Consider the following 144,179-nt stretch of genomic DNA (forward strand, 5'->3'; position numbering starts at 1 on the left):
ATTTGCCATTCTGGGATGTTCTCACAGCATACATTAATCTGTGCGTTAGTATAGAATGTGTATATTTTTTCAGGACTTATCCCAGATAATTGTGTTACTCTCTTAATAGCCTTTAATAAAATCCTAGCCACAAGCACTGGGTAAGGTGTAAGGCTTTGTTCTGGTTGTGCTGGGAGGTTCACCCACTCAATCACTCTGTCTCCTTGATGAAGGACTGCTGTGGGTGCCTCTTTTGTAGCAAAAACTGATATTTCCAAGGGTTTTTGAGTGACTCTTTCAACCACATTGGATAAAGCCAGTTCAACTTCTCTCAAAGCCTTTTGTGCTTCTTTTGTAAGCTGGCGTGGTGAATTTAAAGCACTGTCTCCCCTTAAAATGTCATAGAGAGGTTGTAGTTGATTGGTAGTTAAGCCTAACACTGGACGCATCCATTGGATATCTCCTATTAATTTTTGAAAGTCATTTAAGGTGTTCAACTTCTCTGTTCTTAAAGAAAGCTTTTGTACTGTGAGTGTCTTAGGATATACTTCATATCCTAAATATTGAAAAGGAGCATGTCTTTGAATTTTTTCTGTAGCTATATGCAGTTTGTAGTACTTTAATGTTTCCATGGTCCTTTGTAGACATGCCTCTAACATTTGTTCCTCAGGTGCACATCCCAAAATATCATCCATATAATGTAACAATATTACTTTTGGAAAGGCTTTTCTTACTGGAGCAAGAGCAGCTGCAACATACATTTGGCACATAGTAGGGCTGTTTTTCATTCCCTGTGGCAAAACTGTCCATTCATATCTTTTATAAGGCTCAGCCAAATTAACACTAGGCACTGAAAAAGCAAATCTTTTCATATCCTCCTTATCTAGAGGAATAGAATAGAAACAATCCTTAATGTCTATAACCCATAGAGGCCATTCTCTTGGCAACTAAGTAGGAGATGGAAGTCCAGGCTGAAGAGTTCCCATAGTTTCCATCTGTTCATTTACTCTTCTTAGATCAGTTATCATCCTCCATTTTCCAGATTTCTTTTTCACCACAAATACTGGGGAATTCCAAGGACTTAGAGAAGGCCGCAAGTGTCCTTGGTCAAGTTGTTCTTGCACTATGTCTAATAAGGCCTGAATTTTATCACTTCTTAAGGGCCACTGTTCTACCCACACTGGTGAATCAGTCTTCCACTGAATAGGAACTGGTGAAAGTGCAGGTAGGCCTTCAACAGCAGCCCTGCCTAAAAAGCCGAAGTGCTTATTTGTAATCCTATCTGCTGTAAAATGTCTCTTCCCCACAGATTGATGGGGATTTTTTCAACCACAAAAGGAGTAAAAGCTCCTGTTTCTCCTTCAAATACCCATCTCAAAGGCCTAGCACTAACCTCTGCTGCTATTGATCCTCCCACCCCAGACATATAGGTGTCTGCTTTAATCTTTGGCCAGTGACCGGGCCAATTGGCACCTCTAATAACTGTACGATCTGCACCCGTGTCTACCAATCCTTCAAATGGTATTCCGTTTATATAAATAGTAAGCATAGGTCGGTCAGCTGTCACAGCTGCTGTCCAATATATTCCTGGATTTTGTTCATTGGAGTCAAAATCTAGGCGACTATCACTAGGTTGCTTATTAGGGGTCCGTAACAATAAGCCTGATGCTACTACTTCTCCTGGTTGATAAATCACACGTTGTCTGCCTGTGTTAGTGACTGGGATATTAGATACACGTTCTCCAGTCTCCCACATCAGTGTATGGATGGACACTGTTTTGTAGGCACTCTCAGAAGGTGAAATGGTCAAGCCTACTGTGCCTGGAGGCAAAGGATCCATAGGCTCAACAGGAACAGATTTCACTTCTCCAGGGAGTATCTCGGTAGTCTCTACTGCACACAACTCTATTTTTCCTAATTTCAATCCCTTTCTTCCATCTGATTGCCTTTTGGCTGATTGATCGTGTCTTAAAATTCTCTGGATGTAACCTCGGCTGCCATCATGTCCCACTTGGGGGCCTGAAGCTGGGCCCCACCTGTCATTTCCCTGTGTCAATCTACATTCAGAGGCCCAGTGGAGGCCCTTGTGACATTTTGGACATGGAGTTTTAGGTCTTCTCTCACCCTGTCTTCTCACTGTATCTCCATATCTACACTGAGCTCTTAGATGCCCAATTTTTCCACATTGAAAACATCGCCGAGTTTCTCTAGAAGGCCCTTGCCATGAGGGACCCTGTCTTTCCACATTCATCATTGTCCGGGTGTAAAAAGCATTTGTTCCCACTGTAGCACAGCGTCTTATGATCGTCTTATGATCCCTGTTCGGGCGCCAAATTGCAAAGGTCTGGTCTAGCTCCTCTTGTCAGGATAAGCAAAAGTCCTGGCCCCACGTTGGGCGCCAAATGTAGCGAGCTGTCGTCTCCAGAAGCTGCCAGATCGCTCTCTGGGAAGAGATCTGCTGTGTCTACTCAAATCTTTCAGACAGATTCTTCTTCCTGTAGTGAACCGTTGTCTCCAGGCAGTTGCTGTTAACTCTTGTCCTTAGAAGTGACTTCCCTTCCTGCAGAGAGCCCCGTCAAGCCTGATGCAATGCAGAGTCTTTCTCTTGAATCCTGGCTCTGAATCTCCTCCAACTCTTATCCTTCTTCAGGCCGATCTGCTCTCTGCGCCCAGTGCTGTCTCTTTTTATCCTCCCAGAGAATGGGCGTGGGATAATGCAAGGGCTTCTGGGAAGAACCACCCCAGCCAATGAGCTTGCCCCCTCTATCAAGTCAACCTGAGTTCTCACCTTGTAATTGTCCAGAAAACCTGAATTCTCACCTTGTCACCATCCAGACAACCTCAGTTCTCACCTAGTAATCCCAACAACTTGTGCCCTTGGTCCTGGCCCTACCGAATTTAGAAAAGCCTTTCACTGTATGTGGATGAAAGGGAGCAGGCCCCAGGAGTCTCGACTCAATCCCTGGGACCCCACCCCAGACCTGTTGCCTTCTTCTCAAAGAAACTTGACTCAGTGACCTAGGGTGGCCCTCTTCTTGCCTTAGAGCAGTGGCAAGGCTTTGCTACAGCCCTTCTAATGGAGAAAGCTACACACTCACCTTAGGCCAGCCATTAGAGGTTCTAACCCCCCATCAGGTTCAGAGCATTTTGGAAGCCAAAGGTCATCAGTGGCTGCTAGTGGGAGGCTTGCCAGGTATATCAGGCTCTCCTGCTAGATACACACGGAGAGTCAGGTCGGGGGTACATACCCCCGACCTGACTCTCCGGGTGTGTCACTCTCAACCTGGACACCCTGACAACACTCAGTCAGGTGACATTAGTCATACTTGTGAGGAAGCTTTAGATTCTGTCTACTCCAGTTGACCTGACTTGATGGATATTCCTCTTGACAACCCAGATGGGGAATAGTTTACAAATGGATCCTGCTTTCTTGAAAATAGGGGGAAAAGGCAGGTAATTCTGTGGCGACCCTCAATAGCACCTTGGAGGCTCAGCCACACCACTGGACTTCTGTCCAGAAAGCTGAACTCATTGCCCTTACTAGGGCTTTGGAACCGGGAATGAAAGTGAACATCTATACTGACTGCAAGTTTTGCAGGCCCGTGGGGCTATATGGAAAGTAAGGGGACTTTTGACAGTGAAAAATTCTCCTTTTAAGTGAGCAGGGGAAATTCTATAGCTAGTGCAAGCTGTCCACAAACCTAAGGAGGTTTCTGTTTTGTTTTGTAAAGGACTCTAGAAGGGAGATTTATTTCAGGCCAAGGGGTACAGGCTTCCAGATTCAGCTGCCTGTGCTGCTGCCCATTTGCCCCTGACCATGGCACCTTTAATTCCCCAGCTCCCTGACTCTATAGCTCAGAAAGGGGTACACCCTTTCTCCTGGGTATTTTCAAACACCTTCAGGCCAGCTTCTAATCCCAGAGGCCAGTCAGTAGAAACTTCTCTATGGCTTACACCAAGCTACTCACTTGGAAAAAATGCTCTCAATCCCTTGTGAAGCCTATTTTCACTGGGCACAAGCTGGGAAACACTTAGAAAGGTCTGCCAGGTGTGCCCAGTTGGTGTCCAAATAAATCCTGAAGGGCTGTTAATGCCCCCCTCTCCTGAAGCCCACCCAGAGGAGGGGTACACCCCCAGGGAAGACTGGCAGATGCACTTTAAATATTTGCCCCTCCTCAGGGCCTTCAAACTGCTTTGGGGTTTTGTTGCCACGTTTGCTATTTGAGGAGAAGCCTTCCCTGGCAAGACTGAGAAAGCTCAGGAGGAACCAAAGGGTTTGCTGAAAGAAATCCTACCTGGGTTTGACCTGTGCGGCTCTTTGCAGAGTGACAAGGGTCCAGCCTTCACTTCTCCAATAACTCCTAAGGTGGCTGAGGCACTTCAGATGACTTCCCACCTCCACCTTCCCTGGCAGCCTCAGGCTTCTGGGAAGGGGGAGAAAATGAATCACAGCCTCAGGAGAGTCCTGACTCAACTGTACCTGGAGGCTGGAGAGGATTGGGTGAAGAATCTCCCATTAGGACTTCTGGGAGTCTGCATTGCTCCTGCAGGAGAACCTTAACCTGAGCCCCTTTGAACTTCTGTGTGGGAGGCCCTTCCTCACCTCTGACGTTCTTGTAGACCCAGAACAGCATCGGGTCACTCAGTTGGCCACGCAGCTCAGGGCAATCCAGAAGGCCCTTTCTGAGGATGCAAATGTCCATCTCCCCAAACCCACAGATGCTCATCCTCAGACTGTCACTACCCTAGTAAATCATGTTACATTGTGTACTTAAAATCTTGGAAGACTCAAGATGCCGACCCCCTGGATATAAAGTGGAAAGGACCATATAGGGTCATTCTGAAAGGTTTCCCAGTTGGACTCATGTTTCTGGACTTAGAAGTGCTACTCCTACTACGTCTTCTCCCTCGGATATTCCTGAATATTCCTGCGAACCCACAGAGGACCTGAAACTACTCTTCTGCAGGACTCCTGGAAACACTGGAAACATCCTGGATAGAGAAGGGTGACATCGCCTGTGTCCTTCTCTCCCTCACTCTAGTTTTCTTTCCTTCTTGTTATTTTCCACTTTTCCCAGGTGTGCCTTTAACAACGCTCCGAGGATGAGAGCTTTGCTCCTAGTATTTTCTCTCCAGCTCTCTTGGGGTCATTCTGTGGAGCCCCGCCAGTGGGGAGATAACTCCTTAGTCAGGCTAGGGAACTCCATGAGCAGCGGGGGCATTCAGGATTGTTGGGTGGGCCCTTGGCAGCCTCAAGGCAGCCCACAGATGGGACCTGATGCATTTTCCCCAATGTCACCATCTCTACCCATTTGTACTAGCTACCCCCCAGAGGAATAACTTTAACCTGACTATGCCCCATTTTTTTTGCCAGAAAGGATCTCTTACCCATATAATAATTGAGGAATACCATTCCAAAATTATCCTGGCCAACTCACTCATAATGCTTCTATACCATCTTCTGAAAAGCTTCTTCATAACCTTTAGAGAGCTAACATTCCTATTGGTATAATGTCATGTAATTATAATTATCCCATCCTGGAAAACTGCTACAAAACTTGACCTCAAGTACCATCTGCACACATGCGGGATATGCTTCTCTTTGTAAAATGGGCTTCTCATTCCCGGCCATGTTTCTGAGGGACCTGTTAAAAGGAATGCCTCTCATTTGATAAAATCCAACATCCATTCCTACTAAAAACGCTTGAGAGTATAGGAATAAATGGACTATTCCTTAAAATAATAAGGAGCATATATTTAAAACCTTCAGTAAACATCATATGTAATGGTGATAAACTAGAACCTTTCCCTGTTAGATCAGGAGTGAAACAAGGTTGCCCACTATCACCATTACTATTCAATATAGTACTAGAAACTCTAGCCTTGGCAATAAGAGCCGAGAAAGAGATCCAAGGAATTAGAGTAGGAAATGAAGAAATCAAATTGTCACTTTTCGCAGATGACATGATGGTATACTTAGAGAACCCCAAAGACTCTGCTAAAAAGCTATTAGAAATAATTCAGAATTTTAGCAAAGTCGCAGGATACAAAATAAATCCACATAAATCCTCAGGATTTTTATACATTACCAACACAATCCAACAGCAAGAGATACAAAGAGAAATTCCATTCAAAATAACAGTCGATAGTATCAAATATTTGGGAATATATCTACCAAAGGAGAGTCAGGAATTATATGAGCAAAATTACAAAACACTTGCCACAAAAATAAAGTCAGATTTAAATAATTGGAAAGACATTCAATGTTCTTGGATAGGCCGAGCAAATATAATAAAGATGACAATACTCCCCAAACTAATCTATTTATTTAGTGCTATACCAATCAGACTCCCAAGAAACTATTTTAATGACCTAGAAAAAATAACAACAAAATTCATATGGAAGAATAAAAGGTCGAGAATTGCAAGGGAACTAATGAAAAAAAAGTCAGAGGAAGGTGGTCTAAGTGTACCTGATTTAAAGCTATATTATAAAGCAACAGTCACCAAAACCATTTGGTATTGGCTAAGAAATAGACTAGTTGATCAGTGGCATAGGTTAGGTTCACAGGACAATATAGTGAATAAAAATAGCAATCTAATCTTTGACAAACCCAAAGATCCCAAATTTTGGGATAAGAATTCATTATTTGACAAAAACTGCTGGGAAAACTGGAAATTAGTATGGCAGAAACTAGGCATGGACCCACATTTAACACCAAATACTAAGATTAGATCAAAATGGGTCCAAGATTTAGGCATAAAGAACGAAATCATAAATAAATTGGAGGAACATGGGATGGTTTACCTCTCAGACTTGTGGAGGAGGAAGGAATTTGTGTCCAAGGGAGAACTAGAGACCATTATTGATCACAAAATAGAACATTTTGATTACACCAAATTAAAAAGTTTCTGCACAAACAAAACTAATGCAAACAAGATTAGAAGGGAAGTAACAAATTGGGAAAAAATTTTTACAGTTAAAGGTTCTGATAAAGGCCTCATCTCCAAAATATACAGAGAATTGACTTTAATCTATAAGAAATCAAGCCATTCTCCAATTGATAAATGGTCAAAGGATATGAACAGACAATTTTCAGATGATGAAATTAAAACTATTTCCACTCATATGAAAGAGTGTTCCAAATCACTATTGATCAGAGAAATGCAAATTAAGACAACTCTGAGGTATCATTACACACCTGTCAGATTGGCTAAGATGACAGGAACAAATAACGATGAATGTTGGAGGGGCTGTGGGAAAACTGGGACACTGATGCATTGTTGGTGGAGTTGTGAAAGAATCCAACCATTCTGGAGAGCAATCTGGAATTATGCCCAAAAAGTTATCAAAATGTGCATACCCTTTGACCCAGCCATACTACTACTGGGCTTATACCCCAAGGAACTACTAGAGAAGGGAAAGGGTCCTGTATGTGCCAAAATGTTGGTGGCAGCCCTTTTCATAGTGGCTAGAAGCTGGAAGATGAATGGATGTCCATCAATTGGAGAATGGTTGGGTAAACTATGGTATATGAATGTTATGGAATATTACTGTTCTATAAGAAATGACCAACAGGAGAAATACAGAGAGGCTTGGAGAGACTTACATCAACTGATGCTGAGTGAAACGAGCAGAACCAGAAGATCATTATACACTTCAACAATGATACTGTACGAGGATGTATGCTGATGGAAGTGGATTTCTTCAACATAGAGAAGAGCTAATCCAATTCCAATTGATTAATGATGGAAAGAACCAGCTACATCCAGAAAAGGAACAATGGGAAATGAATGTAAACTGTTATTTTTACCTTCTGAATCCAATTCTTCCTGTGCAACAAAAAATTCGGTTCTACACACATATATTGTATCTAAATTATACTGTAATATATTTAACATATATAAGACTGCTTGCCATCTGGGGGAGGGGTTTGGGGGAGGAAGGGAAAAAATCTGAATAGAAGTAAGTGCAAGGGATAATGTTGTAAAAAATTACCCATGCATATGTACTGTCAAAAAATGTTATAATTATAAAATAAAATAAAAAAAAATAAATAAAAAAAAAAAAAAAAAAAAAAAGGAATGCCTCTGACTGGAACCCTCCTCAATCTGGACTCCTCTCCACCCAACGCCTTAACACCTTTTTAAACATTCTGGCGCTTGCACCCTAGGCCACCCTGGGTGCTCTTTTCACTGTGTATAATGCCACTGCTCCCATCTCTTCAAGGACACAAAGACGGGGATTTGGGGAAAATGTTCTTTGATATTTAAGAAGAGCTACAGCAATGCTAGTTTCCTGGGTAGGATACTTAGAACATGAGACTATCCTCTCCAACCTGATTGCCACAATCCACCAGCTGGCCAATGAAACTTCACCCTCTCTCCCAGAGATCCAGGAATCCCTGGACTCTCTTGCCAACATGGTTTTAGATCACGGGTTGGCCTTGGATCATCTCCTTGCCTCCAGTGATGGTGTCTGTGCCCTTGCCAATTCCTCCTGCTATATGTACATCAACAACTCAAGGAAGGTTGAACTTCCTAGCGAGGGGATCTTAGAGAAAGCTGGTTGGGGACAAGACATTCGTGAAAGTCTCCTCTCAGCCCCTCCCCAGCTTTCCTCTGGGTGGCATTCCTGACTATTGTCCCTACTAACCCTGATACTAACTCCACTTTTAATTATCCTTTTTCCCTGGTATTTGGCCCTTGCATTGTTAACCTACTCGTGAGATTTGTTTCTTCCAGACTCCAAGCTATGAACTTTCAGCTGCTCGTTCAGTCGGAGTACCATCGGCTAACTGATTCTGACACTTGGCACCTTTTTGAATGCTGCTGCTGCTGCCATCATCAAGTCACCTGCCTCCCCTCCTCTGTCTGAACCCCACTAGGCAGAGCTAGCTCTACACCCCTTATCAGTCTGAAACAGCTCCAGAAAATGAGACCTCCATCCCTTTGTCCCAAATGAACTTGGGGTTCAAACTGCTTGAGAGAAGGGGAGGCGGTAGAAAGGAGCCCCCCTGACCTTGGGGTGCTTCTGTTCTAACAATCTGTCAGTGATTCTAAAGTCTTCTGGCTTTAGAATCAGGGGTTCTGAGGTCCCCCCCAACCTTGGTGTAGTATTGTTCTGGCAATCTGCCAATGATTGTAAAAGTCCTCCGGCCTAGGAACACGATAATATTTCTTCCCTTAGACATTAGGGAAAATATATTAGCAATCCTGAGAATGCTCTTGTTCTAACAATCTGTCAAAGATTCTAAAGTCTTCTGGCCTTAGAATAATCCTATAAATTAGTGTCAGATAATCTATTGGTCAGTGATAACCAGTTCCCGAGATAATAGTGAATAGATCACCCCTCACACCTACTTGTAAGCCATAAAATTAGCAAATAACTAAGATGACACTCAGATCAGCTTTGTCCTATAAAACTATTTTCTTTTGTGTCCTTTGCTAATCCCTTTTGGAACTTAGCCCATTGTTCTCAGCATAATAAATCTTTTGCCCCTTAATTTGGAGACTGAATATGCAAATTCTTTCGCCATACCTGTGACTGACCTGGGGACCCCCAAACATTGTTGGGGTGCTTTATCCCTTAACAATGTTTTTATCTTGATCTCAAGGTCATTTCCAAATCTGCTAGTCTTTATATAGTCCTTTAAAATTTGCAAAGTGCTTTACAAATATTCTCATTTGATCCTTGTAACAACCCTGTGAGGTGGGTGCCATTATTTCCATTTTACAGTTAAGTAAACTGAGGCAGACAGAAGTTAAATGATTTGTCCAGGATCACACAACTAGTAAGTGTTTGAAATTAAATTTGAATTCAGGTCTTCCTGACTGTAGGCCCGGTACTCTGTGTCCTGTGGTGTCCCCTAGCTGCTTCTAGGATTCTACGAATCTTAGAGCATTGGAGCTTTTAAATGTTGAACTTAGGCAATGAGGTGGCATAGTGGATAGAGTGCTGGGCCTGCAGTCAGGAAGAGCTGACTTCAAATGTAGCCTTACCTGTGTGACTCTCACTCTGCCTCAGTTTTCCTATCTGTAAAATGGGCTGGGAAAGGAAATAGAAAACCACTCTAGTATCTGCCAGAAAGAAGCCAGAAAACTCCAGATGGGATCATGAAGTGTCAGAGATGATTGAGCAAATCATAACTAAATTAAAAGTTTAAAATATCATTACAATTGTTTTGAGCCTCTAATTAGGAAAATCTAACAGGTAGAGGTTTGACTCTTTGCTTTAATTTAATATCTTAACACCTCTTTTTTGGGGTGAAGGGAGCTGAGACAGAATCGAGGTTACCAAAAATATTCGGCTCTCTTCAATCTCTGCTCCCCCCCCTTTTTTTTTTCCATAACTCAGTTCTATTTTCTCTTTCTCTTTTCATTAGTCGTCTGGTGCCGCTGCTTTGTCTCCACCTCAGGTATTGATGCTTCTGTTCCTTCTCTACTGCTAGATTCTAGAAAGAATCTCCTCATTTCTAAATTAGTGCCTCCTTTCAGAGAAGCTCTTCTAGAAGAAGCGGAGGTCAGGAAGTGACAGGGAGCAATAAACTCTGGCCTTCCCCATGTCAGAGACCACCTCGGTATAGTGCCATCTGAGCCGTTGGTGGAATGGCATGGGACAGTTGCTGGCTGGAGGTCTCCCTTGCTTTTCCATGGACTTGTTTGCATCCTTTCTATGTCCCTTATTTTGTAGATGCAAGCATTTTCTATTTTAAGTGTTCATTACGGGAATTCATTGATATTCTTTGATATTCCAGGGGGAATCTGAGGCAGTCAAAGGCTTGGAGCCCTTAGAAGTCAGAAGTCCTGAATGTCCATATAAGCCCTTTGATTTAGGAGGCAGCTTTTACTACAAGGCATACATTAGGACCCCTTTGTGACTGTGGGGTCACAACTGAATGACTAAACATTAGGAGAACAATCCTGTATTGTTCTTTTTTTTTTTTTTTAACATAGAAACAAAATGGTCTCTATGTAGTAATCCCAGGAAACAGGCTGACCTCACATTCTGTCAAGCATCTAAAAGCAGGAATTTTAGGTACAAGTTGGGTCCAGGATGGAGTTACGGTATTTGTGGTTGTCCACAAAAACGTGGTGGGTTATCAACAATCAACAACCTCTTAAGGTATGAGAAGGCTTTCCACACAGTAGTTCTCAAATTGGCACAAAACTTCTCTGGACTGGCCCTTTTATGAAGCCACTATAGATTTGCATCTACGAGAAGTCCAGAGGAACCAAATACTAACAGGAACTCATAGGGAATAAAAATAGGAAAATAGGAAATTATATGTAAATATGTGATATTAACAGTATTGAGCCTAATGTACTAATCTAGTCTTCCATATCTGGCTTGCATAAGACATGAATGTAACCCAGAATGTAGTTTTTGGGTACAGCTTATCTTCCTGGCTTCCCCAAAGCAGCAAAAACAATAGCTGTGGTTTCCTCCTAATAAATATTGTTAGTCCGTGAGATGAGAGGCACACCCACCCTGCTTTCACATTGGTAGTGAAGGTGGCAATATATCTAAGCGACTCCATCTAAGGGATGGAGGTCTCATTTTCTGGAGCTGGTTAGAGATTCAGAAGTAGCTGTAGACCTGTTCCAAGAGTTCAGCTGAGGAAGATCCTTTTTCTTATTAGCATCAAGTGAGGCTTTTTAGCAAGCTAGCATCCAGGGAGCCAGGTGGCACATTAGGCCTGGAGGCAGAACAGACTTCAAATCTGACCTCAGACACTTATTAACTGTGGGACTCTGGGCAAGACATTTAACCCTTGCTTGCATAAGACCAGAGAAGGAAATGGCAAATCTCTTCAGTGTCTTTTCTATGAAAACCTCATGGACAGTTGGTCCATGGGGTCACAAAGAGTGGGACACAGCTGAATGACTGAACAAACTGCTACTTGCGAGTCTTTGGAAACCATCCAAAGCCCAATGAATTGCCATGATTTCTGGATCCTTCTTTGGCTAATGGATGAACAGTCTTGGTCTGATCTTCTCTTGGCATTTCTCCTTTGTCCTTTCCAGTGAGGTTATATTATATTGATGAGATTTGGAAAGGAGATAGCGTAAGATCAAAAATATCAACAGGAAATTCCTTTTTTGGGAGAGACCGAAGGAGATAACAATAGAGAATTTTTGTTTTATTTACAATAATAAGAAAATTCCTGTCTTATTTACAACAACAGAGAATTCTTGTATTATTGACAAATATCTCCGGAACCTCTTGATAACATCTCTGTGCAAACATTGTTTTGATGACTCTAGTCATCATGTATGTATATAAGGAAGGCTGAAAAATGAAATCTTTGCATTTGGTGTATACCAGCCAAATGCCCGTCAACTGACGTCCCCCTTTTCAGGCATTTTGGGTCTTCCTGAAGGCCAAAAGCCTGTCTATCCCTTTACTATCAATAAAGACTTTGTTTCCATACAGCATTGAGTAGGAAATTCATTGGCTGCCGACCCCGCCCTTGGTTACTTTGGGGAAGGAAGGAGAGAGAGAGAAGGAACTGACCCATCTCGGTTTAGAACCTCAGTTTACTCCTCATCATTATTACTGCTGATTCTATGGCAAAAGACTACAACTTGCAGCCATGTTGGACTCCTGCTCCTTAAGAGTCCTCCTTCCCTAATGTTATTGCAAACTGATTTCCTGGTAAAACACCATGACTTGGAAATCTCTGCCTCATCCACCAATCAGTAGTTGCTTATAGTGGTTCATGATGCAATGGGCTGAGCCACAACCCCTGTTGCCTGGGGTGGTAGGGGTAGATGATAGTAATGCTGATGGGTGTCCAGCCTTTGTCCCCAGAATTTCTTCTCCCCAAAAGACAGAAAGGGGGGAGATGACAGGTCTACCTGAGGGTCTACTCAAAACTGCATACTTAGCTAAGAAAGGTGGAGCAATCAAACCTCTTATTTGTTGCTCCTTATTTGTCTTCTGCAAAAAACCCATCCTGACTGACAGTACCTTGCTAAAACACATCCTTTCCCTTACCTGGCTCCTTCTTATCTCTCTTTCCTAATTTACAACCTTGCAGGCAATTAGCCTTTTAGCTAAACCCCAAATTATCTGCATATAAAGCCCTCCCAAATTATGTCTAATTTCCTAGACTCCCTTTAGAGATTAGTCCATCAGCTCTGGCATAAATAAACTCTTTTGTGACTTTAAGAGAATCTCTTTAAGCTCTTTCAGATTATGAACCATGAATATCAGCTAGAAAATGAAGTTTCTTTCCTTTCGAGACCACAAGATTTACATGATTCTTTTTCTTTATAGTTTTTAAAAATTTCTTTTATTTAGTCTACCTGCTGGGTAAATTATTCACTTTGGGAAAACCATGACTAAAATGTTATTAAATTATTAATTGAATATATTACAGTTGTAGAACATAGAAGTTCTTTTAAAAATTTAAGGAGGTTCTCAGCTGTGTGACCCTGGGCAAGTCACTTAACCCCAATTGCCTCATCAAAAAAAATTAAGGAGGATTTTGGGAAGATGGCAAAGTACAGCAGAAAATTCCAAGCTCTCCAGATTTCCTTCACAAACAAAGCAAAACTGCATCACAGAGTGAATGTATATTGGTGAAAAACAAAGTAGAGTTGGTTTAGAAGAGAGGTTCTCCTGGGACAATGGGAGAAGATGAAAATAAAGACCCCAGGATAGAGGTTTGCCAGATGTGAAGTATAAACACCTCCAGACTAGCTCCCTCGAAACCGCAAATGAGAAGCTTGGGAGCAAGCTGAGTTTGGAGGTAGCCTTGGCACCAACCAGAGGTACTTTCATCTCCCTGAAAGTGTTGGGGCTGAGGGGTTTGAGTCCCTAAAGATTGAAGAAATTTTCGCTGATAAGAAATGCTGGGCCAAGCTATGGTGTTGAAATGTAGTCCTGGGCAAGAAGGAACCAGCACACACCAGGAGAATGCAGAAGCAGTAGGACAAGGATGGTGCTTGCAGAAGGGTGAAATTCTTGATTTTGTGTTCCAGGTCAGAGGTGAGAACTGAAGTGAAGCCAGAAGGACCATTCCCCCTACCCCAGAACTACCTCAGATCACACTAACAAATTCTTTTTTTTTTTTTAATGAGCAAGCAAAGGAGAAAAAAAACTATAAAAAGATACTATGGGAATAGAGATGACTGGGGTTCATCTTCAGAGGAGAATACTGAAGTAGAAAAAAAGCCTCTCCAACCCCAAAGAGTAACTAACATTAGTTAAATGGTTGCCTGACCCAAAGGATTTACAGAAGAAGTCAAAAAAGATTTTAAAAATAAAATGAGATTGATGAAAAATTTAAAAAATAAGAGCAATCCAAGAAAAACAAGATCATGAAAAGAAAGTCAACTAACTATAAAAGGAGATCCAGAGTCTTTTTAAAAAATTTTTTTGATTAATTTTTTATTTTGGCTTTTTATTTACAAGTTATATGCATATGTAATTTTTCATCATTGACCCTTGCAAAATCTTCTGTTCCAACTTTTCCCCTTCTTCTCCCCACCCCTCCTCTAGATTGCAAGTAGACAAATACATGTTAAATATGTTAAAGTATAAGTTAAACACAATATATGTATACATATCCATGCAGTTATTTTGCTGCACAAGAAAAATCACACTTAGAACTAAGGTAAAAATAACCTGAGAAAGAAAACAAAAATGCAAGTAGATAGAAACGGAGTAAAAATGCTATGTTGTGCTTCACACTCATTTCCCATAGTTCTTTCGCTGGGTGTAGCTGGTTCTTTTCATTATGAACAAATGGAACTGATTTGGTTCATCTCATTATTGAAGATGGCCACTTCCATTAGAATTGATCCTCATACAGTATTGGGTTTTTTTTTTAATTTTATTCATTTTTCCAAATTATCCCCTCCCTCCCTCTACTCCCTCCCCCCCGATGGCAGGCAATCCCATATATTTTACATGTGTTACAATATAACCTAGATACAATATATGTGTGTAAATACCATTTTCTTGTTGCACATTAAGTATTAGATTCCGAAGGTATAATTAACCTGGGTAGATAGACAGTAGTGCTAACAACTTACATTCACTTCCCAGTGTTCCTTCTCTGGGTATAGTTATTTTTGTCCATCATTGATCAGCTGGAAGTGAGTTGGCTCTTCTTTATGTTGAAGATTTCCACTTCCACCAGAATACATCCTCATACAGTATTGTTGTTGAAGTGTATAGTGATCTTCTGGTTCTGCTCATTTCACTCAGCAACAGTTCATGTAAGTCTCTCCAGGCCTCTTGTATTCCTCCTGCTGGTCATTTCTTACAGAACAGTGGTGTTCCATACTTATTCAGCCATTCTCCAATTGATGGGCATCCATTCAATTTCTAGTTTCTGGCCACTAACAAAAGGGCTGCCACAAACATTCTTGCACATACAGGTCCCTTTCCCTTCTTTAAGATATCTTTGGGATATAAGCCCAGTAGTAACTGGATCAAAGGGTATGCACAATTTGATAACTTTTTGGGCATAGTTCCAAATCTTCTCCAGAATGGTTGGATTCTTTCACAACTCCACCAACAATGCATCAGTGTCCCAGTTTTCCCACATCCCCTCCAACATTCATCATTATTTGTTCCTGTCATCCTAGCCAATCTGAGAGGTGTGTAGTGGTATCTCAGAGTCGTCTTAATTTGCATTTCCCTGATCAATAATGATTTGGAGCATCTTTTCATATGGCTAGAAATAATTTCCATTTCTTCATCTGCTGATGAAGTCTTTGGTCACAAATTCTTTCCTCCTCCACAGGTCTGAGAGGTAAACTATCCTATGTTCTTCTAATTTATTTATAATCTCATTGCTTAGATCATTAAGCCATTTTGACCTTATCTTGGTGTACGGTGTTGTGTGGGTCAATGCCTAGTTAAATTTCTACTAATTTCCAATTTTCCCAGCAGTTTTTGTCAGTGAATTCTTATCCCCAAAGTTGGGATCTTTGGGTTTGTTAAACACTAAATTGATATAGTCATTGACTGTTTTGTCCTGTGAACCTAATCTATTCTACTTATCAACTAGTCTATTTCTTAGCCAATACTAAGTAGTTTTGGTGACCATTGCCTCATAATATAGTTTTAGATCAGGTACAGCTAGGCCACCTTCATTTGATTTTTAAAAAATTAATTTCCTTGAAATTCTTGACCTTTTATTTTTCCATATGAACTTTGTTGTTATTTTTTCTAGGTCATTAAAATAGTTTTTTGGGAGTCTGACTGGTATAGCGCTAAATAAATAGATTAGTTTAGGTAGAATTGTCATCTATTATATTTGCTCGGCCTATCGAAGAGCACTTAATATTGTTCCAATTGGTTAAATCTGACTTTATTTGTGTGGAAAGCGTTTCGTAGTTTTGCTCATATAGTTCCTGACTTTCCCTTGGCATATAGATTCCCAAATATTTTATACTATCGGCAGTTATTTTAAATGGAATTTCTCTTTATGTCTCTGTTTGGATTTTGTTAGTGATATATAAGAGAATGCTCATGATTTGTGTGGGTTTATTTTGTATCCTACAACTTCACTAAAGTTGTGGATTATTTCTAATAGCTTTCTAGTAGAATCTGTGGGTCTCTCTATGTATACCATCCTATCATCTGCAAAGAATGATAATTTTGGTTTTCCTCATTACCTACTCTAATTCCTTGAATCTCTTTCTCGGCTCTTATTGCTGAGGCTAGCGTTTTCTAGCACTATATTGAATAGTAATGGCTGATAGTGGGGCAACCTTGTTTCACTCCTGATCTTATTGGGAAGTTTATCTCCCATTACATATGATGCTTATTGACTGTTTTAAATAGATGCTATTGACTATTTTAAAGAAATATTTTTATTTCCTATATTTTATTCCTATACTCTCAAGTGTTTTTAATAGGAATGAATGTTGGATTTTACCAAATGTTTTTTTTTTTCCGGCATCTATTGAGATGGAGATCCAGAGTCTTCTTTTTATCTATCTATCTATCTATCTATCTATCTATCTATCTATCTATCTATTTAATTATAACTTTTTATTGACAGTACACATGCATGGGTAATTTTTTTTACAACATTATCCCTTGTACTCACTTCTGTTCCAACTTTTCCCTTCCCTCCCTCCATCCCCTCCCCTAGATGGCAGGCAGTCTTATACATGTTAAATATGTTATAGTGTATCCTAGGTAAAATATATGTGTGCAGAACCATACAGTTCTCTTGTTACACAAGAAGAATTGGATTTAGAAGGTAAAAATAACCTGAAGAAAAACAAAAATGCAAGTAGTCCACATTCATTTCCCAGTATTCCTTCTCTGGGTGTAGCTGATTCTGTACATTAATTGGAACTGAATTAGATCTTCTCTTTGTCGAAGATATCCACTTCCATCAGAATATATCCTCATACAGTGAGATCCAGAGTCTTACAAAAGAAAATGACTCTTTGAAAATTAGAATTGGGCAAGGAAAAGCCAGTGAAGTTATAATAGATCAAGAAATAATAAAATATAAAGAATGAAAAAATAGAAGAGATTGTGAGACATTTCATAAGAAAAACAACAGATCTAGAGACCAAATTAAGAAGAGAAAACATAAGAATAATTGATCTACCTGAAAGTTATGACCAAAAAGGGAACCTTGACACAATATAAGAAATAATTACAGAAAATTTTTCTGAAATGATAGAACAAGAGGGAAAAAAGTAGAAACAGAAAAAAATCCACTGATTACCACCCCAAAGAGATCTTACAAGGAAAACGTGTAGGAACATTATTGGTAAAATTTGAAACCTCCAGATCAAAGTGAAAATTTTACAAACAACAACAAACCCAAACAAATTCAAATATTCTGGAGCTATAGATAGAATTGCATAGGATCTACCAGTGGCTACAATAAAAGACCACAGGTACTGGAATAGTATATATCAAATATCAAAAAAATTAGGGTTGCAGCCAAAAATATCATACCCAGCAAAATTGAGTATAATAGTGAATGAAAAAAAAGAACACTCAGTGAACTGTCAGATTTTCAGGATTTTGTCTCAAACAGATTTGAACTCCAGAAAATTTAACATGTAAGAGTCAACATTAAAGATTAATGGGAGTGAGATAAAAAAGGAGGGAAAAGGTCGGGGAAATAGATGAGTCCTTAATAGGCTGATCCTTCACTTCAAAGATTCTCATCTACCTGAGAGCCAGTATGGCTTAGAAATGGCCAAGGAATGGTTGGTGTGGTGTTTGCTGCCAAACAACTCCAGAAAGCATGCCCATAGCAAAACTGGTCTGTATACAATACTCATAATCTGACCAAGGCCTTTGATACTGTCAGTTCTAAGGGCTTGTGGAAGATCATGGCAAAAGCCTGAGAAGTTTATCTATTGTATACCACTTCTATGACAGCACGCTTGCCCAGGTTCTGGATAGTCGTCAATGTTCTCCCACATTCCCAGTCACCAATGGAGTGAAGCAGAGCTGTATACTTGCTCCCAAGCTTTTTAGCACGATGCGTTTTTTGCTTGTTTTGACCAATATTGTTGGATGCCTTCAATAAGGACAAAAATAGCATCAAAGTCAGCTACCACACTGACAAGATATTATTTAATTTGAAAAGGCTACAAACTAAGACTAAAGAGGAGGAAGAATTTTTTGTTCTCAGATGATTTTGCATTCAATGCAGTTTCTAAGGCTAAGATGCAACAAAGTATGGATCTGTGCTCTGATGCTTGTGCTAATTTTGGCTTCTCAATTAATACCAAGAAAACATAGTTTTTTCCACCAGCTAGCACTGCACGTTCCAGCCATGGAACCATCGCTTAGAGCAAATAGGAAAATTTTGAATATTGTGGATAAGTTCACTTACCTTGGCAGTATTCTTCCCAGGGATGTATACATAGATGATGAGGTTGACACACACATTGCCAGAAGCAGCTCAGTGTGTGGGAGGCTCTGATGGAAAGTGGGAGAGAGAAGGGGTATGAGGTTGCTTATCAAGGTGAAGGTCTATAGAGTTGTTGTGCTGACCTCATTGTTTCATAGCTGTGAAACCTGGACTGTCTACCAGCATCATTACAGGAAACTTAATTGTTTCCATTGTTTTAGGGAGATTCTGAAGATTACCTGGCAAGATAAAGTATTGGTCCTTTCTTTTCTTTTTTTTAATATATTTTTTGGTTTTTATTATAGCTTTTTATATACAAAACAGATGCATGGGTAATTTTCCAACACTGACCCTTGCAGAAATTTCTGTTCCAACTTTTCCCCTCCTTCCCCCCCACCCCCTCCCCTAGATGGCAGGTAGTCCCATGCATGTTAAATATGTTAAAGTATATGTTAAATCCAATATATGTATCCATATTTACACAGTTATCTTGTTGCACAGGAAAAAATCAGATTTAGAAAGAAGGTTAAAATAATTTCAGAAGAAAAAACAATAATGCAAGCAAACTAACAGAAAGAGTGGAAATGTTATGTTGTGATCCGTGCTCATTTCCCAGTGTTCTTTCTCTGGGTAAAGCTGGTTCTCTTCATTACTGAACAATTGGAACTGATTTGGAATCTCTCATTGTTGAAGAGAGCCACTTCCATCAGAATTGATCCTCATATAAGCTACTTATTATTTCTTACAATACAGTAGTATTCCATCATGACCATACACCACAACTTGTTCAGCCATTCCCCAATTGATGGGTTTCCCCTCAGTTTCTAGTTCTTTACCATCACAAAGAAAGCTGCAAAAATATTTTAGAACATATAAATTCTTTTCCTTTTCCTCGATCACCTCAGGAAATGGACCTAGTAATGATATTAATGGGTCAAAGAGTATGTACAGTTGAATATGCACATAATTCTAGAATGCTCTCCAAAATGATTGAATTAGTTCATAGTTCTACCCACAGTGTATCATTTTTTAATTTTCAACAATAGCTTTTTATTTTCAAAATACCTGCAAAGATAGTTTTCAACATTCACCCTTGCAAAACTTTGTGTTCTAAAATTTTCTCCCTTCCTCTCCCACTTCCTTCCCCAGACAGTAAATAATCCAATATATGTTAATGTGCAATTCTTCTAAGTATATCAATTTTTATCAACAGTATCCCAATTTTTCCACATTCCCCTTCAACATTTGTTGTTTTCTCCTTCTATCATTTCATAGGTATGAGATGATACTTCTAGGTTATTTTAATTTTCATTTCTCTAATTAATGATTTAGAGCATTCTTCGTAAGACTCTAAATTGCTTTGATTTCTTTTTTGGAGTTCAGAGAATCTTTATCCTAACTCCCACTCTCACAGACAAATCTTGGGTCCTAAAAACTTGGCTGCATCTATCTCCCCTATATGATTTTTAGGGGTTATCCCAAGTGGTCAGGAGTGATTCTGTAATGGGATTAGTCTGAGCCCAGCCTATACTTTTACTCCCACCTTCACCTCCACAAGTGTGCTTCCTCCTGAGATTATCAGTTGAGAATAATTTTATTCATCATAATTTTATTTATACTTAAGTAATTTTAAAAAGGGAATATTTATAGGGGCAGCTAGATGGCACAGTGGATAGAGCACTGGCTCTGAAGTCAGGAGGACCTGAGTTCAAATGTGGCTTTAGATCCTATCTGTGTGACCCTGGGCAAGTCACTGAACCTCAATTGCCTCAGAAAAAAAAGGAGATATTTAATGCAGTGGCAGAAGAGTTGGTACAAAATATTCCTCCATCAAAAATCTATAACATTATTTCCCACAAGTACATACAGAATCTAGAGGAAAGTGAACATAAGCTTTAGAGGCTCATGTGACACAGAGGCAACTAATCCTTTTCTCCCATTCTTGGGGTACTCATGAAATTCCTATAGGCATAATAAAGTTTTTTTGCTGGGCTCCTTTTGACACTGAGAATCCATGTTGAGTCTGTCTTTGACTATCTCAAACTATGCTATCAGCTAATCTGGTGATGCAATTAAGACACCTTTACAAAAGGTGGACATTGGAGGAATCCTTTAACTCCTGGGCCATAACCACCTCTTGCCATATAATTTGGAAAATTTCAGTCAACTTTTGTATGAGCAATCAACCACCCACCTTGTAAATCTCAGCTGGACTAGAAGCAGCACCAGGTGTTTTGTCACACAAAATAGCCTAATGATCTTCAAAATCTCTTCTTCAATTGAAACTTCAGTTGGTTTCAACGGTCAATAGCTTCAACATGGTGGTCTGTTGAGAACAGTATGGAAGTGTTCAGTCCATCTCTCTAGGATCATGTTCTTATCACTAATCAGCGTGGTATCATCAGCACTGAGTAATTGAGATGTACCATAGATCTTTGGCCCATAAAGGGCCAATGGAAATATAAGGAATTGAACACCCTTTGTACCTTTCAAAGCTTGCAAGATCTTCCTGTGGTCAGCCAAAGTGAGTGGGTGAGACTCAAGGCCTAAGATGAGGCCTCTCCTTCCCTGCAGCCTGATTCCTTCTCAGAGTTCTATTGCAATGCCATATGGATCCAATTTCTGGAAAGCCTTTAGTTCAAACTAGCTGGAGAACCACTGAGCTATAGCCAAGTTTTATTGGCCTTTTCTGAGCATGATTCTTATGTAATGTCATTCCAGTTCAAATGACTTTTAGCACTTAGTCTAGAGTCTATGTGTTCTCACCTAATTAAGATTAAAATTAAGCTACAAATAGACATTTCACTATATAAGAATTATATGATCTAAGACTATAAAAAGAAAGTTATTTAATTTGTATCATCTAAGATAATACAAAAATAGAAAAACATGGAAAGGATAGACAAAATTTTAGAAATGTAATGGGTTTTAATAAGGTTGAGGAAACATATATGGAGAGCTTCCATGACTGGTTCAAGATCATACAAGGGAAGAGAAATCAAGTCTGTAGTTATCTTCCCATTCTATTATGTTGTTTGGATACAGTAAGGTATGGGGATTCCAAATGAGGACAGACTCTTGAGTATCTTAGACATTTCCCAACCAATATCATAAAGTGACCACCCTAGTTGAGATAGGGAGGGAGGGAGAAAACGATGGAAACACAAGGTTTTTGCATGGATGAATGCTGAAAGCTATCTTTGCATGTATTTTGAAAAATAAAAATATCATTTTAAAAAAGAAAAGAGAGGAAGAGAGAAAGAAATAGCCAATCCACAGTGACTTGGAGCATTTTTTTCATATGGCTACAAATAGGTTTGATTATTTTATCCTAAAATTGTTCGTATTTTTGACCATTTATCATTTGGGGAATGACAACTGAATTCCCCATATGTTTGAGAAATGAGGCCTTTATCAGAGAAACTTGCTTCAAAATGCTTTTCACAATTACTACTGCTATCTGTATTTCCCCCCACTTATTGTATTCTCTTTTCCCCCCTGTCCCACCTCAAAAGTGTTTTGCTTCTGACTACCCCTTCTCCCAATATCCCTTCTCATTTATCACCCTTTTCTTTTCTCCTATCCCCTTCCCCTCCTACTTTCCTGTAGGGTAAGATAGATTTCTATAATCAATTGAGTGTGTTTCTTATTCACCGTTTGAACCAATTCTGATGAGAGTAAGGTTCCCTTCATTCCCCCTCATTTCCCCTCTCTTCCCCTTTACTGTAAAAATTGTTTGTAACCTCTCCACAGCACTTGAATTGTTTCTTTTCTAAATGCTTGCAATATTTTCTCCTTGACCTGGGAGTTCTGGAATTTGGCTATAATATTCCTGGGAGTTTTAATTTAATTTAATTAAGTTCTCTTTTAGGAGGTGAGTGGTGAATTCTTTAAATTTCTATTTTACTCTGTGGTTCTAGAATATTAGGACAGTTTTCCTTATCAATTTTCTTGAAAAATAATGTCCAGGCTCTTTTTTTTTATCTCATTCAATTGAGGAATCCTGGTCTGATCAGCTCGGGCTGTCCCAGCCCCCCACCTAGATACCCAATATAACAACTTCCCTCAACTCAGGTCTTTGCAGATGGCCCTGGTAGCTTCCGTCCATTGAGAAAGCATTTTCAGTGCCCAAACTTCATTTCCCAATAGGTCTTTGCCACTATAGAAGTCAGTCCCTTGGTAAACTGGTTTCTATCCAACGATAAACTTTTATTTTGCAACTAATAATTTGGTAATGAATGAATTTTTTCACTCCTAAAACCTGCAGCTGATTTAAAGGGGATGCTTAACAACTCTCTTATAGCCACCTCTTAACCTCTTGACCACCAGGCATTGAGACCACTCAAACAGCATCAAACATATCCCATCAGTTGACCAATCTTGTTATTTCTACTTTTCACATCTCTTCTATAATTCCTATCTCTTTAATCTCTACTTGGCTATATAACCCTAGTCTAGGCCCACATCATCTCTCACCTGGACTACTGCAATAGCTTTCTCATTCATCTCCTGATTCAAGCTTTTGTCAGCTCAAATTCCACCCAGCCCAAGTCACCTCCACCCCAATTAAATAAACTCTAGTAGCTCCCCATTATCTTCAGGATTAAATATCAAGTACGCTATCTGGCATTTCAAGCTCTTCACAAGCTGACTCTTTTCTACCTTTTCAGTCTTCTTATACTTGACTTACCTTCTGCATCTATGATCCAGCCACAGTGACTTACTTCCTGTTTTTCTCATGTATCATTGTAACGTGCTCTCCTGGCAGTTACAATTACTAGTCTGTCCTAGACCCACCAGAGTACCTTTGACCACTGTCCTTTGCAGTGGGAACTCTACCCGGCTCACCTCCTCTGAGGCCTTCAAAGGTCTCTGGCCACAATCTCTTGAATCTATAGCTTAATAACCGGTAGCACGCTCAAGAACAGCCACGTGTAATCTTAAAAGCCTTTATTATACCTACTCACATAATGCCCTGACTGATGCCCTGACTTGTTGGTTCCCGAGTGAACACCTGGTCAGAAGACCCACGTGTTCACTACCAAAATCCTTACCTCTTTTGGCTACCCATCTTGGCTTGGCCACCCAGGCTAGGGAGCCAGGGTGAAGAGCGCCAGGTTAAAGAGAGCGACTGCTGCCTGCAATGGGCTTATAAAGGACTTGTGAGGTCACACACACAGCCAATCAGCGAGAGAGTCACCCATTATGAAGCTATCTCAACATGGACAGGATCCCACCTACAAGGCAGTCCTAATATCCACAGAAATTACTTCCGGGCCTCAATCTCCTGATGCGCTGTGTCCGTCCATTTAAAGAGCTCTTACATACCATTTCATTCCTTTTTGCATTGGCTTAACCCATGAACTATAATATGTTGTTTTTCCTCCTCATTTATTTCTTAGAACCCTTGGCTTCTTTAATAACTGTTCCAATCCCATTTTATACAGCAGGCTTTTCCCCAACACTACCAGTTTCTGGAGTGTTCTCTCTCTTGAGATTATCATCAATTTACTATATATGTAGCTTGTATATACTTATTAGAATTTAAGCTCCTTGAGGATAGGCACTAATTATGTCTTTCTTTGTATGGCTTAGCACAATGTTTGACACATAGTAAATGCTTAATAAATGCTTACTTATTAATTCTATGAGTTTTCTGCATGTCTGCATATGATCTTTAATGAACTTTTTCACTACCACCCCAATCGAGAGAATTGTTACCCCATTACCCACACCTGGAGGAAGTTTTGAAGGCCAGCAGCCAACCATCTCTATCTCTAGCTCTATGGAAAGAATATCCTTAGTACCTTTTAGATGCAGCTTGGGCTCCAAAGCCTTCATAAAGCTACCTTTCCTTTAGAGCATGTCTAATTCGTCCTTAGCTCCTGATGCTCCAAGGACACTCCGACAGAAGCTGTTGGGAAGTCCAGATTTTCTTGATTTTTAAAGTTCACAATCTCATCACCTAGTCTTTGGGGGGGGAGGTGGAGATAGAGAGAGATCAGGTCCTTCCTCCACTCCTTCAAGGGTAATTCCCTCTCAAAAAATCACTGGATTCTACCATTAAGCACTCAGCTCTCTATTTCTGAAATGTTTAAACTCCCAGGCTGATTGAGTATTTTATTCATGGGCCCACTTCATTTTCTTCAAGCAATCCTATTTCTTATGTGACATCTGCTGTGGATTAGTAGTACCATCCTATCTTGGATTAGGAGTAAAAAATCATAACACTTAATGAAACAGAATAACAGTAACGGACTAACTTATAATTTGCTTACCTCTATATCATTAGCAACTCCTCTTCTCTCCAACATAGGCTCTCCTATTGCAGTGTGACTTTTTATATCTTGACATGCCCTTGAGAGAGCAGAGTGACTAGTGCGCAACTTGGCTCAGGAGGCTTTTAATCCAACTAGTTTTGTGATCCTGGGAAAGTCACTTCATTTTCATTTTAGTTCCTTCACCTATAGAATGGGGAGAATAATGCCTACCTCATGGGATTGTTATGAGGATCAAATGGAATGCCGTTTATAAAGTGTTCTGTAAAAAGTTAAACCACAATGGAAAGTAATTACTTGAGTCATTTTAGAGGAGGACTTAAGGTAAAAAGCTATAAATCCAAGGGCATGATTTAAAGAAAAGAATCCCTGGGTGTTGGTAACAGAAAAATTACCACTAGCTGAACACCACAGAACTTTCTTTTTGGGGATACTCTGGGCTTTTTTTTTAATGACATGCACTTGAAGGGTATCACTTCCCAGAATATTATTCAGAGGTCTAGTATACATGGTCTAGTATAGTTGGTTGTCTTCAAACTGGGGGCCCTCGTATGACCCCAAACGGTGTGTGCTCAACCAATTGGTGGGTAGGAAGATGGGACCCATCCTACCTGCCCGTGATAACCAATCTTGGGGCTAGTCTCCAAAACAACCACACATAGCTTTCACATTTTATTCTTCCAACACTCCCCAGTCTGTTCCTTTCTAGAGCTTTATAGGCTTCCAACCTCCCTTCTTCAGCAGCTGGCCATCAGCCTCTCAAACCAAGAATAAACTAATTGAGATCTAGGCACCCACAACAGTACTATTATTTTCCATTTGGAAACTTCCCTAGTCCCTATTCATAGCATGCCCGTTTCCTGCCCCCTGAACTGTGGTCATGCACAAAGAGTCCCAAAGATCAAAGGAGTGGAATTTACAAACTGTGTCATATATTAATCAAAAACCATATCCCGGTGATATGCTCTAGAGAATCCATTTAGGTTTTGCTGTCAGGGCCTTTTGGTCCTGATATAGAAATCGCAGACAAGTTCCAAACATCTGCAGTAATATCAGCAGAACACCCAGGGGTGCTGATATTTTTGAGATGATATGGACATATTAACATTAAAGCATTATTGATTACTTTGAGACTATAAAAACAAAAAACAAAAAACTAATCCCCATGTGGCATGGAGAAGAATTAGACTGCCCTCCATCAAAGGGCTAAAAATGCGACTCCTTACGCCTCCCCCCTTAGCTCTTTTCCAGCTCTCTTTTTGGGTCCATGCTGCCAAGTATTCCCAACTCTAGTTCATGGTTACGGAAATGACTCATTTCCTCTCCATCTACTTCCCCATGCCGCCTACCTTCCTTCACCACTCCATCCCAGCTCTGTGCCATCTGCCTCTGTACCCCTTTTGCCACTCGTGTTTGTACTCACTTCACTCTCAAGCCCCAGGTTCCTCACTTGTAAAATGGGAACAACAATAACAAGATTGTCATGAGAAAAGCAGTTGGCAAACACTAAAATGCGGGAGACTTGAGAGTTCATTGTTAGGATCCTCATCTAGGTTTGCTCTGCCCCCCCACGTCCTAAAGGAGGTCCTGATCTCTCCTCCTTGAGGTTTTCCACCATAATCAGGAGAGTGCCTGGGTTTTTTTCCTTCTCTTTTTGTAAACAGTTACACACTTGTAGGATGGCAGCCTGGTTTCAGTACCTTTACATTCTAGTTCTAATCTAGATGTTCCAGACTTATTTCACATGGAATTCCTTTCACATAGTCTGAAGCACAGCTATCTAGTCCCCAATAATGAAAATAATTCACATTTGTACAGGGCTTTAAGGTTTCTAAAGCAACTGGCCTGTGTTCACACAGCTGAGGTGGCATGAGGTGCCCAGGGGTCCAAGTGCTGTTTCTGATGCCCACAAAACTCTGTGAGTGTGTAAACTCACTGCCGCTCTGTGGGCCTTGGCTCCCTCATATGCACAAATGGGGACAACAGGATTGGTAATGATGTGATTTAGGAGAGCAATTAGATTGAGGTTCAGCACCAAATGATGAGGTTTAGGTATCAAATGTTGGGATTTGGTCATGTGAAGAATTCACCATGTCCATTATCTTTGGCAAAAAGTAGATTTCTTTAAGAGAAGAGGTTTCAGACAAGATGAAGAGATACAAAAGACAGGAGTGCTAAACATGAAATAGATTTGGGAGAGCCTATAGTTAGCAAGGAAAGGGGTTTCAATAATTAACGATGGAAAGGACAAGTTCCCCAGTGGAACTCACAATTAACCCGGAGAAAGGGAACACTCCATGAGGTTGGAGGATGCTATAAGCTGGCAGGCTAACTAGCAAAAGAGATTTAGTACCTAAAAGAGTCAGCCATAAGGAGAAAGGATGGAAGCATTGTGTGGGGATGACAAGAGAGGCACTACATGGCACGGGGAGCGGAGGGGGAGGATGAGAAACACATCACGAGGCTGACTATTGTGGTAGAGGCTCAACAAAGATAGCGTGAGCCATGGACAGATTTATAGGGGAAATTTAACCTCGGATTTCTGTCTGGACATAGCAAGGTGGGGCTACCCACAATCTCCACAGAGGATAGGACCACGAGGCCAAAGTGATCCCCATCAGTACCCTTTCCTGTCTGGCCTAGGGAACGATTCCATCAATAATCCAGTCTGTGTCTGCCAACTGCACCCAGTTACTCAGGGCCTCATCAGTACTACTGTTTCCCAAAGTTGTTGTGAGGCAAGTGCTGGGTGAATATTACTGTAATTACTTTTCTAATTATGATGCTGGAATGACATTCCTAATGTGCTTTTGGTGATCTGTGTAGATGTTTATATTGCTGTCACTCTGACCAAACCGGCAATCTAGAAAAAGATCTGTGGGCTAAATGATGGTGATAACATAAGACTAGGATACAAAGGAAGCTTTCAGTAGGTCTTTGTTCAATCTGCTTGGCTGAAATTCCCACTCCTCAATCATACCAGAGCATGTAGAGCCAGGGCTGGTTGCCAGGAGCTGACATTCTAACGATGCCACAGGCAAAGGACACAATTGGATTCTTTATGCCTAGTGTCAGCCAAGAAAATCTGAAGGAATTACCATCTCAGAGAGGGGCAGATCCTGACGACAAGTTATAGGAAGGGAGGGGAGGAAGAGAGTTGAGGCAAAGGAACATTCCCAACATTCCATGCCAGCCTTCTCATTTTAATTTATGTCTGGAAGCATAGAGGAATGTAAATTTGATCAGTGGTTAGAAAATTAGCAATTTGTTGGACTTTTGATGGAGGTAGGGTGAGATTATTCTTGACTGACCCCCCTTCATAAAGTGCTGTGGATGACTGGAGGAGAGAGTGAGGCTGATGTCTTTGTGCAACTCGTACGAGGCTATTGGTCATCCTTGAGAATGGAGGACCACCACCGATCCCATCACTCCTCCCCCCACTACCACCAACAAAAAGCATAACAAGGGCTCTGCAATAAAATTTCTGGACAGAGAGAAAGATTTCCAGAGAAAGTGTTGTGAGTTAAACCTTGTCACACTTTTCTTGAACATGTGCCTCTATAATTTATATTATATAAAGTATAATTAATACTTTATCTGAAAGTAGTAGTCACTACCTCCTGAACACCGAACTTTCCAATGTGGGCAGAACTTGGGGATTGATGCTATTTCTTATTCTTGTTGTTCTTGTCGTTTTTTTTTTTTTCAAAAAGCAGGGACAATTTATTATTTATTCTGTGTGGTTTCCATTTTTGTCGTTCTTTTTTTTCAAAAAGCAGGGACAATTTATTATTTATTCTGTGTGGTTTCCATTTTTGATTTCTTGAAATCTAGCTCTGAAGAACCAATTATATTGAAATACAACTTCAAAAATGTTAAAACAAACAAATTTATGGACCTCAGGTTAAGCACCTCTCCATCTTAAAACTTTCTGGAACTGAATTTTTGTTTCTTTTTTTAAAATAATATTTAATTTCCCAAGTTCATGTAAAGATAGTTTTGAACATTCATCCCTATAAGGCCTTCCAAATTTTTTTCCTCCCTCCCCTCCCTTCCTCCCTTCCCCAAGACAGGAAACAACCTGATATAGGTTAAATATGTGCAATTCTTTTAAAACATATTTCCATATTTGTCATGTTGTGCAAAAAAAAATCCAACCAAAAGGGAAAAAAAACATGAGAAAGTAAAAGGAAATGCCCATCATTTGGAGAATGGCTGAATAAGTTATGGTATATGAATACTTTGGAATATAATTGTTCTATAAGAAACAATCAGCAGGATGATTTGAGAGAGGCCTGGAAAGACTTCCCTGAGCAGAAACAGGAGATCATCATATAAGCAACAACAAGGATGATCAGTTCTGATATGGCTCTTCTCAACAATGAGATAATCCAATGATCTTGTGATGATGAGAGCCATCTATACCCAGAGAGAGAACTGTGGGAACTGAGTGTGGATCACAACATAGCATTTTCACTTCTTTTGTTATTGTTTGCTTGAATTTTCTTTTCTTTTCCACTTTTTCCTTTTTGATCTGATTTTTCTTTTCAGCAAGATAATTGTATAAATAAGTATGCCTATATTGATTTACATATATTTTACCATGTTTAACAAATATTGGATGTTGCTATCTAGCTGTTGTTATATATTGGACTTGCTATCTAGTGGTGGGGGGGTGGAGGGAAGGGGGGGGAAATTGGAACACAAGGTTTTGCAAGGGCCAATGTTGAAAAATTATCCTTGAAAATTTTGCAAGAATATTTTGAAAATGAAAAGCTTCAATAAAAAGAATGATACTACAGACAAATTAGGAAAACAAGGAATAAATTACCTATCAGGTCTTTGAAGAAGAGAGGAACTTATGACCAAAGAAGAACCAGAGAACATTATGAAAAGTGAAATGGACAACTTTGATTACATTAAATTAAAAAGGTTTTGCACAAACAAAACCAACAGAAACAAATTCAAAAGGGAAGTATGAAGCTGGGAAAACATCTTTACAGCCAGTATTTCTGATAAAGGTCTCATTTCTCAAGTATATAAAGAACTGTGTCAAATTTGTAAGAATACAAGTTATTCGCCAGTTGATAAATGGTCAAAGCATATGAACAATTTTCAGATGACAATATTCAAGTCATCTATAATTATGTGAAAAAATATTCTAAATTACTATTGATTAGAGAAATGCAAAGTAAAACAACTCTGAGGTATCACCTCATTTCTCTGAGATTGGCTAAGATGGCAGGAAAAAGTAATGATAAATCTTGAAAAGGATGTGGGGAAACTGGGACACTAAGGCATTGGAGTTGTCAAATGATCCAACCACTCTAGAGAGCAATCTGGAACTATGTATGCCCAAAGAGCTATAAAACTGTGCCTACCCTTTGACCCAGCAGTGCCATTGAATCCCAAGGAAATCATAAAAGAGGGGAAAGGACGCACATGTGCAAAAATGTTTGTATTTATGGTAGCAAAGAAATGGAAAATGAAAAGATACCCACCAACTGGGGAATGGCTGAACAAGTTGTGGTATATGAAGGTAATGGAATATGATTGTTCTATAAAAAGTGATAAGCTGATTTTAGAAAAGCCTGGGAAGATTTACATGAACAGGACAGGACAATGCAAGATATTGTTTACAAATTGGTACCAGGCCTCCAAGAAGCGGAAATGAGGAAACAGAGCATTCTATCACAAATTGGGCATGGAGGTGCCTGGAGACATCAAAGGGGAGACTTGCTCTGCAAAGCAGCACTTAGACTCACATCGGGAATGGTGAAACAAAAGCCGATGACAATTCCAACAGAGAAACATCAGAAGAAAAACAAGAAGAGGATAATGACTATCACAGAAGTGATGAACAGGTAAGCATCTGCCTGGAATGCAATAGCAGCAAAGTACGTGGATGGAAACGAAGATGGATCCGCTGCTCAGCACAGGCAACAGTCTTGCATCTAAAGAAGTTCATTGCCAAAAAACTTAATCTTTCATCTTTCAATGAGCTGGATATATTATGCAATGAAGAACTTCTTGACAAGGACCACACACTCAAGTTTGTAGTTGTTACTAGATGGAGATTTAAGAAAGCACCTCTCCTGCTACATTACAGACCCCAAATGGACTTGCTGTAAGAGACCTTTAGTGTCCTTTGGGACAGAGTTTTTTGCAGAGACTATCACCAAGCACCTTCTCAGTGCATCACTTAACTCACATCACATGATGGACAACTATGAAAGACTTGGTTCTTCTCAGTGAGCCAAAGCAATGTCAATAGACTTTGGACAGGAAATGCCATCTGCATGCAGAAAAAGAACTATGGAGACTGAAATGAAATGAAATGAAACTATGGAGACTAAATCAGCACATGCTATGTTCGCTTCTTTTTTCTTTTTCTTTTTCTCCTGTGATTTTCCCTTTTGCTCAGATTTTTCTCTCCCCACATGATTCATGTATTAAAAACAAACAAACAAACAAATAAAGACAAGAGGTATCATTGTCCACTTTGATGACTCGCCCTAAGGGACCTTTTCATTTATCCTGAAGCTGACACCTTCAGGATGTTTTGTTTCCGCCAATAGACTGTAAACTTCTTAGCATAGGATCTGACTTTTCTGTTTGTATCCCCAGAACTTAGTACAATTCTTTGTACATAGTAATTAGTGTTCATTAATTCAACAAATATTTATCTAATATCTATTACATGCCAGAAGGATTGGCTAAATTGTCACTGAAGGGAATAGAATCCCAGGCCTGAAGTCAGGAAGACTCAAATCCAGCCTCAGACACTTACTTCTTAGCTAAGTGTCCTTGGCAAGTAACTTCACTATTATTTCCTTCAGTTTCCTCATCTGAAAAGTGAGCTGGAGAAGAAAGATATTACGAGTTAGGAAGACCAAAGAATGAAGCAATCCTTACTCTCAAGGAGTTCCTATTCGAACAGGGGAAACAATGAGTACTTATAGAAGTATAGACTTGTACCTCTACTTTCCCTTTCTCTTTCCGGGCCTGGGGCAGTTTAGGGGAATGACGACAGCCCCTTACTGGGAGTTACATAAACAAAAGGCTGTCTTGATTGCTTGAGAGGATGGGGAACATTATATTGAATCCTGGTATTGGTGTTATTAGGGTAGTCAGTTTATTATAGAGACTTCAGACTTGGGAGACACAAGATGGAGAGAGTAGCTCCAGGGAATTGAGTGTGTGTGTGTGTGTGTGTGTGTGTGTGTGTGTGAAAGAGAGAGACAGAGACAGAGAAACAGAGAGAGGCAGAGACAGAGAGAGAAACAGACACACAGAGAAAGAGAGACAGAGACAGAAATAGAGAAGGAGAGAGGGAAGGAGGAAGGGAGAAAAGAATTGAGGATGACACCTAGGTTTCAAGCCTTGGTACTTGAGAGAATGATGGCACCCTGAAGAATAATAGAAAAATAAGGAATAAGGAAGGATTTTGGGAGGAAGCTAATGCTTCATGTTGAATTTAAGATGGCTATGGAACATCCAGTTTGAAATTTGTCTGAGAAGTAGCTGCAGTTCCAAGTCTGGAGGTTAGAAGAGAGGTTAGGGCTAGATCGGAGATCTGAGAATGATCAACATAGAGACAATTGAATCTATGAGAACTGATGACATCACTGAGTAAAAAGAGAGAAGAGGGGCTAAGATCACTTTTAGTTTAACATCCACTTTTAGTTTAACCCCCTTTCCACCAAACATTAGTTACACAAAACACCATCATGAATAGCCATAGTGATGAGGGGTGGGGTCCCTGTAAGATTCCTAATTGCCCAACCCATGGCTGACCTTGATTCACAAATCCTGGTCAAAGGCACCCTTTGAATATCGGGGCCCAGTCCCCACCCTCAGCTCAGCTTCCCCCAGCCCTCACCTGATCTGGGCTAACTGAAAAGTCCGCTGAGAACTTAGGGGTACCGCCCATCATCTTCTAGGTATGAAAGAAACAAGCTGGACCACCCTCTTGGCAGGAGCCCTCCCAGCCAACACATGGTATCCTTCCAGCCATGTAAGGGTTCCTGCCCAACAGTGGCCACCTTTGGCCCTGGCGTCTTTCTAACTGAGCTTTACTTCCAAATTCCTACAATAAACCTTTTATTTATCAATCTAGGTTTTACAGGGGACATTGCGCCTCATGGGATTATCTATGCACCGAGAAATGGGGTTCCCCCTTTCCTTTCCCTCATTAATAGCAAGTAAACCTATTTATCTAAGGGACTCAATGGAAGTGGAGTGATCTATATAAAGATCCCGCAAGGCAGACTGAGAAGGAGTAGTCAAGTAGTAGGAGAACTAGGAGAGCTCACTGCTACAAAAACTTAGAAAGAAGAAAGTATTATGGAGGAAAGGATGAGTGATAGCATTAAAGGCTGTAGAGAGAACAAAAAGAATAAGGCCTGAGAAAAGGCCACTGGATTTGGCAATTAGGAAATCACTAGTAACATTGGAGAGAGCAGTTTCAGTTGAAGCAAGAGATTTCTTTCTTTCTTTCTTTCTTTCTTTCTTTCTTTCTTTCTTTCTTTCTTTCTTTCTTTCTTTCTTTCTTTCTTTCTTTCTTTCTTTCTTTCTTTCTTTCTTTCTTTCTTTTTAAATTTCAATAGTATTTTATTTTCCAAATACATATAAAGATAGTTTTCAACATTCATATTTGGAGACTTTGTGTTCCAAATTTTTCTCCCTCCCTTTCTTACTTTCCCCTTTCTCAAGATACAAACTAATGTGTTCGATTCTTTTAAATATGTTTCCATATTTGTCAAGTTGTGTAAGAAAAATCAGAGCAAAGGGGAAAAAACAGGAGAAAGAAAAAAACAAAGAAAAAGTGAAAATACTATGCCTCAGTCCACATTCAGTCTCCATAGTGCTCTCACTGGATGAGGGTGGCATCTTCCATCCCAGGTCTAGTGGAATCTCCCTGAATCACCTCTGCTGAGAAAAGCCAAGTCTGGCCCAGGTGATCAGCACACAGTCTTGCTGTTACTATGTACAATGATCCCCTAGTTCTGCTCATTTCACTCAGCATCACTTGTCCAGGCCTCTGTATTCCTCCTGTTGGTCATTTCTTACAGAACAACCATATTCCATAACGTCCATATACCACCATTTACTCATTCTCCCACTGACGGGCATCCGTTCAGTTTCCGGTTTTCTCGCCACTACAAAGAGGGCGGCCACAAACATTTTGGCTCATGTGGCTCTGTTTCCTTTTTTATGATCTCTTTGGGATACAGACCCAGTAGGGACACTGGCCTTTGGGTATACACAGACAGCCCTTTCAAAGAGTTCAGCCATAAAAGGGATGGCTGGATGACTTGAAGAGTTTTTTGAGGCTAGGGAAGACATGGACATATTCGTAGCTAAGTGGGAAGCAGCCAGCACACAAAGGAGAGACTGAAGATAAATGAGAGTGCGTGTGGCTGCTGGAGGGGGCAATCTGCGGGGATTTTACCCGGCGGGGATGACATGGGTTTACTTGGGCACACAGAGGAGTATACCTTGGTAAGGACAAGGGTCACATCGTGTGCAATAGGGATGAAAGCGGAGAGAAGGCATATAGTGACGTGAGAGGAGGAGGAACAAAGAAGGTGTCTTTCTTCAGTAAATAGGAGGCCAGCTTCTCAGCGGAGAGGGTGTTGGGAGGGAGAGCCATGGGAGCTTTGAGGAAGGACGGAAAGGTTTGGAAAATTTGCTGTGTCGAGCGAGTTAACTGGGGATTGCTTGGCCACAGTGGGAGCTAATTGCCTGACTGGCGGCTGCCCCCTTCCCAGTCTTCACCCGCGGAATTTCTTTGTCCTTTTAAAAAGCCCAAATCAAATTTTGCCTCCTCCAGGAAGCCTTTCCTGCTGGTTTCCCCGCTCCGAGTCCGTAACATCCTTTTTCTTAGCGATCTTGTAGCCCTCGGCTTTTAGCAACGCGTTATTGTGGATTAGTTACACGTCTGGGGCCACTTCGCAAAGGGCCGCTTTTGTGTGTTCCCTAAGCCTCGGTCTAGCCCTCGGCATACGGCGTTGTGACATTGCCCCGCGCTGCCTTTATTTCTTTATCCTGTTACTCCCCATCGCTCTCCGCGCTTCACCTAACATGCAAGCGGGAGGGCGGAGGGGCGCCCACATGACCCCAACCTAGTGCCTCGCTCCTCATGCCCCCGCTGGCTAGAAACCCGCCCATGGAGCATCCCCCTTCGGAACAAAGCCAAGCATTTACACATTTCCAGGCCGTGCGGAGCGCGCTTTGCCACCCAATTGGGAGGAAGACAATTGCACTTGCTTTTGCACAGCGACCCGCGCGGTTTGGGGGCGGTTTCGGGCTTTCCCGTTCCGCAGCCGGCTGAGCGCCAGGGGGGCAGGGCCGAGCGCTAGGGGGGCAGGGCCGAGCGCCAGGGGGGCAGGTCCAGCGCTAGTTCGGCTGCGAAACGAGGTCCCGACGCCGGCTCCGACAGCGGAGGGGGACTCGGGCTGGCCCAGATGCTCGCCCTTCCCCTCGCCGCCGCCGCCCAGCTGTGCTGAGGTCATTTCCTCGAGGGGCGGGGCCTGGGGGGCGTGAAGAAAGCGCCGGGAGAAGAAGAGCGAAATTGGCTCGTTCGGTGCTACGGGAAGGCGGCATCATGGCTAGCTATCCGCGACCCCCGGAGGAGATCCTCCAGGCCCTCCGCGACATGGCTAACCGCCTGAGGATCCACTCCATCCAGGCCACGTGCGCCTCCAATTCAGGGTAAGACTCGTGCTTCCGTGGGAAGGCTTGGCGAAGGAAAGTGCGGTGTACCGCCGTCCTCCCCTTTCCCTGTGACCCCCCCTGTCTCCCCCCGTTTTAGGTGAACCGGTGGATCGGGATGAGCGCAGGGACGGGGAGGTTAGGCGCTCTCGAGCGCGTTTGGAGCCGGGGGCTCGCCGATTCCTTTGTCTCCTTCGGCTTTCTCGGATGCTTTATTGTTCTGCTGGGCGCGATGGATGGGCGGGTGATGGGAGTGGGGGTGGGGTGTGTCCATTCAGCCACCGCCCCTTTAAGCCAGCGCCATGTGGAAGCGGGGATGGGAGAGGGTTTTTGTCTCGCTACGAGATCCTCTGCGGGCGCGCCTGGGTCCCCAAAAAGCCCGGCTGAGGGAGGCGATGGCGGTTGATGCCTTAGCATCTTCCCAGCTGCAGCCTCCTGACGGGAGGAGAAAGGAAAATGGCAGCTTTCCAAGAAGGAAGGAATATAAAGGAGCAGCTAACCACAGCTCATTTCATTCACTTTTTTGGGGGGGGGTTGCATTTAATTTTTCCTCGTTTTTCATTCATTTATGAGGCAGGGATGCAGATTTCAGTTAAATGCTTTGGAGAGAGGCGGGGAAAACCTGTTTTCTCAGATAATGGAGAGAACTTAAATTTATTTGGGATTTCTGTCCAGACTTCGATTACATGCCTAAGACAAAGGCAACTGCTGGGGTCGCATTGGATACATCTTTTGATTTCTCTGATAAAGACTGTCCCTGGGGACTTCTGTCTAAGATGGCTGCCGAAACAAAAAACAAAAAGGAGGCAGGATGCTCACCTCCCTCACACTTGCTGTAGCGAAAATCTGAAAAAAGGCAAGAAGCATTTATTAAACATTTATTATATTTCAGGCACTGTGCTGAGTACTGGGAATTTGCACCAGATTGAGTAATCAAAAAATGCAGTGAAAAGCTAGAGCAAGGGGTGGCTAACCCAGAACTGCATTGTCAGCCATTAGCCCACAGGAAACAAGAAAGGACCCCCTAACAAAAACCTATTTTAGTGCAGGGGGAGATTCCCAGTGTGACCAGAAAAAGACCAGAGACATAGTGACATACATAAACACACACACACACACACACAGTCTGCAAGGTCTTTTCAGGAGGCAGCAAGAACACAGGACTCCGCTGTAAGCCATGTAAGATATTTGATATTCAAAAAAAGAACTGATTTAAAAAATGGATAAATGAGAATTGAAGAATCACTGAATTCTCTGCAAAACATGACTTAAAAACCAAGTAATGATAGTTGATATTTCTATAGCACTTACCATGTGCCAGGCACTGTGCTGAGTGTTTTGCCTTTATTGTCTCATTGATCTTCATACCAACCCTGGGAGATAGGCACTATTATTATTCCTATTTTAGAAGAAGAAGAAGAAACTGAGACAGACTTGCCCAGGATCACAGAGCTAGTAAATAGGAGCTTAGCTCAGCTGTCTTAACTGCCTAAAAAAAAAAAAAGCCTAAAATACTATAGCCTAAATACTAAAAGCCTAAATACTATAATTTTATACTAAAATCATTAATGAAATCATTCCTGATCTCTCAGAACCAGAGGGCAAAGGAAAGATAGATTTCACATTCACTTCCTAAAAAGAATCCCCAAAGGAAACATTCCATATAAAGGGCATAGCTCAAATTCGGAGCTTCCACATCCCAGAAGAAATACTGCAGGTCATCTAGAAATTAGCTATTTAAGTATCAAGAAGTAATACTCAGATCGCAGAAAACCCGACAGCTCCTATAGAGAGAACTTAAGAGTACAATATTTGAAAAGTCAAAAGTTATAGGCTTACACTCAAGGATAATTTACTCTGCAAAACGAAGTATAGTCCTAGGGGGAAAATGGGATGTAGGATTTTAAAGCATTTCTGGTGAAAAGACTGCAGCGGAGGAAGCGCTTTAAAATGCGAACACAGAGTCCAGAGAAACAAAGGAAATTTGTTGGAGCATTTAGAAGAGGTTGTATGATGATGCACTGCTACCATTCTAAAGGGGAAAAAAAAAGAGTCCCTTCAGAACCTTAATATCTTCAAAGGATGTTGAAGGAGTTGAATAAAAAAGCCAGAGGACCTTGAAGGCTGGGTGCGGGTGTGGGTAGATTGGATCTGTTCCGAGGGTTCAAAGAGGGTAAAAGGAGGAAGGCTGTGATATGGAAAGGTGGAAGCGAATGCTGTTTCAGTACCACAGAGTATTTTTAAAGAGAGGAGAGGGTAGGGACATGGGCATCAAATGAACTTTATCTGAAACGGACAAAGAAGCATTGTACGCGCACATGCACAAACACACGCAAACATATCAGAGTTTGCCATAGAAATACAGCAGACTCAACAGGGAAGCAAGCAGCGATAGGGGAGTACGCTTGTGAAGGAGAAAACTGTTAGGGTGGGAAGAGTTACAAGCCAAACAAACTTCCTGATCCCAAAGGAGATTATAAAGAAAGGGGTAAAAAAAAAAAAAAAAACCAAGAAAGAACTAGAATCTGAAGAATAACAACGAAATTTTGGTAAAGAAATAGAATTTAATATTAACTAAACAATGACAAAAGAGAATTGTACATGTTTAACCTCTAGGGGAGGAGAGGGGCGATGGAGGGAGAAAAATTTGGAGTACAGAGTTTTGCAAGGGTGAATGTTGAAAATATCTTTACGTGTGTTTTGAAAAAAAAGAAATTATATAAAAAGAAATTATATAAAATTATAATATAAATGATAGAAAAAGAAATTATATAAAAAAGAAATGACAAAAGACAATTGTACATGTTTAACCTCTAGGGGAGGAGAGGGGCGATGGAGGGAGAAAAATTTGGAGTACAGAGTTTTGCAAGGGTGAATGTTGAAAATATCTTTACGTGTGTTTTGAAAAACAAAAAGCTATTATTATATAAAAAAGAAATGACAAAAGACGGTGTTAGAGAATCCTGGATGGTGTGAACTGATGTGATGAGGTCATTAGGACCAGAACCGTTATACAAGGATAGTGAACATTGTAAAGAAAAATGACTGAAAGACTTAAGAACTCTGATGAATGCAATGGACAATCACCGAGAACCTGTTATTGAATGAATTACTCACTTTGTGACGGAGAGGGGATGGAAAGGCACAGAAGGACATGCATTGTTGTACATGGATACCATGTGACTATGTTTTGCTTAGTTATTACAAAGGTTTTTTAAATGGGAGGATGGCTTGGGGAAGAAGAGGGATTAATAAAAGGAATGTCAAAAATGGGGTCAATGAAACATTTAAAATGTACAGAAGAAATTACCGACCAACAGGATCAATCAATCAACAGTTATTAAATGCCTATTATGTGCCAGCAGGCACTGTGCTAAGCACTGGGGATACGAAAAAGGAGAAAGACTGTTTCTGCCTTCAGAGTGGAAGAAGGAGAGTGTACCAGGCAGAGAGAGGACAGCCAGAGAGAAGTTCTGGAGCTGAGAGGTTTTTTGGGGGAATTTATTTTATTCATTTAATTAAATTTATTTATTAATTTTTTAAAAATTAAATATTTATTTAATTTATCTCTCATTTAATTATTAATTAATTAATTACTATTTGATGAATTATTTAATTAATGGTAAAATTAAAATCTCTGCCTTAGTTCCCTCATCTCTGAAAAATGAGTTGGAGAAGGAAATGGCCAACCATTTCAATTTCTTTATCAAGAAACCCCCAAATAGTGTAACAGAAATTCATGCATGACTGAAATGACTAAAGAACAACAATAAAAATAGATAAATAGATAAGCATATGCATATAGATGTTCATATGGATATATCTCCATATATACAGAAATACAGATGTAGGTTTATGCAGGCGCACACACATATATTTATATATAAACATACATACATAAAAAGACACAGTGACATTGGAACAAAGAGTAGGTTTCAGGAGTAAGGTGTAAGAAGACTTGTAAGGTAAAAGGGGATTGATTAATGGGCCAAATGGAGTATTTTCTATTTGTTACCAGAGGTGGGGGGGCCACTAGAGTTTTATTATGTTGGGGAGGCATGATTGAATCTCCGCTTCAGGAAAATCACCTTATAGGCTGAATGGAGGCTAGATTGAAGTGGAAAGAGTATTGAGGCAGACCTCCCTCTTCCCCCAGTGGATATTGCCATAGTTCAGTTGTGAAGTGTTGAGGGCTTACACTGGGGCGGGACAGCGGCAGAGGAGATGACAGGGAGCAGCGGTGCTAGAATATTAGGGAGATGCTGCAAAGAGAATTTCTATCAGACAATAATAGGAATTGATTTGCAAATGAGGAGCAGTTTTGGCCACTTTTTAGATAATAATGGGATTGTTCTATTTATTATTATTGTTTTTATTTAATATATGATATGAAGAAAAGGTGCTTATTTATAAGATGGAGACAGATGCTTTAAAGGGATAGCAAACAAATTAGTACTGTGTATCTCTTATCCAAAAATTGATGAAAGTTTGGTCGGGCCTTTCATCCCATCTGCATTAATCTGCCCTGTTAAAAAACTGAAGGTTCATAGCCAAGATGACCAAATGTGTTTTATTTCATGGTGTCCTTTAGACCATTCTTGTCTACCCACCCCAACCCTCCAATTCCCACTCTTCTTTGAATTTTCTAATGCTTTCTCAGATCCTTTTACATCAAGGTTCTCAACCTTTCTTGGGCCATGGAGCCCTTTGGCAGTCTGATCAAGCCGATGGACCCATTCTCAGAATGCTTTAAACGCATAAAATACATAGGATTACAAAGGAAATCAATTATACTGAAAAAAATATTAATATTAAATATTAAGAAACAAAGTTCACAGGTTCCAGATTAAGAACCCCTGGTCTAATAAAAAAATAAAAAAAGAACCCCCTTTTCTTCATAGAGATAGTCTTATTATTTGAAAGGAAATGAGAAAAGTAAGTATACAACTATTCTTTTCATATCACAGGGGTGGTAGGGTGGTGATTAGAGGTGTGGCATCTCTGCTGTCTGGAAAATTTGCGCAATTTTTTGGCCCTTCCTTTGTACCAGAAAGGAAAATCTGAATTTTTATGTTATTCAAAGATAAAATATGTTGCTATTATACAAAACTGGAAATATATTTTATACATTTCTGATTTTCTGAACTTTTTCTGTGTGGTCTGCTGGTCTTTGCATATTGTCTTATGGCTTCTGCAAACCTCCCAAATTCCCATTTAATTTCTCATGCTGACACTCAGTATATCAGAACAGTAATGGGGTAACACAATGTGGAAGGGATAATGGTAGTTTGTAAGCTTAGAGGCATCAAGGAGTCAGAAGACCTGGGTTCTAGTATGTATTAACTTTGCCACCAACAGTCAGGGAGAGCTTGTGCAAGTCACTTGGTATCTCTTAACCATAGTTTTTATTAAATCAAAAAAGATTTATTTTAAATGCCTTCGAAGTTCTAGGCACTATAAATGATGGAATTAGGTGATCTCTAAGTTTATAGGGCCACAAATTTGGGAGAAATCTTAGGGGTCGTCAAGTTCAATTCAGACCTAAAAAGGAAACCCCTCTATACTATCTTATAGCTACTTTTTGGTCTTATCCTGGAGACCTCCTTAGGTAACACAATGTAGGGGATTAAATGTTTGATTGATTGAAATGATTTCCAACTGAAATTTGTCTCTTTGCAACTTCCACCCACTGCTCCTATTAGAAGCATTTTAATCTAAGCTAAATATCCTCAATTCCTTCCATTTATTTTCTTTTGACATGTTCTTGAGAGCAAATCCCTCATCTTGTACATGTGCAATTGATGTCTTAACCTAAATGAAAGAGTTTATATTTATTTCTACTGGGATCATAGATTTAGCCTTCTGGTTGGTCTTCCTGCCTCGGCTCTCCCCCCATCCCACTTCATCCTTCTCAGCTATCAAATTGATCTTTCTAAAGTACATGTCTGACACTGTCCATCCCTTCCCCATATCCTCACCTCATTTAATAAACTTTCATAGTTCCCGATTGCCTTTGAAATATCTGGTGCTCTGCTTTTTAAAACCCTTCCTAATCTGCCCCCTTCAATATTTATTCTTCTTATACTTTACCACCTTCTATATATGCTATAACCCAATGACCCTAGTCTTGCTATCCCTTAACCAGAACACTTCCATTTTCAGATTTCAGGTATTTTCACTGGCTGTGGAATGCCATTCTCTTCACCTCCATCTCATGACTTTTTAAAGTCCTGGTTAAAATCCTACCTTCTACAAGAACCTTTTCTGATTTCCCCTTAATGTTAGTGCCTTTCCTGTTGATTATTTCCAATTAATCCTGCATAGATCTTGTTGGTAATACATGCTTGTTTGCACATTGCTTCCTTTGTTAGATTGTGAATTTCTTGAGAGCAGGGATTGTTTTCACCTTTTTTTGTAAATCTAGCTAGGCATAGCATGGGGCCTGGTGCTTCTTGGACTGCCTTAAGGAGTGATCTTCAAAATTATTTAGTCCAAGAGAAAAAAAGCCTAGAGAAATGAAGTAATTTGCTCAAGGACACATAGGAAGCCATGTTGGTAACTAATAGGTGTCACAGTGCACAGAATATTAGACCTGCAGGCAGAAGATCTGAATTCATATTCTGCCGCAGGAGCTTACTTAGCTATGTCACCTGGTGCAAGTTACTTAACTTTGATTCGCCTCAGTTTGCTCAACTTTGAAACAAAAATATTAATAGCACCCGCTACCCAGTGTTATGAGGACAAAATGATGTGATTATGTGAAATACTTGGTAAACTATAAAGTGCTTATATATAAATAGCATTTATATAATGCTATTATTTTTTATTAGTAGTAGTAATGTAATATGATTTCATTATGTGGTAATATAACTAATGTTATTAATTAATGTAAAGATTACATTAGTAGTAATGTAAAAATTAAGATTTGAACCTAGGGCTTTTGACTAGCACTCTTTCTGACCCAGCAGCCTTTCTCCAGTATCACATATTTTGTCAACATGCTGAAGCACCATTCTGGTTTGACATTTTGGCATCTCTATCATCCAATATGTTAGCTATTCTTCTATCTCTGTCTCATATAAAAATTTGATAAGCATCCTTCATATTCTTGATTCCCTAATTTAGGAGAACCTTTTCTCTGATTAAGCAATACCTGAAGACAGGCTGAAATTCCTTACCAGATTGGTAATTTAGTTTTACAGATCCTTGGGATACTTAGTACTTGGTATGATTATTTGCTTTATATTTATCTTGATATTAGACAGTATTCCATTGAGCCAATCAAGTGACTTTTAAAATTTAAAACACTACAAACAGCAACTCTCATGATACCAGTCTATGAACTCTTTCTTCCTTTCCTTTCTTAACTTGAAGAAAAGAGTTATTTTTAATAAGAATGAGGTTTTTTATATAGTCAGTGAATGGACATAAAATTTAGTTCTCAGGATTAGATTTTTCTTTCTGTAGATTTCTAAAGAGATGGTGCTTAAAGCCTTAAAGCACAAGGCTGATCAGTCAGTTGTATAACTTGTCTTGAGTAGTTTAATGTATAAAAAGAAGTATTGTTTTTCTTTCAGCCACCCCACATCTTGCTGCAGTGCAGCTGAAATCATGTCTGTTCTGTTCTTCTACACAATGAAATACAAACCAACAGAACCAGGAAATCCAAGCAATGACCGATTTATTCTGTCAAAGGTAAGAGTACCTACACACAGCTGCTAATGAGGGCTCTTTGAAGATACATGGAAGTTCTGGGGGAAAAAAAAGATGTCTTAATATCTGGAATGAATTACCTTGACCTTTTATGTTAATTTTAATAATAAGCATCTTTAACCTGAAGCTTTTAACTATGAGGTACTATTTTACAGCAGTTTGTTCAATTTGACTATTCCTACTTTGATTCTCTGTAGTTGGACGAGGCAGAATCAGAAAGGTCACCTTTATTCACACATGGGACTCTAGTTGTATGTGACTCAAGGTTCCAAGTTGCTCTTGCTTCCTTAACATGGTGGGGGGGATTGGGGGAAAGGGAATATTGGTAACCGATAAGACCAATTCTCAAGATTCTTTTTTTAAAATCTGAGAGTATGTATTTTACAGATTATATAAAACCAAGCCCTATTGAGGTGATATACCTAATGAAATTGTAATTTAAAATCTGCTACTAGTGCTTTACTTCCTTCATCTCCACTCTTTACACTTTAAATTTATTTGTAAATGAATATACTTATAGATGCTATTTCTCCCTATTCTAATTATTTCAAAATCTCACTAGGAAATTAGTTCTAGAATTATTTAACTGGGAATACAGTGTGATCAAGATTGGAGGGAAGAAGAGAAATATTAATTTTTGCCTCATAGATTTAGAACTAAAAGGAATGTCCAAGTTCATGTAGCCCCTCATTTACAACTGAAGAAACTGAAATTAAATGACTTGTTCAAGATCACGTAAGTGTTCTACAGAATTCAGACCCAGAGTTTTTGACTTGAAATGTAGTACTCTTTTCAAGACCCCACAATTTTAGTTTTCAGCTGGGAATGAGAAATTTATGCACTGAAATCTTCTACTCCTTATATTTCCTACAGATATTGTGAGTATAATCCCTGTGATGTTGTTGTTGTTGTTTTTTTTTTGTTTTGTTTTTTTTTGTTTGTTTCTTTTTTTTGTTTGTTTGTTTTTTTTGTTTCTTTTTTTAATTAAAATATTTGTTGACTGCAGAACATTTGTAAAGTCTGCAGTTTGGACCTGAGTGAACTTTGTTACTTCTGAGATTCCTTAACAAATGCCACTGGAAGCTTTTCTAACAAACGAGAATTCTCCTGCAGGGTCATGCAGCTCCTATCCTGTATGCTGCTTGGGCTGAGGCTGGGGATGTTAACCATGCTGATCTTTTGAACCTGAGGAAAATTGACTGTGATCTAGAGGGCCATCCTACTCCTGTAAGTTTATTTTTTAAAAATAGTTTTTATGTACCAGATATATCCATGGGTAATTTTACAACATTGACAATTGCCAAACCTTTTGTTCCAATGTTTCCCCTCCTTCCCCCCGCCCCCAGATGGCAGGTTGACCAATACATGTTCAATATGTTAAAGTATAAATTAAATACAATATATGTATACATGAACAGACATTTGTTTTGGTGTACAAAAAGAATCGGACTTTGAAATAGTATACAATTAGCCTATGAAGGAAATCCAAAATGCAGGTGGACAAAAATAGAGGGATTGGGAATTCTATGGAGTAGTTCATAGTCGTCTCCCAGAATTCTTTTGCTGGGTGTAGCTGGTTCAGTTCTGTAAGTTCATTTTTATAAAGTCTCTGCTAGTTTAACTGACACTCATAGTGAGGGAAGAAGGGTATGGAGTTTTGCTAATGATTTAAATGTAAGTAAGTTCTTATAATTGGGGATTGGAATGAAGAAAAGAAGAAGCAAATGCATGTAGTAGTAGAGGTAGCTGGGAGATAGGAGAAGCCCTAGATATCAGGGTTGCCATAGAGGAGCAGAAGAAAATGAATCCATCCCTGCCATTTGCTCACAAAATATACAAACAAACAAGAGAACAAACCAGGGTGTGGCTTGCTTTTGTACCCATGTTTTTGTTTTCATTCTATTTTTTGTTCCAAAAAAAAAGGGAATTTCCCCTTTTAACTAAAGACTGGCCTGGAACAATGAGATGTTGTGACTTGCTTATGGTCATGAAGCTATTCTGTGCGAAACACAGGGCTTGAACCCAGGACTTCTTGCTTCTGAAGCCTAAAATAATGTTTTTGAAATCATCAGCCTTTGAAATGCCATCTTACTATTCTATTTTTCCTAATATTTTACATATCAGGGATTAGTAATAAAACTATTTGTTGGATATCATCTTTCCTTCTAAGAGATGCTGTGGATACAAGTTTAAACATTTAGTCTCAAATTACAAGCAGAAAAAAGGGGGGCAATTATAACTCACATTTTTATAAAATATTTCAAGGTATACAAAATACTTTCTTTACAACCACTGGTAAAGTAAGTAGTAGGATGAGGGGCTGGCAAAGAGAAGAAATGTTATAGTAAAGATTCATACAAAGAGTAAAGGTGGCAAAATTAAGGGAGTTAGGATTCACATGAATAAAATATACATATATATATATGCATGTGTGTATATATGTATGTATACACATATATATGTGTATGTATACATAGATGTGTATATATATGTATGTGTGTGTATGTACATATATCTATACATGTCCCTTTACCAAATTCAGGTTCCTCCTATTTATAATTAATCCTCTGTAGCTAAAGCTTGTTTTGCTTGCAACTATTCCTTCATTGACCTTTTTCCTTAACAGCCCACATCTGCTCTTTCCTTCTCTCTCTTCCATTTTCCCCTGTTGATTTTAACTCTCCATGTGTGTCCAGCTTTCTTTTGCCTGGTTCGGATCAGCTTGAGAGGGTCACATGATGCTTGTACTCCTCATTTCCATGTTTATATGTTCTTCTGATATACTCCAGTTATGAGAAATAATTCCTCCCTCTTCATCATTTCTTTTCTTGTGTAGTCTCTTATTCTTCTTTTTAAATTTTCTCAAATCAGACCAAAAACGCCCAAAATAAAAAATAAAACACCCTGAGTTTATCTTTTTTTTGCTTTCTCATTGTTCCAGTGAAGTAGCATTTTGAAGTGACAATGAATATAAATATTTTATTATCATATAGCCAGCCCCTTCCAATTACTCCAATGTATTTACTTTTCTGGGTTTCTCTTATCTTCTATGTTTACATTTCAAATATTCTATCCAACTTTAGCTTTCTCAACAGTAATGCTTTAAAGTCCTCTGTTCTACTAAGGGGCCTCTTTCTTCCCACTGCAGCATCATATTCAGTTTTGCTAGGTAAGTTATTCTTATAACTTATTCAGCTCCACTTTTTCCAGTGTTAAAAGAAAGTGGATAGACTCTTTTATGCCTCAGGTGAATCCATAGAAAGAGGATTGGCAGTCATGATCTCAGACAAGGCAGTAATAAAAATAAACATTATTTAAAAAGATAAGTTGGAGATATATTATACTTAATGACACCTCATAGGTAGAGGATTCTGAAAAGATGACAGAGAAAACTTTTGATTCTCCAAATTTCCTCCACAAAAAGACACTTCAAAGCAGCAGAAACAAACTTGGGGTAAAATAGTTATCCTCCTAAAATAACTTGAGAAGACCCCAGGAAAGACCAGATCTCCAGGGATGGAGGTTTGGCTTGAGTAAAGTTTGTACATCCACAGGTCACCTCTGCAGAATCAACGAACAAGCCTCGGGGGTAGCTAGGTTGAGAGGTAGCCTCAGCTTTAGAAACTTTCATTTTTCAGACAGTGTGGGGGTATGATGGCTGAGTAGGAGAAGATTGAAGGACCTTTCACTGTTGAGAGATGCCAAGCAAAGCTGTGCTGAGCAGACCCTTCTGGCCTTATGGCTGCAGGGAGAAGGAACTAGTACATACCTAGTTTTAATTCTGAAGAAGAGAGGACAGCTGTAGTTTGCGGCCACTGGAGGGCCCATAGGGAGTGAGATCATTTGTGGGACACTGGAATTGGGAGTCCTAGTTATAGCTTAGGAATGGGGAAGACAGCCTAAGATTGCACTCTGAGATAGACTTCAGAAAATAAGTTATAAGGACCTGAGGCTTGGAGCATCATTCCCCATTTCTCTGAACTAGAACTTCATTACACTAATAGCTGATACAACCAAAATAAAACAAATAAAATGAGTCAGCAAAGGAGAAAGAACTCAATAACAGTTACTATAGAGATGGAAAAAATCGGGGTTCATAGTCAGAGGAAGATAATGGAGCCTTTTCTTTTTCAATGAGAAATGTCAAACGGTCTCAATCACCAAAAGAGTTCTTGGAAGGATTGTAAAAGGACTAAAAATTAAGAAAAAAAATAAGAACAATCCAAGAAAATCAAAGAAATTATGAAAAGAGGGGCAGCTCGGTGGCGCAGTGGATAGAGCACCAGCCTTGAATTCAGGAGGACCCGAGTTCAAATTTGATCTCAGACACTTCCTAGCTGTGTGACCCTGGGCAACTCACTTAACCCCAGCCTCAGGAGGAAAAAAAAAGAAATTATGAAAAGAAAGTCAATAGACTGGAAATAGAGAATCAAAAATTTAAGGAATAAAATAAAGGTAACTAGAATTGGGCAAGGAGAAGATAATGACATTCTAAGACATCAAGAAATCATAAAACAAAATCAAAAGAGTGGAAAAAAGTTTTAGAGCTCCCAGGTTAAAGAGAAAATATTGAAAACAATAAGAAAAAATGTAAATATCATGGAGCTACAATAAGCATTACACAAGACCTAGCAACTACCATGTTGAAGCACCTTAGGTCTTAGAAGACTATGATTTGTAGAGCAAAAGAGCTGGGATTATGACCAATGATAATTTGCCTAGCAAAATTAAATATAATCCTGAATGAAAAAAAATGGGATTTAACAAATAGAAAGATTTTCAGGTTTTTGTGACAAAAGCAACAGAACTTAAGGGAAAAATTCAACTTCCAGGAGAAATATAAGGTAACATTAAAGACCAATTATAAGGAGCTCAATAAGATCAAATTGTTTACTTCTACATATGTGAAAATATGATCAGTACTCTTATGATTGTCCTCATTATGTGGGTAGTTTGAAAGAAAGCCTTAGGCTATGCTGAGTAGGATGGGGCAATTCTAAAAAAATTACAACTGGGTAGGAAAAGATAAAAAGGAATAATTATCTCATACAAATGAGGCATAAAAGGAAAAATTGCTATAGAAGAAGTTAGTGAGAGAAAGGGAGGGAGTGCTGGAAGCATATTCTCAATGAAAATGGATTAAAGAGGGAAGAATATCTATTTATCTATGTAGAAGGGTATAAAAGTCTAAGTTCAGAAAAAATAGGAGGGCAAGGGGATAGGGTCAGGATAGAGGATAAGGGAGGAACTCTTAGGAGGGTAGGTAATAGAAGGACAAGGTAGCAGGTAGAAATAAAGCAGAGCATAAGCAATGTTGTAAAAAAATTACCTATGCATATGTACTGTCAAAATGTTATAATTATAAAATTAATTTAAAAAACAATATATATGCTAAAAAAAGAAAGAAATAAAGCAGAGGAGTAAGGAGGGATAGGAATAGGGTGAGAAGGAGAGAGAGGAAAATAGGAGGAAGGAAAAAGCACAACAAGTAATTGTAGCTTAGAATGTGAATGGATTTACCCACAAAACAAACAGATGGCAGATTAAAAAAAATTTGAATCTAATGAGATGTTGCTTTCAGGAAACATTACAAAAAAGAGATAAACACAAAGATAAAATAAAGAGCAGGAATAGAATTTAGTATGTAAAAAAGCAGGAATAGTAATCATGATCTCACACAAAGTTAAAGTTAAAATAGATATGATCAAAAGTGAAAAATAGAGAAACTTTGTCTTAGCAATATTATTTAAGACAGTATATAAATACCTGAGTATTTTGCCAAAACTTGTCAAAACACATAGGAACTATATGAACATAAACCCAAAACGCTTTTTATACAAATAAACTCAGATCTAAATAATTAAAATAGTATTTCTTGTGCATGTGTAGGTAAAGTCAATATCATTTTCAAAATAAATAAACAGATTAGGTAAAACTAAGTCATCCCAATTAAATTACTAAAAATTATTTTACTGAGTTAGAATAAATATTAAGAAAATTCATTTGAAAGAACAAAAGGTCAAGAACTTCAAAGAAACCAAGGGGGAAAATGATGTAAAGGAAATAGATTCAGCGTTTAAAAAAAAAAAGGGGGGGGAAACTGCTAGACCAATGTATTTAATTGATGAATAATTAGCAAAGAGGGTACAGCAACACAGTCAATTATTCAATATGATCAGGATGCGTTGATATCAGGAATACAAGATAGGTTAAACAAGATAGAAAACAATAAGCATAATAAAAATGTTTTATCATTTGAGGCAGAAAAAATTGATGAAATGTATCCTTTTATGTTTAAAATTTCTTTTAATTAAAATTTCTAATTCTTTCCCTGTCCTACCCCAACCCCAGTCATTGTGGGAGGGGGAAAGAGGAGAAGGAAAAAACCCCAAAACATAACATATCTAGGTATTTAAAGATTCTAGTGTGTTTTTCCTGTTGACTTTTCAACATCCACCAATAATTGGCAAACTAAAATGAATGGCTATCTTCTCTCTGTTAGGTGGACGAACATGGTTCAGAGTGATAAAATTATAGGCTCCCTCCTGGACTGTTTTCCTGCCCTGGTTGCTTTCTTAGCTTCCGACAGCAGACTAAGTTGGATGCTCAATCTAGGACAATACTTTTAAGAGCCAGCCACACAGCTACTACTTGCTTCTCTTCCACCTCCTTCCCAGAAGCTATGTGGCCACATATTTGGCCTCAAGTCCACAACTATTCTGAGTCCACAATTTGCCTTGTCTTAGTTAGGTACAGGTCATTTGGGTCCCTTCCTCATCCTACCCTGGGTCTGCAACATTATTTTGGGATTAGACGGAAACGGCTCGATGTTGACTCTTGCTCCTGATTTCTAGGTAGTAGATCCATACCAAAAATACTTTATTTTTTCCCTAATTTTAATCACTGAATAGGTGTTGCCTCAGTCAAACTCAGGCCTAGGAAAGACCTCAGCTTTTAAAAAGGCCAAGGCCTCCCACTGCATCCAGGGCCATCTCTAGTCATCCTGAACTATAGTTGGCCACTGGACCCAGATGGCTCTGGAGGGGAAAGTGAGCCAAGTGACTTTGCATAGTTCTTCTTTCCTCAAATCCAATTCACTTGCATGTCCTCTTCCAAAATGAAGGACAAACAACAACAATAACACTTTCTCATCTACTGTCTCAATTAGAAATTCACTTGGGTGGATCCTAATTAAAAAATGCTAATACCTCTAAGAAAGGTTAAGGAGCTTGCTAATTCATATATGAGTGTAAATTAGTGAGATCTCTTTTCCTTTTAGGACCAAAATGAGATTAACAACACTAGTATAGCAAAAATTAGGCAATTTTGGAATTTGGGACATTTCACTGGATAAGGAAGACATAGGAATTTAGCTCAGAATTAAGTCACTGACAAGAGGTTGGAATTTGTGGGCCTGGAATAAGGGACTAAAATGTTTGGGAAGGAGGAAAACAGCATGGGGTTGTTTAAGGTCAAATATAACGATATATATGATACTCTATAAATGTCATATAAAGTATTAAACTTCTATACAAATATCATTCATATTAATTGTAATAATAATAATAATAATCAGGAGAGCTAGATTTTAATCTAAGAGGTAGGCAGATATCAAACAAAAATAGTTTACTTCAAAATATTGTTTAATGTCAATGTCCTATGCAGGAAAGGGGAGAAAACACTCATCAAGTGCTTGTATTTATTTCCACAACAGTTACTCTTGTGTAATCTAAGCTTCAAATATACCATTAAATCTTGGAATTCAAAAGCAGGCAAACCTGAACATGAACTCGAAAACCTATTTTCTTTAGCTTTTCTGGTTTCCATCCAAGAAAGCAAATTCTCTTTTGAAAACAAAAAAACCTTCAACATACATACTAGATACCTGCTTTGTACGTGGTTGACTTGGGAAATCGGCAAGTACTTACCATGCTCTGCATTTTCTTCTTGACTTTTAAGTTCCATTTCAACTGCCATCTGGAAGGGAAGCCTTGGGTTTGTGTAGGTGTGATCTAGAAAATAAGCATCAGTAACAGTTTGGTGAGAGAGTGCATTTGTTTTTGTTTTTTAATTTGTATATACAGAATAGTGATCTATTGTGAGGAGCTACTAGTTCACAAACTCTCTCTGCAAATGACAAGCAGCAAGTATTCTACAAGTCTGAGAGTCTTAGGAGTTTCCTGGGATATCAAGAGGTTAAATGCCTTGCCCAGAGTAACATAGCTAGTGTGTTCCAGTGCTGAGTTTTGGACCCAAAATTTCGTGACTCCAAAGCTTCTTTAAGTGCTAAGACAAAAACCGAATAAGCCAATCTGTCTTGTGTAGTGTAGCTTGATAGTATGACAGTTGTGTTTCATAGTTTCAAATTAATTCAATTTGTTTTTCCTTCTTTCTATGATAGAGACTTTCATTCGTTGATGTGGCAACTGGTTCTCTTGGTCAGGGACTCGGTGCTGCCTGTGGAATGGCTTATACCGGCAAATATTTTGATAAAGCCAGGTAAGAGATTGAGCTGTAAGATTACTTATTCATTTGCTTTCTGGAAGAATTTTCCTTTTAATGTTTTTTTTTTTCCACTTTGGAAATCCAATGGAAATGTTAAGGTAAAGATTATACTAAGTAGAAAGGTAATAAAGGGCACCAACTTCTTAAACTATTTCTAGACTCTCAGATTAGATTGTAAGGAATTTGCTTGTAATGCAAAAGCTGGCTTTTGGGGACACTTAACTCTTGCTTTGTATACTTTTATCCTTGAAAACATTGGCAAAGATCTAGTCCAGTGCAGGGCTTCTTAAACTTTTTTCCACTCTCGACCCCTTTTTGCTGAGAAATTTTTACTCAATCCTGAGTATATATGAATATAAAATAGATACACAAATCAAACATTTGGTGATAATAAATAATAATTGCACAACACCCACATTCAGTTATAAGATCCCATAGGGTCATGAGTTACAGTTTAAGGAGCTGGGGTCTAGACTAAGCCTAAAAATAGCACATTACAGTTTTACAAAGCCTTTTGGGTTGATATTTATTAATATATACAGAAACGGCGCAGTATGATGGAGACAAGGCTGACTTAGAGGCCAGGAAAATCTGGGCGCAAGTACTGCCTCTGACACTCATTGGCTTTGTACCCTAGGCAAGTTATTTAAAACCTCTCATTGCTCAAGGCACATTCTGACACAGCAAATTGCAAAGAAGGTGCCACCCTGCATTGGTACAGGGAGATTTCTTCATCTGGAAGCTTTTCATCCCATCTTTATTCTTTGTTGATGTAGCCTCTTCTTGATTTCTGTCGTTGCACTAAGGAGGAGAATGGGCCGTACTGTAGAAGCGAATAAGGGCATAAAAGAGTAACGTATGATGTATTGCTTGTCACGGCACCTATGTAGCTGAGTTGCTGTGGTCACTTGGCAACCATTCTTTTGAATGCTTCACTACGCTGGCATTCAGACAGCAGACATAGTAGGCATGGCACTATACTCAAAGCCTTTCTAGCTTGGTATAACCTACTAGAGCTTACCCTCCACTAGACTGAAGTGTAGGCCCCTTAACATTTAAAGATGAGAAATACAACATGGTGATTTTCTTATAAAAATGAAACTGCATTAACTTAAGGAAAAATGTATAAACTCAGCTGCCTCTCCTTTGTTCCTTATTATCATTTATAGGAATTGTCTTTCTGGAAAGTTGGGTTTTTTTGCCCTTTCCTTTGTGGTCCTGAAGTAATAAAAGCCCTAAGGATGAACTTTAGAATTCTTTTAGTAACTCTTGGCAAAAATCTACTTTGAGTGCCTAATATTTTATTTTATTAAATATTAATTTAAAATATTATTTTTGTTAATATAGGTATTAAGTTTAAGAAGAATGGTAGTGCTGGGTAATTGTCCTCAGGAAAGCATCATTTTGTCTCTGTCTCTCCATTTCTCTCTTGGATTGATGGACTCATCTTAACATGCAGGGATGATGAGACTTGTCTTTTTTTGGGTCCTAGTTACCGGGTGTACTGCCTCATGGGAGATGGGGAATCCTCAGAAGGTTCTGTCTGGGAAGCTTTGGCTTTTGCCTCTCACTACAAGCTGGACAACCTCGTGGCAATCTTTGATGTAAACCGTTTAGGACAGAGCGAAGCGGCTCCTTTGCAGCACTGCACAGACATCTATCAGAAGCGCTGTGAAGCTTTTGGGTAAGGAATGACATTCCTTTTCCTAATTTCCTTTTCTTCTAGGTGCCATAAATTAATAGTCAGCAAACATGTTTCACTATGTGCCTACTATGTGCCAAGAGCTGGGGATACAAAGAAAGCCATAAGAGTTTAATGAGGATAAGGAGGAATAACACCTAAAAAGAAGCTGAAAATTTCAGGCAGGGTAGGGCATGAAGGAATCCTGCAGCTGGGGTGGGAAATTATCTGAGGAGGTGAGAGTTTCAAGATTGAATTCATCTTGCAGAATGATGAATTTTTCGGAGCTGATAAAGTCCAGGAAAGTAGTTGGGTAGAAAATGAGGAGGAGAATTCCCCGAGTCCATCCCTTAATAAAGGTGGAGGATCTGAGAGAAAGTCTTCAGTGTCTACTCTCTCCCTTTTCTAATAAGGGTAGAAGTCTCAGGAGCAGGGAGTGCTGAGAAGGAATACATTTCAGAGTTGATTTCATGCAGAATAACCAGTTTTTAAATGGGATGAAGTCCAGAAAAATAGCTGAGTGGGAAATGCTAAAGAGAATCCCATTTGCTCTCCTTAAATGGTAGAAGTCTTCTATAACCAACTGCCTTTTGCTAGGTGGAACACCTATGTTGTGGATGGCCACGATGTGGAGCAGCTCTGTGAAATCTTTTGGCAGGCAACTCAAGTGAAGAACCAACCTACTGCTATAGTTGCTAAGACCTTCAAAGGCCGTGGCATTCCAAGTAAGCAAATATTCCTTCTATCCCCGCCACAGGAGAGAGCTGACACAAGTTTGGCACTCACATTGACATGGGCTGAATGAATAAGCAGTGTTGTTCATGGCTGAGCGACCAATTTTACTTTGTGTACTGGAGTTCATAGACTTGCAATAAGCTGGTGATCTCTTCCCATTTCTAAGGTGTTGAGGGCATGTTCCTATGCAAAGTCAGTTCCTTAAAATCAGAGGCTACTCTATATATTTAAGTAGAGAGAATGATTTTTTTTTCATACAAACTTGTATTTTACCTGAGTAGGATTTTCCTAGTGTGGAAATTCCCTTCACTAATATAGATCAATTACTCATCTTAGAGAGGTACCTGGAGAACAGATAATCAAACATATCTCTTCTGGGAAGAAGAGTGGGGGACTGTTGGGTCAGAATGGTGAAGCATTGGCAACCTTGGCCAATGTTTTTACTTCAGTGTAGGGACATATTTCCAGAAATGACTGACATTCAAAAAAGCAGCATCAATAAAATTTACTTTAGAGAGTAAAAGGTGTCTGGAACACTGAGTCACACAACTGGGATGTGGACTTGAATGCAGGTCTCTCTGACTTCAAGGGAAAGTCACTCTCCTCCCCACCTCCCTCCACCTCTCACTTGGTCCTTCACCTGGGAATCCAGAAACACTACAAAATGGCGTGGGTATCGTACTCTCACTGTGTATATTCTGGCTCAGGCTCTTTGCACCCCTTGCCTACACCCTTGTGGTGGCCTCCTTGCTCCTTCAGGTCTCCCAACTCCAAAAGTGATCCAAAAGTATGGGTTTGGCCACGTCACCATTATTTAATAAGCTCCAGTGGCTTCCCTATATTCAAAAATAAAGCTTTCTGGCAACCTAGACCCATTTCCCCAACTCTGCCTCTTCACTACTTGTTTTTCATGCCTGGAATGCTCCAGTTTTTTTCCTTGGTTTCTCTTTTTCCTGCAAGACTCGGCTCAAATCCTATCTTCTTTTCAAGTCTACCCTTCACCCCGATCTATCACTATCCTCCCTCTGAGATTGCCTTTCTTCTATTCTGGAAATAGGTTTGCATGTTGTCTTGCGCATTAGAACAGGGCAGGAACTTTCTTTGAGCATAGCACATGGTGAACCTATTAACCTATTATAGTAAGCAAGCATAGTCAGTCGTTGATCGTGCTGTAACTGAAATGTGTTGTTGGGAGCTTTGCCCTCTGGTGGGTAAGAAATGCAGATATTGTTATATAATGATTTATTATTTACCAAGTACTTTATTTGCATACATTCACATTTGAATTTCACTGCAGCCCAGCATTTGCCCAAGGTCTTAAGTGGCAAAGTGGGGTTTAGAATTCACACTCCAAACCTACAACTCTTGCCACTGCTAGGAGTGGCGAGATTTTGTCGCCGTGCAATGCCCAGCGCTTTCTGCTACTTTGGCAAGCACTCTTTTCTCAATTACCAGTGCTGCTAGAAACGATTGCTCATATTGCACCAAGCTTTTAAACCTCAGTGATAAGAGAAATGTGTAGTGAACTAAACTTGAAAACAGACCAGCTGACTGTTGAGGGCCCGTCATTTTCTAACACTGATGCTTTCTCTTTGTTCAGTTTGCTGATCTGTGTTTATTGTTTGATTCTAGCCATTGAAGATGAAGAAAACTGGCATGGCAAACCTATGCCAAAGGACAAAGTGGATTTCATTCTTAAAGCCATTGAAAGCCAGATACAGAGTAATAAGAACCTGATTCCTCAGCCACCTGTGGAAGATGTCCCCGAGATCAGTATCACAAATGTGAAGATGCCTTCTCTACCTGCCTACCAAATTGGGGACAAGGTAAGGATTCGTGGTAATAAACGAAGTCACAAAGTTAAAATTAAAATTCTTTATTTGTCTTGTAAGTAGTCTCATGAAGTATTCACTAGGATCTTTCAATACTGGTTAATGAGCAATAAAAATAGCCTCTCCCTCTCTCTTACAGTCTAGTATTTGTTCTGTGTGGTCCTAGTTAACTTGACTTTGAAATGTCTTTATATGGAGGAATTTCTGCATTCTTGCTGCTGGGTAGTGTCCTATTTTCACTTTGGACCCAAAACCTGTTCACATGCATTTGTGAACTGCTTAGATACTTGGGGCCCTGTTTTGACCTTTCTGATTCATAGCTCTTCAGAAAACCTTTCTGGATTTCTCTTCTGCTTGCCAGTGTTCTCTCCCTTCTTGGATGATCTGGAGGAATATTATCTTTTTGACATGCTATAGCCCCAAGTTTACTGTACGTTCCTCTGGAGTAGGGCATCTTAAACTTTTTCTCCTCGTAACTCCTTTTTACCCAAGAAGTTTTAACATGACTGGGTACATAGGTATGCAAATAAAACATTTACTGATAATAAATCATAATTTTGTGACCCCCACATTCAGTTACAGGACCCCATAGAGACTAGTGGTCCACAGTTTAAGAAGCTGGGTTCTAGAGCATGGGGCCTGTATTGCCCCTTATTTGCCTCTGAATCCTCGATACCTACTACAGTGTCTTGTACATAGTAGGCACTTAGAGCTAGAAGGAACCCTCCAGAGAAGGGAAGCAACTGACCTAAGTTCACAATTAGTAATAACAAGGCTTTGAACATGGGTTTAAACCCATGTCCTCACACCCCAGATCCTGTAGTCTCTCTACTACATTTAATACTTGATGAATTGAATTGTGTTGAATCAGGGGATCAAAACCAATATTAATAGCGATCCCGCAGTGTTTGCAGCATGGGAGTTTTGAGGTTCATATGTCAGAATCCTACTTGTAGTAAAAAGTGAAATAAGCAATTGTGCTTATTTTGTATGCCAAGGAGTCTACCACATATTAACATAAGACGACACTACTTTTTTATTTGCTTGGGGAACTGAGTATATTTGATGTAGGCAGATGCTTATATTTTCTTATTCTTAGTGATCTCCTTTTAGAGTCTTAAGAATGAATGAATTTTAGTCACTTTTTTCCTAGATGGGGATTTACTAACAGATTTAGTCTCTTGGCCAAGTCCCCTTGCTGTCTATCTAATTTATCACCCTTTTTCTTCTAGGTGGCCACCAGAAAGGCCTATGGTGCTGCCCTGGCTAAGCTAGGCCATGCAAATGACCGTGTGATTGCTTTAGACGGCGACACGAAAAATTCCACCTTTTCGGAGCTGTTTAAGAAGGAGCATCCAGAACGCTTCATCGAGTGCTTTATTGCTGAGCAGAACATGGTGAGTGTGTCAGCTGCTGCAGGTAGCTCTCAGAGCACTTGAGTTACTCTTGTCTCCTAACTCATTGCTTTCTATGTTATAGGTAAGCGTGGCACTGGGCTGTGCCACCCGAAACCGGACCATTGCGTTTGCCAGCACATTTGCTGCCTTCTTTACCAGAGCTTTTGATCATATCAGGATGGGGGCCATCTCTCAAACTAATATCAACCTTAGTGGTTCCCACTGTGGCGTCTCCATTGGTATGAACTGTCTCATTCCTAATCAGAATTCTATCTTTTCATTGTTTTTTTACTCTTAGTTACAGAGAACTAATTATTGTAAAGTATATCCATAGAACTGTGGGTCTGAATAGGTTTTGTATTTGTTTTCGTGTGGGGGTGGAGATGGTGCAGGGTCCAGACCTCCATCCCATTGATTTTGGGAACTTCTGGTGTGAAAGCTCTCTCCACAGATACAGATCAGCAGCTGATCTATAACTGATAACCTCTCAGTATCCTAGCTGAGTCTCTAGGCCTGCCATTTGTTCAGTATTATGCAGCTAGTACGTAGAAGAGGCTAGACTTGAGCTGACGACAAGGCCAATCTTCTATCTACTTTACCATGTAACCTCTTATATTTTAAATAAGTCTCTGGGAAAAAAAAAGTTATATGCTCTTAGCTCATCAAACTACAGGCAGCCCATTAGACAACCTATTTCACTGTTTTCAGTTTCAGTAATTATAAATTAGCCTGTATTTATTAGGTGCTATATATATGACTATTGTGCTAGATCCTGTGAATGGATAGAAAAAATAGGATGTCTCCTGCTTAAGAATCTACCTGGGAAAGCAAAGCTAAGTTAAACAGAATCTTTAGCAAAGAATTAAATAGTTAAATGATTAAGGGATGGATTGTAAGTACATGAAAGAGATCAATATAGGACAGAGGAGATGGGGTCTGAGCTAGGCTTACAAGGCTTTAGCTAAAGGGAGAAGGGAAGCCACCCAGGTAGGGAAAATAATATTAGCAATGGCACAGAGGTGAATCTGGTGTTTTGGGAGGACACTGAGGAGACCGGCTTTATTGGAATGATAAATATATGTCAGGGAGGATAGAGTCCAATAAGGGTGGCTCTAGAAAACCAAGCAGATGAGTTTGCACTTAAATGTGTGACAGACAATAAATAGACATTGTAGGCTTAAGCAAGGGAATGACCTAAGGGAAAACAGGTGCTTTAGGGAAGTTAGTTTGATAGTAAAAGATAGGATAGTAAAAGAAGGAAGAAGTGGAGAATAGGGAAGCCAAGTAGACAGGTATTACAATTATGTAGGTATGAGGTAATGACATTTTCTGGACTAGGCTGATGGTGATAGGAATAGAGAAGAAAAAGTGAATTTGAAGCATATTGGATAGCCAAGATTTCTAGCCTAGATGGGTAGAAAAAATGGTGACTGAAATTATATGGTTTGAAAGTTGAAGCAATTTTGATTGGGACATTATGAGTTTAGTTTTAAAAGTGTTTCGATTAAGATAATGGTGCGATATCCAAGAAGCAATGTCTTGTTAGATAGTTTATAATCTAGAACTTGAGGGTAGGTAAGAGAGAAGCTTTGGGAGATCTCTCCATAGAAATTAAGAGAGAAGATGCTTTGTCTGAGTGAGAACATGTGGAGAGAGAAGAACAGAAAACCAAAGACAAAACATTTGAAAGCACTTAGATAGAAGGAGAAGGAAGAGAGGAGACAGGAAAATCAGAATTGTGCTAAGATGCCAAAAGAGGAGGATGGTGGATATAATTCTTTATTTGGAGGCAGGAAATCCTGGTTTTGAAACCTACCTCAGGCACTTAGCTGAGTGATTCTGACCCTCAGTTTATTCATCTATAAAATGGCAATGATAATAATGATACCTCCTTTACAGGATCATACATAGGACTTAGAGCTGGAAGGGATCTGAGAGCGCAACTAATCTAGTCCAGCCCAGCCCAGAGAGATGAAGGTGACATACTCAGTCTTATAGAGCTGAGGTTCAAAAGAGACCCTTTGACTTAAACAGATATTATGTATGAAAGGGAGAAATTGAGCCCAAATGTTTTTGGCTTCAAGGCCTACTGTTTACTCACTATGCCAGAGTTGCCAAACTGGCAGCCTGAAGACTCTGTAATGCTACCTGAAACAGATTAAAATGTAATTTGGAAATGTTTAATAAAATCAATATAGTAAACTACAGCATATAGATAACATTAGTTTGTGGTTTTCTAAGTCAATATGCATCCCATAGGAATCATTTCTGTTTTGAGTTTGATACAACTGCACTAATACCATGCTGCCTCTCTGTAATAGCTAACTATTATTGGTAAGTAATTTGCTAAATTTAAACTTTTTTATTGAGTATAATAATCTATACCTCTTTTTTTAAAGATATGTACTCGAAGTCTCAGTGCCTTTTGCACATGGTGATCAAAGGTTGAGGTAAAATTTTAGAATTACATTAAAATCACCATTTAATTGTTTGGCAAACACTTCATTTTTTTAGTTTTCATATGTGCTTAATTTTTCTTTTAAATTGATTTGCTCAGCATTTTTGATATTAAATACAGCCAACTTTTGAGGTGCTTACTCTTTTTGTGTTTATAGTAATTGCAAGAATATCCATAAAATATCCAAATCATTTCCTTAAAAAATTAAATAATTGTATATAGACCTTGCTGTGTGCTCATGACTGGATTATAAGTGTGATTGATTGTTTGATTTTTGTGCAGTCTTATTATAAGTCTTGTTTGTATTGTAAATTATTGCATAATTTACACTGTCAATGTATAAGTGCTTTTATTTGTACAGTAAACAATGGTCCAAGTCATCTTAAGAATTTTTTTTTTTAAGAAATAAACATCCAAATAGCTTTTTTTTTTTTTTTTTTACAGTTTTGCATTATACAAAATCTGATAACATACATATTATGAGATGCTACAGTACATAAAAACAGTGCAATAGTTCATCTCATACTAAAAAACTGCCGGATTATAAATGTCAGAGATAGCAATTCTATGTTAAGGTAACAACATAGATATTTTCAGTTCCAATTGTAAGGAAGTGTGGAACCATCTTAATGAGCAGCCTTAATTGTGGCCATCTCAAACTTAATGCCAAGAAATTGGACTGTGCTTTTTCAAACTTCATAAGCATGCATTCAGTAAGCAAAGTAGCACAAAATCAAAAGTGAATTTATGAACTATGGATATTTGCCCACATGTATTTGTATTTGTAGAAGGCATTTTCCCCATGTATTAAATGGGTGGGATTCATTGTGATTTATATTTTGTGCATCATTTAAAAATACAAAAATTAATTTTTGTGGTTACTCTTTAAGTGAAATAGAGAAACCAAATGAAATGTAAATGTTGTCACTCAGATTAATTAAACTTTAATAAATTACTTGTAAGAAACTAAAAAAAAGAGAGAGAGAGACCCTTTGATCTCAGACATGATTATTTTTTTCTATTATACCTAGTTTACCAATTTGTGAAAATTCATGTGTAGAAATAATACTTCCAAGAAATGCTAAAGAAGTGTGAGCAGTGAGGGATCACACTTCAAGGAGAAGTGAATGTTCAGTGTCAAGTGCCTCAGAGTGAGCAAAAATAATGACACTGAATTTGGTAATTTAAGTGATCACTCCTTGGTGAGCAATAACCAGTAATGACCAGTGTAGACCATATAATCAAATCATGGACTTGGTCATTAATAACAACAATGATGATGATGTTAGTTAACATTTATCTAGAACTTAAAGATTTGTGTATATATCTCCAAAAAAATCATTTCAGAAGCAAACTGGGTTCCTGAGTAGTTTTAAAACTTGCATTTGCCTAGATACTCTTCCTGAGCCTGATTATATTAGAGACAGAGGTGGCCAGTAATCATTTGGGCTATGTGTCTACTTAGATCAGATTATGATCTTGCACAGGGGTTGTGCATTATTTAAAAAAAAAAGGTATCTTATGAAGTTCAGATGGTACAGTAGTATAGTTTTTTATCCCCTTCCATTATTTCCATGAAGGGCTAGAGAAAAGTTAACCTATTGAAGAGAAAGAAGGTAACCCTACTTGTGAGGCAGGAAGACTATAACTAATGAAAGTTTAAGACGAACAGATCTGACCTCTATATATCCTTGGCACTGTGCATTCCACATATAATAGACATTATTTGGAGAATTGGATTAAAAATGGTTGGTGCTGGCCTGAGCTAACTTCTCTTTTTCTTATGATTTCTCTCAGGTGAAGATGGGCCCTCCCAGATGGCTCTGGAGGATCTAGCCATGTTCAGAACTGTTCCCAATTGCACTGTTTTCTATCCAAGTGATGCCGTTTCTACCGAATATGCTGTTCATTTGGCTGCCAATACCAAGGTATACTTATAGCAGAGGTTCTTAACCTGAAGTTTGTGGACTTGTTTTAAAAATATTTCAATAATCTATTTCATTATAATTGATTTTTTTAATCATCTATAATTTATTTTATGCATTTAAAAACATCCTGAGAAGGGGACTACAGGCTTCACTAACTCTCACCAAAGAGGCCCTTGATTTAGAACAATACTTGCTTAGACAGAAGATGCTTCTTAGCCTCACAGGTTAAGTAAGAAGGGACTTGGAGAGTTCATTTAGGCTGGCCCTTTCATTTTACACAGATAAAACTGAGGACCAGTGAGGTAAAACAGCTTGTCACTTGGAAATAGTAAGTGACTGATCTGGGATTTGAATCCAGGCCCTCTTATCTTCCATTTAATGCTGTTCCCACTGTACCATATTGCCCTTCTGGTCTCTGTTACTAATTTGGGATTAGATTTTGTCTCCACAAGGCAGTCAAATCGTCACATTTGAGGGCCTTGTCGATGAGACATGCTTTGTATTTGGCATTGATTTATTTCTTTTTCCTGTAATTTGCAATCTAATGGATTACTGACACTGAGTATTGGATATCTTATATATATATATACATATATATATATACATATATACATATATATATACATATATATATATATATATATATATATATATATATATATATATATATATATATGTATGTATGTATGTTGTTTCCCAGCTAATTAGGAAGCTTCCTGAAGGCAGCAACTGCTTTTGAGGTTTTGCCCTTCTAGTGTGTCTCTAACATTTGGTACAGAACTTGGCCCATAATAGTTAATAAATAGTTAATATATAATAGTTATATATAATAGTTAATAAATGCTTATTGATTTGGTTGATTCTATGACTAGAAGCTTAAGCAATTAAATGAAGAACACAGATATACAAACATTTCATACTCTCATTGCTAAAAACAAATTCTTAAGATTGAGCACTTCTTCCATTGAAGTCTTTATTATGGACTCGGTGGTTTTTGATTTAATTCTCAAAGGCTCTGCCAGTGGAACACAAATTGTTGATGCTATCGAACTGGGCCCAACCACGGATGGTAGGTTTCTTGTTTGAGGACTAGCCAAGCTAAGTGTGGAGAGTTGGAGAGGGGAATTAACCATTGAGCCACAGCAGCTTTTAAACAATAGTGTTTGAGGAATGAGAATATATTAGAGACTTTTGAAGTGCTAGACTGAATATTGAGCTCTTTCCATTGCGCCACCTAGTTGCCCCGAATATTGAGCTCTTAAATGTCCTGGGCTTCTTCATTATAATGTGTGTGGATATTAATGGGTATATTAATATTAATTAAAATATTAATTTAAAAATATTAATATTAATTAAAAATAATGCTTCATTTTGGTGAGAGCAGTCAAGTCATGCTAACTTGTCCCAGAATTACCTTAGTGATGGTAAAAGTGGTTTTCATATCCATCTTTTCTGAATTGTTATTTGCTGAGTTTCCATCCAGCTCCCCATCCCTAAAGGAGGAAGGCTACCTCATGAAAGATTTGCAGATATAACACAGAGTATCTCAGGTATATCTGTCACCTCCAATAGATATTTTAGCATGTAAAGCTTATTTCTGATGGAATTAAATGGGTGCCTTCTTTGTTTTGTGTCTGAATAGAAAGGCCACTGTAGACATGAGTTTAATTAGATGTTTCCTTGTCAGGTTTTTGCCCAGAATACAAACTTCCTTCACTAGAAGAGACTGGTATTAACTCTTACTAGCTTGTTCTTCCCCCCCCCCCCATACACACACACCTTTTTCTTTCTAATTAATAATTTTTTAAAAAGAATTTATAACTTTGATTTCTGAAATGTAAACTCTTGTTTTTATATTTACTTTAGGGAATGTGCTTCATCCGAACCAGCAGACCAGATACTTCAGTGATTTATTCTCCCTTTGAAAACTTTAAGATTGGACAGGCCAAGGTAAAAAAAAAAAAGGCTTAAGTTGTCACTATTTTCTCTTCTTTTCATGTGGATGGTTTTCTGGACTTTGTTCTCTCCTGTGCCTTATCCTTTCTGTTCTGAAAACTGACTACTTTTCCTCATCGCAGCAAGCCATTGATTGCTTCTCCTCATGGAGAGACATCATTCAAGTGAATAATTTAACTCTAGCTTGAATTGAACAGTTATTTTCCAAGTAGCCCACAAGCCTAATCTACTAGTTGAATTCTAACTAAGCAGCACCTCTGAGAACTGCTTCTTTGGGGAGGGATGGGAAAGATTCATTTTCCTTGTCTGTAGCAGCTTCCAAAGGGTTAACACATTCAGATGTTTGCTTCAGTTGTTTCAGAGCTGACAATTATTTATGCCAGTACTCCAGTCTATTGTTAAAAAGTCAGTTGACTGTTTTTAGAATTGCTATAAAAAAGCATTTTTATAGAGTCCATTGCTTACCAATAGGCAGCTTAAAAACAATACCCTAAATCAGTGGTGTCCAACTTAAATCTGTCCACAAAGATCCCTGTAATTGATCTTTTTTTAAAGTGTAATGTTATCTATATGTTTTTATGCTTTAAAAAGCATTTCACATTTATATTTATTCTGGTTCAGTGGCACTTGGGAGTGTTATAGACTAATGGGCCACACTGGGGCTTGACTTCTGTAGCCTAAATATTTGCTTTAACACTTAAGATTCATGCTAATTCTAATTTTTGTGATATGTTACCTTTAGCTCAACCTGTATATGGTGCACATGTTTTTAACTTTTGTTTATGTGGAGATGGTGCCTGTCATTCAGAGGATCTACATTTCTTTCTGCTACCACATCTTTTATATTTTTTAACCCATCTAAGAGATAAATTGATAATGATTTAGGATGTGAGATCGTGTAATAGGTTATGAGTTTCAGGTAAGTGTATATATATATATGTGTGTGTGTGTGTGTGTGTGTGTGTGTGTGTGTGTGTGTGTACACAAATGAGAGAGAATCAAAACAAACACCAACATGAATAGAGATGTATGGTCATGGATGGCTTAAGTGCTATAGAAAAAAAGGCAGAATTTTTAGAAAGACAAAAAGGACTGATTTTCAAAAAAGGCAAGGATTTCCCCAAACTATGGAATGAATGGCCCAATATGAATCAAATACCCATGTTACTACTAGATATTGCAAGATCCAGGTTCTTGATTCCAATAGATCACAGGTCTCTGCAATTAAATGAGCAGATAGCAAGGATAAACTGAGCAATCGCCCCACAAAATTGAAGGAAAAAAAAAAACCTCAGTGAAAATTTCTTTTTAGTGCTGTGTCATTTTGAAGGGAAATGTGTGGCACAGCAAATAAAGAGGTTTCTTTCTAGAAGTTTGGAAGTTAGAAAGGGAGAGAGGTAGACTACGTTGTCCTTATGTTTCCTCAGGTTTTTGGTGTATGTGGGTAGGGGTTTGTATTTCAGCATAAGGAAGACCTGAGCATGTTTGTAGACAAAGGGAACAAATGGAGAGGGGAAATTGAAGGCTTGAATGGCAAGAGTTTCAGGGAAAAGCCAAGTTTCAGTCAAATTGAAGGAAGAGGTGGAGGAAGAAAAAGAATTTGGAACCAAAAATAAAGTTAAGAGAAACAAAAACAAAAGCCTTCTAGAATGTAAGATGCCATCTATATCCTAACCTGTGCCCCTTCTATTTTTTCACATTTTTGCCAGGTGATCTATCAGAGTGCAGATGACAAAGCCACAGTTATTGGAGCTGGTGTTACACTCCATGAAGCTTTAGCAGCTGCTGCGGAACTTTCTAAAGAAGGTAATATATTAAGACTGGAGAATTATATTACACACAGAATTTTTTTAAAAAAAGAATTGTTACCCGAGTAAAGATAATAAGACTTTGTGCCTGAATTGGTACATGCCTTGGCTGATCTTTTCATTTCACTTCTCTCATTCCCTAAATATACTGACTGTATCTCTTAGCCTTCCTTTTGGTCTTTCAGGCATTTCTATTCGAGTGATTGATCTATTCACCATCAAGCCCTTGGATCGTGCCACAATCCTTTCTAGTGCCAGAGTAACAGAGGGGCGTATTATTACTGTCGAGGATCATTATAAAGAAGGTGAGTGATGGATTGAAGCATTTTTACTCATGTGCCTGTCTGAAGAACTTTTTAGTAAAGTGATACTGTGTATGGGAATGGCACTGCAACTTTAAGGTCAATAAAGCAAATAATGGAATTTCAACGAAACATATAGGAGATCAACTTCTAGCCTGTAAATGGTCAGACCAAAAATATAGAACTAATGCTGATTTTGGAGACTGATAAAAACACTAATTCCTCAAATTAAAAAAAAATTAAACTGGGTCCACTCCTCACTGATCACTATTCTGGAAACTTGATTATCAGTCCCCTCTCTGCCGCCGCCCCCCCATCTACTAGGCAATATAGAGTTAAGATTTCAACAAAGTGAACTTGCTCCTAGAATTTGAAATGCTACCTACATAGTACCTTTGCCCCTTCTATTTCTAACATTCTCCCAGGTGATGTCAGAGTAGCAATGAATAGAATAGTCTCTAGAGAAGCTGAGACATTTTGTGGTGCTCTCAAGCTGACTTTTTCTCTCTTTTCTAGGTGGTATCGGGGAAGCTGTGTGTGCAGCTGTTTCTGGTATGCCTGACATCAGTGTTCATCAGCTGGCAGTGTCTGGGGTGCCTCGAAGTGGAAAACCTGCAGAATTGCTTGATATGTTTGGCATCAGTGCCAGATATATCGTAAATGCTGTGAAATCAATTGTGGCCAGCTAAAAAAGAAATCAGCATTGTCAGCTTTAGTTTAAGGAGTTGACATCTTTGTGAAAGTTTTTGAAGTCACAGTTTCAAAGATGTGAATTTTTTTTTAATAACAAGGGTAGCTGATGGCTTTTCTGTTTGTTCTTGAAGCAGCACTAGGTTCGTTAAGTTCTTGTTAAAGTGTTTACTGTGCATAGAAATGCTGCTATAACTAATATAGTGTCTAAGTGTTCTGATAAGAAGTCTAGAAGTAATGGGAGTTGGGGGGGGGAGAGAGTAGAGAGAACCAGTGTTTGAAGCAGATGGGTGTACTTATTTGTAATTTCTAAAGTGTGATTTTGGGTATGAAGACTGAACAGTGTGGATGGCAAAGAAATTCTACTATTCTTTTTCCCCAGTTCAAACTTTCATGAAACAATAGCATACCTGTAACTTCCTGATTAATGAAGTTACCTCTCACTTTCATAAACTGCCTGCATTTCAGGTCTCATTTTCTGGGACCATAAAACAGGATTGAGAATTTTTATAATGTACAACTTCCCTTGGTATATTCCTTCTACGAGGAGATTATACAAAACAAACAAACCAAACCAACCCACTAGTTCTGATCAGTCTATGCCATCTTGTAGTTCTTATGTGTTGTGAGCTCTCTTAACTGTTTCGCTTTCTAGATGTCCAAACTAAGACTACTTACTTAATTATAGCAACACACTTGAGGATGTGAGTCAACAATAAAAAGGTGTTAAACAATTGATGTTATTTATTGCTTTTGAATCTGCATTCTTGACCTAGGCCAACTTTCATTGTCATCCCAAGTGAATGTTTCTACCAAAATGTAGAAAACTGAGTTTTAACAATTTCCAATTTTACCAAGAATTTTTTCTTTAAAGCCTGAAAAAAATGGGGTTTTTCTTTTTTTCCAAAAAGTTATACCAAATAAGTGCTGTATACCTAATTATGACCTTGAATGTCCATCCATATGTCTCTTTGAACATGGCATATATGTGGAGAGGATCGATACTATTAAGCAACCTTTCGATTTTGAGTACATAATAAAGGTGGGACCTTGTCTCCAGAATTTTCTGGCTCCAAATCTGGACACTTTATCCACTCAGCTCTCCTTTTTCCCCTCATGACCCCTTTTCACCCAAGACATTTTTACATGACCCCAGGTATATAGGTATATTCAAATATATATATATATATATATATATATATATATATATATATATATATACACACACACACACGTAAATATAGGTATATACAAATCAAACATTTACTGAAAATAAATATAATTTCACAACAGCTACATTCAATTACAAGACCCCATGCCATGCTACCCCTCAAGTTTGAATGATACTCTCCTGGATTTTTTCCCCATGTCCTTTTGTTTTTGTTAGTTTTTCACGATTGGCCCTTGCTCCAAATCTGCAGTTGGTTGACTTTTTTTCTTATTAAACAATAGCTTTTCATTTTCAAAATATATGCAAAGATAGTTTTCAATATTCACCCTTACAAAACCTTGTGTTCCAAAATTTCCTTCCCTTCTCCTCACCCCTCCCCTAAACTTCTAGGGGAGGTCTAGATATCTAAAATATGCAATTCTTCTATATATATATTTCCACATTTATCGTACTGCACAAGAAAAATCAGATCAGAAAGGAAAAAAATGAGAAAGAAAACAATGCAAGCAAACAACAAAAAAGTGAAAATATTATATTGTGATCCATATGTAGTCAGTCCCCACAGTCCTCTTTCTGGATGCAAATGGCTCTATCCATCATAAATCTATTGGAATTGGCCTGAATCAAGTTGGTTAGATTTACCAAGGATGTGTGAGAGTTGGCTACTACCCTAAGTAGAACAAAATATGTACATAGGCAGCAAAATGATCCTGAAGCAGATGGAGTGCCAGGCCTGGAATTCAAATCTAACCTCAGATGCATCTGAACTGTGTGATCCTGAGCAAGTCACTTCACCCTGTTTGCTTCAGTTTCCTTAATTGTAAAATGAGTTGGAAAAGGAAATGGTGAACCATTCCAGTATCTTTGCCAAGAAAACCCCCAAAGGGATCACAAAGAATTGGAAGAACAAAAAGCCATGTATTTTAAAGTTTATAAAGTTCATCTGATATATTTTTATTTTATTTGACATTCACAACAATCCTAGTAAAATAGGTGCTTTTTATTTTATAAAAGAAACCTGGGCTGAGCTTCTTGAACTCACTTGTCCAGTCACTCAGCCCACTATCTGAGGCTGGATTCGAACGCTGGTTTTATTAACTTCAGGGCCAGCATAGGATCTTCTACATTAGGATTCCTTTTTTTTTTTTTTTTTTTTTTTTTTTTTCTAGTTCACATACTAAAGCCATTCTTTCTCGAGTCCAAAGCTGTTAACTGTTGTCTTTGAAGAAATGGGCCACAGAATGGGTAACTCAACAACACACCTTTGGCAGTAAGAGTGTCCATCTTATCCATCTATAACTCTGTTTTAGGCATTATCAGATCAGGGGAAGAGAGACTACATGAGAAGGGCTTGACTCAAAGAAGCTCACATGTTAACTTTGCAAGCAATGCTGATGGAAGATTGGGTGAAAGGCCATATTTTCTTTTCCATCTTATACCTCCAGAGACATTTTAGTTGGCATGCAGGTTGCTTTTGGGAAATAAAAATGACTAAGGCTTTTGGGGGAAGAATGGGCGCGCCCTATCTAATCTATTCATTCCTTTCGAATGGGGAGCAGCTTTGTCTACTTTGGGTAAAATGTCCCCCCAGGCCTTGCTCATTCCACTCTAAATCGACTATTCCTTGAGTAGCCAGGGTTTAAACACTTCTTTCCTAGCTAATTAGATGTGAACAAGGGTGGGCCCATATTGGTCTCTCTGGAACCTTTATCTAGCTGTGGGCTTGGTGGAGGCAAAATGCAATGATCACGGTGGGCTTTTTTTGGTCCCCAATCCATTTGGGGTATTTCTGGTGTGGAAATTCCACAAATAACAAGGGAAAGAAGAGAATAAGCAGTTATTTTAAGTCCTATGTGCCAGATACCCCATGTGTACCAAATATCCCATTTGATCCTCACAATAATCCTATGAGGTAGTTGCTATTATAGTCTCCTTTTTACTGCTGAAGGAAGGAAGAGGTTAAAAGATCTTTTGAATTTGGGTCTTCCCAATCCCCACTGTGCTTATGCAGCTCCCTTCAGCAGAAACTTATTTGTATTTCAGTAGTTTTAGAAGCAACCTGGCAAAGTGAGTAGAACATTGGAGCTGGAGTGTGGAATTCCCGAGTTCAAATCCTGCCTCAAATACTTAAGTTTCCTGAGCTGAAAAGAGAAGAATAGTCATTTAACTTATTTTAAGGGATCGATGTAAGGATTTGATGAGGTAATATGTTCTACAAATCTCAGGCAGAAGTCTGAGCTCCTTTTGTATGCTATCCCCAAAGTCTAGCTCACAGTAGATACACAATAAGCACTTGTGGGTGGAATTGATGGCTACAAGAACCTCTTGAACTCAGGTCTTGGGGAGTCAGCCCTTCCTCACTGCACCAAATGCTTATCCTACGAGATGTTTACTGGAACAAGTTGGTCCCATTCTCCCTTCCTCCCAACGGCTGTCCCCTCCTGCGATCCTTCTCTGGGGAGCTCGGCAGGGGGCCTCACCCCTGAGCCCCAGGGGGTAGGGGATTTCTCCAGCACTTGCAGCCGGCATGCCTCATCCAGGCTTTGGCACACAATACTGCCAGAATCTTTTTCCTCTACATGTTATGGTTTCCAGAATGTTACGGCGGGAGGCGGTGCGGGGGGAGGGAGCGGTTTCTCCCACTTTCGTGGGGTCCTCTAACTCATCGGTCCTCCTATCCGGTCCTGTACCATTGGGCCAATTATATCAGCCCATAATGAAGCTCGTGCCAAGCGGTCAGAGCCAAGGCTGCGGCTACCCTCCAAATGCCCCTTCAGCCCCAAGTCGGGGGCTTCGAACCCTACGTCCTAATGGGCTCGGGCTCATCCCAAACAGCAGCCACTCAGGGGGCTGCCTTCCGCCGGGCTCCCCGTCCCTTTCGCACCCTCGACTCTCACCCCGCCCCTTTCCCAGGAGCGCCTGACCGCCGGAGGCGGGACAAGGCGTCGGAGGCGGGTCCAGACCTCAGGAAAATAGGACCGACACTGCGGATAGACCGTCGCACCGAGCGAAGCACTGCGGCATCGAGGGGAGGGAATTGGGTAGGTCAGAGGGAATACGTTTCTAATTGGTTCTTTCGACGGCGGCCCTTGCCAATCAGTTTCCCTGCTCTCTGAGAGGCGCGCTGGGGGGTGGGGGCGAGAGAAGGGGGCGGGACAAGCGAGCCGGCAAATCGGTAGCCTCGATGTAGCCCGAGGGGACCGTTAAGACGCTAGAGGAGTTTCAAACCACCGCGCCGGGCTATACGGACTGAGAGAGGGGTTGCCCCGGCCTCAGGAGGTATGCTAGTATATGCGAGTGGGGAGGGGGCAGCAGACTAGCCATCTCTCCAGGTCCACTCCTCTCTCGAAGGAGCCTGGCACTGTGACGAAGGTGAAGCCGGTCCCCGAAGCCCTGGGTGGAGCTCTGAAGGGGGCGGGGGAAGGGGCGTGGCTCACACCCTAACGCCGCGCACGCGCACCGGCGAAGACAAACGCTGCGAGTCCACGCGGCTGCGCCGGCTACCTGTGGCCGTCAAGCCCGTCCGCCCACGTTTGTCTGGGCTGCGGGTTGGAAGGCTCGCCCCACCCAGGTAAGAGGAAAAGCAGCTGCGCGGCTTCTTTTGGTCTGGCGTCCCGAAGCTCTCATGAAAAGGTAAGGTGGAAGATTGGAAAATGAGGGGGGACCTAGATGTTTGGTAATTTATTCCTAACCACCACGTCTACCCGCCACCCCACCCAAGATGGGGCGGGTTCGGAGCACAAGAGACTCATTTTTCTCACAAAACCTCCCTAAACGTGGAAATAACTGAATTGGACACTGGCCTGGACTGGCACAGTACCTAGCACGTAGTAAGTCTTAACGCTTGTTGACTGTTTTCTTTGCCGACAGTCTCTCCTTTTTCGAAATTCCCCCTTCCCCCCTCCCCAGCTAATATTCCTTCTCTGATGTGGAGGAAAACGGTTCAAAAGTTGTGATCCTTTGCCATCAGAATAGATAGCAAAATCCTATCACCTTTAACTTGTAGCTTCCCGTCAGTCAATAAGCATTAAATCCCTACTATGCGCCGAGCGCTGCGCTGGGGAAACAAAAACTGACTCGAAGAGAACACAGTCTGGGGGTGGGCGGGGGGGGGGGGGGCGTGGGGGGAAGACAAGCAAACAAATATATTCAAATAAGCTCTATTTGGAATAAATGGGAGATTATGGGAGAGGAAAGGCACGAGAATTAAGAGGGGTTGGGGAAGGCTTCCACTAAAAGATAGAAGCCAGTAGCCAGAAACAGGAAGAGAGACCTTTCCAGGCATGGAGGAAGCCATAGAGTGCATGGAACCAAGAAATGGAAGGGATAGTGTCAGGCAATTAGATGTAGGAAGTCTGGAAAGGGGGTTAGGTTATGATGGGCTTTGAATGTCAAACAGAGCATTTTGTATTTGATCCTGAAGCAGTTGGAAGCTTCTAGAATTTATGGAGTGGAAGTGGGTGATATGGTCAGACCTGCGCCATAAGCAAATCTTTAGTGGCCGAATGGGGGAGGGATTGAAGTGGGGGCAGCACCCCCCCCAGCAGGCTATTGCAATACAGGATGAGGCCCTGCACCAGGGTGGTGGCAGTATCAGAGCACAGAAGAGAACATGTCAGAGCTGTTGCTAAGGTAAAATCGACAGTCCTTGGCAACAGACTAGATATGGGGGGTGGGGGGGTGAGAGTTAGGAGAGGAGGATGACTCCTAGGTTTCAGCTTGAGAGACTGGGAGGGTGCTGCTTGCCCTCTACAATAATGTGGAAGGAAATAATGGGGGGAGGGGTTGGAGGGAAAGGCAATGATTCGATTTTGAATATGTAAAATTCATTATATTTAAGAATTTAAGATATTTAAGAACTTCAGATCCACCAGGCATTTGGAAACTAGAGATTCAGAAAATAGTGAAAGGATGAGGTAGAGTTAAAAATCATCATTTATATATACATATATATATATATATATATATATATATATATATACACACACACACACACACACACACATATATATATATATATATATATGTTGAGTTTAAGATTTTCTAGTTGAGTCTAGGATATGTACCTGGCATTTGGAATTTCAAGATTGGAGGCCAGCATAGGGATTAAAACAGGATATATAGATATAGCAATCATCTGTGTAGAAATGGTAATTAAGGGTTTAAGGGAAAAGATAATGACTCACTTTTTAATATGTTGAGTTTAAGATGTCTACCTGGCATTTGGAAGTTTGAAATTGCAGGTCTTCAGAGGGCTTAGGGCTATATAGTTAGTTTTGTGATTCATCGGCATGGAAATGATGACAAATGAGATATTGATGAACAGTATTTATCACCATGCCAGAATAGGCATTTAATTAATTGGTGAAGTAGTATAGAAGGAGAAGAGAAGTGAGTGCAGCACAAAACCCTTCGAGACACCTGTGCTTAGAAGGTATGACCTGGAGAGGATCCAGTAAAGGAGAGGTAGGATCGATCTGATAAGGAGAAGCAAGAGGGAGTGGTGCCCCAAATATCTAGAGAGAAAAGAGTGATTGATGGTGTCAAAGGATGTAGAGAGTCAAGAAGAATGAAGTTTGAGTAACGGGCAGTTGAATTCGATTCGGCAATGAGATTATTTAGTGAGGAGTATCAGTGGAATGATAAAAGTTAGAAGGAATTATGAAGAGATTGGGAGGAGAGAAAGCTAAGGCATCAGGAGGTTATCCACAAAGGACAGAAGAGAGAGAGGTCATTGAAGGATCAAGTGAGTTTTTTTTTTCCCCAGGATGGGGGAGACACGGGTATGTTTGTAGGCAGTAGGAAAGAAGCCAGTAGAGAGGGAAAGAGTGAAAAAAAGTGAGAAAGTAGAGATGCCAGAGGGTAATCTGTTGGAGGAGGCCAGATGAACTGGGGTCACTGGAATGAGTAGCCTTGGTAAGAAGCAAGGTCACATCTCTTTTCACGGGAGACTCTGGTGGAAGAGGAGTGAATGGCAGAAAGAATTTGAACTGTAGGAGATGAAGAAGAGTGAGAAAACAAAGTTCGGAGCCAATGGCCTCCATTTTATCTGTAAAATATGAAGCCAAGAGCTCAGCTGGGAGCTGGGGGTGGGGGAGGTGGAAGGGAAGCTGGGGGAGGTTTGTGGAGGGATGAAAAGGTTTGGAAGAGCTGCTGTGGATTATGGGAGAGTTGATGACCCTATTCTCCTTTGCAGGCTCCTTCTTAGCATGTCCTTGTATGTACTCTACTACTCTATAGTGGGCTTCTTTCTTTTCTATTCCCCAGTAACTTCATCAGCTCCTCTGGGTTTTATTTTCTCAAGACAAATGGTTCTCAGGCCTCTTGTCTTCAATCGCACATCTCTAGCTGCCTCTTAGACATTTCCAACTGGATATCTAATAGACATCGTAAACATAAATATATGTAACAAATATGAAAAATATACACTATATAAATACATAATAGGTATATAAAATGTGTAATACATATAAAATAAAAGAGTATACTGTTTTTCTCCCTAACCCTCTTCTTTACTGGACTTATTTATGTCAAGGACATAACCATTTTTCTTATTTCCCAGATTCAGAACCTCAGTTCCTCATTCGCTCACCTCATATCCTTTCAGTTGCTAAATCCTACCCTTTCTACTTTAACAACCTGTTACATCTACCTTCTCACTTCTGACATCCTTTCTTACTTACCTCTTATCTGAACAAACTCAGTAACCTCCCAATTAGTGTCCCTAACTACAGCCTTTCTCCTCTCCAATCCATCCACCACCCAGCTGCCACACTGATTTTTCCAAAGGGCAACCCTGACTGCACCATTCCCTGAATTCTTCTTTTGGATTTTTTTGAATTGAGGTTTTATTGATAGGTTTGTTACATCACCACAATTATGCCTTCTCCTTCCCCTCCCCGGGAGCCATCTTGTATGGCAAATGATATTTTTTAAGAGAGGGGAAAAAAATCATCACAATTAACTGATTGATACATTGAGAAAGTCTGAAAATATGTGCAATGCGTGTTACCTGTAGAACTCTCACCTCTACAAAGGGGAAGGTTGTGGGTGTCTTTTCCTATGAATCCTCTTTCTTTTTGATTGTTATATTTACCTTTGGTTTTTTGCTGTGTTTACATTTATATTTTTATAGTTCCTGTAGATATTTTTTTCTTGGTTCTGCTTACTGTACAGAAGTTCACAAAACATTTTTCCATGTTTCTCTGCACTTATTACACTTATCATCTCTCTCTTTTTTTTTTTTACAGCACAGTAATATTCCTTGACATTCACATACCACACTTTGTTTAGCCATTCTCCAGTTGATGTGCCTGTACTTTTGTTTCCAATTCTTAGCTGTTATAAATATTTTGAAGTAAATGGGGATTTTTTTTTCATTTTTGATAACTTTGTTGTTATTGTTCAGTTGTTTTTCAGTCATGGCTGACACTTTGGGACCCCAGTTAGGGTTTTCTTGGCAGAAATACTAGAATAGTTTCCCATTTCCTTCTCCAGCTCATTTTATGCATGAGGAAACTGAGGCAAACAGAGTTAAGCGATTTGCCCCAGGTTACATATCTGCTGAGTGTCTGAGGCTGGATTTGAACACAAGCAGATAAGTTCCCAACTTCAGGCTTGACTCTTTAACCAATGCAGCTCTACCTAGATGCCTATGAATTATGCTATTCACCTCCAGATAGAGAGTTAATAGAGTAAAGATGCAAAATGAAATACACGTTTTTGGACATCACCACAATTCTACCTATAATGTATTAGTGTATATTGCCTTTTTTTCTTTTTCTTCTTCTTTTTTTTTTTTGCCAATTTTTGCAGTGTATGAGATCAAATCTCAGGGTTGTGTTGCTTTGCATTTCTTTTATTATTAGTAATTTGGTACATTTTTTCATGTGGTTATAAATACTTTGCGGTTCTTCTTTTGATAACTGAATATCCTTTGACAATATGTCTATTGGTAAATGGTGAATGCACAAAACTTATGAAAACCTCTATTTTATTTTATTTATTTTATTACAAAAGAAACGAACATGGATATAGAACCCAAAGAATTCATAATCTATCCAAAAGTTTGCATTTTTATAACAGCAGGCGGAAAAAACACAAATCTCTTCTAAAAGAGGGATGGCATGGAGGGAGGGAAAGAACAGTAGGAGTGGGAAAAGGACAAAACTTCTCCTGAAGGGAAGGCAAGACAAAAGCCACATCTTTCCCCTTGGAAATTGTTAGATTATAAAAATAGAATGATCTGCTTATCTACAAGGGTCCCAGCTGCACAATTAATTTCCCAGTCTGCTTCAGACTTACTGGCACCTGTCTTGACTCCCAAGGACACACAAGGAATCCAGTTTGAAATGCAAACAAAAAATTATGTCAGCTGGAGGGGAGGGGTATGGGGCTTCATTCAGGGCCTCTTGGATATTCTGGGTCCAGTGTTTCTAGAAAATATGGCAACTCAAAAACAAATTCAGGGGACCCTTTACATTATTCAACCACACATACACACACGTTTATATATCTTAAGTAGCAAACTCTTATCAGAGAAATTTGATACAAAGATTTTTTTCTCAATCACTTCTTATCCTAAAAAGTAGGATTATCTATGCAGAAAGAATATATTTCTTAACCATACCTGTGAAATTATATGATCTGTTTCTTAACTAATTTTCTTATAGTATCATCTTTCATATTAAGGTCATACCCATTTAGAAGGTAATTGTGGAGCAGAGTATATGATACTAATCTAAGTCTCATTTTTGCCAGACAGCTTTCCAGTTTTTCCAGCAGTTTTAATCAAATAAAGAATCTTTTTCCTAGGTAATTAATATTTTCTATTCTATCAAGCCCTGGCTCTTATTGAGTTTTATTATTTCTGATGCTCTCTTGTTTAGTCTGTTTCATTGATTTATAGCTTTTTTTTAAAAAATTAATACCAGATGACTTTGATGAATACTTTTATAATCTCTGATGAGATCTGGAAGTGCTATTTCCCTTTGTCCTTTTCATCATTTGCCTTGATATTTGTTTTTCCAAATACATTTTGTTATCATTTTATTAAGCATTGTAAAGTATACGCAGGGTAATTTGGTATCACGTTAAAACATTATTTTCATTTTTGTCATTCAACTTTGTCATTTTTATTATATTGGCATGGTCTAGCCATGGACAATGAATATTCTTCTACACTGAATATTTTTCCACCTATTTAGGTTCTTTATTTCTTTTAGAACTTGCAACTGAATCTTTATTGTTTTTTTTATATGTTTTGAGATGTTGATTCCTAGATATGTTATGCATTTTGTAGTTATTTGGAATAAAAAGGTGGAAGAGCTCTTGAGGGAAGACCAATACTAAAGATGGTCCTAAGGTAGACACCCCCACTGGGATATGTATGTGTGTGTGTGTGTGTGTGTGTGTGTGTGTGTGTGTGTGTGTGTGTGTGTGTGTGTGTTTGGAGATGGCAAGAGAAAGTAGCAGAGGTTCCCCTCACCACCCTCTTAAAAGTGGACCTGTGTTATGCAGTCTCCTTGGGAGATGAGGATTGCAGAAGGGAATAATGATAAAAGTGGGCTGAATTGGTGTTGGTGGGGATGGTAATGCTTATGATTCAGAAAGTATCCTTTTGTGGTCCTTCTGGAGGATGCCTTTGTTTTGCCCTTAGAATGACCACTTTATGTAAGAAATGCTTATTGTATAACTTACTATTATGTAGTGGTAAGGGAGATTCCAAAAATGCTTAAAAGGAGTTAACAGCATTTTGATGCTTATTTTTGGGAAGAAAACAGGCAATTCATCTACCAAAACTTAGCTTTCTTGCATTGGAAGAAATAGGGTTATTTTCTTTTTTTTAAAAAAGCCAATAACCAAAAAATGAAGAAAGCAGAACCAAGATGCCTTATGCTGAAAGTCTTAGTGAAGTCTTAAGCTTTAATAACTTTGGAAATAGAAATTCTACAAAATTACCAAAAAAAAATCATTTGAAAGTTTAATATTTTAAATTAATAAAAGGATCCCCTCTCCTCAAAATTTAACATTTGGATATAAAAAATTAAAAGGACTGATTCAGCTCATGACAAGCCTAGATCCAGGAGATATCGAGTCATGCTTTTTATAATTTCAGAATTATAAATGCCACAGACTCAGATAAAAAAAAAAACATTTGAAAGGTTAATTGTTTAAATGTTGATGTTTCTCAGTAAAATTCAACAATCACCATCTTGTGTAATGCTTTATTCTAGATGATTTTTGTACTTTAACTGCCATTCACTGGCAAAAAGGATTGTATTTGTAATTCTAGACTTAAAGTTATCCAAAGAACAAGTTTTGATGCATACCATCAATTTTGACATGATCCTGGTCACATAGGAAAAAAAAATTAATAGGGATAAATAATATGGCCAAACAAAATTGCTTCCTCTACACCTCCACTGGACTGAGATGCTATCATTCAAAAGGTGTCACTCACACAATGCATAATGACAAGGTGCTCTGTCTTGTTGGAAAATATTGTTAAATAGATATAGCTTTTACAATTTGAGAAAGAAAAAAATTTGGAAATATTGCTAAGTAAGATCCACTTTTAACTATAGGCCTTTCCAAAAAAGGGAGGGGGGCAAGGATTATAAATAGTGCACCAAACATGAACTCAGGGGCTTTCTTTTTTGCTGTCAGATTCCTTGGGACTTTGCCGGGCCCCAAATATGGCAGTCGTGATGATTAACTTTGCCACTTATGTGGAAAACTGCTTCATCAGACAAAATCACTGTCACATCTGCCATTGGAATTTTTCCATTTTTGATGTCATCAGTTGACCGAAGTCTAAACTTGCCTAGAAATCTTCTCCCAAGAGATTTGAACAGCTGGGACATAGGCTATTTGAATTATGTGCATCGTGGTCTTGGGAATGTTCATTTCAGCAAACATATAATGAACTGATTTTGTAGAGACTCTACCCAAATACCCTTTCAGTTTCAGCCACAGTCTTTTCCTTCTCCTGAATTCAGCCAATTTTCATTCAAGTATTAAATTTCTGTGGGAAGCCTCTTTTTTTTTTTTTATAATGCAAAGTGAATTTTCTCCTTTTTTTTCAACTCATCAGAGCACACAGTTGACTTTTTCTTCATTGTCCTCTTCAGAAGAACTGAAGTAAAAATTTAATTTAATTTTAATAATAAATTCATTATTCAAAATTGTCAAAGTTAAATTTTAAATAAAATTAAATAACTAAAATTTCAAATGATTAAAAATACTTTTTTATATCATTTCTATTTCTGAAGTTAATTAAAACGTAAAACTGCACTAAGTGGCAAAGTGTAGGGCCCGGAATCAGGAAGACTCTTTTTTCAGAGTTCAAAGTTGGCCTCAGCCCATTAGCTGTGTGACCTTGCCACTTAAGTCACTTAATCTTGTTGGCCTCAGTTTCCTTAATTGTAGAATGAGTTAAAGAAGGAAATAGAAAACTATTCCAGTATTTTTGCCAAGAAAACCCCACATGGGTTTATGAAAAGTCAAATATGATTGAAAAATGACTGAACAACAAAATTGCACTAAGACACTTGGGATACCTAGTACTTCACTTGTATTCAGCTTATGCCCACATATTATTTTATCAGTTTAAAACATGGATGATTGAAAAGTTTTTAATCTTAAATTTAAAAAAATTTAATTTAAAATCATAAATTGCTGTCTCATTTTTATCCATCAACATGAGGAGCCCCCTGTCCCATCGTAATTCAGTGACCCATTATGGAATGAGTGGGAAACATTATGTTTTCTTGTGATTTGGCTTATGAATCAAGATGCTCCATTTTGTCATTTTCCTATCCCTCTCCCCTTGTTTATTCATTTTTTAAATAAAGGAATAGTGGAGATATTCTAAGTGACTAGTTTTCTTCTTGTGTCTTAAAAGTACATTGTCATATCTTCTCACTGAACTGCTTTATCCCTTGAACCCTACATATTTTCTGGGTTCTTTTTATGAATCCTTACCCCCAGCCTCTTTTTTTAAGTTTTTAAGTAACTACTGCCATTAGAATTTACCTTGTCATCTTCACTCTCCCCGCCCCATGCCAAACTGTATGTTTAGGTTTTTTACCATATGAATCCTGCATTTGTTTAACTGTGTGCTCAGTAAATCTTCCCTTTCCTTAAGGGCTTCTCCTGTGACAAGGTACTGATTTCTTGGCTTCTACTTGGCAGGCACGGGCCCAGCTTCTCCCCTATGGAACAGGAAAGGGTCTTGGCACTTCTGAGAGCAGAAGTGGAACGGTTATCCAGCGAGCTGCAGGAGACAACCCAGGAGAAAGTCCAGGCTGCAACATATGGCCTGGCAGTGCTCGAGGAAAATGCTGACTTGAAACAGAAATATGGGGACTTGGAAACAGAACTAGAGTCCCATAGGCTGGAACTGCATCAATTGAAACAGGTAAACAGGAAACATCTACTCTGAGCCATTAGTCGCCTAGGAGAGGGTAGGAAGTACCTTACCTCTGCCTGTGCTTCTTTTCTGTGTCTGGCTTCCTTTGTGTAAAAAATTAAAAACAGATTTAAAATAAAAACAGACCCCAAATCAAACTTTCTTTAGTTAATCACTTTGCTTAATTCCCTTTGTTGGATTCTTTTAATATATTTAACTTATATATGGAGGTGTTTTTTGAGGGAGAGAATGGTTAAATTTTTCATTTTATCAACTAATTTGTAAGCACTTTAAATAATGCTCGGTTTTTAGCTCTTACTATTCTTGTCTCTTAATGTAAGACATGTCATAGGTATGCAATAACTACTTGCTGATCTGTCCAACAAAAGTATTTTATTTGGAAAAAGTTATTAGAGAAAAAACATCCCTTTGCGTTATGACTTAATATTCTTATACTACACAGTGCAGTACTTTAGTTTTAAATCTCATTTTTAATCTGCCTTCAAAATGGCTGGTTTTTTTTTGTCTTGTAGGCATTAGCAGAATGTCACAGCAACCATAAGCGGGTCACATATGATGGAGAGAACAGAGAAGAATGTTTACTGCTAGAAACCGCTTCCAAGGAGGCAAAGCTGATGGAGAGAATTGAAGAGCTGCAGAATGACATTAAACAAATGAGATTTCTTGTGACTAATACATCCGCTGAAAATGATCGCCTTTCTTCCATAATCCAGGAGCTGAGAAAGGTGTGTGTCTGTATGTCTCTTGCTTCCCTGGGTGTATGGGCACCACTTCAACTTATGTGGGGGATAACTTAAACAATTCCAACACGTTGCCATTGAAAATTCCTGTTATGAAATGCTTTGCTTGCTTAGTCAGTAACCTTAAGTTACCCAGATCTTAACCCCCCCCCCAAAAAAAAGGAAAGAAAGTACAGAAGGGTCTGAGAGCAGCCAAAATAGATGTCATTTAGGTCATGTACTGAAACATGTATACTTTATATACATGAAGAGACACTCATGAAAAACCTAGTGATGGTAATTTGAAACAAAATATTAGCAGCTTTATAAGAGCAGAGAGGAAACAGAAAAATAAACATACCAAAAGACACAAGAACAAAAAAAAAGTCCCTCCAAAAGCCCCATTTAACCAAGAAGCAAATAAATCTGTATATTACAATGGCCTTTGAGTGTATCCAACATCACAGTCTGAATCAGTAATTGGTGCTTAAGGAAAGACCCAAGACCTTGGGAGTCTGGAGAGACCTGGCCTTTAATTCTGGCTCTACCCCTGTGTGATTTTGTCCAAGCCACTTAAGTCCTATATATCTCAGTTAACTTGTTAGATAGGGGTAACTGTGCCTCCTTAAAGGATGTCATAAAGCTCCATAGAGCTTTTTCAAATACCATATAAAAGAGTTGTTCTTAAGAAAAAGTTGTATTTGAAATCCTCTATTTGCACACAAATCCTCTGCTGATTTAATTTTAGAATTAAGTTTTAGATTTGCATCAAAATGATAGAAATAGGAGATTATGGCAGCATAAGAAGAAACACATAGCTCATTCTCTCCCACAATTATTCCAACAAGGTTAAGGAAGTAGTTTTAGCACCACACTACAGAAAGGCTTCCCCCCCACCCCCCTGCACAGAGAGATAGCCAGAGGCCTTTGGGCACTGGAGAGATAGTCCAGTTGGCAAGGTCCTCACAGAACCTTCTTTCAGATGAAATGAGGTTGGGACCTGAAGCAGTGTTGAGGAAAGGTGGAGACTAGGTCCTGAATCTGTGTACCAAGATAAGGAATGTGGATTGGGGGGAGCTTCTAGCTCTGTTTCTCTGACCCTAGAACAAGATTGTGATTTAATTCATAGGCCTGCAGCTGAGTATTCAAAATGGTGAACAGAGAGAGCAGGGACAAGCCTGCAATTGTATTGCTCACAATTTGCACATTCTTCCATCTACTTGATGAACTGTGGTTCTGTCTACTGGAACTTCAACCAGAGGCAAGCCTGCAGTTGTGATGTTCAGAGGAGAGAACTGGGGAGAACTGAAAGTTCGCAATTCCCTGGTATGAGCTGATTTTAGCATCCTTGATAAATACAGCATTCAATACCTGGAGAAGCAGTGTCAGGACCTCACAGAGTACATGTAATTTGGGTTCAATGTAAGACTTGTTATAGGTGTGCAATAACTAATCTTCCTTCCAGAACTATGTAGAGCATGGCCTTTGCACAAAGTCCCAATTCAGGAAGTAAGTTTGCAATGAGTAAACAAACAAAAACTCACTCTAAAGAGCCGTTATGGAGCCAGAGCCATCCAAGACACCAACTCACAACAAGAGAAGAACACCACAACATATGTAAGCCAAAGCCTCAAAGAAAAATTCAGCTTTGCCCCCAACTAAGCAATAAAGTAATAATTTTGAAAATTAAAAAATAGATTAATAAAATTGAAAGCAAAGTCATCATTGAGTTAATAAATAAACTTGAAGCTGTTTTTTAAAGATAATAAAATAAAGAACTAATCTGATTTTTTTCAAAAAGGGAAAAATCAAATAATTGGTATAAAAATGAAAAATATAGGTAAATGGTTAAATAATAGGATCAAGCAGTTTTCAAAGGAGGAAATCCAAGATAATATCAACCATATGAAAAAAAATTGGTTCAAATCACTAATAAAACTAGAGAAATGCAGATTAAAGCACATCTGAGGTTCCACTTCACACTTAAAAGATGGGCAAAGATGATAAAGTGGTAAAGGACAAATATTGAAAGGGCTGAGGGAAAACAGGTATGCTTGTGCATTGTTGGTAAGATTTCCAACTGTTCCAGTCATTCTGGAAAGCAATTTGTGCCATGTCCCAAAAGTCACTTTAAAGGGTAAGCCCTTTGACCAAGTTATATAGTTTATATCCCAAAGATATCAAAGAAGGAAGAAAAAGAGCCATATGTAAAAAGAGAAACAACCCCCCCCCCCCAAAAAAAAACAACCAAAAAAACAACTTAGGAAAGCTTATTTTTTCAAAGTAGTCAAAAATTGGAATCAAAAGGGGTATCTATCGGGATATGGATAAACAAATTATAGTATATGAATGTAATGAAATGTGCCATATGAAATGATAAAGTGGACATTTCAGAGGAAACTAAGAAGAACCTCTGAACTGGTACAGGGTGAAGCATGTCTAGAACAATTTGTGCATTGACAACATTATAAAAAATAAAACAACTTCAAAGGACTTTAAGTCTCTGATCAATACAAAGATAAGGCATGGGTCCAGAAGCCTGAAGGTAAATCATGCTACCAAGGACGTGATGGAGTTAAAGAGACGAATGAGATGTTTTTAGATATGGCCAGTGTGGGAACTTGTTTTGCTGGACTATGCATATTTGGTTTAATTTTCTTTTTTCTTCTTTATTGATGATCTTGAAGAAAGAAAATGGAGGGGAAAAGGAGTATACTAGGAAGGCAGGGTAGGAGAATTTACTATCTCACATGATCAGGGCACATACAATTATAAAAATAAGGAAGGTGGGGAGGGAGGGGGTGAATATTAAATTTCATTTTCAATTTGAAGATGGTAGAATGTGTGTGTTCTAATGTGTTATGTGAACACACACACACACACACACACACACACACACACACAATTTGGTATAGAAGTACATTTAAGACTAAGTACAGTGGACCACTCCTGTAATCTCTGCTAACTAGGGAGGCTGAAGCTAATGGATCACTTGAGCTCAAGAATTTTGAGCTGCGGTGGAGCTAAAGCCAATCTGATGTCTGCAATAATTTCAAAACCAACATGGTGAGTCCCAGAGAGTGGAGGGCTACTGGGCTGCCTAAGGAGAGGCGAACCAGCAGAAAACTTCTATGCCAACCAGTAGTGGTATTGGGTCTGTGAGTGGCCTCTGTACTTTCTGCCTGGTGAGAGAGAAACCTAATCTTAAAACAAACACACAAACATTTATGTAAGTAAATAGGGAACAAATGAGAGTAGGGGTGGGAATAAGGTTGTAGATGGACTGCAATATGAATTAGTCAATAGAAAACAAACTTCAGATCCAGTATCATTGAGGGGGAAGGCGTTTCAAAAGGCAAAAGGAAAGAAAATATAAAAACTTGTGATGGTGTTTAGACAAAGGGCAGAAGATTACATCAAGCCAAGGTCATTAGTCTTGAGTATGCCTTCTCTCATCACCTTCTTTGTAAAAATAATTCAGTGTGGGTGGACTGAGCTAATATGATAAAAATGATTATTCTGCCTAAATTAATCTTTTTCAATGCCATTCCAATTAAACTACCAAGAATTAAGCTAGAAAAAGTGATAAATTTCATTTGAAAACAGATGGTCAAGAATATCAAAGGAATTAAAGGAAAGAAATATAAATAAATGAAGTCTAGCAGTACCAGATCTTAACTATTGTAAAGTGGTAATAATCAAAACTATCTGGTACTGGTTAAAAAGTAGAATGGTAGCTCAGTAGAATAGAGCAAATACACATTACACAGTAATAAGTGATTATAGTAATCTTGTGTTTGATAAACACGATTGTATAAGCTTTTGGGAAAAGAATTCAGTATTTGTTAAAAATTTCTGGGAAAATTGGAAAGCAATCTGGCAGAACCAGGTATAGATGAATATCTTACACTGTTTACCAAAATAAGGTAAAAATGAATACATGCTCTAGATATAAAGGGAGATAATCATAAGTAAATTAGAGGAGCAAGAAACATTTTACCTATCAGATTTATGAGTAAGAAGAATTTATGAATAAACAAGAGACAGGGAACATTGAGATATAAAATGGATAATTTGATTAAATTCAAAAGAGTTTGTGCAAATAAAACCAATGTAGATTAGAAAGAAAACAAAATTGGGAAAATATTTTTGTAACTTTTTTGGGGGGGATAAAGGCCTCATCTCAAATATATAGAGAACTGAGTCAAGTTTCTAAGAATGAGTCATTCTCCATTTGCTGAATGGTCAAAAGAATATAAAAAAAGCAGTTTTTGGAAAATGAAATCAAAGCCATATATAATCATGTAAAAATGATCTAAATCATTTGATTAGAGAGATGTAAGCCAAAATAACTCTGAGGTATCATTATACTCCTATCGAGTTGGTTAAACTGACAGAAGGGGGAAATAACAAATGTTGGAGGAGATGTGGAAAAGTTGGAACATATACACTGTTGGTGGAATTGTGAACTGATCAAATCATTTTGGAGAACATTTGGGAATTATGCCTAGAGTTATAAAACTGTATACTCTGACTCAAAAGTACTACTATTATAACTGTTTCCCAAGATGATCAATTATATTCAATAATACTTATGTTCAATAATATTTATAGCAACATGTTATGTTCAATAATATTTATAGCAGCTTTCTTTTTGGTGGCAAAGAGTTGAAAATTGAGAGGATGTCCTTAAATTGGGGAATGGCTAATAACTTGTGGCATATGATGGTGATGGGATATGACTATGCTGTAAGAAATAACAAGCAGGTTGGTGTTAGAAAAATGGGAAAAATCTTGCATGAAATAATGAAAAGTGAAATGAGCAGAACCAAGAGAATGTTATATACAGTAACAGCAATATTGTTCGAAGAGTAACTGAATGATTAAGCTGTTCTGAGTAATGATCGATCATTCGAATCAACTACGAAGGACTTATGGAAAATGCTATCCACCTCCAGAGAAAGAACTGATATATGTATGTATTTTATGGTTCCACACCTTTCCCCCTTTCTCTCTCTCTTTTCTCTCTCCCTGTCTCTCTCTCTCTCTCTCTCTCTCTCTCTCTCTCTCTCTCTCTCTCTCTCTCTCTCTCTCTCTCTCTCTCTTTGTCTCTCTATCTGAAATGTTGGTCTTTTCTATTGGGTTGGGAGGGAGAGAGGGAAACAATTCAGAATTCTAAATGTAATAAAAATTTTAAAAGAAAAAAAAACTTCAAGAGAATAGGATGAAGGAAAATATGCTATTAATGATCATAACTGTGAACAGAGTAAACTCATCTCTAAAACAGAAAAGTAGAAGAATGGATTAGAAAGCAAAATCTGCACTTGAAACATTTATTCACACTGACTTAAAATAAGAGGCTGGAATAAACTACGCTTCACCTAAACAAACAAGCAAAAATTGGGTATAACAATCATGATGTTAGGACAACAGCGAAAATAGATAAGATTGAAAGAGAACTGAAAACAATATTATGCTCAAGGTACGTTGGTGATGAGCAAGTCACAGCATTTAACATGTATATGTACCAAATGGTACAGCATCTAAACACTTCAAAGAAGAAATAAACAAGTTACAGGGAGAAATAGTAAAAGCACAATAATTGAAGATAATTTCTTTAGAGAAAATGACAACAATAAAGCAACCATTAATTTTGTGATGTAATTAAAATGGTCTTTAGTGGAAATTTTCTCTCTCTAAACTTTCACTGACAAAAAAAAATAGATCAAGATTAGGCGGGAAAAAAAACCAAATAAGTGTGAAAATTGGAATTTCAAAAATCAGAAATTAACAAAGCTGAGAGCCAAACAAAAACACCAAAAATCCCATCCAAGAAGCTGAGATTTTTTTTGGGGGGGTGGGTGGGTAGGGATTATTGGGAGGGAGCAGGATACCACTAGGTAATCTGGGGGAAAAAAAGTAAAATTAGATTGCCAACATCAAATTGAACAAGAAATAATTGAATCTCTGAAGAAAAATGCCAGCACTGCATAGATGTACAAGTGAATTCTATCAGACATTAAAAGAATAAGTAGTTCCAACATTATGTAAATTGTTTGCAAAAAAAGTTAACAATCCTGAATTTCTTCTAGAATACAAATATCTTAATACCTAAATTAGGAGAACAAAAAGAGAAAAGGGAAAACCTATAAACCAATATCCCTGATGATTATTGACACAAAATTTTAAATTAAAATATTAGCAAAGAGACTACAGGAGCTATCAAAAAGATTGTACAGTATGACCAAGTCAGATTTATGCCAAGAATGTAAGAATTGGTTCAAAATTAGAAAATACTAAAAATTACAAGATGCAAAAAAAGCTTTTGACAAAATATACTTTTTTTTTTTTAACAAAAAACTAACCAACAAAAATTAACAAAACTAACACATCACTAACAAGCACAGAAATGAATGAATCTTTCCTTAATGTGTTATATACTATATATCTAAAGCCAAGAGCCAGCAAACTTAAGAGACCTTTTCTTTAAGGTCAGGGATAAAGCTAGAATGGCCATTACCATAGTACTAGATATAGTACTAGAAATATTAGCAATAACAAGACATGAAAATAAGTTGAAGGAATAAGCATAGACAGGGAAGAGACAAAATGATTTGCTCTTTGCAGATGATATGGTATACTTAGGATCAACTTGAGTCAATTGTAGATGGAATCAATTAAATTAATTGAAACAATTCAACAAATTTGCATTATGCAAAATCTATAAAAATTATCAGCATTTTTTTTTTCATTTTACCAACAAAACTCAGAAATTCTGTTCTGAATAATTATAGATTATATAAAATATTTGGGTGTCTTAACAATATGTACTTAGGAACTATATGAAAATAACTATAAACGATAGAAATAGATCTAAGTAACTGGAGAAATACTCATGCTTATGCCATGCCAATATAATAACAGTGACAATACTACTTAATTTACTTCTTCAGTGTCATAACTAAGAGATGGCCTATACAACCAAAAAGATCAAAGAAAGTCCAAAAACCAAAAAAAAAAAAAAAAAAACCCCTCCAAAATACAAAAACAAAGCACCTCCTTTTATTTACAAAAACAAAGGGAATGCTCATTACTTGAGAAATGCATGAATACATTTATATTTGTTAAATGAATAAATGAAATGCTGAATGGAATGGTTTTGGAGAAACCTAAGCTAAAATGGCATGCAAAATGAAGTAAGCAGATCTAGGAGAACAATTTCTGTATTTAAAGAACATTATAAAGACAATTTTGAAAGACTTGAAAACTTGGATCAATTAAATGATCAACTATGATTTTGGATATGAAGCAAACTAATCACCCTATGAAAGAGAGATGATAGACCCAAGATGCAAAATGAAACAGGTTTTTGGATATGGCCACTGTAGGAATTGGTTTTGCCTGATTCTTAATATTTGCTGCAATTTTTTTTTTTGGTAGGGTAAGGATAGCAATCTCCCTTCCCTCTCCCCCAACAAAATTGAACAAAAGGAAGTTTTGAAGGAATCCTAGAGAAGTAACTGCTTTGAAGTTTATATGTTGAATTCGTTATATTTTTAGAAAAATGAGTTTTATATAAAAGATATTCTTTGGTTGAAAGAATATTCTATAATATATTTCTATATAATATTCTATAATATATTTGAAAATGCTCGTTTTATTTGATGATTGTATAGTTCAGAATAAAAGCAAAATAGAATAAAATGATATCTGATTAGATTTTAAAGGCCTTTTTAGCTCTAAAAAGAAATAAAAATGAAGAAAATAATAGGCTTGGTTAAGCAAATTCTCTTAGGGACTATATTTCAGGTATATGGAATTTCCAACATTAGTGGATAAATTATGGTATTTTATAAAATGTTTTTGATTAGGACATTGGGAGTGGGAGTGTTATAACTGAACTCCTCTCTAGCCTTTTCTACCAACAAGTCTGTCATGACTGTCATCTGGGAATAATACAAACCTTCTGAGGGTTTATATCCTTTTAGAAAGGTTTCTTTTACTTTATCCAGGTGATTAGATCATGGATGAGCTTTGTTCCCTACCATAATGCTTATCACCACTAACTTTTAGGTTCATGATCTTTTTAAAAAAATTTAAACTTGATCACCAAAAAAAGAGAAGATTTCCATATATACAGAGGAGCACAAAAAGGATTGCGTATGAAATTGTGGATGTCAGTTTTGTATTGTTTAAAACAACCCACAACTATAAAATGAATTCAGTAAGCTAGGTGGTGCTGCAGTTAATAGAGTGTCAGTCCTAAAGTCAGAAAGACTTATCTTTGTGAGTTTAAATCTGGCCTCAGAAACATAGTCTATGTGACCCTGGGCAAGTCACTTTACCCTGTTTTCCTCATTTCTTCATCTGTAACATGAGCTAGAGAAGGAAACAGCACATCAGTCTAGTATTTTTGCCAAGAAAACCCCAAATGGGGGTCACAAGGAGATAGATGTGACTGAAAAATGACCAAAAAAATATTACTTTCAAAACTGTCCTTATGCTTCCTCCTGCTATTCCTTCTGTTCTCTGCACTTTTAAAATGTCTCAGTGGCACTCTCTATGTTATGTTTTTGGTGTTTCTATTCCTAATTCCATTCCTCCTTTCCCAACAATACTCCCCCAATTAAGAATAGGAAAAAAAACACCTTATAATAAATGATAATCAAGTAAAACATCTATACAGTGATCATGTCCAAAAAATGTCTGTCTCTTTCTGCACCTTGGGTTCATTACTTCTGTTTGTATGTGGGATATATATATATATATATATATATATATATATATATATATTTTTTTTTTTTTTTTTTTTTAGCTGAGACAGTTGGGGTTGAGTGACTTGCCCAGGGTCACACAGCCAGGAAGCGTTAGGTGTCTGAGATCACATTTGAACTCAGGTCCTCCTGACTTCAGGGCTGGTGCTTTATCTACCGCACCACCTAGCTACCCTGGTAATATGCATTGTAGGTCCTTTGGAGAAATCGTTGATCATTGGACTTCTCAACTCTTTCATAGTTGTTTTTCTTTACAATATTGTTGTCTTTATATAAATTATTTTTCTAGCTTCCCACACTTCACTTTACATTAGTTCTTACTTCCTAGGATTCTCTGAAATTACCTCATAATTTCTTGTGGTACGATATCAAGTAATTAATAAGCATTTATTAAATACCTACTATTGCCAGGTATTGTGCTAAGCACTGAGGATATTAAAAAAAAGCAAAGACAATCTTTGCCCTCAAGGAGCTTACAATCTTATTAGATTGTAGGGAGGACAACTTGCAAACAGAACAAAGCAAGCTATATACATGATAAATAGGAAGTAATTGACAGAGAGAAGGAACTAGAATTAAAGGGTTGAAGATGGCTTCTGGTAGAAGGTAGGATTTTAGTTGGGACCTTAAAAGGACACCAGGGAAGTCAATAGGCAGAGTTGTAGAGGGGAGCATCCCAGGCTTGAGAATTAGATGGATAAAATGCCTAGAGCATGATGGAATGTATTGTTTTAGAAATAGCCAGAATTACTGAATTGAAGAGTATGTGTTGGGAAATAATGTGTAAAAAGATTAGAGAAATAGGAAAGGGCTAGGTTATGAAAGGCTTTGAATGGCAAACAATTGTATTTGTATTTGATCCTGAAGGTGATAGGGAGCCCCTTAAGTTGAGTGGAGGAAGGGTGACATAGTTGGACCTACACTTTAAGAAAATCCCTTTAGTAACCTAATGAAAGATGGACTGATGTGGGGAGAGGTTTGAGACAGGCAAGCAGAACCCCTCACTGGCTATTGTAATCCAGGGAAGAGAAGATGAAGGTCTGCATCAGGATGGGGGCAGTTTAAGAGGAAAGAAGGGGGCATGTTTAAAAGATATTGCAAAGGTAAAATGGACAGACCTTGGGAATAGCTTAGATCTGGTAGGGAGAGATAGTAAAGAATCCAGGAGGATCCCAAGGCTGTGAGCCTCAGAGGGTGGGAGGATGATGGTGTTCTGTACAGTAATAGGGAAAGTATGAAGGGGGAGTGTTTATGGGGAAAGAAAATGAGTTCCACTTTGGACACATTGAGTTTAAGATGTTTATTGAGCACCCAGTTTGAGATATTTGAAAGGCAGTTGGAAGTTAGCAGAGTTTAGGGCAGGAAAGATAGATGTGAGAATCATTAGCATAGAGCAATTGAAGTAGTGTAAAGAGAGAAGAGAAGTGAAGAGGGCAGGGCACAAAACCGAATCCCAAGGGATATCTATGATTAGAGGGAGTGATCTGGGGGAAAAAATCCAGCAAAGGAGACAGAAAAGTAATGATCAGTTAGGTATGAGGAGAATCAGGAGAAAGAGAAGGAAAGAGTGATCACCAATATCAAAGGCTGCAGACAGGTGAAGAAGAATTAGGATTGAGAAAAGACCATTGAATTTCTCAACTAAAAGATCATTAGTAATTTTGGAGAGACCAGAAGCCAGATTTTAAGGGATTAAGAAGAAAGTGAGAAGCGAAAAAATGGAGGCACCTAGTGTAGACATCTTTGACTTTAGCTACAAAGGGAAAAAGAAATACAGAATGATAGTAGGGATGGAAGTAGGAATTGAAATTTTTTTCAGGATGGGGTATGTTTGTAGGCAGTAAGGAGCCATTAGAGAGGGAGCAATTGAAAATAAAGGGAGAGTGGGGATGAAAGAGGGGGCAGTGTGTTGGAGGTAGAGCAGGTAAAGGATTAAGACTTGGTAAAGAGTAATGCCATACCTTCTCATGTGTCACTGGGAAAAGAGGGAGCTCATTGGTGATTGTTTTCAAATTTATTTATTTTTTTTTTGATAAAAGATGAGGCAAGGCTCTCAGTTGAGAGTGTAGGGAAGGAGGACCCATGGAATGTTTGTAGGGGGATGAAAAGTTTTGGAAGAGTTTCTGTGGAGAGTGGAAGAATGAATTGTTAAGGGAAGTATAGTAGGATTACTTAGCAGCAATGAGAGCCTCGTTAAAGTTGTGTGACATAAATCGATAGTGGACCCAATCAGAACACTTTCATGATTTTCTCTATCTTCATTTTTAGCAGTACATGTGTAGGCGTAAAGGTAGTTAATAGTTGGGAGTGATCCAAGGCTGAAGATAGTTAGGTGTGATTGGGTATAAGATAAGAGGGCTAAGGATTCAAGAAAGGAGGACAGTGTAGCGTTGAATCATTTCACCAAAGGGTCGAGATGAGAACAGGAGAAAGTGGCTAGTGCAGGGGAGATGGCCTGGGAAAGGATGGAAGGGTTAGGTGACTAGAGGTCACGGTGCCGAAGAAGGCAAAGGGAGGTGCAAAGCCAAAAGATTATGGAACATGGAAGTGGTACATTTGATAACACGAATGAGAGTATGACTGTCTTTGTGTGTATTTGAGGTGGGATAGAGCAGTAGTTCATGGGAGGTGAGCAGATTTAAGAAATGGGTGGGTTGGGGTGTTTTAGAGAGAATCAGTATGTATATTCAAGTCCCCTAGTATGAGGGCATATGTTGTAGAAGAAAAAGAAATTGGGATCCAGCCAGCAAAATTGAGAAAGGAAGGGAATGACCTGGGGATATGGAGGCAACAGCTACCAGGATTTTGATTGAGTGGTAGATAGTTTTATGGATGAGGAAACTGAAGCAATGGCTTGTCCAGAGTCACACAATTAGTAAGTGTTTGAGGCCTGACTTGAACTTAGATGAGCCTTTCTGATTCCAGGCTAGCACTCTATCCATTGTACCACCTACTCACCACTAAATGAGCTGGAGAAAGAAATGTATACTCTAGTATCTTTGGGACAGCTACATGGCACGATGGAAAAAGAAGTGGAGGAGGAAGAGAAAGGAAAAATAAATAATAATATCCAGGGGGTAACTACTATTACTTAGATTGTTGTTCATCCTTCATTCTCGAAGAGGACCAATGACATCAGGAGTCATCTCTTGACTTGAAAGTGTATTGGATATAAGTGCGTCATAGCTGTGCAAAATCATCGGCCTTCTTCTTTCTTCCAGAGTCATGGAGAGCCCAGTGGCAAGACATAAATCAAGATGCCTGGCGATGGCCCTGGCTTTGTTTCTCACTATGCTTTCGGGTGGAGGTGGTCAACCCTACTGTATTTTGATCTGAATTATTTGGGTTCTTCTGCTAAAACCCAGGGTTAGGTCCTTGGATCTCTGAGATTCAGAGTGAATCCCTGGGGCTCTGAGGAGTATTTCAGGGCAGATGGCCAGAGACTTCAGCACTCCTTAGTTATGGGTATACTTGTCTGAATACTGGCTGCTGTGATTACTGTTTCTTGCCTCTCTTGCTTGTCTCTAAAGAGCCTTTCACTTTTGCTGCTTGCCTTTGCAGATTACAATATCTGGTTAAGCCTCATTTGATTTCCTAGGCTGGCTCCAGCTTTGCTCATGGGGTCCTATTTCTTATTGCTGTGGGCTACTAATGTAATTCTGGGGTGGATGAAGTTGCTTGCTGCAGTTCTCTCATTGGATCTCTGGATCATTATTTTAAACTTTTAAGTGTTTGCTGGGCTTTCTGCTCTTACTCAGGCAGTTGTCTTCACCAAGAAACCACCACTTATTTTTCAGAGACTTTCTTGCTTGGGCTGCCAAACTTAACTAACCACTTTTTAAAATCAGCTGTTAACTATTCTAACGATCAACTGTGAAAGCCTTAGCCATTCTGATTAATACAGTGAACTAAAACAACTCCAAAGGAGCTATGTTGACAAATGCTATCCACCTTCAGAGAGAGAACTGATGAACTCTGCATGCAAATTGAAGCTTACTTTTTAACTTTCTGTTTATAACATGGATCATTGGAGATATGTTTGAACAATTTAATCTGCACAATTGACATCCTATTGATGATATTGCAATGTGTGGGGAAAGGGCAGGAGGAATCAAGAATTTGGAGCTCAAAAATTTTAAAAAGGAATGCTTTTTATAAACAAAAGTTGAAATTCCGTGACACAAGGATTTGCTTTTGCCTATTACTAATGGATTCTGTGTCTGAAGCAGGAGAAATAGCTAAGCCCAAGTTATTCTAATTAAATCTAAATGTATATACAGAAGCATTGTGAATTCTAATGACCTCAAAAGTCAGAAGGCAAAATGGAAATTGACATTCCTTTAAACTCAAGTGGTTCTGGTAATTGGTTAACGAGCGCTATTGCTTGATTATGATGTGCCAAGACCTGTGCTAAGCACTGGGGATGTGAAGAAAGGCAAAACCAGTTCTTGCCCTCAAGGAACTTACATTCTAATCAGAAAGGAGCCATGTAAATAAATAGGTAGATACAAGATACATGTGGAGTAGATAGACAGTAACCCTAGAAAGGAAGTACCTTAGGGAGGACTGAGAAAGTCCTTCTTTAAAAGACTCAAGGGCCTAGTACCATACCTTATGGTATAACAGAGCCTCAAGAAATGTTTGGTGAACCAATAATGTTTGTCACTTTCTGCCATGTTCACCTGAGAGAGTAAGCATTTTTTAAAATTGATTTTTTTTGTGAATAGATAAATAAGCGTATCTATTTGTGCTTTTAGATCTAACCTACTGAAGCTTTGAATTGCTTTCTGAAGATGGAAGAAGAAAAAAATGTTAAATCAGAATTGTCCTTTTCGTGATAAAGTTTTTTTCTCTCCAGGAGTGTAAATGTATTGAAACTGAAAAAGCCCTATTGAAAGATGAGGTAAAACAATATAAGATGAAAGAATTGCGTCAATTGCAGGACACTGCAGAATTGAAAGAAGAAAATCTTTCTTTACAGAAGCAAATTTCCTGTCTAAAAGAGACCCAGGTAAGTGGGTCTCGAATTCCATCCACTGTAGTTACTGGAAGCTCCAAATGAACTTTGGTCATCTTGTTGTTTTCTTCTTGAAATCCCTGATGGATAAAAAGAGAAAATATTTAATTAAAAAATGTGTACCAAACACTATGCTAAGCATCAGGGACACAAATACAGGAAAAGAAGACAGTCGCTTACTTTCTGATTGGAGAAAAGAAAACAGGGGCGTTAGGGGCAGCTAGGTGACACTGCAGTGGATAGAACAACAGGGCCTGGAGTCAAGAGGACTTCAGTTCAAATGTGGCCTCAGATACTTATTAGCTATATGACCCTGGGCAAGTCATTTTTCTCTGTTGCCTCAGTTTCCTCATCTGTAAAATAAGCTGGAGAAGCAAATGGAAAATCACTCCAGTATCTTTACCAAGAAAATCTCAAATGGGGCCACAGAGAGTTGCACGTGACTAACAAGGATGAACAACAACAGTGGAAGAGGGTTAGGAGAGGACAGAGTTGCTGAGGCAGTGGAACATTCTACAGAGTGAGTTGAGCCTGGAGTAAAGTGAAAATGGCTGGGGTCCCTCAAGCAGTGAGCACTTGGGACAGGGACTTGCCCATCAGGAGAACAGTGACCAGTCCTTATGTCGCTAGAGCAGACCTGGAGCTAGGAATTTTTGTGTCTCAAGCAAGGTTTGAAAATTTTGCTCTTGAGCATTGCTCTCCTCTGAATACTTAAATTTATTTTATTTAAAAACAAAACAGAATAAGAAAAAGAAAAGTAATACAGAACAAAATAAAACCAAAAAAAATTGTCATGTGCCTAGCAGAATATTAGGGAGGATTCAAAATATATAACAACAAATTACCAGTTCAAGAAAATTCTCCCCTGAATACCGAGGCACCAAGGAAAAACATGACTTAACGGCAGAAAAACAAATCCTTCTTTACCATGGAAGATAGTATTGGAAGAGGAACCCTTATTGTTTTCAACTGTGTATCTGCCCTAGACATCTCACTCCAATGTGTGCTCTACTGTAGAACATCTTTCTCACTTGAAGTCTTACTTAGAAATGAATTGTTGAGAAAAGATTTGCGCTTTAAGACCTTTGAAAGCAGAGACACCTATCCTGTTCCTAAGCTTGAGACCAAATTGGAATGGGCTTCTGGCTGTGACCTTGCTCACTAGGCTTTTGAATCCCAAGGATAGAACAGGGATAGTAGGTTCTCCAATAAACTCTTGGGTGGGTGTTGCTTCTTGATCAGCTGTGGGCAGATCGTCTTTTAATTCACCTGGCTCTGAAATAATCTATATAATTTTTAAAAGGAAATGCCCAGTGTTTTGGGAGGAGCATTTAAAATGATAACTTATTCACCTGCAAGTACTCTGTGAACATAAGGTGCAGAGTCTCAGCGTTTGGTAGGTTTTGTTTCAGATATGATGTTTTTTTTTTGTTTTGTTTTGTTTCATAGGGGGTTTTTGGATAGGGTGTGAATGGAGGCAGATCACACGAGACCCTCAGAGCATAGGATCTCTTTAGTCCCTATTAATTTTTTAATTAATAGTGGTTGGTATTTATCATACTGGACTTGACTCTCTTTGTCTCCAGTTCTTTGCCATAAAAAGAACTACTATAAATATATTTTGTACATGTGAGTCCTCCTCATTCTTTGATCTCTTTGAGCTATAGGCCTGATAGCAGTATCAGGCCTATAAATTGTGACTGAGTCATAGTCACAATTTAGTGACTTTGGGGGCATGGTTCCAGAATGCTTTCTAAAATGGCCAGACCAATTCACAACTCTACTAACAGTGCATTGGTGTGCCTGTTTTCCTGCAATAACTGTAATTTCTCTTTGATCTTTGACAAGGGTTGTTTTACTTTGCATTTCTGAAATTTTTAAATATTTTTAATAATTTGGAGCATTTTATCACATGATTGTTGAGAGCCTGGATTTATTCCTTTGAGAACTGCCTGTTCTATCCTTCGGTTCTTATCTATTGGGATTTGCTACAAGACAGTTTCTGGTGTAAATAAAATGAAATGTAAATTCAAAACTTATGAACTGCACAAGGTAAATAATTGGTTTAAGAAAAGATATTTTCCTTTCATTTCAGGTGGAGTATGAAGGCTTAAGACGTGAAGTTCAGAGAAGAGATGAAGAAATTGAGCTTAGAAACAGTCGTCTGGCTGAAGTAACTCGACAAAAGGAGATCTCTGATCATCATCTTGAGGAAGCCTTGGAAACCCTCCAAAGTGAACGAGAACAAAAAAATGAGCTCCGCAGGGTGCTGTCTGGGTACATCAACACCTATGATTCTTTGGGGACTTTGCCGACAAATTTCGATGACCTGAATCAGTGTAATGATGATGGCTTGGGATTTGGCTACAACAATCAAGTCTTCAGGAACCACAGAGAAAACATGATGTCCATGCCTCAAAGTAGCAACAGCTCCAGGCCTCAGCCTGGTTTAGTGTGTGATCTTTTGAGTGAGCTCAGTTTATCAGAGATTCAGAAACTGAACCAGCAGCTTCTGCAGGTATGAGGGGGCTTTTCTGTGTGTTTGTCAACTAGGCAGCATGAGGATCTAAACGTAAATGAGCCTCTTAGAAGAGTTCAGCACTCCAATCCAAGGTGGCAAAATACTTCTCGGAAGTACTCGGCTGGCTTTTTTTTTTTTTTTTTCCCTTTAATTTTTATTTATTTATTTATTTATTTTTTGCTGAGCTGTGTATAGAACTTCCTTCAGTGGCACAAATCCGGTGGCCTTAGTATACTTTTGCCTGTAGGGCTTTCAAAGGTGAAACAGGTGAGGAGTGCTAGTGGCGCTCAGCAGTAACAGAGACTGCAGTGATGAGATGCAGATATGATGAAAAGGGACTAGGATATGGAAAGTCAAAGGCTTTTTCTTCACAAATGACTTTTCCTGAAAAAAAAAATGAACAGATTTGGAGCACGTCTTTAAAATAAGAGAATGGGAAAAAATGAGAAAACACCTTCGAGGTGGTCGAGGAGTTGTAACCTTACCTCTCTGAGACTTGTTGCAGAAACAAGATGCCCTTGATTTTGCTCTCCTGACATTTGGAAGATCATGTGATAATTTCTTAGCCATTTGGCAACTCAGACATTTTCTTCAAAGAGAGTTATTTGAAACATCTTGTTTCCCATGCTTCCATGGGTATTTTGACTTTTGACTCATTCTTGAAATACCTTTGAGAAGTTAGTGATCGAGAACAATTGTTCAGCTTTTCAGTTCTAGGAAATAAGGTTTAGGATGAATTGGGAACTGCCTATCTCCGAGTCTGTTCCACTTGAAAACACTTACATGGCAATAATAAATGTTTTTTGAATTGAGTTGGCAATCATTCTGCCTCATTAAGAATATTCTGGGCCAAACAGTTTTTGTTAATCAAACTGAACCGGTATAGCCTATAACAAGAAACAGAATTATGTCCCAGTATAACATCATTAGATAGATAGACATATGGCAAAACATTTATTAAGCTTTTACTATATGCCAGACACCGAACTAAGTTCTAGGCATACAGATACAGGGAAACAAGACAGCATGTGTCTTCAAGGAATTTGCTTTCCAATGAGGAAAGACTTTGCCACAAGAATAGAGGATTGCCTTAGCCTGCCTGCTCGAAAAGAGTTAGGTTAAAGTGCCAAGAACTTGGACTCTTAACTAGATTTGATAAAGAAGAATCCACTATAGGAGGCAGCATGGTACACTAGAAAGAGCCATATCTCTGAAGTCAGAGGCCCCTGGAGGGAGCTGGGTTCTAATCCTGCCTCTGACATTTAAGACTTGGGTGAGCTGAAGTGTATTACTTAGTCTTTAACCCCCCCTGGGCCTCGCTTTCTTCCTTTCTAAAATATGGGGCTTTGGATTAATGGCCTTTGAGGTGTTCTTTAGCCTACTAGTAGACCTGTGACTCAGTAAGAGAGAATCTAGTTATGACTAGATAATATCTTAGCTCCTTCCTAGCTCTAGATCTTGAATTTTTTGGATTTGTCTCTTTGAGGAAACAGGCCTCCTGTCCCTTGTCTGTTGCTGGTAGCATTTGTCTTGGCCTGACTCTAGTGTCTTAAAAACATCTGAAAAGCACTTTCTCAGGAAATGGTGTCCCCTCCATCCCATGACGGGAAAGGCTTTTTGCTAATGATAATGGGACCATTTGCTTCTAACTCGATGTGTTGTTACAGCTGCTGACACCTCATTTAACAGTGAGTGACTCAGCTTCGTTCAGCTGTATTTCTCTTCTGGTTAAGATGATTATTTTCTAAAAGGATATTTGCCTCTGGAAAATTACTTCCCCTACTCTAAATCACTCCCACATTTGTGGCAGAAAAATGTTCTTCTGCAGCACAGATAATGACTCTCTACCAAGCCCTTCTTGGAGCCGGAGTCCTGCGACGGAGGCCAAAGGTGTTCTTCTAGCACCGACCAAGGCTCATGTGGACAGGCCTCTTAGTGCTGAGGAGCCAAGGTCAATGTGACTCAGGTCCATGCTTAGTTGCACAGTTGTACTTAACCACATGTTTCCTCTGCTGTAGCGGGATATCGTACTGAGACTACGAATCGATAAACAGTAAGTATACCATGTGCTAGACACGAGAAATCCAAAGACAAAAGGGAGAGACTCACTCTTCCTTCAAGGACTTCTCTTCTGTGGGATGGATGAGTAAATATAGAATATGTACAAAAGCAATACCAAGTGATTTGGGGGTGGCGGTGGGGCAGGCCTGACAACTAATGGGACAAGAAAGGAGATTTTGAAAGAAATGTCACTTAAAGGGAACCTTTGAAAAGAGCTCTGTAGAGGCTCCAAGAGGCAAATTTGGGAAGTTGGGGAGAAGAGAGCATTGTGATCCTGGGAGAAAGCCAAAAGGCAAATAAGCAAACAAAAAGTACCCCAAACACAGAGAGATGTGAGATAAAATATCATGGTTTGAAGAACAGCCACTATGGCTGGATCCTAGAGGCAGTAAGGGGGAGTGCTATGTAATCAACCTGCAAAGGTGGGTCTGAACCAAATTGGAAAATATTTTAACCCATTAACCCTAACCATAACTCTAACTCTTTGGTGTTTGCATTTCATCATTTTGGTACTTAGAAAGTAACGGGAGGTTCCTGAGCATGGGAGTGACATGGGCAGACCTGTGTTTGGGGAATATCAATTAAACAGCTGTGTGGAAAGGGGACTGGAGAATGGAGCTGGATAGATGGCTAAAAGATTTATGAAGCATTTACTATGTGCTATATTTACATTGTGCTAAATATTGGGGGATTCCCTCTAATGAGGGAAGACAACACATGGAGGAAATCTGATAAGAGAAGGGGTAGCTATGCATGCAACAGCATGGTATGGGGATGGTCAAGAAGTGGTATGGAGAGCTGGTTCCTGACAAGGTAAAGCTACAGCTCATATGTCAGAGCCAGGGGACTTAGGTAGGAAGCATGCTTCTGGAGCTGGGGAGAGCAGGGCAGGGAGAGGCCATTGCAGTAACACAGGCAGGAGATGATGAAGACCTGCTTGGACTGGGGTACTTGGAAAAGCAGTACAGGGAAGGAGTATAATGACTAGGATGACAAGCCAGCTGGGCACAATTAGCCAGCCAGGAAAGTTCTGGCGGGTATTGTAAGTCAGGTGGTCTCAGAGCAGTTCAGATCAAATAGAGGCTCAAGCAGCCTCCCTGGAGGCTAGACAAAGGCCAGGTTTTAAGAATTCAGGCTACAGGAATAGACAGGTTAGAAGACTGGTGAAAAAAAGAATCATGGACCACCTGATGAGTCTGTGCACTGAGGGGGAAGGGGGGCTCCTAGTAACAGGCTCCCAGAGCAAGCAAGAAATGGAGTCAGAGGCTTAGGAGCTGTTCTCTGTACTTGTGGTAGACCTTTGGTTCTTGCAGTAATTGAAGTCCCAAACAGTTTACTTTAGGCTAGGGCTATCTGGGAGGAACCAATCCAATGCATAAGTAGGCACAATTCATTATAAATAGCAAAGAAAGAGGCAAAATGGGAAGTCAAAGTAATGGAGCAAGATGACACGATGCTCAGATCCTCTTATTGCTATTGGTAGGATACCTTGAGAAATTAAATATGACCCAATACAGCTGCACATTTTGATGAGTTGTATGAATGTTTAAAAACTTAATCTGTCAGGGCTGTTCTGCTGGAGGATTTATCTCCTGAGGGCACTTCCAGGGTGGAACTTTGACTTCCTATTATCTACTTAACTGACTGCTGGTTGGCCCTGCTTCTCCCTAAAGAAGGAATACTTGTCATGGAGGCCATTATGACTTGTGAAGTTTACTGTTTCTCTCATTTCCTTCTTCCAGATTTGGAAAATAAATGGCTTGCAATTTTCCTCTATCTTCCTTGCCATATATAAGCTGAGAAGGCCTATTATGTCATCTACTTGAATGTTTAAAATGTTTCTATTATTTGACAGGAACTTTACCTTTAGAATAGAATAAACTACCTGTGTTTGTTTTCTTTTTTAATCACAGAAGAGCGGTAGAGTGTCTCAGAGTCTAGGAATTAATTTCCGCTATTAAATGATGCTCAGGGTATATGGCAAGAAAGTCTTCCATTTAAGCATTTATTTATTTTCTCTCATTGTTGTGTCTGAAAAGTTCTTTGTCGTTGACTTGGCTTTCACAGCTGCTGTCATCAATACTTCTGGTATCTGGCCACAGCAGCACCCTCCGAAATAACCTCTTGTTGTTTCTACAGAGGGGACACACACGCATCTATAGACACATACACATGTGCGCGCACACGTGTGTGTACATGCGACATACATAGAACACAACAAGTATGCAATGTGTGATATAGATACATGTATGCATATATAATATGGGCGTATACATACATGTGTATATGTACATGTGTGTTTGTGTGTGTACATGCATATGTACACATACACACACATAGGAAAATGGCCATCTCCTCTTACCTGATGTTCTGGGAAGATTAGGAAAGGGAATGGGGGAGAGATCCTAGATTTTAATATATTTGAGCTGCTTACTTGTTAGCTATTTTTAATACTATGGACTTTTAGATCAGGAAGTGACCAAAAATATTCTCAAAATGCCCCATCCTGGGGCTTAGTGCTGACTGATACGATTGAAATGAGAATTGACAGACAGCACAGAATAATGAAGCCTGCACTGCTTCCCCTCAGAGCAGTTTCTGTGGTTTTTAACCATTCCTTTTGGTAGACTCATACTTTGGAATTTGCTTCTAGCAAAGTTGGTACACTTGCTTTTTGTTTGATATTGTGACAAAGTCAAAACAAAGTAATTATTAATGAATTTTTTAAACCAATATATTTTTTTATTCCTAAAAGAGGAAGAGGTTTGAAATCTAGGTAATCATTAGAGAACTCTAATAAATGTTGATTATGCTCCTCTTGTGTGCACTGAGGAAGATACAGAATGTAGAGAAGATAGTTTTTTGAGGTCGGGCACCCTTATATGTGTGCTAAGACATCTCTCCAAATAGCTGTACTACACAATGTGACATGAAGACTTAGAAAGTCCACTGCTATGTGAGATTTGGGAAACAGAAAGACTTTTTGGAGGAGACTTTTTTTTTGGGGGACATTAAAGGAATTCCTTGGACAAATGGGAGGAAGACCATGCCGGGCGGAAGGCTCCAGAGTGCATATCAGGGCCAAGAGGTACTCATCTAGTCTGTTGGGAACATAGAACGTTTAGATGTATGTCCCAACAGAATAGACCAGAAAACGGCAAACCATTTCAGTACCTGCCAAGAAAACCCCAAATGCTGACACAGAGTCAGATACAATTGAACAACAACAAAAAGGGAAAAGAGTTAAAGGGTGAATGATAAAAAGATAAGATCAAGGGGAAGGGGAAGGGAAAGAGAACAATTGGGAAAAGGATCACTTTTTAAAAAGAGGCTATGGTGGGCCTTGAAGAATGGCAACTAGAAGAGTATACTTCTTCTTCATTCTTCCCTCTCTCTAAACCATCCTTTATGAAGCTGCTGAGATAATGTTCTCAAGTCACAGCAAGTCTGATCATCATCAGACCAAATCCTGTACAGGGCCTCTTATTGCCTTGAGGATAAATGACAAACTTTGTAGGTTGGCACTTATGGTTCTTCCCATCTCCACAAGGCTCTGATCTACTCTTATCTCATAATTCCCCCCTTCTTGTCATCTATATCACTTTTTCCACTTGTGACTCCTTTTTGCCCAAGAAATGGTATGCGACCCTCAGTATTGCATTTACTAAGTCACAATTTTGCAGCCCCCACATTCAGTTACATAACAGTTTAAGAAGCTTTGATCTATATCCCAGCTATACGGTGTTCCTGTATTCAATATTTCTGGGAAGTTTTACCTGATTTGTCTAGTACTTAAGGTTATCTTTTTAAAGTTTCCTAGATCAGTTTGTTAGAAATGTTTCCTGGTCATTACTACCTACTGGAATTTAATAGTCAAGATATGTGTTATAGCCTCTCAGCAGGAACCAAAGGAGGATAGGGCCTCCTTTCATATTCATCTGTGCACCCACAGTGCCTCGGAAGATTTTATTTTCATTTTTGCTTTATTTTGTTTTACTTCCTTTTTTCCCTCTTCTCTTCTCTTCTCTTCTCTTCTCTTCTCTTCTCTTCTCTTCTCTTCTCTTCTCTTCTCTTCTCTTCTCTTCTCTTCTCTTCTCTTCTCTTCTCTTCTCTTCTCTCTTTTTGTGAGCAGAAGGATATCATCACCAGATCTCTGCATTTGGAACGGAGAAAAGAGGTGCGAGTAAGTTATTGTATTAACCTGGGTAGCTGATAAGGAGTCTCTATATTATTAGCAAGATCACCTAATGGAGAGAGCATAGTAGACAGATGCATGAGATGTTTGGAAGTGGAATCAGCAGAACCTGGTAACTGTCATGAAGACAGAAAAGTCCAAAGTTGGCTCCAAAATTACAAACCTTGGTGCTACCACGGACAAAAACTGAAGTCAGGAAGAGTAGGTGACTTTTTCCCTTCCAGGGAATCCCAGGATTTCAGAATTCAAAAGATACTTCAGATCCGGTTTGTCCAATCCCAAACTCCCAAAGGATCCCCAATGTAGCCTGCCCAACAAGTGGTCTTTCATCCTTTGCTTTGAGACAGCCCTGTCAGCCTTTCCCTGACGGTCTCTTTTCAACTTCTACCTTATTCCTAATTTAGCCCTCTGGGACCAAATAACAAAGAAAGTCTGAGCTTTCTTTTATACCACAGCTCTTCAAATACCTGGATGGCCATTTTACTCTATCTCACCCACGTCTTTTCTCCTCCTCATTTCCTTCAACCATTCCTCATATAGCATGAATTCAAGTTTCTTCACTATCCTGGTTGCCCTCTGGATGTTTACTAGCTTCTTTACACTGTGGTATAAAAGCCACAAAAGTTTTCTCCCCTCCTCCCGGATTAAGTCTTGATCGTGAATCAGAGTTCCTTTCCTTTCCCCCTCTCTTTGATGCCTTTTCCCCCCTCTTTGATGCCTTTCCCCCCCTCCTTGATGCCTTTCCCCCCCTCTCTTTGATGCCTTTCCCCCCCCTCTCTTTGATGCCTTTTCCTCCCCTCTCCTTGATGCCCTTTTCCAAATGTACAATGAGGAATCTCAGAATCTCAGAGGTTAGACTAATGACCCCTGAGAATTTCTTATCTCTATAGGAATCCACTCTACAATGTGTCTAACGAGGTCATTCAGTTCAAGGCCCAGATTAGAAGGAATTTTAATCCCCGTTCGAAATTCTTTGCTTTGTACCCACAGGTTGATCATGAAAAGTCATCGCTATTAAGTAGTATAAAAGAGTTGCAGGCACAGCTTGATAGTACGAAGGATGCACTGTCCAAACAGCAAGCTCAAAATAACTACCTTCTTGAACAAATCCAGGCTTTAAACAAACGGTATGGCAGTAATGAACTGAGTTTGCTTTTTGGAAAAGATGGAGAGAAGAGCAATGCCAGTGACCTCCATGGCCCGGAACACAGATGTGCAGCGTCAAACTGTTCCCAAGTAGCCAGACTAAAGACAGAACTTCAGGAGCTGAATCAGAAATACCAGGATTTTGAAGCCAAGTACAAACAGGACACAGAAGCCTGGCAAGAAGAGTCTCAAAATCTAATGGAGAAGATACGGTTCTGGGCCAAATCAGGTAAGCAGAAGCAAGAAATCATTACTAATCTAGAGAATGAACTTCAGGCTTCAAGGAAACGATCATCAGAATTTCAGAGCAAACTGAGCCTAGCCCAGGAGGAGCTACAGGTGATTACCGAAGACCTGGCCAACATGTATCGCCGCGTCTGTATCTGCAACAACTTGTTACCTGATCGTGGCCTGTTAGATGGCTGCAAAGATGGTCAAGGGGCCCCTGTCCATACCTGCAAAAGGCATGCCAATGATGTCATGACCAACGTGCGGATGTGCCGAAGCCAGTCTAATGAGCTCTTCGTGAAAGTCTTGTTTAGCCCTGAGACGAGCACCGTGAAAAGTGGCAGCAGCAACCAGTCCATTAGTGATTCTTGTGAATCTGAAGGAGAGGAGTACGACAGGGAACCCGAGAGTCTCTCCAATCAGATTTCCATCATTGGAAGCCAAGTGAAGCAACTCCAGACAGCCCTGGCGATGTCATTACGCAACAAGTCCCTTGAAGCCATGTCAACAGAGTTGAAGGATAAAAATGCTCTTGTTGATGAAATAATGAAACTGAAGTCTTTGTTGAACACCCAAAGAGAGCAAATAGCAACTCTGAGGACTGTCTTGAAGGCCAACAAGCAGGTAAGCTATTGGTGATAATCCCGGGCATTTTTAACACTACACCGGCCTGTAACATTTGGCTCAAGAGCCAAGGCAGAAAGAGACAAGCTTTGAGAACTCAAAAATGATTTTTTTGTCAAGTTGGGAAAACCAGGCAACTGGATGCAAAGTATCCAAAAGAACACTTTTCCTTTTTCTTTTTGAAGTTAAAATAATCCATCATGTTAACTTTGAAAGATAGAAAGAAACAACTCTTTTTTGGTTTCTACTGCTTTAAGGTGTTGTTACTTCAACAACATACAAAAGTATTTGTCAGTGCCTGTGTTCAAATTACTTGCCATACCCAAGGCCCATAGTGATAGGAATTTAACTGACTTGTAGACTAGCCTCCTGGATAGGTTAATCTTATAGTTTTGGTCAAAATTAGTGACTATAGTTATCCCTTCCACATCTTGACTTCCTTCATATTGATTTCAACATATCAAGGGTCAACATAAGAAGTTTAATAGGAATTTTGGGGGAGTTTTGTGGAAGCAGCAGATGACACAGAAAAAGTGTAGAAACTCAGGAACTGCACAATCTATATGTATAGTATGGTGTAGCATCAACACATTTTATCTTTTAATACCACAAAAATTCAGACTACTTCTCTGCGAAGGCGGGCCAAACATTTTATTTGTATTTTCCAAATTGTGTGGTACCATGCCTCTAGCCCCCGACATGTGGGAGGGATAACTGTAGTAGGTTAACAGTAAGTAACTACCATAATGTAAAATATGTCGAGAAGTTACTTCACGGGGTTGCTAAAGTCAAATCAGCAAGCGTTTATTAAGCATTCATAGGTCTAGTGCCAGGCATTGCACTAAGCTCTAGGCAAACAAAAGAAGCAAAACTAGGGTCCTTGCCCTCAGGTACTTACACACTATTGGAGTAGCCAACGCACACACAACCATATACACGTGAAATAGACAAAGGGTAAACTGGAATATCAGAAAGTAGCAGCATCGAGGGAGGAGAAGTAAATTGAACCTTCTCCAACTGATAGGGCTTGGCAAATTCTCTATGACAACTCGCTTTTTTTTCTCCTCTAGGCGGCTGAAGGTGCCCTTTCCAATATGAAACGCAAGTATGAAGACGAGAAGCTTGTGGTGGCGGAGACCATGAATAAATTAAGACATGAGTTGAAAGTTCTGAAGGAAGATACAGCTACTTTTTCCTCCCTTCGGGCGGTGTTTGCCAGCAGGTAAGTTGCAGTTCTCTGTTTCAAAAACTCCTCCAGCACTCTTATGGTTGTGAAGCAACACGGAGCTTGGGCCAAGGGAGAGATTTCCAGTCCTTGATTGCCCTAAAGGGGGCGTGTGTCCCCAAACTAATCTGTGTACACTTGGTGTATGGGTAATTGATTGGGGGTGAACCCTGAAACTGTGTCCCCTTTCATCTGTAAAAGAAGGGAGATTTGGGGTCTCAGGCTGTCCCCTGGGAGAAGCATGCCTTTTCCAGACAACACCCTCTGAAGTGGTCTCCTTCAGTTGGAGATCTCAGCCTGATATGGAGTGGCTGGAAACTCCAAGATAAGCAATCTCTTTTCAGCTGGAAATCTAGGCCCGTTGGGGCACTGACAACACTGAGGAATCTCATTCAATTGTGAATGAGAGCCCAAGGCTCACACTGCTAATAAAAGACGATTCTGAACCCCAAATCTTTGCAGAAGTCCGAAACAGGATTACGCTTTGCCAGGGAAGCTCTCTCCTTGGTATAGCTGCCTGCCAGGACGCTTGCCCACTGTGAAGATATTCTCTGCTCAGTGTTATTTCCCTGACAGGATCTTACCCACTGAGAAGTCTGTTTTCCTAGCAAAGCTGGCTTCTCAGTGCCAATAAAATTCCCTTTTGCCATACAGACTTTTTATGCCAACTCTTGTCTCACAAGTGATCCAGTTGGTTCTTGAAGATAAAATGCTGAGTGTGATTGCCTGCTTGGGGACCTGTGCCCGAAGGGGACCGAGATGTTTAGGGCCAATGATCTGTGGGAGGTGCTGAATTGCCTTCCCCCTTCTTTTCCAGATGTGATGAATATATTTTGCAGCTCAGTGAAATACAGCAACAGCTTGCTGCCGTAGAAGATGAGAAGAAGACCTTGAAGTCTTTGCTGAGCCTAGCAATTCAGCAGAAACGGGCACTGAGCCAGCGCTTAGAGGCACTGGAAGCACAGTCCACTCTGCCACGGTATAGCCAGGCAAAGTTTGTTTCTGACTCTAAAGGAAGACCATTCAAAAGTAACTGGGTATGACAGGTTGCTCAAATATGAAGCTAGGAGGTATGGTGGGGGGAGGGAGGGGATGGAGGGGGAAGAGGGAGGAGGGAGAAGGGGAAGTGGGAGACTGAGGGGTGGAAGAGGGAAGCTTCCACACAGTGAAGATTGTTCCTGAGGGGAGCTAGCCAGCTCCTTTTCATTGGTGTGTTTCTCTTCATCTCTCTGAGGGGCCTCTCTTGATGAGATTCTTCTCATAAGTGTGTTTTCAGTCCTTGACTCAACAATTTGCCTGCCATCAAGCTGATGGTGTCTTCCCATCTCTCGGCTCTGTATTTCTTTAATCATCTTACTTAGCCAAATAATTGACTTTTCAGGAACTTTCTAATCTGGCTGCTGAATGAAACCTGGCTGGAAAATTATTTTATGGGGCTATTACCTTGCCACTTCTCTAGTGGTTGTCCCATTACATTTCTCTACTAGCCATAGAATAATATTGCAATGATGTTTTTGAATTTAGAAAAAAATAAGACAGTTTGGAATTTTATTCCCGAAGTTATTGAAAATATTCAGTCTCAGATGTAGGCTAGTTTTCATTGCTGTGTTTTTGTTGTTTTTCCTTCCAACATCTACCAGCGCTAAATGAATGGAATGAAGAAGACCTCCTTTTTCCAGCAGAGGGGAAGCAACAGTGTTGACAAGCAAATGGATCTGCACAGAACTGACATTAATATTTAAATCATCCAGCTTCTGAGCTTTAAATGGTTGTCCAAGAGTGTGTGATGTCTTTTGGGAAGATATTCACTGTGTTATTTCAGTTACAGTAAAAAATATCTATAATTGTTTTGAAAATACAGGCCATTTAAAATGTTTGAGATTGTGTTGTGTTTAAGAGCTCATTTCAGCTGAGATAAAAGTGGTCCTGCATTTCCACTTTTGAGTAGTAATGTCCTGTGACTCCTTTGTGGAGTACCATATTCCCTGTTCTCATATCGGTGTGTGAGCCTATCTCTTCAGAAAATGTGAAAAAATATCGAGCCTCGATGTTGCTCCCGTGCTATGACTTAATTGCTGTTGGCTTTCAAGTCCATTTCAAGCAAGACATAAAACCTTGCATGTCTTTCTGTTTACAGGTTAGTTTCTCTATAATTGACATACACTTGGTGCTATTTGTACGGTGTTAGAAATTGTCTGCAAAAGTAGTTTCTATCAGTGTACGACTGTACTGTGTACTGTTTTAAACTTTAAGAAATGTATTTGTGGGGCAGCTAGGGGGCGCGGTGGATAGAGCACCAGGCCTGAATTCAAGAGGACCTGAGTTCAAATTTGATCTCAGACACTTAACACTTCCTAGCTGTGTGACCCTGGGCAAGTCACTTAACCCCAGCCTCAGAAAAAAATAAAAATAAAAAAAGAAAGAAATGTATTTGTGCAAATCCTAAGCGGAAGTTCTAAGAAGTTCATTCTAGGAGTATTCAGGCAAGGAGTTTTGTCATCTAAGGCCCCTAAATAAGTGACAAGTATTTGAGATGCTTGGTAATGCTGAAACTTGCTTAGATTCTTGGGCACAAGGGATTTTTTGGAAAGGGGAAGTTCCAAATGCATGACTCTTCCTAGATAAAAGCCATCTGAAGCCAGAAGAGGCTAGATTCTTAAGTTCAAGGATTAGTCAAGTCATTCTGGTAAGGGGCTGCTTTATGCAGAATCAAAATAGTATAGTTTTGTGGAAAGGTCTCTGGGTTTTTTTTTTCCTCTTCCGATTCAGTCCCTTCAAACCTGAGAATTAGCCACCCACAGTTCTTAATGGGATTTTTTTTATATTGGACCTATATCTTTTCTTGGGAAAAAAGGTTAAAGATGGGACACTGAATTCTTACAGAGGATGTTATTTTGGTAACCTTCTTTTTAGGCATCTTCAATAAGAGGAAATCCTTTCCTCTTCCTTTTCCTTCTTAAAGTGCATGTTGGGTATAAACTGAACACCTCAAGAGAGTTGGTGACTTGAAGGGTGAGTGGTACTATCAACCACATATCCCCAAATACTTAGTATTAGTTTATGAGCCTTTGAGTATTTTCAGTACCAGAATGTGTTCTTGCCAGACTATCAACTGGCTACAATGGGTTGTACAAAGGGTACGAAAAGCTCACTATAATTAAATCAGCCTGGTAAGAGAATAGTTTAATTGGAATGAAAATATATATACATATATTTTTAATGGAAATGTAAATATCTATTCTTTGTTTATGAAGTAACACTCTCTAAATCTCCCCACTCAATATGATGCACGTTGAAGAATCTTTTCTGTAAAGAATGAAACTCATAAATAAATTGTGTTAGTTGTCTGCATTTCTGGTTTTCTGTTGTTGTTTGTTGACCTTGGATAGTCCTCCCTCCCTCCAATCCAACTCACCCTCGTGTCATGGCATCATTTCCCTGATGTCATGGTTGTTTTTGAGAATGAAGGACAAACAACAACCTGGGTGGGTCAGAGTTGCCCTCCTGAGTATAAGAAAACTTCCTTTCTTCCCCTCCCCTTTCCCCCTTCCCTTCCCTCCGTTCTCCTCCCCATTCCTTCCCTCCCTCTTCCCCCCTCCTTTTCTTCCTCCTTCCTCTCCCTTTTTGCCCCTCCTTTCCCTTCCCTCTGCCTTCCTCCCCTTCCCCCTCCCTTTTGTACTCCCTACCTTCCTAGCAATTGTTGCTGTTGTAGTTGGAAATCCTGAGGGTCTTCTCCTTCCAGAGGACTGATATTGGGCCCATCTCCATCCGCCCTAACCAGGGATTGATTTCACTTGTAGTTTATTTTCAGAGAGACTCTTCAGCTTTATGGGATGAGACCAGATGCTTTCATTTCCTTCCAATCTCTACTTCTAGGGTGTTTTCCCACCTGTCCCCTGCTTGGTTCATTGTCTTTTCAACTTGTTTTACAAAAGACCATCCCTGGCTAACTGTCTTTCCTATCATATGAGTCCACTTAACTAGACACCTGCTTGCGCCAGGCACTATGCTAAGCACTAGACATAGAGTTGATAGTTTAATGGAGAAGATAACATGCAAACAAAATCAGCATAAGGAAGGCATCAGATTTGAGAGACAACAGAGAAGGCTTGCTACGTAAGATGTAATTTTAGTTGGGAGTTTAAAAATTCCAGGGAGGAAGCCAGAGTAGAGATGAGGATTCCAGGCAGGAGGGACAGTCAGTGAAAATGTCCAGATTCGTTCTAAGTCATGCATGCAACAAGATGGTGGATTTTCTCCAATCTCTATAACTTCTCAAACCTCTCCAAAACAGAAATTATGGCTCTAAGATAAAATAACTTCATCTATTTCCATGGTTGAGCACATTTAGAATCTGAAAGAAGATTTTTGAAAAATAGAAAAACTCCATCCCCCAAATAGTGACACGTGTGGACCTTGAGCTCCCTCAGTACTTCTCCCTTACTCCCCATGCTAATTTCAGTGAAATTGCACTAGCAGACTCGAGGGCAAGACAAAAAAATCCACTGTAGTTCCTGCTCCCTCTTTCCAGTGTTCCGTAGATGTAAGGGTCCAAAGAGGAAGCATGGACAGTGCAATCTTGAAGCCTGAGATCCCGGGATGACCAGCAGGGACTGTCTCTTGGGGCATTGAGATTAGCGTCATCAATGGGAGGTGTCTCCTCTAATTGGCTGTGCATGTGACCTCATAGACCCGATATAAGGAGTGGGGAGGAGGAAGTAGGGCTAGGGCAGGATTGTGAACATATGGATTAAGGATTTAGGCTTGCTTAGGCAGAGCATCCACAGGTGCTCTGCTGAACGGAGAACCACCGCTCAATGAGGTGGTGGCCAGAGATCTCTGAAGACCTCTGATTGAGGTAAGATTGGTAAGAAGCACTGTACTAGACAGTGGCCAGAGCTTTTTCTGAAGGCCTGGGAGTTAGGAGTGACTGGTAATAGTTTCTGGGTGGGAAACCATACTTGGACCCCATGGGGGTCCAGGCTATGGAAATTTCCTCAGGCCTTGATAGTTGAAAGCCCTAAAAGGGCAAAAGCCCACGGGCAAGGCCGCAATCTGTAACTGTTGGTGCTGGGCCATGTGGACAAACATACTTCTAATAAGTAAACCAGAGTTGATAGAACACCAAAAGAAAACTATCGGCCAATATCATTAATAAACAGTGATTCAAACATTTTCAACAAAATCCTATGAAACAAATAATTTATCCAAGAAATCATTCATTATGATCAAGTAATTATACCAGAAATGGAAAGATGATTCCACATTAGGAAAACAATAGATAGCAATACTTAATTTGAAATCAACATGACAAATTCACGATGGCCATTCTCTTTGACAAAAGGCAGATTTATTTAGGGGAATAGGTTACAGACAAAATAAAGGGATACAATAAACACAAAGAATGGTAAAAATGAAATAGAGTTGGGAGAGGATATAGTTAGCAAGGAAAAAGATAAATTGCCCCGGGAACTCACAATTGAATTGAGATGGGGTGAAATCTCTCAAGACAGTTGTGAAAATCAAGTAAGGCTTCATCTACTTCAGAGTTGGAGTAGGCCAGAAGGTCCTTGAGCATATCTCAGGGGCATACCTAAGTCCCCTTCCTGCTATCCTCCCATGACATCATTTTCTCCCTACTTTGATCAAATATAGGCAACTATGTACTTATTGGCTAAGTTCAATTTCTTGGGTGGTTCCTGAGTTTAGACTGTAAGACCCTCAGCCAATGAGGATGAGGGTCAGTGGTGGGAGTGGTGTTTGCATTAAGACCTGTCCCAAAAGGTCCCTCCTCCTTTCAATTGCATGTTCGACTGGAGGGACACCAGCTTCTCTCAAGAATGTATAATAAACTTATGTTTTGCTCCTAGAGATCTCTCCAGCTTTTTATTAAATGGTGATCCCTCACCATTCTGAGCCACACAATTAACTAGGAGAAAGGAAATACTCTGTGAAGTGGGAGAAAGCCATTGTCTGGCAACTTAGACTGACCAGAGTTAGCTAGAGTATGGAGAAATGCACCATTAGAGGGAAGGCAGTATGAGGAGGGAGAGAATTATGTCTCAGTGGGCTTAGTCTCAAAGAGAACTTAGCAAAGATAATCATAAACAGATCTTTTATAGGGGAAATATAGCCTTGGAGATTGCTCAGGAAAACCAGAGAAGTAAAGGCAGGAACTCAGAAGGAGGTTGTCAGGAGCTAGATGGAATGTACCTGACCTGGCAGGTCTCAGATCTGCCTAAAGATATGCTAATCAATGTCTCCAAAGGTTGTTTGAAGATGCCCAGAGGTAGGGAGATGGATTGGGGGGGCTGAAAAGAGTTCCTTCCTAGATAGAATTATCTGATAACAGCTTCTTCCTGACAAGGAAAGAGTCACATCAATATGAAAAACAAAAATATCCAAAACCACACAATTTCAAAAAATCTTTTAAAAAGTATATTTTTATGATGAAGACCCTGCAAAATATGGCCATAGAAAGACTTTAAAATATCATAAACAGCATCTATCTACAACCAAAAGCAAGCAGCATATACTAAACACACACACACACACACACACACACACACACACACACACACACACACACATATATCTAATGTATTAGAACCTTTCCTGATTAGACAGAGTGAAGTAAAGATGTTTGCTCTTCCCCCCCTATTTTTCCTGGTATTTTATTTTTCCAAATATATGCAAAGATAGTTTTCAACATTCACCTTCATAAATTCTTGTGTTCCAAAACTTTCTTCCTCTCCTCTCCTTCCCCCCCTCCCCGAGACAGAAGCAATTTGATACAGGTTAAATGTGTGCAATTCTTTTAAAGGTATTTCCATATTTGTCATGCTGAGTAAAAAAAGATCAAATCAAAACACAAGAAAAAAATGAAATAAAACAAGCAAACAATATAAATAAAAAGGTGAAAATGATATGGTATAGCTTCTAGGGAAATATAATGATATTTTGGGGTTCCCTGACCTTGGAGGGCTTCTGTTCTGGCAGTCTGCCACTGGCTTTGGAATCTGACCCAAGGGTCCCCCACTGCCAACCTAAGAATACTATTATTCTAACAGTCTGTCAACAAACATTACTGTCTGTTGGTCAGTGATAACCAAATTCCAGAGACCACTCCTTAGTCCTACCTCTGGGCCATAAAATTAGATATCTATAACATGAAGAACTACATAAATGTATCTCTTTGGCCCTTGATTTGGAGATAGGTCCAAGCCTGCAAATTCTTTGGAGACACCTTACAACACTAGTCTGTGACTCCAACCTTTTGGGGTCACTTCCCTTCTCAACTTCAACAGTAGTATTGTCATTTTTATTATATTGACATTGTCTATCCATGAGCACTGAATATTTTCCCAGCTATTTAGGTTGTCCATTATATCTTTAAAGAATGCCTTGTAATTGAATCTTTACAAATCTTTGGTGTGCTTTGAGAAATCGATCTCTAGGATTTTGTCGTTATTTGGAATGGAATTTCCCTTTCTATTACTGCTTTCTATATTTTGTTGTTATGTACCAATACTGTTTATTTTTGAGAATCTCTTTTGTAGACAGCAATGTTGCTGAAGTTTTAATTGTCTCTAATATCTTCATTGATTTCCCAGAATTTTCCAAATAAACCATCATATTCATCAAAAAATGGAAAAGTTTTACTTCCTTATCCATCTTTATTCTAATTCATTTCTCTTGCCATATGGCTATTGCTATCATTTCCAAAATAATATCAAATAATAATAGTAAGAATAAGCATCGTCTCAAGAAATTAAAGCCACTTCTATTCATAGGAAAAAATGCTCTAAATCAGTATTGATTAGAGAAATGCAAATTAAGACAACTCTGAGATACCAGGACACACCTGTCAGGTTGGCTAAGATGACAGGAAAAGATAATAATGAATGTTGGAAGGGATGTGGGAAAACTGGGACACTGATGCATTGTTGGCGGAATTGTGAACTGATCCAACAATTATAAAGAGCAATTTGGAATTAAACCCAGAAAGCTATCAAACTATGATCTTTATGACCCTTTGATCCCTTTATATCACCCTTTGATCTAGCAGTGTGTCTACTGGGGCTGTGTCCTAAAGAGATCTTAAAAAAGGAAAAGGACCCACATGTGCAAAAATGTTTGTGGCACTTCTTTTTGTAATGGTAAGAAATTGGAAACTGAGTGGATGCCCATCAATTGGAGAATGGCCGAATAAGTTATGGTATATGAATGTTCTCTATAAGAAAAGATGAGCAAGTTGATTTTGGAAAAAGCCTGGAAAGACTTACATGATGCTAAGTGAAGAGAGCAGAACCAAGAGAATATTGTACATAGTAACAGCAAGATTATATGATGATCAACTGGGATGGACTTGCCTCTTCTCAGCAATGAGGTGATCCAAAGCAATTCTAAGAGACTCTTGATAGAAAGTGCTAACCAGAGAGAAAACTATGAAGACTGAATGTGGATCAAAGCATAGCATTTTTGTTGAGATTGGGAAGGGAAGGTACCCCAAAAGGTTGGAGTCACAGACTGTTACAAGGTGTCTCAAAAGAATTTGCAAACTTGAACCCATCTCCAAGTCAAGGGGCAAAGTTTCTCGTAATTGTGACACTATTGAAGTGGTCTAAATTTCAAGAGAATTTAGCAAAGCAACAGAAGCAGAGACACATTTATGTAGTTCTTCATGTTATAGATATCTAATTTTATGGCTCAGAGGTAGGACTAAGGAGTGGTCTCTGGAATTTGGTTATCACTGACCAACAGACAGTAGTATTTGTTGACATTGTTAGAACAATAGTATTCTTAGGTTGGGGATGGGGAAGCCTTTGGCTTAGATTCAAAAGCCAAAGGATTTTGGAATCAGATAGACTGCCAGAACAGAAGCCCCCCAACGTCAGGGGACTCCAAAATCACCACTATATTTCCCTAGAAGCTATACCATATCATTTCTCCTCTCAAGTAGTTGCACCCCAAATTCATTTGGGACAAAGGGATGGAGGTCTCATTTTCTGGAGCTGGTTTAGGCTGATAAGGGGTGTAGAGCTGTCCCTGCCTAGTGGGGTCCAGACAGAGGAGGGGAGGCAGGCGACTTGATGATGGCAGCAGCAGCATTCAAAAGGATGCCGAGTGTCAGGATCAGTTAGCCAATGATAATCTGATTGAATGAGTAGCTGGAAGTTCAGAGCTTAGAGTCTGGAGGAAACAAATAGTTCTCAGGAAGTTATGAAGAAGCTTCAAGGAACATGGTATAGAAGCATTATGAGTGAGTTGGCCAGGATAATTTTGGAATGGTATTCTACAATTATTATATAAGTAAGAAATCCTTTCTGGCAAAAAAACGGGGCATAGTCAGGTTAAAGTTATTCCTCTGGGGGGTAGCTAGTACAAATGGGGTGGCATCCAGGGTAGAGATGGTGACATTGGGGAAAATGCATCAGGTCCCATCTGTGGGCTGCCTTGAGGCTGCCGAGGGCCCACCCAACAATCCTGAATGCCCCCTCTGCTCATGGAGTTCCCTAGCCTGACTAAGGAGTTATCTCCCCACTGGCGGGGCTCCACAGAATGACCCCAAGAGAGCTGGAGAGAAAATACTAGGAGCAAAGCTCTCATCCTCGGAGCGTTGTTAAAGGCACACCTGGGAAAAGTGGAAAATAACAAGAAGGAAAGAAAACTAGAGTGAGGGAGAGAAGGACACAGGCGATGTCACCCTTCTCTATCCAGGATGTTTCCAGTGTTTCCAGGAGTCCTGCAGAAGAGTAGTTTCAGGTCCTCTGTGGGTTCGCAGGAATATTCAGGAATATCCGAGGGAGAAGACGTAGTAGGAGTAGCACTTCTAAGTCCAGAAACATGAGTCCAACTGAGAAACCTTTCAGAATGACCCTATATGGTCCTTTCCACTTTATACTCAGGGGCTCAGCATCTTGAGTCTTCCAAGATTTTAAGTACACAATGTAACATGATTTACTGGGGGGGTGACAGTCTGAGGATGAGCATCTGTGGGTTTGGGGAGATGGACATTTGCATCCTCAGAAAGGGCCTTCTGGATTGCCCTGAGCTGCGTGGCCAACTGAGTGACCCGATGCTGTTCTGGGTCTACAAGAACGTCAGAGGTGAGGAAGGGCCTCCCACCCAGAAGTTCAAAGGGGCTCAGCTTAAGGTTCTCCTGCGGAGCAATGCAGACTCCCAGAAGTCCTAATGGGAGATTCTTCACCCAATCCTCTCCAGCCTCCAGGTACAGTTGAGTCAGGACTCTCCTGAGGCTGTGATTCATTTTCTCCCCCTTCTCAGAAGCCTGAGGCTGCCAGGGAAGGTGGAGGTGGGAAGTCATCTGAAGTGCCTCAGCCACCTTGGGAGTTATTGGAGAAGTGAAGGCTGGACCCTTGTCACTCTGCAAAGAGCCGCACAGGTCAAACCCAGGTAGGATTTCTTTCAGCAAACCCTTTGGTTCCTCCTGAGCTTTCTCAGTCTTGCCAGGGAAGGCTTCTCCCCAAATAGCAAACGTGGCAACAAAACCCCAAAGCAGTTTGAAGGCCTTGAGGAGGGGCAAATATTTAAAGTGCATCTGCCAGTCTTCCCTGGAGGTGTACCCCTCCTCTGGGTGGGCTTCAGGAGAGGGGGGCATTAACAACCCTTCAGGATTTATTTGGGCACCAACTGGGCAAGCCTGGCAGACCTTTCTAAGTGTTTCCCAGCTTGTGCCCAGTGAAAATAGGCTTCACAAGGGATTGAGAGCATTTTTTTCAAGTGAGTAGCTTGGTGTAAGCCATAGAGAAGTTTCCCCTGGCTCCCCTCTGGGATTAGAAGTTTGTCTGAGGAGTTTGAAACCACCTAGAAAGAGAAACAGTGTACCCCCTTTCTTTAGCACAGGCCTGTTCCTTCGAGCTACATGACAGTATGGGAGCTGGGGAATTAAAAATGCCATGGCCAGGGGCAAATGGGCAGCAGCAAGAGTAGCTGAGGTTGCAAGTCTGTTCCCCTTGGCCTGAAATAAATCCTCCTTCTGCTGTCCTTTACAAAACAATGTAATCTCCCTAGGCCCATGGACACTTTGCAATCATTGTAGAATTTCCCCTGCATACTTAATAGGAGAATTTTTCGCTATCAAAAGTCCCCTTACTTTCCATATAGTCCCATGGGCCTGCAAAACTTGAAAGGCATATTTGCAGTCAGTATAGATGTTCACTCTCATGCCTTTCCCCAATTCTAAAACTCCCCTCATAGCCAGACTTGGGAATAAGCAGGTGGGGAACAAAGAAAAAGAACTGGGAAACTGAGTCAGAAGGATCCCACCTTGAGCAGAGGCTAAAGTTGTCCTCCCAGGTCTTGCCCAGATAAGACGTCCACCTAGACATTTCAGGAGGGCGTTTCTCTGAGTAACTTACGGCATTTCTCTTGAATGGTGGGCTCCTGACTTAATGAACAGGCAATCAACTTCAAAACTCAAAAGAATATCAGTTATAGTCCCAATCAGTTACTTTTATTTTTTACTTCATCCTACAGGTGATAGGGAACCACTGGAATTTATTGAATGGAAGAAAGGTGACATGCTAAAATCAATAGTTTAGGAAGATTTTGAGTGTAAGTTTGTAGGAGGGAGAATTGTAGAAAAGCTGATGAAATATTCCAGTTATAAAATGAGGAGGACCTGGATCAGAATTGTGGCAGTGCTAAAGGAGAGAAGGGATCATATGTGAGAGATGTTATGTAGATAAAATCCACAAACTGTGGCAACAAGTTGGATTGTAGGGTTGGAAGAGTGGGGAGAGACTGAGTAGTTGAGGACAATATGTAGATTGTATGCCTGGACAACTGGAAGCACAATGATTTTCTCAACAATTATAAGGAAGTATGGAAGGAGGGAAAGTTCTAGGAGAATGACAATGAATTCAATTTTGGATATGTTGAGCTGAAGATGTCTATAGGCCATCTGGTTTGTGATGTCCAATAGGCAGCTGGAGATAGAAGTCAGCAGAGAGGTTAGCATTGGACAAATAGATCAGAGAATTATTAAGATAGATATTATAATGAAATTTATCAGAGCTGATAAGATCGCCAAGTGAAAAAGTAAAAAAAGAAGAGAAGCAGACCAAGGCCACAAGTCCTACGGGACAAGCAAGTTTAATAAGTATAACCTGGATGATGAAAAGATCCCCCACTGAGACTTGATAATTCCTAAAAATGAATTAAGAAACTTGTCTTGACTGTGGTCTCATTTTGACTACTCCTACTCCCTGGGAGAAGTCTGGGTACCTAAGAACAGGATTTTCATTAGAGTGAGAAGGGCTTGGGAATGGATTCAAAACGGATCTGGGACAGGCTCTACATTTGAGTGTACGAGCAGGTTCTTTCTCTCTTTAAATACAGGGCTTTTGCAGTCTCACAGAGGGAATAGGCAATTGAGCTTGAGTGCTTTTTTGATGATGGGCCTTTTAAAAGACAAATGGATTGGAATGTGTTCCAACTACTTAATGCAGGAGAAAACAGCTATTTTTGTTTTATTTTATTTATTTTTTAATTAAAGCTTTATATTTACAAAACATATGCATGGATAATTTTTCAACATTAACCCTTGCAAAACCTTGTGTTTCAAATTTTCCCTTCCTTCCCCTCCCATAGATGGCAGGTAATTCAATACATATTAAACATATTAAAATATATGTTAAATCCAATATATGTATATATATATATATATGTAGATATATATGTATATATATATATATATATATATATATATATATATATATATACAGTTATTGTGTTGTACAAGATCAGATCAAGAAGGGAAAAAAACTGAGAAAGAAACAAAATGCAAGAAAACAACAAAAAGAGTGAAAATGCTATGTTGTGATCCACATTCAGTCCCCACAGTCCTCTCTTTGTAACGTGCTCTCCTGGCAGTTACAATTACTAGTCTGTCCTAGACCCACCAGAGTACCTTTGACCACTGTGCTTAGTAGTGTGAACTCTACCTGGCTCGCCTCCTCTGAGGCCTTCAAAGGTCTCTGGCCACAATCTCTTGAATCTATAGCTTAATAACCGGTAGCGCACTCAAGAACAGCCACGTGTAATCTTAAAAGCCTTTATTATACCTACTCACATAATGCCCTGACTGATGCCCTGACTTGTTGGTTCCCGAGGGAACACCTGGTCAGAAGACCCACGTGTTCACTACTAAAACCCTTACCTCTTTTGGCTACCCATCTTGGCTTGGCCACCCAGGCTAGGGAGCCAGGGTGAAGAGCGCCAGGTTAAAGATTATTGGAACTGATCTGAATTATTTCATCAGGAGGGCTCTAAACTTTTTATTAACAGACTCAGAGTGATTGGTGTAAATTCTGTAGATAATAGGAAAGTAAAGAAAAGCACAACTCAAAAGAATATCGTGACAGTCCCGAGATATTTTATCTTTAATAATAAATTCTACCCATCATAACTTAAGGTTAGATATTTTATTTTTACTCTCATGAAGTTACAATAAGCACTAAAAGTTTACCAGGACTCACACACATAGGAGATTTTGTTTAAACAAGCTTATAACTTCTTAGTAAACACATTCTTTGTTTGAGAACTATACATCCTAAACATGCTCATTTCTCAGGGCATAGGACTTGCCTATATTGAAGGTTTAAAGAAAATCTCAGTGTGAGATAATGGTTCCCTACTTAATGTGTTGATGATGATGATGATGATGATGATGATGATGATGATGATGATGATGATATAATGGCTGTGCATGCTCAGTGCTGTAGTAATGTAATCTTACCGAGGAAGTCTCAGCCACAGATACAAAGAAGACTTCAGGCTCCAGACTCCAGATTCCAGATTCCATCTTTGACCAGCCCTGTGGTAGCTTTTCTGCCTCCTTCACTTCTCCACGTAAAGATCAAGGCCCGTCTTGAGACCCTCCAGAGAGCTAGCCCAGACATTACAGAAGATAGCATTTTTTCTTCATGAATGTTTTGGAGTTGTGTTGGATGATTGTATTGATTAAAGTAGCCAAGCCTTTCACCGTTGTTATTACTGTGTACAATGATTAGAATCATATTTTTAAACACATAAAGCAAAATACTTAGGATTATAGAATAAATTAAAGGTTAATTAAAATAAGGATGCAATTTTTTTCACATTCAAGTTTATAGACCCCCTAAAGTCAATTCTGCAACCCTTGGGGGATTTGTAGCCCCCAGATTAACAACTCCTATAATTGGTGGAGAGTAGAGGAGGAAGAAGAGAAAAAGAGGAGGGAGAAAAGGAACAGGTGATTAAAAAAAACAGAAAGGAAGGAAGAGAAAGTAGAAGAAAGCAAGAAAAGAATAAAAGAAGGAAAAGGGAAGAGTGGGATCAGGAGCAGAGGATGAGGTGGATGGAACGGAGGAGCTTTAGGATAATCTTGGATGCCTAGAGGGCTGCTCTTCCAGAGGTGATAGAAGCTAAGCCTTGACTTATGTAGCAAGGGCTACAGTGGTCACCAAAAGGATTCAAGACATAAAAAGATTAAGAACCTCTGGAGAAAGGGAACACTGGATTTAGAATCAGAGGGCCTGGAATGGAATTTTGACTCAATTATTTAGTAGCTGTGTGACTTGGGACAAAGCACTTGCCATCTCTGGGCCCCTTTTTTCTCAAATGCAAAGTCCTTAGGTGTCTTAGGGGCATTTTAAAATCCAACATCTGATTGTCCAATGCTCTCACCCTGCTTCCATTCCATGCTCATTCCTTTAGTTTTTCTCTTGAAGGGTCTATCTTTTTCTTTTGGATGGAAGCAGGGCAAGTGACATTTTGGAGGTTCGTTCTGTAGGCTGGTGGCTCAGCTTTTCAAGGTCCCAAAGGATACATTATTGTAAAGGGCTGAAATTCTTAAAAGGTGTGCTTGAACCAGATAATCGAGCACTTAAGGCTAATTACCTACTGGACAATAACTCTATTAGCATATGTCTGGCATTTCTCTTCTCACAGTTCATGCTAGCTCAATGCTTGGGGTGAAGAGAATTGTAGGTAAGGAGGAAGAGGCGAGAGAACGTCACTTGGTCTCAGGACAAGGAGGAGAAAAGTGTGGAGATTCTAGACTCTAGAATTAAGGAAGGATCCTTGGCAAAACTCCTGGCAATGTTGTTGATCCCCTTCACTTTTCCCCCTAAAGAAACCAAGGACTTTTGCTTATCCTGACTCTGGCTGATCTTGCGGCCTCCAGGGAGCTAGCCTGAACTTCACACATTATCATTAATCTAGAGACATAAAAACTCTCTAGACTGTCCAGGGGATGTGACCAGTGTGTCAATAACAAAAGAGTCCAGCCAGTGTGGAGACAGAAGGTGCTTCATGGCTGAGTGCCCCAACACTGGTTGTCCTGCCAAGGACACTATTCTGAAGACTACAGATTGATCCTTATGCAGATATGAAGTGTGTGGGCTGGGGAACAAGTAGTTCTAATCCTTAGTTTTAATCCTAGTCCTGGACTGAATTCACTTTTTGTCCAATCCTCAATTTCTTGGAGGGTCAGTGACTTAGAATTTAGGAAGGGACTTTTGAGAACATCTTGTCCAATGCTCCCATTTTTTCAGATAAGAAAATAGTTATAGAAAACCAGGATTACACAGGGAGTGGTAGTTGAGCTGGGAATGAAACCCAGGACTTTTTGTTCCAAAGTCAATCTTCTTCTGCCAGGAGGGTTCCCCTCATCTCCTCCAGACCCAGGGCTCTAAGCAGAGGCAGGGAGGCGAGAGGAATCATGTAGCCTTCTGCTGAATGGGTGGGTGTCCTGGATTGCCCTTAGAGAGATCCACAAGGGGTAGAGGGTTGAAGGAGACTGGGAGCCCAGGGTCTATTCATAGCTAGGCTACCAAGAGCTGGTTGCCCAGACCTCCAGGGATCCATAAATCCCAGTGACTCCCAATTAGGAACATATAAAATGCTTTGTTTTGCATTTAAAGATCTCCACCAACTTCTATTTTGAGTTGCCTTCTGCTTTCCTTTTTTTCCACAGACCTAACAATCCAGTAATATCGATATTCTTGGTGTTCCTTCCATGTCACATTCCATCTCCCCACTAGGAGAACTAGGAGACAGAACCCATCTTCTGCTCACCCACCTAATTCTGTATTAATGGTTAGGAACACTGAGTGTCAGAACTCCAAAGGAATCTTGTTATGAAAATAAAATCATGGGATATAAAATTGGGATTTTTGAGGTAATTTAGCTCAGAAACCCTCAAACTTTCTAGTTTTAGGACACCTTTTCACTCTTAAAAATTATTAAGAATCCTTCCCCCTAAGAACTTTTATTTAAGTGGGCTGTATCTATTGATTTACCTTATGAGAAATTAAAACATTATTATGAAAATGGTTTCAACCTTGAGGACTTGCTTAAAGGTCTTGAGGACTCATACCCACACCACGCTTTGAGAACAACTAATTTAACCCCAAAGCCCACATTTTGCCAAGGATTCAGGGCTAAAGCAAGTGACTTATCCAAAAATCACACAAGTGCAAGTGGCCAAGCTAGAATATGTATTTTTTAGAAAATTAATGCCTTTTTATGGTTTTTAGATCACAATCATTTCTGGATATATCTGACATCCTCCAGTGAGCCTCCCCTCATCACAAATCAGTTAACAAATAAGCATTTACTAAATATCTACCATGTGTCAGACACCATATTAGGCACTAGGGAAATGAAAATAAAAATAAAACAATCCCTTCTTTCAAGGACATTACATTCTGTAATAAGTATAAAGATAAGCATGCATAGAATTTATATTAAATTTCCACAGGAAAGAAGATACAGCCATGGGAGATGGTAGAAAGGGAAAAAGAAATAAGCTTTTATGGAGCACCTACTGTGTGCCAGACACTGAGCTAAGTGTTTTATAATTATTATCTCATTTGATTTTCACAACTCTGGGAGGTAGGTGTTATTGTTATCTTCATTTTACAGTCAAGGAAACTGAGTCAAATAGCAAATGATTTGCTCAAAGATGCATTATTAGGGAATGTCTGAGTCTGGATTTGAACTCAGGACTTCCTGACTTCAGGTCCAGCCTTTTTTCCACTACATTACCTAATTTCAGAAGGTGATCTTTGAGCTATCTTGAAAGGGACTAAGAATTCTGAGAATCAAAGTACAGAGAGGCACATTCTCAAGTCTTTCCTCATGCCATGCTCTCCTCTGACTTGATTTCTCTTAACAGCTCCTTCTCTTAGGAATGGGAGGAGTTAGTCTAACATTGTCAGGATCAGAAGGTTCTTCAGTTATTCAAGAATAAAATACTGCAGAACATACCAAACTCCCAAGAAATTATTTTACAGATGTAGAAAAAAAATAAAGTTCATCTGGAAGAACAAAAAGTCAAGAATTTCAAGGGAATTAATGGGAAAAATGCAAATGAAGGTAGTCTAGTTGTACCAGACATAAAACTATATTATAAAGCAGTGGTCATCAAAACCATTTGGTACTGACTAAGAAATAGAGAAGTTGATCAGTGGGATAGGTTAGGTTCATAAGACACAGTAGTCAATGACTATAGTAATCTACTGTTTCACAAACCCAAAGACCCCAGCTTTTGGGATAAGAATTCACTATTTGACAAAAATTGCTGGGAAAATTGGAAGTTAATAAGGCATAAACTAGGCATTGACCCACATTAACACCATATACCAAGATAAAGTTGAAATGGGTTCATGATTCAGACACAAAGAGTGATTATTATTATTATACAAATTAGAAGAACATAGAACAGAGAATACCTCTCAGATCTGTGCAAAATGAAGGAACCTGTGGCCAAAGAAGAACTGGAGTACATTACTGAATGCAAAATGGGTAATTTTGATAATATTAAGTTAAAAAAAAGTTTTTGTACAAACAAAACTAATGCAGACAAGATTAGAAGGGAAGCAATAAACTGGGAAAAAATTTACATTCTGATAAAGGCCTCATTTCTAAACTATATAGAGAATTGACTCGGACTTATAAGAATTCAAGCCATTCTCCAATTGATAAATGGCCAAAGGATATGAACAGACAATTTTCAGATGAAGAAATCGAAACCATTTTGAATTATATGAAAAGGTGATCTAAATCACTATTGATCAGAGAAATGCAAATTAAGACAACTCCTGAGGTACCACTACATACCTTTCAGATTGGCTAAGATGACAGGAAAAGATAATGGTGAATGTTGAAGGGGATGTGGGAAAACTGGGACACTAATACATTGTTGGAATTGTGAGCTGATGTAACCATTCTGAAGACCAATTTGGAACTATGCTCAAAGGATTACCAAACTATGCAAGGCCCTCTGATCCAGAAGTTTTTCTATTGGGCTTATATCTCAAAGAGATCTTAAAGGAGGAAAAGGGTCCCACATGTGCAAAAATGTTTGTGGCAGCCCTTTTTGTATTGGCAAGAAACTGGAAACTGCATAGATGCCCATCGGTTGGAAAATTGCTGAATAAGTTATGTATATGAATATTATAGAATATATTTTTGTTCTATAAGAAATGACCAACAGGATGATTTCAGAAGGGCCTGGAGAGACTTCCATGAACAAATGATAAGTGAAATGAGCAAAACCAGGAGATCATTGTATACATCAACAACAATACTATATGATGATCAATTCTGATGGACATGGCTCTTTTCAATAATGAGATAGTTCAGAAGAGTTCCAATGGTCTTGTTGTGAAGAGAGCCATCTGCACCCAGAGACTGTGAGGACTGAGTATGGATCACAACATAGGATTCTTACTCTTTTTCTTGTTGTTTACTTGCATTTTGTTTTATTTCTTATTTTCCCCCTTTTTTGATCTGATTTTTCTTGTGCAGCATGACAATTGTGGAAATATGTTTAGAAGACTTGCATATGAACAAGAGAACTGTTAAGTTCTTCACACATATATTGCATCTAGGATATACTATAACATATTTAAAATGTATAAGATTGCCTGCAATCTCGGGGAGGGGATGGAGGAAGGGAAGGGAAAAGTCAGAACAGAAGTGAGTGCAAGGGATAATGTAAAAAATTACCCAGGCATATGTTCTGTCAATAAAAAAGTTATAATAATTTAAAAAATAAAAATTTAGTATTATAAAAAAAAGAATTGCACATGTTTAATATATATTGAATTACTTGCTATCTAGAAAAGGAGATGGGGGAAGGGAGGGAAAAATTTTGTAATGCAAGGTTTTGCAAGGGCGAATGTTGAAAATTATCCATGTATATGTTTTGAAAATAAAAAGCTTAATAAAAAAATAAAATACTGCAGAATTTCTTATCCACTATTAAGCTTTCCCCCCTACAATCCTGTTAAAAATGCAATAATATTCAATGATCATCCCTTCTCTTTCTCTCTTCTCCCCATTTTTCATCTTTTGCTTTGGGAAGAATAAATAATAATACCCTTGTTTTGGGAAAGGGAATATTCTTCATTTGTTCCATGGCTCTACTCACCATTCCTGTAAATTCAGCCTTCTCTTGCTACCCCTACTCTATATACTTTATCCTTCCCGAACATCATACAGTAATAATACTAAAAGCTCTTTTTTATTATAGGTTTTTATTTACAAGATATATGCATGGGTAATTTTTCAGCATTGACAATTGCAAAACCTTTTGTTCCAATTTTTCTCCTCCTTCCCCTCACTCCCTCACCCAGATGGCATGTAGACCAATACATGTTAAATATGTTAATGTTAAATACAATATAGGTATACATATTTATAGTTATCTTGCTGCTCAAGAAAAATTGGATTTAATAAGAAGGTAAAAATAACCTGTAAAGGAAATCAAAAATGCAAGTGGACAAAAAAACAGAGGGATTGGAAAGGCTATGTAGTGGTTCACACTCATTTCCCAGGATTTTTTCACTGGGCGTAGCTGGTTCTATTCATTATTGAACAAATGAAACTGATTTGGTTCATCTCATTCTTGAAGAGGGTCACGTCCATCAGAATTGATCATCATATATAGTATTGTTGTTGAAGTGTATAACGATCTCCTGGTACTGCTCGTTTCACTCACCATCAGTTCATGTAAGTCTCTCCAGGCCTCTCTGTATTCATCCTGCTGGTCATTTCTTACAGAGCAATAATATTCCATAACCTTCATATACCACAATTTATTTAGCCATTTTCCAATTGATGGGCATCCATTCAATTACTAATAGTTCTTAAAGGTCTTTAGCGTACTTTATATGTTGCCTCATTTTATACTCATAACAACCTTGTAAAGTGAGTGTTATTATCCACATTTTACAGGTGATTTGAAACTTGAGAAGGCCTGAGTCCAAATCATAAAGTCAGACACAGGGGAGATCTGAAGCAAGAAAAGCAAAGAATATCTCCCTGCCCCACTTAGTGCTCTTTCCTAGATGACCCCACAGGTTTTTCTACCTCTACTTAAAAAAAACAACACACCTTTAGAATTCTAGTGTCACCTGTTCACAACCCTGAATTTTTCTAATGAAAAGGAAATAAGAGAAACAGTAGAAGGTTAAATCGATATGCAAGTCACAAAGCATTTACCAAATGTTTACTATGTACAAGATCTTGGACTGGGTTCTGAGGATTCCAAGAAAGCCAAACACAGTTTTTGCTCTCAAGAAGCCCTTATTCCAGAGCAGCTAGGTGGTGTAGTGGATAGAGCCCCAGCCCTGAATTCAGGAGGACCTGAGTCCAAATCTGGCCTCAGACACTTAACATGTCCTAGCTATGGGACCCTGGGCAAGTCACTTAACCTCAACTGCCTCAGCAAAAACAAATAAATAAAATAAAGAAGCCCTTATTCTAAAAGACAACATGCAAAACCCCATATTATGTAAGTAGATATATATTTAAAACACATTGTTATATGTCTATGCATTTAAAACATATATATATATATATGTAATATGTATGTTGTGTATGTGTATATATTAGCCAATTTTTCCCCTCCTTCACCCTCCCCCCCTCCCCCAGATGGCAGGTTGACCAATACATGTTCAATATGTTAAAGTATAAATTAAATACAATATATGTATACATGTCCAAGTTGTTTTGCTGTACAAAAAGAATCAGACTTTGAAATAGTGTACAATTAGCCTGTGAAGGAAATCCAAAAATAGACAAATCCAAAAATAGAGGGATTGGGAATTCTATGTAGTGGTTCATAGTCATCTCCCAGAGTGGCTGGTTCAGTTCATTACTGCTCTATTGGAACTGATCTGGTTCATCTCATTGTTGAAAATGGCCACGTCCATCAGAATTGATCATCATATAGTATTGTTGTTGAAGTATACAACGATCTCCTGGTCCTGCTCATTTCACTCAGCATCATTTCGTGTAAGTCTTTCCAGGCTTCTCTGAAATCATCTGAATCATCATTTCTTACAGAACAATAATATTCCATAACATTTCATAGACCACAATTTCTTCAGCCATTCTCCAATTGAGGGGCATCCATTTAGTTTCCAGTTTCTGGCCACCGCAAAGAGGGCTGCCACAAACATTCTTGCACATACAGCTGACATGCTATTCTTGCAACAGGGAGGCCTCTGTGACATCCTAAACAAGGGATGCTGTTAACAGCTCTGGGATTATCAGGGAGAGACTTGCCCTCGCCATAGGTCCTTGCACATTTTCTAATTTTATTTTGACTTCTTTTCTTCATGTCGGGTCAGTCAAAATCATGGTGCTGAGACCCTCCAAGATAATTCAATGATTTGAATATCCACTAGCGAGTGTAGAATGTAATGCCTCAGTTTCCCTGAATTGTAATACCTCAGTTTTCCTGAATAAAATTCCCTGAATAAAATTATTATAGCCACCCCCCCCTTTTCTTACCCCATTAAGCTCTGGCCACTCTCATATTCCAGTAAGTCATAAAACTCCAAATGGCTTTTCTCAAATGCCTGGGTATTGCTCACTATCTCTTGCCCTATATCTATCTCCTGCTCCCAACTTTCTTAACCCCAATCTGTCAGGACTAAGTTATGATGCTTCCTGAAATTATGACTTATCCAGTCTTCTGCCCCCCCTTGCCTTTGTTTCTCTGATAACTGGAGCCCTATAAAAGTCTCTGGAATTAATTGCTTGCTGCTGGATGCTTTGAGACAAGAGTCTCATTCAGCTAGCTATTTCAGCTAACTCAAATTCTCCACTATTAAACTATTAAAACCTAATCTCTGTCTTGCCTCAGTTTCTCTGGCATTATATCATCTTGGGAAACAGACCTAATTAGTTCTATGTACTGGGTCAAAAGGTATATTCAGTTTTATAATTCTTTGAGCATAATTCCAAAATGATTGAGTTGGTTCACAGTTCTATGAACATGTATTAGTGTCTCAATTTTCCACATCCCCGCCAACATTTGTTACATTTTCCTTCTATCATTTTAACAAAATGATATGAAATAGTATCTCAAAGTTATTTTATTGTGCATGTCTTTAATCAATGATGATTTAGAGTATTTTTTCCTATGACTATACATGGTTCTGATTTCTTTATTAAAAAACTTCCTGTCCATAACCTTTGATTATTTATCAATTGGAGAATAACTCAAATCCTTATAAGTTTGACAAAGTTCCCTAAATTGTTGAGATATTTGACCTTTATTCAAGAAACTATCTATAACCACCCCAGACCCCTATTTTCTGCTTTCCTTCTCATCTTGGCTACATTGTTTTATTTATACAAAACCTTTTAAATTTAATGTAATCAAAATTATCATTTTGCATCTCACAATGCTCTCTCTATCTTGTTAATCATAAATTCTTCTATTTGTAAGTATAACAGGCAATGTATTCTATATTTTTCTAGTTTTCTTATGATATTTCCCTTTATAGTTAGGTCATGTATTCATTTTGACTTTATCTTGGTAAATGGTGTAAGATATTAATATGTATTCAATTTCTGTCAGACCACTTTCCAGTTTTACTAACAGTTTTTTAACCAAATAGCGTATTCTTATCCTCAAAGATTTAAATCTTTACTTTTGTCAAACACAAGGTTGCTATAATTATTTACTAATGTGTATTTTATGTCTACTCTATTCCACAGATCCACCTTGTAGAGAACCGCAGATACTGGGGAACTCTGAGAAAAGTATACTTGAAGCAAAGATACTTACAGCAGGGTGTTTACTCAGTGTGATTGATGAGATAATGGCTCACTAGTTCACTAAGTACTTAGTACTTAGTATGGTGATATTATGGTTCTACAGTTGGCACATGCTGAGTATGCTGTAGTGATATAATTGTACTAAGGTATATAAGGGCTGGGAGGACTTGAAATAATCAGAGTATGTGAGCTTGAGCTCAGACTCTAGACTCCAGACTAACCATCCTCATGGTAACTCTCCTGCAAAGACCAAGGCCCATCCAGATATTCTCCAGAAAGCTATCCTGGATATTACATCACCTTTCTATTTCTTAGTCAGTACCAGATAGTTTTGATAATTACTACCTTATAATATAGTTTAAGATCTAGTACTGCTAAATCTCTTTTTTTTAGTCTTTTGAAAGTTAATTCTAAGGGGGCAGCTAGGTGGTGTAGTGGAAAGAGCACCAGCCTTGAATTCAGGAGGACCAGAGTTCAAATCTGGTCTCAGACTCTTAACACTTCCTAGCTGTGTGACCCTAGGCAAGTCACTTAACCCCAGCCTCAGGGGGGAAAAAAATTAAATCTTTTGATATCTTGACCTTTTGTTCTTCCATATGAATTTTGCTATTATTTTTTTCTAACTCAATAAAATAATTCTGGGAAGATAATTTAAATGAGATGACATTGAATAAATAGATAAGTTTAGGTAGAATTGTCATTTTTATTATATTGGCTTTGCCTGCCCATGAACAATTAATACTTCTCCAATTATTTAAATCTGACTTTATTTGTATAAAAAGCATTTTACAATTATGCTCATGTAGTTCCTGGGTTTGTCTTGGTAGATATACTTTCAGAAATTTTATACATATATAGTTATTTTAAGTTGGGTATCTCTTGCTACTTCTTGCAGGGTTTTATTGGTGATATGTATCCATATATAGATATAGAAATACTGATGATTTATGTGATTTTATATCCTGCTACTTTGTTAAAATTGTTTCAACTAACTTTTTAGTTAAATCTTTAGGCTTTTCCAAGTATATCATCATATCATATGCAAAGAACAACATATAGAGGATGAGATTTTGGGAGTTCTTTGTCTGTAATGTATAAAAGCTGTAAGTATTCTCAAGACTCTGGCCCTATCCTGCTGTGAATTTGGCTCACAGACCAGGATGGTTTCCGCTTCTCGAGATTCTAACAAATAATTCTGCTTTCTATGTGTGATCTCTGTAGTAGTCAATTTGGGTAGGTTTTTTTTGTCCCAAACAGTTGGGGGCTTTCTGGGATGGGGTCTTTGGGGGAGATGGCTGTGGACCCCGGACAGGGACAGGCACCCACAGAGCAGTTTTCTCCATGGTCTCTGGCTCTGGGTGTGCAGCCTCCCTCCCTCTTATACAAGGACTGAGGCAGAATTACTCAGTGGAAGCAGAATTGAAGACTGAAGGAAGTAGAGTCTTGATGGCCGGCATTGCAGCCTGAAAGATATGTACATGTGTAAATTCGAGGTAATACTCTTGGGGGTCTGGGGGTCTATTGGCTGGGTCTAGGGAGACCCCGAGGGATTAGCCCTCCTAAATTTGTTTCTGTGTTGGGACTGCTTTAGATCCCAAGGAAAGGACTTTCCTGAAGAGGCTCTCTGGTGGCTGCAGGGTGTAAGGAGAGGAGCCTCCACCAACACCTGGACTGGATTGAGGGTGGTATAGAAACAGTCCAAGAATTTGTATCAGGATGTTAGCTAGGGAATTCAAGAAATAGAGTTTTGCGTGTGTATGTCTGCTTTGCATTTTTTTGTTCTGTGTTAAAAGTTAGCAAGATTGTAAGAGATAAGAATTCAGCCTCTGTGTTGCAGGCTTAGAAAAATATCAGGCTGAATTGTGGGAGTTGGAATTCATTCAGAGTAGTCATTCTTTCAGAGTGCCTCAGAATGTATTGGTCTTAGATCATGGAAAGGTAATTTGGGAACTAATTTGGGCTTCTCTTTCCCTCTGTCTCTGGCTGATGCAGCAGCTTTGCAGGAAGAGGGGGAGAAAAGGGGGAAATAAAAACATAGATTGAAAGGGATTTGAAAGTTTGGAAAGTTAAAAAAATATAGAAGAGCAGTGTGCCAACATTTAAAGAAAAGAATTTTGAATGGAATATCTAGGCATTCTCTGTGAAGGCAGAGAAATGCACTAACCGGCTTGGAAGTTTAGAGCCAGCTCCATTTGGATTCTGGGAGGGAAGAATGTTCAAGGTGAAACAAATTTCTCTGGGAGAGTCCAGGGAAAAGCCCCTGCTCTATTTTGTTGACTCAAATGCTCTGTTAAGTTTTAAGAACAATGATTAAGAAATTTGGAAATTGGTTATTTTAATGTTACTTAGTATAAAATTTGCTTATAATTTTAAACTTTTAAACCTGATGTACTAATTTGTAAATAAGGAAAAACTGGTTTTCAGAACCTGTTAGAGTAAGGGGCAATAAAAACCTTATCTGATTGAAACTCAGGCAGGAGAAAAACATTTGATTAGGAACTTTGGGATGATTCTGAAATTAGTGGGAAATAATTTTGCTATTGCCTTTACATGCTAGATTTGTTTATTCTGAGTATAAGATCTTGGAATTTGTTTGAATATCAACACTTTATTACTAAAGAGGAAAAAGAAAAAAATGTTGTCTGTTTTAAGAATGGGGAAAAAACATCCTGTTCTAGTCAGAAGAGAGAGTAAAGAGCAATAAAATTCAAACTTAGCCTGGTCTGGGCAATAAAAAGCTCTGGAGAAAAGATGCTAGTTGCTGTGAGAAGAAATTTGGCAGAAGAAATGAAAAAAAAACTTTTAAAAAGCTGTATTTATTTTGATTCGGTATGTTACCTTCTGAAACATATTGGGTAATTTGTTAACATTGTAAGTTATGTTTTATGGAGTTATCTAGCTATAAAGGAACAGGCTGCTCTCACAAGGTGTTAATTGTCTGAATATTTATTTCTTTGAAACATAATGGTTTTCTTGTTTAAGGAATATGATCATAAATGTGATCTATAGTTTGAAAGGGTTATTTCAAAAAATTTAATTGATGTTTTAAAGAACTTTTCAGATTCTTTTATGTGAAAATAGGAAGTTTTAATTAACTATATGGATGCCAATTATCTGAAAGGGACTCTAAGGATAATAGTTTTTGCCTTTGTCCTTTTGAAAATGTTTTTTCATGGGCAATATGTAGTTTGGGGATTTTTCTGTGTACTGGGTATTTTAAAAGCAAAATGACTGGTATAATATTCAATTTATGGAACATCTACTTGGGGATGTAAGAATTGTGTAAAGATTCTGGGATAAATTTCTTACTGTTAAAAGTCTTACAATATGTAGATGATCCTCTTGTGGCAGGGAAGAAACAGAGTGACCTTGTCCAAGTCACTATCAGCTTGTTAAATTATTTAGGAGCACAGGGACTGAGAATTTCTTAAGACAAATTGTAATTTGTGAAACATGAGGTAAAATATTTAGGTCATTGTATAAGTGAAGGGAAAAAGAAATTAGATCCTATAATTTACTTGAGGGAAAGAATGGAAACGGTAAAGGTAAGGGATTGGTATGCTGGGCAAAAATTTTGACTAATTTTATGTTCCCTAAGGACATTGCAGTGATTCATGTGCAGGGGCACCAAAAAGGAAATTCATTTGAGACAAGGGGAAACTGCTTTGTGGATGAGGAGGCAGGTGAAATGGGCTGGAGAAGAGGAATCTAAGTATGGAGGAGATGATGGTACTGATTCTGGCATTTCTGCCTCCAATGCCTTCACCTTCCCTTACCCCAGAAAAGAAGCAGGAAATCCAAAGCCTTGGTACTCAGGAGGATAAAGAAGGGCACTGGTTCCTCCCTGAAGGCAGAGAGATACTGACCATAGCAGGTATGAGACATGTACTGCAACATTTACATCAGGGCAGTCATTGGGGTGTCCAAAATGATGTGGTGCTGACTAAGTTTATGGCTGGGCTTGTACACAATAGCAGGCAACTTGTCAGTGGGTGTCCTGTTTGTCAAGGATGAACAGGATGTCCCAACAATCCAAAAAGGAGGAAGGCCCCCTGGTATCAGACCTTTCCAAAGCATTCAGGTAGACTTTACCTAGCTGCCATCAGCAGGGCATCTCAAATACCTGTTGGTCATAGTGGACCATCTGACCTCATGGGTGGAGGCCTTCCCCTTCGCCCAGGCAACAGCCTCAGCAGTCGTAAAAGTACTCCTTGAGCATATCATTCCAGGGTATGGACTGGTGGAGCAGGTAGAATCAGATCAAGGCACCAATTTCACGGCTAAGGTCCTCCTATCTGTGGCCCAAGCTCTAGAAATATCATGGGACTTACACATCCCATGGCATCCGTCCTCATCAGGTAATAAGGAAATTAAACAGCAACTGACTAAATTGGCATTAGAGACACAATTGCCCTGGACCAAGTGCCTTCCTCTTGCCTTATTAAGAATAGAACAAAACCCCAAGGGATGTGGGATTATCACCTTATGAATTATTGTATGGTCATCCTTATCCAAAAGGGATTCAAAATTCCTCCTTGGATCTAATATTTGAGACCAAAGATTTGTTTTTAAGGAAATATGTCCTGTCTTTACTGCAACATCTAAAAACTTTACAACTAAAAGGGCTTATTGCTCAGACTCCTTAGGATTCACAGTGCATTCTCTACCTTGGAGACTGGGTCTTGGTTTGGATATGGAAGGAGGACAAGCTGACCCTGAGCTGGAAAGGACCATTCTAGATCCTCTTGATATCAGATACAGTGGTGCATACACAGGAAAGTGGGTGGACTCAGCATAGCAGAATTAAAGGACCGGTGGACACTCCCAGGGTGTGGACTTACCAACTGAATCCAAAGAATGAGCTGAGACAAATACTGAAAAGGAACTGATGAACTGTGCATGTAAAATCTTGATAGTGGTATTGATCTAAGGTACCTTATTGGGGCATTGCCTAAATCAAACAGGTGCAGGGCCATGGATGGGAGAGAGTAAGTGTGAATGGATTTTTACTTGTTGAGCAGAGAGGGTAGAGATCATAGATTGTGGTGAGTATAGAAACAGATGGAGCAAGTCAAATATTGTTTGTGATGATGGGTCAGTGCTTAATTGTATCCACCAGCATTCATTAGGGGTAATGAGGACAAACTGGTGATGCTAATGGGTGGGGAGATGCCTGGCCCCCAGAACAGATTATCAAGGAATATGGACCAGTGACATGGGCCCAAGATGGTGGTTGGGGATTTCAGTCATACATACATATATATATATATATATATATATATATATATATATATATATATATATATATATATATTTAAAACACAGATTAATTCGACAGCAAGCAGTCTTAGAGGTAACAACTAACCAAACTGCTCAGGCCCTTGATCTATTAGTAGATCAAGCCAACCAGACAAAAGAAGTGGTTTTATAACATAAATTAGTTTTAGATTATCTGTTAACAGAGGAAGGAAGGGTCTGTGGAAAACAAAACCTGTCCACCTGTTGTATGCAAATTGATGACAATGGACAATGGACAAAAGAAATTACTAAGGGAATTCATAGGATAGTTCATGGGCCTGTACAAGTTTAGAATCTCCCTTCACAAATAGCTGGTGGTCTTGGTTTGATGGTAGCTGGTGAAAACAGCTCTTATGGTACAGACTTATTGCAATCAGTAGTATTACTCTGTTGCCACTATGTTTAAACCCTGTATAATTACATTGGTAACAAGAATAGTTCAAACATCACTGTCAAGAATCTTACATACAGAGGATGCCATTAAAATGATGATTTTACAGAAAGAGGGATGGGAGGCAGTAGCAGGGGATGATGCAGATGAGGAGATTAACAAGCAATGTGTAGAGATGTTAATTGAATTTGACTACAATGGAAGTTCTCCATGAGGAAATATATGTACACACACACACACACACACACACATATATATTTATGAATAACAGGGGGGATTGTGTGGAAAGGTGAAGAACTTACAGATTAAACACATATGGATCAGACTGTTAGCTAAAGTAGATCAAGCCTACTCTGGCTTCTCCAGAGTCACATGATTTTAGAGGCCTGGACTACATTCCATTTTCCAGAGAAGGGACTACATGACCGAAGAAGTTGCATATCACCTTATCTACTGCATTCCACTGACCAAATTACAGACTTATGTGACCAATCACAACATATAGAGGGTGAGATTTTGAGAGTTCTTTGTCTGAAATGTAGAAAAGCTGTGAACATTTTCAAGGCTCGGGCCTTATCCTGCTGTGAATTTGGCTCACAGACCAGGGTGGGGTATGTTTCTCGAGATTCTAACAAATAATTCTTTCTATGAGTGATCTCTGTAGTAGTCAATTTGGGTAGGTCTTGTTGTCCCAAATAAAACCAAATTCCAGTTTTACTTACTAATTCAATGGTTTTCTTAGATTCAATTTTAGTCATCTCACTTTTAATTTTTAGGATTTTCAATTTGGTGTTTAATTGGAGATTTAAAATTTGTTCTTATCCTAGGTTTTTAAATTTATTTAATTTATTGAAGTGTTCTTTCTCTTATTTTATCGCTGTATTTAGAGAATTTTTTTTCCTGATTATTACTTTTGCTGTATCCCATATGTTTTGCTGTTACTTCATTATTATAATTTTCTTTAATAAATTATTTATTGTTTCTATGACTTATTCTTTCACCCACTCATTGTTGACAGCTAGATTATTAACTCCAATTCAATTTTAATCTGTGTCTCCATAGTTTTTTATTCCATTATATCTGAAAAGGATGCTTTTAATATCTGTTTTTCTGCATTTATAAAGTTTTTATGCACGAATATATATAATTTTTGTAAAGGTACCATGTGCTACTGAAAAAAGGTGTGTTCCTTTCCATTCTGATTAATTTTCTCCAGATAGCTATCATTTCTAGTTTATCTAAGATTCTATTCATGTTCTTGATTTTATTTATTTTTGGGTTAAATTTATCTAGCTCTGAGAGGGGATGGTTGAAGTCCTCGACTACTATATTTTTGCAATCTATTTCTCCCTGTAATTCATATAGTTTTTCTTTTAAAAGTTTGACTTCTATAGCATTTGGTACATGTAGGTTTAGTACTGTTATTTCATTACTATTACTACAATGTAGTTTTACTGTCTACCTCTTTTAATTAGATCTGTTTTGGTTTTAACCTTGTCTGAGATCATAATTGCTATCACTGCTTTTTTTTAAACCTCAGATGAAACATAATACATTCTATTCCAGTCCTTTATTTTCACTCTATTTGAATCTCTCATTTTTAAATGTTTCTTGTAAACAACATATTATCAGATTCTGATTTTTAATGAATTCTATCTGTTTTCATTTTATGGGTGAGCACACTTCAATCACATTCAAAGTTATAATCACTAATTGTGTATTTCCCTCCATTCTGTCTTTGTTACTGTTTATATTTCCCTCTCCCTCTTTTTACTGTATCCCTTCTTAAACATCTAATTGACTTCTAATCACTGCTTCCCTAATCATCAATTAAGGTGATTAAGGTGACTGCTTCTAAGAATCCCTGCCTTATCCTCTTACATTAATCCTCTTATTCCTTAATCTATTTACACTGCAAAGAGTTCTTCCGTTATCCTTTCCCCTTTTTAAGAATCCTTTTTTATTCTCTCCCCTTATCATCCTACTTCTTGATCTGTTCACACTTTTAAGTGTGCTTCCCTTCTCTATTCCCTTGTCCTTCTATTTCTCTGAAAGTTAAGAATACTTTTATACTCTTCTAGATGTATACATTGTTCCTTCTTCAGATCAGTTCTGATAAAGTTTTAACACTACCCACCCTCCATCCCACCCTACTTTCACTGCAGTAGTTCTTCCATTCACGCCTCATTTGTATGAAATAATTGCTCCATTTTGTCTTTCCCTACCCAGTTTTATTTTTTAGGATTGTGAAAAATGCTGAAAAGTTGGGTTTCCACAGTGTTGCAAGCTTTGAGGTAGTGTGAGATTGGGATAGTGGGTACCACTGCCCAAGAGGTTTTCAGAAGGAAGATTAGGATTCACAGAACAATTAAATGATCACTAGAAGCCTTGAGCAAACAAGAAATTGGGGGAGGGGTTATGAAGGAGGGATTCAGCCAATCAGAAAGAGTCTTGTGGTTCCATAAACTTAAAGCCCATCCAGACCAGACTAGTTGGGGTCAATGACCTGCTTAAGAGGCTAATTGAATATTAAACAACATACCTCAGAAGAGGAGTTTTCTGCCATTTTTGAACATGGGGTATATGATGAGGGGTGTTTTATACATATTAAGGGGAAGCATGTAGTGGGTGTATCAGAAAGACTGTAACCCGGATAAAACAGACCAATCTGTTTTCTGAAGGGAGAAGCTATGTCACATGAGCAAGTATAAAGGTTCCCCTATTTCTGTACGCAGTGCTCCCTCTTCCTCAAGAGGAGTGAGGCCTACTTCTGGCCAGAAATGTTAAGACAATTCCTTAAGATTCTTCTTTAATAAATTTTCATTGATATCTGATTTTCAGTGTCGAGTGCTATTTCTAACAGGATCATATTCAATTCAACCTCAAGCTCTCTATGTATGCTTGAAAATATTGACACTTCAATTAGGTCAAATCACTATCCTGGGAGGTCAGATCTTTCCTAAAACTAAAGTGGAGGGAGTGTTGGTGAATGATTTTTTGCTTGCAGATGATTGTGCACTCAATGTGGCCTCTGAAGCTGATTTGCAACAATATATGGGTCAATTCTCTGCTGCTTGTGCTAATTTTGGCCTAACAATCACAAGAAATCATCAGCCAGCATCACAGCATCCATATGTGGTACCATCAGTTACAGTAAATGGTGAAGTTTTGAATGCTTATGGATAAGTTCACTTACCTTGGCAGTATACTTTCTAGGGGTGTCCACAATGATAATGAGATTGATGCACACATTTCCAGAGCTAGCTCGGTGTTTGGGAGGCTCCAAGGGAAAGTATAGAAGAGAGTATAAGATAGACTACCAAACTGAAGGTCTACAGAGCTGTTGTGCTGACCTCATCGTTGTATGCCTGTGAAACCTGCACAGTATATAAGCGCCATGCCAGGAAACTGAATTGCCTCCATTTGAATTGTTTCAAGGAAGCCTCTAACCTGGCAGGATAAAATACCAGACACTGAGGACCTTTCTTGAACTAAATAAACTGTCACACATTTCCACTCTGCTGCAGAGAGCACAGCTCCATTGGACTAGTCACATTGTTCCAATGCCAAATGTATGCTTGCCCAAAAGAGAATTTTATGGAGAACTGACACAGGGCAAGTGCTCACAAGGTGGTCAGGAAAAGAGACACAAGGACACTTTCAAGGTCTCTCTTAAGAACTTTAGAATCGATTGTATATAGGAGAGATGTGAAGATAGAAACAAATTTGGCAAAGACTCGGAAGGTGATAATGCACTTAGTAGTAATAGGAAAGTTCAGAATAAGGGACAGTTTTTTTGGGGGGAAAGAGAATGAGTTCTGTTTTGGACATGGTGAGTTTGAAATGCCTACAGGACTTTTAATACAAGATGTCCAAAACTGTAGCTAAAGAGAGAGCCCAGGACAATATATATAGATTTAGGAAACAACTACATAGAGAGGTGGTGGTTGTTGTTTGCTCTTCATTTTCAAAGAGGACCCTGGTATCAGCGAGGTGATAACATAACATGCAAGTGAATTGAACTGAAGTGAGGGAGGGCTCAATGTGGGCTCAGTTGATACTAGGTAACATAAATTTGTAGTGGACTTCATCAGCAGGATTATGTGACGTCTTCCTGTTCCATTCAGTGCTAAAGTGACACAACAGAGAGTGCACGGAATCTGAAGACAATATGACATGACTTTAATCTGATTTCTGACACTGTGTGACCTTAGACAAGTCACCCCAATTTCCTCTTCTAAAAGAGGGATAAAAGTAGTATCTATTCCCATAGAATTATTGTAAAAATCAAATGAATTAATATTTGTAAAGCCATTTGTAAACATTAAAGCATTATATAAATGCTAGTTGTTGCTGTTGCTATAGCAGGAGGAGCTAGTTGATAGGAATAATCTAGTTTTGGAGTTGGCAAAAAGCTATCAGTGGAAACTCAAAGGAACTAGTATTTGACATTTAAAGATGGGGTGGATATTTGTAAGAGGCTTTTTGTTTCTTAGTGTTGGAGAAGGAGGAGGTGAGAGGGAGAGAATTCAAAACTGAAAATACAATTTAAAAAGAAGACAGTGTAGATTTGAATGGGTTCACCAAAGGCCAACCTTGGGAAGAAATGAGGGTTGAAGACCTGGGGAGGTGTTGAGGGGTGGAGAGATTGGATGTAACATTTGAAGTAAGATAGTGATAGTGTGTTAGGAGTTGAAAGTCCAATAGGGAGAGCTGGGAATTTGCAAATGCGTGCATGGCCTTTTCACCCCCTCCTTGAAGGATCCTTTGTGTCCTTCCAAGTTTATTTCAAATGTTGCCCTTTTCATGAAACCTTTTCTGACCCCCCACTCCAAGCTGCTGCTGTCTTCTCTCCCCCTCTCCCTCCACTTCATCTTATATTTATTCAATTTATACCTTCCAAAATTGTTTTCCTTCCTATGCTTTGCCATGTAAGCTTCTTGCCAAGATGGCTTATGCTACTCTTGCCTTGGGAACCCCAGCAACCAGCAGAATTTCTGGCAAATTTTCTTTAAACTAGATCTATGATTTCAGTGCTGTAGTGATAAGAATAACTAATATTTATTGAGTTATTGCTTTGAGGTGTTGCAAACCCCTTCATAGGTATTATCTGGTTTAATTTAGTCTGATTTGATGATCACAAAACTCCTTATTTTTATTCCCATTTTACAGAGTAGGAAACTGAGGCAAACAGTGGTGAAGTGACTTGCACACAACTCAAATGTTTAAGATAACACTAATTTAGGTCTTCTTAAGGAGTACTATGCTAGTATGTATCGCAGTCAAAGTCACCAATGAAAAATGGTTCCAATGGAAAAAAAATGAGACATCAATTTATGTTTACCCTTATCTATGGAATTTGTTGTGTGAGGAGAAAGTGAGGGCCACAGCAATATTAGTTCTGTTTGATTTCAGGTAGGAGCCATATACTTTTCTCTTGACTTTCCCAGGGGCAGACATCTATCTGTGGCAGTTCTCAGACTATTAGGCACATGGCATTTTCCTTGAAAGATGGACTAGTGACCTTATGAGAGGTCAGGACCTCTATCTTATATCGAAGATAAGACTCTGCCTAAATGGCAAAACTTCATCAATCATATGTTAGGGCAGGCTCTACTTACTGTGTTCCTGTGGACTAATATACAGTATTCATTAACATATCAGTTTTCACAAATTTAATATAGTTGTTGGAGGCCAAATTTATCATATGTATATGTGTACATGAATACAGTGAACATCAATCAGTTCACATAAAGTGAACAGTTAGTTCAAAAGTGCACCTTCACTACATTTAATTACTGAATGTTTGATTTTGGCTGGGAGAAGCCCTAATTGCGCAAACTGAAGTGCTGACAGCACGCTATCAGAAAGGCTCCTAAGTGCATATGAGTCAGCCTGAGTAGGAAGTCCCAAGGAACCTCATAGACAAAGATCTCTTAAGAGGATTTTTAATCTTGCTTTTTCCCAATAAGGAATCGTCGATCAATTTAAAACAAAACCCCCCACCTCATTAAATATTAACAGTGTTAAAACATATTTGCCCTATTCTATAAACTACATTTATGATCATTTCAGATCAAAAGGGGAGTAACCCATCTTAATAGATTTTCTGAGAAAATTTTGTATATCCTATTGTATCTAGGTTATACTGTAACACATGTAAAATGTATGGGATTGCCTGTCATGGGGGGGAGGGAGTGAAGAGAGGGGGGGATAATTTGGAAAAATGAATACAAGGGATAATGTTATTTAAAAAATTACTCATGCATATATACTGTGAAAAAAATTCTAAATAAAAAAAAAGAAAATTTTGTATATCCAAGATTGTTTAAAATATGTGACATGCTACAGGGAAAAAGTAATTTGTCAATTAAAGAGGTATCACTAATTCAGTTATTTAGTGCCTACCATATAAGAAGCTGTTTTCTATCACTTTAGAGAATTTCAGAAGCTTACTTTCTGTAGCACTTTAGAAAATTTCATGTTTTTTTCCAGTTGTTACTCGAGCCAATTGCTGACTTTCATCACAGGACAGTTAGAGTCCATTTAAAAGTAGCTTTTATCCAAGGATTGTTACAAATTCAGATTAAGAATTCAAGGCAGAAAGCACTTCATTAATACCGCCCCCAATTTTAAAGAATGTTATTGCATTTACTTTAATAATTCAGTAGGGAAATAACATTAAAAATGATCCATGTTATTTAAACTGAAACACAATAACAACAGTCTACGTTTACAATTCCTCTAACAATCCTTGGAGGTAGGTACTATAATTATTGTCCCCTTTTACATTAAAAAAACCTGTTTAAATCTTCTAACACACTACCATTACAATGTAGCCTTAAAGCTAAATTTTAAGCCCAATCAGTTTTTAAATTATAATTACTAGTAATGTTGAGGTTCAGAAGCAACCCCAAAAGTCACAGAATGGTGTTGCAAGGTGTATCAAAAAAATTTGCAGGCTTGAACCCATCTCCAAGCCAAGGGGCAAAGTTTATTGTAATTGTAAAGCCAATTGAAGCTGGCTTAGTTCCAACAGAATTTAGCAAAGAACCTTAGGAACAAGAAGACAATTTTATAGGAAAAAGACAGAGATAAGGTGTTTCATGTCACTGATATGCTAATTTTATGGCCAGAGGTAGAACTGAGGAGTAGTCTCAAGAATTTGGTTGTCACTGACCAGCAGGTCATGTATCTGACAGTCAGCAATGTTTGTTGACAGACAGATTGTTAGAACTACACTCCAAGGTGTGTGTATGGGGGGGGGGGTTCTTGGGATCACTGATTCTAAGGCCAGAAGACTTTAGAATCATTGAGAGATTGTTAGAATAAAAGCACTCTAAGGTCAGGGGACCTTAAAATTATTGCTACATTTCTCATAGAAGCTGAACCATATCAGTAACAATAGCCAAACAATTTTCACAAGGGCCATTTACTATCAAGATTTCAAGTTTCAAAGCCTGTGGCTTCAATTTTTAGGTGACAATGAAGCAACCAACAACCTGAAATATGCAGGTTCTGTTTTATTTTCTCAAAATTCCTGCATTTTTCTGTGCCTATATTTATAAGCCATATACTTATTTTAATTTTATCTTCTATAGTGTATACACCCTCTATCAGGTGTATAATACATAATTTGCTGCTATCCGTTCCTTAATTCTATTTTCAATAATTTTTACTCAATCTCATTTTACCTCATTATTGCAGGTTTCTACCAAAATACAGTGTTGAACTTATTTTTAATCCCACTGATTTCATCAAAAATTTAACTGTGCTTTTAATTTATCTAAACAGTAGATTTAAACTGCAGCAATGTCATTAAATTTCAGTTATTTTCACCTGCTTCCTAATCTCAAAACTAGTATTTCTGTTTCTAGGAATATTTTGGGATTCACCTTCATTCTGGGAGTCCCAATTAGGACTTGCTTGATGCCTTTAGGTTGGTTGTTTAGAAGCTGGAAACAACAAAAAGGTAAATGAGTTCAAATTTTACTTTTATTTTTTTCTGAAGATGGCCTAAAATTTCCTTGTTCTTCTTTTTAATAATAAAACTCACACTTTCTTGAATTATTTAAGCTCACAAGAGTTTTATTTTAATTTGTCCTCTACTATTTCCTGTTTTTGTTATTTTAACACTTCCCTGAAGCCCTATTTCACAGAATCTTTCCTGAATATATCTCATGATTAGTAAAAAAGTTCTTAAAAGTTCAAACTGTAGCTTTCAAATAAATCTCTAATTATTTTAAAGTTTTTTAATGGAATGACTGTGAATTTTTACTTTCACCAGATCTTACATAGTTGCTGGTACCCCAAAGGCTCATCAAAATACTTTATAAAACATCCAAATTATAATTGAGAAATGAAAAAAATGAAATCATTCATTTTCCACAAATTTGGTTTCCAATCTTTTTCATTTGTTTGTTTCTTAGTTTTCAATTTATTTCTCTGTTTCTT

The 144,179-nt window shown here is 38.9% G+C and overlaps 2 protein-coding genes and 1 pseudogene across 5 annotated transcripts; all 3 read left to right on the forward strand.

Moving 5' to 3' along the window:
- Positions 1 to 8,266: 8,266 nt before the first annotated feature.
- Positions 8,267 to 31,327, forward strand: LOC141549070 (polycomb group RING finger protein 3 pseudogene; annotated as a pseudogene).
- A 3,985-nt stretch (positions 31,328 to 35,312) lies between these two features.
- Positions 35,313 to 67,577, forward strand: TKTL1 (transketolase like 1). Its single transcript, XM_074277926.1, has 14 exons — positions 35,313 to 35,829; positions 43,407 to 43,524; positions 44,656 to 44,769; positions 51,944 to 52,041; positions 53,540 to 53,731; positions 54,326 to 54,453; positions 56,096 to 56,289; positions 57,528 to 57,692; positions 57,775 to 57,931; positions 61,948 to 62,078; positions 63,945 to 64,028; positions 65,744 to 65,840; positions 66,028 to 66,147; positions 66,661 to 67,577. Exons 1-14 carry the CDS (start codon positions 35,723 to 35,725, stop codon positions 66,831 to 66,833), a joined length of 1,878 nt encoding a protein of 625 aa, XP_074134027.1. The 5' UTR covers positions 35,313 to 35,722; the 3' UTR covers positions 66,834 to 67,577.
- Positions 67,578 to 71,158: 3,581 nt separating this feature from the next.
- Positions 71,159 to 110,299, forward strand: LOC141548985 (protein bicaudal D homolog 2-like). 4 transcript variants are annotated; one of them, XM_074278333.1, is made up of 9 exons: positions 71,159 to 71,284; positions 80,201 to 80,426; positions 80,951 to 81,163; positions 94,790 to 94,942; positions 97,044 to 97,466; positions 104,716 to 105,723; positions 106,794 to 106,945; positions 107,766 to 107,985; positions 108,589 to 110,299. In XM_074278333.1, the coding sequence occupies exons 2-9, from the start codon at positions 80,223 to 80,225 to the stop codon at positions 108,592 to 108,594; spliced, it is 2,379 nt and encodes a 792-aa protein (XP_074134434.1). In that variant the 5' UTR covers positions 71,159 to 71,284; positions 80,201 to 80,222; the 3' UTR covers positions 108,595 to 110,299. The 4 variants fall into 4 exon arrangements, with proteins under 4 accessions (XP_074134434.1, XP_074134432.1, XP_074134436.1 ...); XM_074278331.1 differs by lacking the exon at positions 71,159 to 71,284 and adding an exon at positions 71,450 to 71,638; XM_074278335.1 differs by lacking the exon at positions 71,159 to 71,284 and adding an exon at positions 71,450 to 71,638 and having other exon boundaries at positions 107,766 to 107,927.
- Positions 110,300 to 144,179: the final 33,880 nt, after the last annotated feature.

Source organism: Sminthopsis crassicaudata, chromosome X (genome assembly GCF_048593235.1).
Source record: "Sminthopsis crassicaudata isolate SCR6 chromosome X, ASM4859323v1, whole genome shotgun sequence".
Taxonomy (NCBI): Eukaryota; Metazoa; Chordata; class Mammalia; order Dasyuromorphia; family Dasyuridae; genus Sminthopsis; species Sminthopsis crassicaudata.

Bases quoted from the DNA above. Each gene is read 5' to 3' on its own strand.
- TKTL1 (XM_074277926.1), top strand. From the start codon at position 35,723: ATGGCTAGCTATCCGCGACCCCCGGAGGAGATCCTCCAGGCCCTCCGC. The intron at 57,932-61,947 runs GTATGAACTGTC...GATTTCTCTCAG, and splicing joins CCACTGTGGCGTCTCCATTG to GTGAAGATGGGCCCTCCCAG. The intron at 65,841-66,027 runs GTAATATATTAA...TTGGTCTTTCAG, and splicing joins TGCGGAACTTTCTAAAGAAG to GCATTTCTATTCGAGTGATT.
- LOC141548985 (XM_074278331.1), top strand. The intron at 81,164-94,789 runs GTGTGTGTCTGT...TTTTCTCTCCAG, and splicing joins TAATCCAGGAGCTGAGAAAG to GAGTGTAAATGTATTGAAAC. The intron at 97,467-104,715 runs GTATGAGGGGGC...TTGTACCCACAG, and splicing joins TGAACCAGCAGCTTCTGCAG to GTTGATCATGAAAAGTCATC.